This window comes from Saccopteryx bilineata, chromosome 5, assembly GCF_036850765.1.
Source record: "Saccopteryx bilineata isolate mSacBil1 chromosome 5, mSacBil1_pri_phased_curated, whole genome shotgun sequence".
Taxonomy (NCBI): domain Eukaryota; kingdom Metazoa; phylum Chordata; class Mammalia; order Chiroptera; family Emballonuridae; genus Saccopteryx; species Saccopteryx bilineata.
In genome coordinates this window covers 52,036,471-52,180,649 of record NC_089494.1, presented here as the reverse complement: position 1 = coordinate 52,180,649, position 144,179 = coordinate 52,036,471, and positions in this window count along the sequence as shown.

The window sequence follows — 144,179 nt, the reverse complement described above, 5'->3', positions numbered from 1 at the left end:
GGACATGGAAACAACCAAAAAGCCCGTCAATAGATGACTGGATAAAGAAGATGTGGCACATATACACTATGGAATACTACTCAGCCATAAGAAATGATGACATCGGAACATTTACAGCAAAATGGTGGGATCTAGATAACATGATACGAAGCGAAATAAGTAAATCAGAAAAAACCAGGAACTGCATTATTCCATACGTAGGTGGGACATAAAAGTGAAACTAAGAGACATTGATAAGAGTGTGGTGGTTACGGGGGGAGGGGGGAATGGGAGAGGGAAAGGGGGAGGGGGAGGGGCACAAAGAAAACAAGATAGAAGGTGACAGAGGACAATCTGACTTTGGGTGACGGGTATGCATCATAATTGAACGACAAGATACCCTGGTCTTGTTATCTTTGAATATATGTATCCTGATTTATTGATGTCACCCCATTAAAAAAATAAAATTATTTAATAAAAAAATAAATAAATAAAAAAAATTAAGTCTCAGATTATAAAAAACAAATGTCAACTATTATTACTTACAAAATAAACAGCTAAACCAAGTAATACAAAAAAATTATATGGGAGTGAAAGGGTAAACTGCAGATTCATAACTCAGTTCTTTCCTTCTCGGGGATACCCGAGGTGGTTTGACTTCAACTAGAAATCATAACATGCTGATAGAATTAGCTAGAAAAAAATAAGGTTCTTGCTGTGGCTTCTGTTGTATTTCCCCATGTGTAAGATGCACCTTAATTTTGGGGTCCGAAATTTGAAAAAAAATGTAGTACATAAAGTTATTGAACTCAAGTTTTATTCATCATAAAATTCATACAACGCCTCATCACTGTCAAAACTCCCATCCATTAGCTTGTCCTCATCTGTGTCTGATGACAAATCACTGTCTTCATATATTGCCTTGTCCTTGGTTCCATCTATGGCATTTGAAATGCCACATTTTTTAAAAGACTTGACAATGATCTCAATCTTCATATTATCCCAGGTTCTTTTCACCCAGGTACAAAGTTCTCCTGTAGTTGATTTCTTCACTCTTCCTGCTGGTGTCAAATTGTCTACAACAATGAGTGCAAAAACAAGTGTGAAAAAGTGGGAAATGAAAGTAAAAAAACTACAACCACTGTATAAGATCCACCCAGTTTTTAGACCCCAAATTTTTCAAAAATGGTGTACCTTAACTTATTTTTTTCTTTCTTTTTTTTTTTTTTTGTATTTTTCTGAAGCTGGAAACGGGGAGAGACAGACAGACTCCCGCATGCGCCCGACCGGGATCCATCGACACGCCCACCAGGGGCAACGCTCCGCTCACCAGGGGGCGATGCTCTGCCCCTCTGGGGCATGGCTCTGTTGCGACCAGAGCCACTCTAGCGCCTTGGGCAGAGGCCAAGGAGCCATCCCCAGCCCCCGGGCCATCTTTGCTTCAATGGAGCCTTGGCTGTGGGAGGGGAAGAGAGAGACAGAGAGAAAGGAGGGGGGGGGGGTGGAGAAGCAAATGGGTGCTTCTCCTATGTGCCCTGGCCGGGAATCGAACCCGGGTCCCCTGCACGCCAGGCCAACGCTCTACCTCTGAGCCAACTGGCCAGGGCCTGTACTTATTTCTTATGTACAGAATCGTTCTAGTAGGATATACATGATCTGACTGGATTTATTTTTTAATAAATAAGCCTAAATTTTTAGATTGATGACCCCAAACTCTGCTAAAGACTGGCAGTTAGTGACATATTATTCCTAGTTACATGACTAAAAGATCTCTAAGCTGAGAAGTTTCCTTCTGCTAATTCATCTGGCATAGAATTAGCCTTTGCAATCCAATCCTAAAACCATCCCAAATCTTTGCCTAGCAAGGAGCATCTGACAGATTCAGGCATTCGCAAGGAGTAGTTTATTGTTGGATGTAGCTCCTTTCTTCAAGCCTTTGATCAAGCCATAGTACAACTTTGTGCTGTGTAACACTTTTATTCAAGTTCAATGGGCCATTGAGGCTTTTGTAATAGTGCAAGACAGATGAGAGTGTAAGAAACTGCTATGATTTGTTAAAAGGCCAAAGGGAAACAAACAACATTCCCACAGTGTAAAATTATTAGTTTTTGAAAAGGTAGACTTTGAATCAAAAGTCACTAAATGGAATCCAAACAAAAGTAAAAAAGTAAAGAAAACTATAGGGTTCAAGATAGTGGTGTATAGAGACCATGAACTCACCTGAACTTATGTCTACATAAAGAGCAATTTCACCCGAATATAAACTGAGGGCTGACTGAACAGCTTAGGAACAACAAATGATAATGGGACCACACTGATATGGGTAGGAGAGACAGAGACATGTTAACAACAGGGCACCACCTCAGATATAGCAACCTGCAGTACTGAGGGCTGTCATTGAGGGGCTCACACTCAGACTCTCCCACCCTAGGGCACAGCAAAAAATAAAGCAGTTTTAAAGACAACTAGAGCATAGATGAAGGAAATCTATATATTTACTATAACACTAGAGTATCTTCCAGTAGATTGAAAAATGCTGCTGAAACTCTCTTGGGAATCAGAGGCACAAGTGAGCACCATTATTTACATTCCCTCACCACCTTGATTGCACAGGTAGAAGCATGGTACAGGCACTTGAGCCAGCATACCAACCTGCCCTGCCCCACATGCCCCAGGCTTCTGGACCACAGCAGGTCCAGCTATCGCCCAAAGGCCCACCAACCCACACCTACTCTAATTTCAGCCATCCTGTTAGGAAAGCCCAACAAAGAGTATACCAGGATTCTGCCCACCTATGCCCATTTCAGCTCCAGCTCTCCTGATAAAGCAGCCCCAGTGTGGCATACTCCAGAATTATTTTTCCTAATTCAAAGAAGCACAGATTCAAACAAAATGAGGAGAAACAAGAATACTCTAATAAACTGAGGTAATTAACCTGATAAAGAATGGACATAGCCACAGCAACCAAATAAACACAAAAGAAAAAGAAGGCATCCAAATTGGAAAGAAAGAAGCAAAACTGTCATTATTTGTGGTGACATAATACTATAAATAGCAAACTCTAAAGACTCCATTAAAAACGAGTAGAACTGATAAATGCCTTCATTAAAGGAGCAGGACACAAATTAACATTCAGAAATTAATGGCAGTTTTACATACCAATAATAAACTATGAGAAAAAGAAACTAAGAAAATCCCACTTACAAGAAGAAAAAAATAAAATAAGGTACCTAAAATAAATTAATCAAGAAGTAAATGACCTGTACTCAGAAAATTAAAGATATTGAAGAAAAAAATTGAGGAGGATACAAATAAGTAGATGCATATACAGTGCTCACGGAGATAAAGAATTAACATTACAGTGGTACCTTGAGATACAAATTTATTTTGTTCTGTAACCAAGCTCATAAGTCAGTCAACTCGTATATCAAACTGCCGATACTGGACCTGTGCGCCAACTAGTGGCAGCTTCCCAAATCATGACTTATATCTCAGAATTTTGCTCGGATCTCGAACAAAAATACAACTGAGTTGCAGCTCATATCTTTAAAATTTTGTATGCTGGTCTGTTTGTATCTCAAGGTACTACTGTATTAAAACATTCATACTACCCAAAGCAATTTATAGACTTAAGATAGTTTCTATCAAGATACCAGTATTTCACAAAACTAGAACAAATATTTCAAATATTTATATTAAACCACAAAACACCCTAAATAGCCTCAGCAATCTTGAAAAAGAAGAGGTATCATGTTACTTGATATCAAACAATACTACAAGGCCATGGTAATTGAAGCAATATAGTACTGGCATAAAAACAGACATGTAGATCAATAGAACTAGAGAAATAAACCCATGCCTTTATGGTCAATTAATATTTGACCAAAGAAACAAGAACCTACAATGGAGTAAAGAGAGTCTATTCAATAAAATGTGTTGGGAAAACTGGACATTTACATGCAAAAAAACAAAACAAAACAAAACAAAACAAAAAAACAAAAGAAGAAGAAAGAAACTAGATCATCTCCTTACACCATACAAAAAAATAAACTCAAAATGGATTAAAAACATAAATGTAAAATTTGAAACCATAAAAATCCTAAAAGAAAAACATAGGCAGTAAAACATCAGACATTTCTCATAGCAATATTTTTTTCTGATATATCTCCTTGGGCAAGGAAAACAAATCAAAAATTAACAAATGTGACTACATCAAACTAAAATGTTTTTGCACAGCAAGGGAAGCCATCAACAAAATAAAAAGACAACACACTGAATGGAAGAACATATTCACCAATGACACATCTAATAAGGACTCAATATCCAAAATTTATAAAGAAGATATACAACACAAAACTGAAAATACAGGCCCCAGCCAGTTGGCTCACTGATAGAGCATCAGCCTGGGGTGTGGAAGTTCTGGGTTTGATTCTGGCCAAGGCACACAAGAGAAGTGTCCATCTACTTCTCCATTCTTCCTCCTTTTCTTTCTATCTTTCTCTTCCCCTGTCACAGCCAAGGCTCCATTAAAGCAAAGTTGGCCCAGGCGCTGAGGACAGCTTCATGGCCTCCACCTCAAGCACTAGAATGGCTTTGTTTACATTGAAGCAATGCCCCAGATTGACAGAGCATCACCCCCTAGTAGGCATGGTGGGTGGATCCTGGTTAGGCACATGCAGGAGTCTGTCTCTTCACTTCTCACTTCAGAAAAATACAAACAAACAAACAAACAAAAATCCCTGAAAACTGAAAATATAAAACAATACAATTACAAAATGGGTGAAGACCTGAATAGATGCTTCTCCAAAGAGGAAATATAGATAGGCCAATAGACATATGAAAATGCTCAATGTCACTAATTATCAGAGAAATGCAAATTAAAATCATAATGAGATATCACCTCATACTTGACAGAATGGCTATCATCAATAAATCCACAAATGACAGGTGTTGGCAAGCATGTGAAGAAAAGAGAAGCCTCATGTACTTTAATATGAATGCAGAATGGTGCAGTTACTCTGAAAGCACTATGGAGTTACCTTAAAAAATTAAAAATGCAACTGCCTTATGACCCAGCTATTCCACTACTGGGAATATAGCTGGAGATTTATATCTGAAGGTTTAGAAGCAGCTCAAGTGCTCATTACTAGATGAATGGATAAAAAAGTTGTGGTACATTTATACAATGAAATATTACTCAACTATTAAAAAAGAAGAAAATTTTACCTTTCATGACAATATGGATGGACCTAGAAAGTATTATGCTAAGTGATATAAGCCAGTCAGAGAAAGACAAATACTATATAATTTCACTTTAATGTGGCATCTAATAAACAAGATATAAACTGACTCATAGTTAACAGAGAAGATCCTGACAGCTCTCAGATAGGTGGGAGTTGGGTGAAAAAATTTAAGGATTAAGCAAAAAGGAAATTTATAGATATAGACAACAGTATGGTAAGGAACAGAAGGAAAAAGTGTGTGGGGGCAGGTAGAAGAGGGTAAACAAGGGATAAATGGAAATAGACTATACTTAGGATGGTGAACACACAATGCAATATACAGTTTATGTATTATAGGATTGCACATTTGTAACCTAGTAATTTTACTGAGCAATATAACCCCAATAAATTCAACTAAAAAATAATGGACAAGAAGATAGTTATCAAACTTGAAAGAAGAATAGAGAAATACAGTGAGAACTTCAACAAAGATTTAGAAAATATAACAAAGAACCAATCAGCTGTAAAATATAATAATTGAAGTAAATAATACACTAGAGGGCATCTACAACAGATTAGGTGCTACAGAAGAATAGATTAGTGATCTCAAAAACAGAATAGTGGAAATCACCCATTCACAACATACATTATATGAATCCTAGGAGAAGAGAGAGAGAAAAGGGCAGAAAATTTACTAAAGGAAATAGAGGGGTGGGCAAAACAAAGTTTATACTGTGAGTATGAGAAACACAAAATTTATTCTTGTATGGTTATGATTATACTATTTATGTGTATTACAACTGTAAATCTACTTTTGCCCACCCCTGTATATATATATCCCAAAACAAGTCTCAATTATTTAAGAAGATTGAAGTTATATGGAGCACTTTTTTACCACAAGTTATGAAACTAGAAATAATTACAGGAAGAAAACTAAAACAAAACAAAACAAAACCCAACCATACAAAGTCTAAACAATATGCTACTGAACAACCAGCAAGTCAATGAAAAAAATCAAAAGGTAAATAAAAAAAACCCACTTGTAGACAAATGAAAATGCAATGTTGAAAAATAAAAAACAAAGCTGGAGGTATGGTGATCCCCAATTTCAAACTCCACTACCAAGGTTGTGAGCTATAAACTTACTCTTATGCCAATACCACACTGTTTGGATTACTGTAACTTCATAGTAACTGTTGAAGTCAAGTAATGTAAGCGTAACATATTTTTTTTTCAAAATTGTTTCTGGTATTTTATATCTTTTACATTTCTATACAAGGCAAACCTATAGAAGTGGACTGCAGATTAGTGGTTACCTAGAGTTGTGGATCAGAACAAGGATTGAATACAAACTGGTAGGAAAAAAATTTTAGGTTAATGAAAGTACACTGAAATATTGTGGTGTAAAATTATTCATAATTTCACTACTAAGCAATGCAGCATTCTGTTTAATGAGGTGATAATTCAGCATCCCATTTTATGAGATAATAAACATACATCTCATACTATAATTTTACATATTATTGTTTTTATTATTAAACCAGAAAAATGTTATGATCATGAGACTATGTAACCGCACCAAGAATTTCTCTATCCTTCCATCTGACATTATTATAAGCCCAGGACAATTCACAAGAGGCCAGTCTGTTACTTAAGTTGAAAAACTGTCATCTTTTTCTTATTATGTACAAAATATTTGGCCTTGAAAATAACTGTTTCAAAGATTTCCTCCTTGAGTTATAACATTGCTTGACATTTGATAACACTTTCTAGCTTCAGTCAATTTTTATGTATAATCTTTGTCACTACAGAAAAAATGGAAGGCATTCTATTTCCAAATTAAATGATAGAACTGAACCTTGGGAATTTTTAAGTGTCTGCCTAAACTCGTAGAGATATTGTGAATGGGAGCCAAGACATGAACCTGAGTCTTTCTGTTCACAGTTATCTGCATCCTCCACTGTAATTCCAAATTATCATAAAGAAGTTTTTTTTTTAATAATTTTATTTTTTTAATGGGGTGATATCAATAAATCAGGATACATATATTCAAAGATAACAAGTCCAGGTTATCTTGTCGTTCAATTATGTTGCATACCCATCACCCAAAGTCAGATTGTCCTCTGTCACCTTCTATCTTGTTTTCTTTGTGCCCCTCCCCCTCCCCCTTTCCCTCTCCCATTCCCCCTCCCCCCTGTAACCACCACACTCTTATCAATGTCTCTTAGTTTCACTTTTATGTCCCACCTACGTATGGAATAATGCAGTTCCTGGTTTTTTCTGATTTACTTATTTCGCTTCATATCATGTTATCAAGATCCCACCATTTTGCTGTAAATGTTCCGATGTCATTATTTCTTATGGCTGAGTAGTATTCCATAGTGTATATGTGCCACATCTTCTTTATCCAGTCATCTATTGATAGGCTTTTTGGTTGTTTCCATGTCCTGGCCACTGTGAACAATGCTGCAATAAACATGGGGCTGCATGTGTCTTTATGTATCAATGTTTCTGAGTTTTTGGGGTATATACCCAGTAGAGGGATTGCTGGGTCATAAGGTAGTTTCATTTTCAGTTTTTTGAGGAACCACCATACTTTCTTCCATAATGGTTGTACTACTTTACATTCCCACCAACAGTGTATGAGGGTTCCTTTTTCTACACAGCCTCTCCAACATTTTCTATTACCTGTCTTGCTAATAATGGCTAATCGAACAGGTGTGAGGTGGTATCTCATTGCCGTTTTGATTTGCATTTCTCTAATAGCTAACGAAGATGAGCATCTTTTCATATATCTGTTGGCCATTTGTATTTCTTCCTGGGAGAAGTGTCTGTTCATATCCTCTTCCCATTTTTTTATGGGATTATTTGTTTGTTTGTTGTTGAGTTTTATGAGTTCTTTGTATATTTTGGATATTAGGCCCTTATCTGAGCTGTTGTTTGAAAATATCATTTCCCATTTAGTTGGCTTTCTGTTTATTTTGTTATCAGTTTCTCTTGCTGAGCAAAAACTTCTTAGTCTGATGTAATCCCATTCATTAATTTTTGCCTTCACTTCTCTTGCCTGTGGAGTCAAATTCATAAAATGCTCTTTAAAACCCAGGTCCATTAGTTGAGTACCTATGTCTTCTTCTATGTACTTAATTGTTTCAGGTCTTATGTTTAGATCTTTGATCCATTTTGAGTTAATTTTTGTACAGGGGGGGAGACTGTAGTCCAGTTTCATTCTTTTGCATGTGGCTTTCCAGTTTTCCCAGCACCATTTATTGAAGAGGCTTTCTTTTCTCCATTGTGTGTTGTTGGCCCCTTTATCAAAAATTATTTGACTATATATATGTGGTTTTATTTCTGGACTTTCTATTCTGTTCCATTGGTCTGAGTGTCTATTTTTCTGCCAATACCATGCTGTTTGATTGTCGTGGCCCTATAATAGAGTTTGAAGTCAGGTATTGTAATGCCCCCAGCTTCATTCTATTTTCTTAGGATTGCTTTGGCTATTCAGGTTTTTTTATAGTTCCATATAAATCTGATGATTTTTTGCTCTATTTCTTTAAAAAATGTCATTGAAAGTTTGATGGGAATTGCATTAAATTTATATATTGCTTTGGGTAATATAGCCATCTTGATTATATTTATTCTTCCTAGCCAAGAACAAGGTATATTCTTCCATCTCATTATATCTTTTTCGATTTCCCTTAACAATGGTTTATAGTTTTCATTATATAAGTCCTTTACATTCTTTGTTATGTTTATTCCTAAGTATTTCATTTTTTTTGTTGCAATCGTGAAGGGAATTATTCTTTTGAGTTCGTTCTCAATTGTTTCATTGTTGGCATATAGAAAGGCTATTGACTTCTGTATGTTAATTTTGTATCCTGCGACCTTACTGTATTGACTTATTGTTTCTAGTAGTCTTTTTGTGGATTCTTTGGGGTTTTCGATGTATAGGATCATATCATCTGCAAAAAGTGATACCTTTACTTCTTCTTTTCTGATATGGTAGCCTTTTATTTCTTTGTCTTGTCTGATTGCTCTGGCTAGAACCTCTAGTACCACATTAAATAAGAGTGGAGAGAGTGGACAACCCTGTCTTGTTCCTGATTTAAGGGGGAAAGCCTTCAGTTTAGTGCCATTTAATATGATGTTAGCTGATGGTTTATCATATATGGCCTTTATCATGTTGAGATATTTTCCTTCTATACCCATTTTGTTGAGAGTCTTAAACATAAAATTGTGTTGTATTTTATCGAAAGCCTTTTCTGCATCTATTGATAAGATCATGTGGTTTTTGTTCTTTGTTTTGTTGATATGGTGTATTATGTTAACCGTTTTATGTATGTTGAACCATCCTTGAGATTCTGGGATGAATCCCACTTGATCATGATGTATTATTTTTTTAATATATTGTTGTATTCGATTTGCTAGTATTTTGTTTAGTATTTTAGCATCTGTATTCATTAGAGATATTGGTCTGTAGTTTTCTTTTTTTGTGCCATCCTTGCCTGGTTTTGGTATGAGGGTTATGTTGGCCTCATAAAATGTGTTTGGAAGTATTGCTTCTTCTTCAATTTTTTGGAAGACTTTGAGTAGAATAGGAACCAAGTCTTCTTTGAATGTTTGATAAAATTTGCTGGTATAGCCGTCAGGGCCTGGACTTTTATTTTTGGGGAGGTTTTTAATGGTTTTTTCTATTTCTTCTCTACTGATAGGTCTGTTTAGGCTTTCTGCTTCTTCTTGACTCAGTCTAGGAAGGTTGTATTGTTCTAGGAATTGATCCATTTCTTCTAGGTTGTTGAATTTAGTGGCATAAAGTTTTTCATAGTATTCTACAATAATTCTTTGTATATCTACGGTGTCCATGGTGATTTCTCCTCTTTCATTTTGGATTTTGTTTATATGAGTTCTTTCTCTTTTTTCCTTGGTAAGTCTTGCCGAGGGTTTGTCAATTTTATTGATCTTTTCAAAGAACCAGCTCCTTGTTCTATTAATTTTTCTATAGTTTTTCTGTTCTCTAGTTCATTTATTTCTGCTCTGATTTTTATTATCTCCTTTCCTCGGCTGCTTTTGGGTTGTCTTTGTTCTTCTTTTTCTAGTTCCTTAAGGTGGGAAGTTAAGTGGTTCACTTGGGCTCTCTCTTGTTTGTTCATATATGCCTGAAGTGATATGAACTTCCCTCTTATCACTGCTTTTGCTGCATCCCATAGATTCTGATATGTCGTATTGTCATTTTCATTAGTCTGTATAAATCTTTTGATCTCTGCACTTATTTCTTCTTTGACCCATTCATTTTTTAAAAGTATGTTGTTTAGTTTCCACATTTTTGTGGGATTTTTTTCCTCTTTTTTGCAGTTGAATTCTAGTTTCAAGGCTTTATGATCAGAAAATATGCTTGGTACAACTCCAATTTTTCTGAATTTGCTGATGTTGTTTTTGTGGCCCAACATATGGTCAATTCTTGAGAATGATCCATGTACACTGGAGAAAAATGTATACTCAGTCACTTTGGGATGAAATGTCCTGTAGATGTCTATCATATCCAGGTGCTCTAGTGTTTTGTTTAAGGCCACTATGTCTTTGTTGATTCTCTGTTTGGATGACCGATCTAGAGCCGTCAGCGGTGTATTGAGGTCTCCAAGTATGATTGTATTTTTGTCAGTTTTTGTTTTAAGGTCAATAAGTAGCTGTCTTATATATTTTGGTGCTCCTTGGTTTGGTGCATATATATTAAGAATTGTTATGTCTTCTTGATTCAGTGTCCCCTTAGCCATTATGAAATGGCCATGTTTGTCTCTGAGTACTTTTACTGTCTTGTAGTCAGCATTATCCAATATGAGTATTGCTACACCTGCTTTTTTTTGGATGTTATTTGCTTGGAGTATTGTTTTCCAGCCTTTCACTTTGAATTTGTTTCTATCCTTGTTACTTAGATGAGTTTCCTGTAGGCAGCATACAGTTGGATTTTCTTTTTTAATCCATTCTGCTACTCTGTGCCTTTTTATTGGTGAGTTTAATCCGTTTCCATTTAGTGTAATTATTGATACTTGTGAGTTCCCTATTGCCATTTTATATCTTGCTTTCTGTTAGTTTTGTGTCTTGTTTGATCCTTCTCTTTTGTTTTTCTATCTTTTGTTTTTATTTGGTTGTATTCCATACATCTTTCCTCTGTTGCTATCTTTTTTATCTCATGTGCTTCTGTGGTGGTTTTTTCAATGGTGGTTACCTTTGAGTAATGAAAAGGGTCCCTACCCTGTTCATTGTAGTGCACTATTTTGTGAGTACTTTTGCACTCCATCGTCCTTTGCTACTGTTAATCTCCATCCTCTCCCCCCTTTCTTTTTGTTGTTGTCACAGTTTACATTTGGTTTTATTGTGTTCTTCTTGGAGCTTTTACTTGTGGCTCTGTTTTTTTTTGTTCTTTGTATCTGATTGGAGAACCCCCTTTAGTAATTCCTGGAGTGGGGGTTTTCTGATGATAAATTCCCTCATCTTTTCTGTATCTGTGAATGTTTTTATTTCTCCTTCATATTTGAAGGATAGCTTTGATGGGTATAGTATTCTTGGCTGAAAGTTCCTCTCTTTCAGGACAAGAAGTTTTTTTTTTTCTGAAGGAGCAAAATATTATTTATAATAAGTGATGAAAGGAGACTTGGCTTAGGGAGGTGAACACATAATACAATGTACAGATGATGTACTATAAATTGTACTTCTGAAACTAATATAATATTATTAACTTAAGTCACCTCAAGAAATGAATTTATTCAATTAAAAATGAATAAATATATAAATATTTTAAAAATATAAGTCAAATCCAATAACAATAATTTAAAAGCATATCTTATATTGGAACAATGCTATTTCTTTTTTTCAGTTTTATAGAGGGACAGTTGACAAAAACTTTTAAGATTTTTAAAGTGTACAATATAATGATTTGCTATATGTTCAAATGAGTTCATATGGTTTCTTATATTATGCTTTATGGTCTGAATCATTGTAAGGATTGACTTTGCCAGAAGTTGAAATTAAGAGCCTAAAGTTCTTAGTTAAAAAAAAAATAAACTGAGTGACATCAGAAAAATGGTACCTTGAGGGGTGCTCCTGATATCTCCCCCTGAAATTTCAACAAATTCAACAACTAGAGACAGAGAAACAATCTCAGGAGAATCTGAAATATACATATGGCAAACAAAGGTACAATTGGTCGAAAAGATGGCTAAATATATATAATCCACTCTGAAGGAAATAAGACAGGAACAGAGTATTCCACTTTCCTTACTGATCTGAGGAAGGGATGCTTTTGCTTGGAACCCAGAGAAAGGAAGATTAGGGGTGAGGGAAGAAGCTGGGCTAGGGTAGATGATGAAGCTGAGGAGAGAACGCGCCAGCAGCTCAGCCTGAGATAACGGATGCAGAGCTTGCATGAGCAGCAGACTCCAACAGAAGTAGCCAGAGCAGATTGCCTGCGGAGGCTGGTACCAGAGTGGTCTTTGGGCTTTGTTCACTCCTGGTCTGCGATCTTGGGTGGTGTGTGAATGGCTCCACCCGGCACCTCTGGCATGGGCATGTGAATTCATGGGTGGAGGGGCTATGCTAGAGATTGTCAGCAGTGGACTTATGCGTGGGCTGTAGCCAGAGTTTCTGTGTGATCCTGGTCCCCAACCAACAGCATGGAAAGTATGCAAGGGCTGGGATCCCTAGGCCTAGACCTGTCCGGGTAGGGCACCTCCACCAGCTGATACAGGTTACAAAGCACATTCCCATGGAGCTGACCCAAGAGTACTGTGGAAGTTGTGGGGGCTGGGCTGTGGTCTTCCAAACAGGGCACAATGAAGAAGAGCTTGTGGAGATTAGACCCGCAGAGCTCTGAGGCAAACTAGACATACTAGAAAGGCACCTGAACAGCAATTGGTTCCCTGCCCTGCCTGCTTATGCTGGCCTCTCTGGTTGACAAAGCCTTACCCAGAACTGTGCTTTGAGCGGACCTGGAGGAAGGACTTGGCAACTCTTAGGGCCTCTTGCTTTGCAAACAGTGACTGGGGCAACTTCACAGTGAGTCCCCAGGCTGCTGGCTCAAGAAGGAGAGATGTGGGGAGAGGCACTTGGAAAACTGTATCTCCCATTGTCGGAGCCTACAAACCTTAACAAGCCCCACTTACTAACGAGAATGAGGCCTAGCTTACATCATCACCATAGCAACACATCAATTGCAAATCTCTACTCAAGAGTGCCAGAGGGGCAAAACCTGTGGAACAGCACCACCTGCCAAAGAGAAAAAGAAAAGATAAAAGAAACTACCTCTCAAAACCAGGAAAAAAATTACATTTTTTGTAACTTTTTTCAATTTTTTTTTCTTGATTTTTTATCTTTTTTTTCCCACTTTGGTCATTTTATCTTCTTTCTGTCTTATTCTTTCCTTTTCATTTTGAACTTCATTACCCATAGGTGTTACATTTTCCATTCTTGTTTTTATTATGAGGGTTACATTTCAAAAATCGTAAACTTAGCCCTGGCCGTTTGGCTCAGTGGTAGAGCGTCGGCCTAGCGTGCGGAGGACCCGGGTTCGATTCCCGGCCAGGGCACACAGGAGAAGCACCCATTTGCTTCTCCACCCCTCCACCGCGCCTTCCTCTCTGTCTCTCTCTTCCCCTCCCGCAGCCAAGGCTCCATTGGAGCAAAGATGGCCCGGGCGCTGGGGATGGCTCTGTGGCCTCTGCCTCAGGCGCTAGAGTGGCTCTGGTCCCAACATGGTGACGCCCAGGATGGGCAGAGCATCGCCCCATGGTGGGCGTGCCGGGTGGATCCCGGTCGGGTGCATGCGGGAGTCTGTCTGACTGTCTCTCCCCTGTTTCCAGCTTCAGAAAAATGAAAAAAAAAAAAATCGTAAACTTTTTTTCTGTTTTCTTTTCTCTTTTACTTTTTCTCTCATTCAATCGTCATTTATAAACAAATTATTCTATTCTGGATTTATGTTTTTTCCTTGTGGCATTTGGTGTATTTTATTTTTTACTTCTTTTTTTTTTTTTTTTAAAGCTGGAAACAGGAAGAGACAGTCAGACAGACTCCCGCATGTGCCCAACCGGGATCCACCCGGCACGCCCACCAGGGGCGACGCTCTGCCCGCAGCGACCAGAGTCACTCTAGCGCCTGGGGCAGAGGCCAAGGAGCCATCCCCAGCGCCCGGGCCATCCTTGCTCCAATGGAGCCTTGGCTGCGGGAGGGGAAGAGAGAGTCAGAGAGGAAGAAGGGGGAGGGGTGGAGAAGCAAATGGGCGCTTCTCTTATGTGCCCTGGCCGGGAATTGAACCCAGGTCCCCCGCACTCCAGGCCGATGCTCTACCGCTGAGCCAACCGGCCAGGACCTTTACTTCATTTTTTATGTCTTTGTCATTTCTCCCCAGCTCTGGCTCTCCATTCTATATAGTTTTTGTTCCACTTAGCATAATAGAATCTTCATTTTTTCACTGTATATTTTAAATTCTTTTTAATCATCTCTTATTAGTGCTATAACAATACCACTCTCAAATGTCATTAAGGAAAAAGAAATCAAATATTATGTGTAAGGCCAGTAGCCATGGCCACAATCACAGCTGCCTGGCCCGTACAGGTTTGCATTTGATTTAGACAGATGGTAATAAAACAATGGAGCCAAGAACTGGTGAGCCATCACGTTTAATCCTAGCTTGTACCCAGCGGGCAAGAAATACACACAGTGGGAGAACACTTCTCTTTCCATTCAGGGCTCCCAAAGCCACTGACTTAGCTGAGTTTCTTAGAATCAAAGGTTTGTACCTCACCAGCCTTATTCACCTCTGTTCCCCATCTCCTACTCTCTGCACAAACTCTTCACAAACTAGCTTCTCCTTCATCACTCTGCCATCTTGGCTGCTTCTCCTCTTCTCCATGTGACATTTTTCTACTCTCCTGCAATGCTAGTTTCAGGACCCAAGTGAGAAAGCCCTTGGTCTGTCTCATCTTATAGTGTAGAAATTCAAACCCTAAGCCAATCTACAAATAAGGAAGTCTCTGATACAAAGTCACTTATCTGAGGCATGAATGGGATTCCTCATGAGAGTACACCACTCCACATCATGCAACAGACAAGGGTGTGGGAAAAACCTCAGTCTTAAAACTAAGCCTTAGGCTATAATGGCCCTGCCTGCTTACAGCCTTTTCCCCACACCCAATGAAAACTATAAGTGAGCAAACATATACAGCATATTTGCAAACTTATTTGACTGACATCATGGATACAAAAGACAGAGATGTAGCTCAGCTAGATGAAAAAAAAATCTCAAGAAAAAAATTTCAATTGCTGGGAAACCTTGGAGTTAAATGACAGAAAATTAAAAATTGAAGTCCTAAAAATACTCAGGGAAATACAAGAAAGCACAGAAAGCCAATTTAGAGAGCTCAAAAAATAATTCAATGAACAAAAAGAATACATCACCAAGGAAATTAAAACTATGAAAATGAATCAAACAGAGATGAAAAACTCAGTACATGAACTGAGAAATGAGGTAACAAGCTTAGCTTAATAAAACAGGCCAGATAGAGGAGAGAATTAGTGACAAAGAAGACAGGCAACTAGAGACACTACAAAGAGAAGAGGAGAGAGACTCATGAATTAAAAAAAAAAAAGAGAAAACCCTACAAGAATTGTCTGACTCCATCAGAAAGAGCAACATAAGAATAATGGGTATATCAGAAGGAGAAGGGAGAGAAAATGGAATGGAGAACATATTCAAACCAATAATAGAGAACTTTCCAAGCCTGTGGAAAGAATTAGAGCCTTGAATTCAATAAGCAAACAGAACACTGAGTTATCTTAACCCATATGCACTTTTTGCATATGATGTGATCCTATACATCGAAAACCCCAAAGACTCCACAAAAAGACTATTAGAAACAATGAGCCAATTCAGTAAGGTTGAAGGATACAAAATTAATATACAGAAGTCTATTGCCTTCCTATATGCCAAGAATGAAACATTAGAAAACAAACTCAAAAAAATAATTTCTTTTACGGTTGCAACAAAAACAACAAAAAATATCTAGGAATAAATATAACAAAGAATTTAAAGGACCTATATAATGAAAACTACAAAGCATTGTTAAGGGAAATAGAAAAGATTACAATGAATTTGAAAAGTATTTCTTGTTCTTGGATAGGAAGAATAAATATAGTAAAAATGACCATATTATCCAAAGTGATATACAAATTTAATGCAATTCCTATCAAAATGCCAATGTCATTTTTTAAAGAAATGGAACAAAAAGTCATCAGATTTATATGGAAGTATAAAAAACCCTGAATAGCCAAAGTAATCCTAAGGAAAAAGACTGAAGCTGGGGGCATTACAATACCAGACTTCAAATTATATTATAGAGCCAAGATAATCAAAACAGCATGTTATTGGCAGAAAAATAGACACTCAGACCAATGGAACAGAATAGAGAGCCCAGAAATAAAACTACATACATATGGTTAAATAATCTTTGATAAAGGAACCAACAACACACAATGGAGAAAAGAAAGCCTTTTCAATAAATGGTGCTGGGAAAACTGGAGAGCCACATGCAAAAGAATGAAACTTGACTACAGTTTGTCCCTTGTACTAAAATTAATTCAAAATGGATCAAAGACCTAAATATAAGACCTGAAACAATAAATACATATAAGAAAACATAGGTACTAAACTCATGGACCTTGGCTATAAAGAGCATTTTATGAATTTGACTCCAAAGACAAGGGAAGTAAAGGCAAAGATAAATGAATGGGACTACATCAGACTAAGAAGCTTTTGCACAGAAAGAGAAACTGACAACAAAATAAACAGACAGCCAACTAAATGAGAGATGATATTTTTAAACAACAGCACACATAAGTGCCTAATGTCCAAAATATACAAAAAACTCACAAAACTCAACAATAAACAGGCAATAAAAAAATGGGAAGAGGACATGAATAGACACTTCTCCCAAGAAGAAATACAAATGGACAACGAATATATCAAAAACGCTTATCTTCACTAGCTGTTAGAGAAATGCAAATCAAAACTACAATGAGATACCACTTCACACCTGTTAGATTAGCTATTATCAACAAGACAGGTAATAACAAGTATTGGAGAGGCTGTGGAGAAAAAGGAACCCTCACTCACTGTTGGTGGGAATGTAAAGTAGTACAACCACTATGGAAGAAAGTATGGTGGTTCCTCAAAAAATTAAGAATAGAACTACCATATGACTCAGCAATCCCTCTACTGGGTATATACCCCCCCAAACTCAAAACATTGGTACATAAAGACACATACAGCCCCATGTTTATTGCAGCATTGTTCACAGTGGCCAAGACATGGAAAGAACCAAATAGCCCTTCACTTAGATGACTGGATAAAGAAGATGTAGTACATATATACTATGGAATACTACTACTCAGCCAGAAGAAATGATGACATCGAATCATTTACAACAACATGGATAGACCTTGATAACATTACACGGAGTAAAATAAGTAAATCAGAAAAAACTGAGAAATGTATAATTCCTTACATAGGTGGAACACAAAATTGAGACTCATGGACATGGACAAGGGTGTGGTGGTTATCAGGGGGAGGGGAAGGGAGAAAAGGGAAGGGGTGGGAAGAGGGGAGGGGCACAAAGAAAACCAAATAGAAGGTGATGAAAGACAATTTGATTCTGGGTGATGGGTATACAACATAATCAAATGTCAAAATGACCTGGAGATGTTTTCCTGAATCTATGTGCTCTAATTGATTAATGTCACTCTGTTAAAATTAATTGTCTAAATAAAAAATATAAATATATAAAAAATAAAATAAACTTTTAAATACAGAAAACAGGAATGAATAAAGAAAGGCTAAAGAAGGCCATAAGAAGTTTGATACCACTATGTATTCATAAATCAAGTAAGCATAATGTGATTTAAAATAAATAAAACATTGTAAACAAGGAAAAATGGAAATATTTCAGAATTTTACTTGGCAATATATCAGTGGACTTGAACAGGCTAATTTTTTTTCTCTGAATACGTGAATCATCAAAGAAAGTTTATGTTCTGAGAGAATATAGCAAGTCACATTTTAATCTCAATAATTAAATTTCATGAAAGCATATATGTATAAATATATAATTAGACACCAAAGCATATTTTATTTAGTTGATACATATGCATGTTATACATTTACATACTTATATGTGAGTAAAAAATCTTTTATTAAAGTTGTATTATAGATTTTATATATATGTGTGTGTGTGTGTGTGTGTGTGCGCGCGCGCGCGCTTAGGAATTATAAAAATGTTTGTGCATTCAAAATTCCAGTTAGATTGTGAATAGTGAATCATTCAACTAACTAATTCTAGGAAGAGATAACATTAAACTCAGATGACAGTCTTATTTCTATCATACTTTTTTTCATCAAGAAGAGGCAGGCATAACTTGAACTTCCCATTCTCTTTCAGAGTTATCTCCTTTCTCAATTCACCCTATTTCCTTTTTTCCTTGGAATATCCAGCCTTTTTTCTTCCAAAATGCTGCTCAGACATTCAGAAAGGGATCAGACATGCAAATTTATGCCGAGGTGTTAACTTCCTATTGAAGATCAAAACCCTAGCTCTCTGACAGTTTCCTGATGGCACACGTGACAGCAGTGGAAAGCTTTCAGATGGAGATACACAAGCAGACATAAATAACATTCTCTGTCTTCTCTAATAACCAATTCTTATCATTATTATCCTTTTAATTAATAAATACTTATTGAGTATAAATAAGATGAAGTCATCATAAACTACCATATGATATCATATGTGGAATCTAATGAGCAAAACAATTTAACAAACAAAATAGAAACAGAAGCATAGATACAGAAAACACAGCTGTCAGAGGGGAAGGGGGGGCTAGGTGAAAAAAGGTGAAGGGATTAAACAAGAAATATATACAGTGTGTCCATAAAGTCATGGTGCACTTTTGGCCAGTCACAGGAAAGCAACAAAAGACAATAGGAATGTGAAATCTGCACTAAATAAGAGGAAAACCCTCCCAGTTTCTGTAGGATGATGTGGCAGCATGTGCACATGCGCAGATGATGATGTAACACCATGTATACAGTGGAGCAGCCCACGGCCATGCCAGTCGAGATGTGGATGGTACAGAAGAAAGTTCAGTGTGTTCTGTGACTTGCTAAATTCGAATCCGTGACCAAAGTGCAACGTGAATATCGGCGCATTTATAACGAAGCGCCACCACATAGGAATAACATTACTTGGTGGGATAAGCAGTTGAAGGAAACCGGCAGTTTGGTGGAGAAACCCCGTTCTTGTAGGCCATCAGTCAATGATGAGTGTATAGAGGCTATACGGGATAGCTACCTAAGGAGCCCTGAAGAATCTGTGTGTGAGTCCACATCAAACTGCACTGAATAGGTATGAAACTGGGAGAGTTTTCCTTTTATTTGGTGCAGATTTCACATTTCTATCGTCTTTTGTTGCTTTCCTGTGACCAGTCAAAAGTGCACCATGACTTTACAGACACATTGTATATATGCATAAAATATATAAACAGATAGCCATGGACAACAGTATGGTGATAGCCAGAGGGAAAAGGGGCGGAGGAAAGTAGAAGTGGGGAAAAGAGGGATAAATGGGATGAAAAGAGACTTGACTTTGGGTGATCAAATGCATAATGCAGTGGGCAGATGATGTCTTATTTAGTTGTACACTTGAAACTTGTATCATTTTATTAATCAGTGTCATCACAATAAATACAATTTTAAAAAAGAAAACCAGAGGCAGTAAAATTTGGTTTTGGATTTTGATAGTTGTATCTAACTGGCAAAACAATCGCTTCAGAATGCAGAGAATGTAGCTTTCTTCTTAATTTTTTATATAACCTTAAAAATTAAAATGGCATATATACTTCTTTCAGATTTAGATTACATGCCTCTGCACATTTTTCTTTCAAGGTAAAGCAATACACATAGTATAGTTAGAAAAGCATATATATTCTAGTATAGTCTTATAAACATTATATATAATGCATATATCCATTTAACATATATATTAAATGTTTAATATGATACTTTAAAATAAATCAAGTCATAGGCTAAAGGCCACCATGCTGAAAGAATTGAAACACATCTATTCTTTAAGATCTGAAAAGAAGTTGACAAGATTAGACAATCAGGGTAGTATGGACTTAGACGAGTTCTGATAATAAGATGAAAAGTCTTACAGGATTTTTATTCCATTTAAGAAAAATTAAAAGGAGATAAATTCTATGTCATCTCTCCTATGCTTAGTCCATTGCATAAGAATTCCAAGAAGAGAAAAAATATCTGGGTCTTTAAATATTAATATTTGTAAGGTAAAATCCTACTAATAACTTAAACCTATGGTAAACTTCTGAGATTTTTATGTATTGAATGAATATACTATATGCATAATTAATTAAGTATAATCAGAGCTGGATAGCCCTATTTATGCATACCATTACCATCACTATTTGAACAGAAAGAAGATAGAATAACTTAAATGGTTACATTATTTTCAAATCATTTAAGCCAAATAATTCTAAATCTGAAAGCTTTGATCATGTATAATACTGCTGACAGACTGAATTATAATTGGCGTGTGATATATTATATTGAAAGCTATTGCATCAGTGCATAACAAAATCTTCCTTTCCATTAATTCATTCTTCTCTGAAAATGCAAACACTCCAGATGCTTAATAGTCCCCCAAAATAACATTGTCACATTTTAAGATTACCCATTAGTGAATATTTTATTTAAACATACACATACACAGAAAACAATGATTCTCAAAAGCCATTTTTGAAAACTTACTTTACCCTTGTGCTAATTCAAGAGTAGTAAACTATGGGGAAAAATCAGTTTAACTGTGTGTTTTATAAAAATTCCATAACATGTGGTGTTTATTGTGACTTCTGAACTCATATAATGTGATACTTCCTCCATGAGCTGGATTTAGAAACAGAATGCCAAAGAAAACTTTAGTAGAAGCAGAATTAGAGTACTTGAGAGGACCTCTGGCAACCACAGCAACCCCCAAAGGAATCAAGTTCCACTGTAATGAATCCCTTTCTGGAAGTATTAATCTAAGAATGGAAACAAGATACCTGGGGTGAGAAAACTGCCAAAGAGCTGTACTGCCCAAAAAGGTAGTCACTAGCCACATGAGACTCTTTAAATTTAAAATTTTTAGTGAATTAAAATTAAACATATTTTAAAATAAAGTCATACTAGTTATGTTTCAAATGCTCAAAAGTCATATGTGGTTAGTGGCTACAGTGCAGAACAGCACCAACAAACTTCCTCATCATACAAAAAGTTCTATTGGGCAGTACTCAACTCCATTTGGGCAAAGACCAACTGTATTTGTGTCAGTAATGTAAGTGCTTAGCACAGTACCTTGCATGTAGTAGATATTCAATGAACATTAGTCTAATTAATTAACAACCAAATGAATGGTCATCATTTTTTATCCATTTCTAGCCTCACTCTTCTACGTAAGAATGAACAAAATCTTCATTAATTGGATGATTCACATCCTTGAAGACCCAATACCCCATCTAAATTCCCACTTCCTCTACCGGAATGACTGGCACTAGAAGATGATTTTGTGAGAGGCCTAGATAAGTGCGCTTGAACTTGTCATATTTAAACCATTTTGGTAAATGCTTATTGTTTACGCTGGACATTAGAACCTTTACTGCAAAAGTCAAATGTTATACTTGTAACTCCAAACATTAATCATTAAACACCCAAAGGGGTCCTTTAACTCAGATCTTTATAAAAACAACCAAAATAAGCAAACAGAAAAGAAGTTGGAAGTGATTGAACTCACATGATGAAATGAAAATAATAAGCAGCTTTCTACAACATATATTAAGTTTGGGATATCTAACACATTGTACATAGTACACTGTAGGGTTTTGATATCAGTATTTAATTCTCCTCCAGAGGAAGTTCTGAAACTCTTAAACAAGTGTGGTTAAGATAACTGTTCCTTGTTTTGTTCTGGATTTCTCCTCTTGAGTGTTCCATATTCTTGTGCTCTGTGTGACTTAAACAAGATAAAGATGTTCATGTACTGAAACAAAATTACTGCTACTATTTGCAGACTTTCTCAGCTTCTGCCAGCAATTGCTCCACATGGACTTTATTATTCTTTTAGCATGCACATGAGGGAGAGAAAGAGAGAGAGAGAGAGAGAGAGAGAGAGAAAGAGAGAGAGAGAGGGAGAGAGACGGAGGGAGGGAAGGACAGATAGGGATAGACAGAGGAAGGGAGAGAGACGAGAAGCATCAATTCTTTGTCACTGTTTCTTCATTGTTTATTGAGTTCTTTCTCATATGTGCCTTGCTGGGGAGTGGGGGTCTCCAGCAGTGTGAGTGAACCCTTGCCCAAACCAGCAGCCTGTACTCAACCTTGTACAGCAACCTTTGAGCTCAAACCAGCAATCATAGGTCATGTCTATGATCCCACGATCAAGCTGGTAACCCTGAGCACAAGCTGGATGAGCCCATGCTCAAGCCAGTGACTTCAGGGTTTCAAACCAGGGTTCTCAGCATCCCAGGCCAATGCTCTATCCACTGTGCCACTGCCTCGTCAGGCACTCCTTGTGGACTTTAAAAACATAATATTTTTCAACAGATTCTCAAGGAAGTTTTCTCCCTCCATATACTCTCCAAACTATGTGCCGTTAATTATATTTTGATTGGTGCTCTGTCTTCACTGAACACTTTTAGCTTTATAATGACAGAAAGGGACATATGCTGCTGCTGACCAAGGTCCAGTGCACAGAATCATGGAAGACAGAACGATAATATCTTCATAACATCTTTTCTGCAGCTTTTTACTGACAAATGCCATGAGTGACTCAGGAGACATACCAGAGGCAAAATACTCTTGCAAAGGGGAAGGCAGGTGTTGGGCAGCCGCTGGGCAGTTGAGGAGACAAGGAATTCACAAATAAACTGTCAGTTAGTACCTGGCTGTCACACAAAGAAATCTGTATGGAGGAATCTGTGCTGCACTTCCACATACACTGCAGCATTATTCATGAATGCCAAGATATGGAAACAACCCAAGTGTCTGCTGATGGAAGAATGAATAAAGAAAATGTGGTGTGAATATATATAATGGAGTATTTGGCCATAGAAGAGAAGGAAATCCTGCCATTTACAAGAACAGAGAGGACATTATGCTAAGCGAAATAAGCCAGACAAAGGCAAATACTGCATGGTATCACTTATACAAGGAATGTAAAAAAATAAAAAGTCAAACTTATAGAAACAGAGAGTAGAAAGGTTACATTACCAGGGTCTTTGGGGTAGGGAATATTGGAATGGGTTTGTAAAAGTGTATTAACTCTGCTATAAAGTGAATAAGGTCTGAAAATCTAATATATATAAATTATGGTGACTATAGTTAACAGTGCTGTTTTGTATAATTAAAATTTTCTAAGAGAGTAAGCTTAAATGTTTTCACGCACACACACAAAATAAATATGTTAATAGATGTGGCAATGAATGTGTTAACTGACTAGATTGGAGAATGTATTAATTAACTAGATGTAAAAAGCTTTTTAAATTGTGTATGTATAGTAAATCATCAAAATGTACACTTTAAATATCTTATACTTTTACATCAATTATACTTCAGTAAAGCTAAAAACATTTTTTTAAAAATTGTCTTTGAACCTGTTGATTCTTCTTGACTTCCTAGACCACACAAAAAGGAATTATGTACAATGGATTTTAAAAATATAAAGATGATACTTTCTCACCTCATTAATTGTTCAAATATTTAAAAAAATATAGGAAGGACTAGACATTTTTTGAACTTTTAAAAGTTTATAAGATTACAATGTTTATACAGTGGTACCTTGAGATATGAACAGACCAACATACAAATTTTTTATTTTTATTTTTTAAATTTAATTTAATTAATTAATTTATTTTTTTAAGATACGAGCTGCAACTTGGTTCATATTTTTGTTTGAGATCTGAGTGAAATTCCAAGATATGAGTCGTGATTCTGGAAGCTGCCACTAGTTGATGCATTGGCGCACAGGTCCAATATCAGCAGTTTGATATACGGGTTGACTGACTTATGAGCTTGGTTACAGAACAAATTAAATTTGTATCTCAAGGTACCACTGTATCTGATTCCATTATCTATTGCAATTCTGACTTCTCAAGTGCTGAAAATAATTTGGCTAGTAGTGATTTTTAATATTTATATAAGCATACACACACACACACACACACACACACACACAAGCCACTCAGTTACTAGAAACTCTTTTAAATAATGTTTCAGGCCAAAGTGTCATATAGCTAGGCTGTAAAGTACTTATATGGACAATAATAAAAAGAAAGAGGTTGAAATCTAGGGACAGAAGGAATATCAATAACTAAAAAAAAAAAAAAAATCTGATTATTTCCAACAAGTACCCAAATAGAGTAGAAGTATTTAAAGGCAAGAATTTGCTGAATGGCTTGATATTTTTTTCAGTTGGGAATTAGCAGCTTGTATCGACTGGAATATTGGCTACACATGATTATAAGACTAGGTTGATACTTCCATTCTTCAATGGTGGGAAGTTCCAGCTTATCTTCATAGTTAGCTCTAAGTAGAAATCTTTAAAACAACTTTATCGCCCTCGGACATCTTCACCCGCGGCCTCAGTCAGTGCACTTCAGTTTTAACAGCATCGTTTGTTTCTCCAGCATCTCAATTTCCCTCTCCATAGACCCATGAGATCAAATCACACGAGCAGCAAAAGCCTTATGGTCTATTTTGTCTTTTTCAAGAGCTAAGTTTCGTATCTGTGCTGCCTGCCCACACTGTCACAGATTCAATTTACTTGTCTAACTCATCGGAATTTCAGACTTATTTCATGCCTTCTTTCTCTATGATCTTCTCACTTCCTTCTCTCCTTCCAAACAAAGCTCACCATGGGCCTGAGCCTCCAGCCATACAGTGGTCACTGTTCTGGGAAGTTTCTCTTTATTTCTTCTTGTTTGGAGAAAGTTGTTTCTCTACATATACTAATTTTTAATGGAGATTACGAAACAAAACAAAACCAAAAATAAAATCAACAGCCTGCATTTCAAAGGATGATTCTCTTCTCTCTGCAAGAAACAGCACTGTGTTTCAGTTGGTTCCCAGTGGAGAGGCATTCAGCTGAGTTAGTATACGCTCAGGTTTACACTGGAGGCGTCAGGCCCGAGGTTGTCAGAGGCATAGTGCTGCCCCCTTTTCTTTCATCATATTCTTCCTACGAAAACTTCATCCGAGGAATTTTTTATCTAACCAATGGGAAAACAGGTCAGGTTAAGTTTTTTCTTTTTTTTTTGTATTTTTTCCGAAGTGAGAAGCCAGGGGAGGCAGACAGACTCCCGCATGTGCCCAACCGGGATCCACCAGGTACGCCCACCAGGGGGGATGCTCTGCCCATCTGGGCATTGCCCTGCTGCAACCGGAGCCATTCTAGCCCCTGAGGCAGAGGCCATGGAGCCATCCTCAGCGGCTGGGCCTACTTTTTGCTCTAATGGAGCCTTGGCTGTGGGAGGGGAAGAGAGAGACGGAGAGAAAAAAGAGGGTAAAGGGTGGAGAATCAGATGGGCGCTTCTCCTGTGTGCCCTGGCCGGGAATCAAACCCAGGACTTCCACATGCTGACGCGGGCTGACGCTCTACCACTGAGCCAACCAGCCAGGGCCAGGTTAATTTTTTTTTGAAACATTTAAAATTTGCCAGAACTGAAACTGGTTATTTTATCTAATGCTTTGTGCTCACAATATAAGGAAGCCTGAAATGTCCTTTCCATATAACCTGGGCCTAAGTTTACTGAGACCGGGATCACATCTACAGTACATTTCTCTCAGCATTCAAGGAAGCAAGGATACTATGTAAAGTCATCCTCACCAGAGGCAGATTAAATGGTGGGCACACTGGGTATACTGGACACATGCCCTGGGCCTCTACTTCTGAAGGGCCCCACAGAACCCCAACTTTACACTTTTTTCTAATGACACCAAGTTTGGTTTCATATGTGCAATTTTAACATTAATAGTTGTTGGTCAAATAAGTTTGTCAATATGATGTATATGTTTGCTCGCTTATAGTTTGCATTGGGGGCTGGGCAGCCAGATGTAGTGGTCTGTGAGGTTGCAGGTCGCCTTCCTGCTTGGGAGGAGCCATTGTCTTGCTAATGCTTAGAAGAGAGATTCTGTCCCCACCACTGAGAGTTGCAGGAGGATTTCTTTTCTCTCTTCTCCTGGATCCCTTCCCCTCTATGGAAAAGTGGGTTTTTTGCTTTTCCCTTGGCTTTTCTTGTGGCTTGCCTGTCTTGGTGAGATACCAATAAACACCACCATCCTCTGACTCTGCCGTTTCCATCTGCCTGAATTTAATGAGAACCTGCATGTCAATGGCCATGATGGTGGTGGCAGCCCCTGGCCTTACAAAATAGTACATAATACTTTTTATTTATTTAAAAATATGGTTAACATGTATTTTTATTCCCTGTCTCTGTTTTTTTTTAAGAGGCCCAATATTTTCTTCTGCACCAGGCACCTCAACCGACCTTAATCCACCTCTGATCTTCACCTGCCCATATTCTGCTTTTATAAGTCTTCCTGGATAAGAGAGTCTGATGAATCATGAAAAATAGTACCTCTGCCAAGCAGTGCCAATGGCACCATCCCTCTTTCCTTTCCTTGGAGGAATCACTTTGGCACTATTTTAAAAATATCTAAAAACACATGGATATGTGTACCCATTCTCTCATGATTGGTTGAGACCCTATGTTAGATTACATTTGATAGAAACTTAAGCTTCTATCAAATGATAGTTGTGACAGATGTTGCCATGTGTGTAGAAAGAGTGATATGACTGAAAAAGCCAAGAATAAAACAGAGAAAGCCACTTTTTCCCGTTCAGTATTTAATTCACCTGGTCTTGCAATGGCTCTGCTTTAAAAAAAAAAAGTAAAATAAAATAAAATAGAACCAGTGATATTTTGAAGTACATTAAGAATTTTCAAAGATTATTCTTTATACTTGAGATATTCTCCTTCATGTAAGATACTTTGAATTTCCTTAGAGATTAAAAGGAAGGCAGTATTCTTCTGATTCCTCCAGAGTAGCCTCATTGATCCATTAACTTTCAGTCTACATGTCTAGCCAATTCATTCCCTGTCGTGAAGACAGTGACTTCTCAGAGACCATGTGGCATGCACTGAGGGACCTAGGGGAGACCACCTCACAATCCCCTATACAGGTTTCTTGAGAAAGCCTTGATCCCCAATCCTTATAGGTATTTATTGATACACACAAAATAGAATCAGGAACAAGAATGAGGAAGTCAGGAAGCAGAAAAGGGAATAAGGAGAAGAGAATGAGGAAGTCAGGAAGGGCAAGCAGAGTAGCTCAAATATCCCACCTATTGATTAATCAAAATTGCTAAATCTATCCCTATTGTGCTGTGTTCAGCACAGTACTGTATTCAGCACTTTTGAGTAAAGTCTCTGTGGCCTTTGCCTCAGGGCACTGAACTCGGTGTTTTATTTTTCTATTCAGGGCCTCTACAGTTCCCAAACAACTGGAATGATGAAACAAATTGTTAGAGCTTTTGAAAGGGGTATTGAAACTTACAAGCTGCCTAATATTTGTAAATTGTATATGTTGTTCATTGGGAGGTTGAATAAAGGAAAAAAAATAACTTTATTTTTAAATTGATTTGAGAAAGAGAAAGAAAGGAAGGGAGAGAGAGAGGGAAGGAAGAAAAGAATCATGTTCATTGTGAGGGTGCTTCACAGTTCTTTAAAAACACGCAAATTATCTCAAAGACTTGTTAAATTTCTGCAATAAGCATTTTGTCAAAAACTGAAATGAATAGGGACTTCTTTTAACTCAAGCACTTTTTTTAGTGACCATAGTTAAGTCCTTATAAGGTGAAAAAACAGCTTTCAAGTTCAGAGTATCTCCCACAACAAATTCTTCACAAAGTTGAGAGCCAAAATCTTACCAGACGTATGTCCATATTTCAAAATTTCTCATGAATTAGAATCAATAATTTCCAGTAAATCTATTTGCCAACTTATGAGAAGACTGGCTATGCTAAAAAATGCAATTGTATATTTCAATGTTAAAGTTTCTCAGGGACAGTCATGTCCTGAGGTTTGAATTCACTTTAAAATACTTTTTCAAATACTCAGACCCTGACTTTTCTTTTGCTGCTAATTTGTTTTTCCTATGTGTTCTTTTGTAAAACTAAATATATATTTTTACTTTCTCTTCTTTATTACACAGAAAATTATGACACCTTCAGAATAGCATTATTGTTGTTCTGTTAATTACCTACTGCTGCATAACATGTTCCTGCAAAACTTAGCAATTTGGCACAATACAAATTTAATACCTCACAGTTTCTGTGGTTTGGAAATGCAAGCACAGCTGAACTAGTGGATTCTCTCATAAGACTGCAATCACAGCATCAGCTAGGGACCCTCACTAGGGCTGCAATTAAGGTAGCAGCCCAGGCTGTAGTCATTTTAACATTCAATTGATGCTACAAGCTTACTCAATGTTTGCTGACATGATTTGATTTTTTACAAATTGCTGAACTGAGTGCCTCACTTGCTCTCAGGTTGTTTCCAGGAAGCTGCCCAGGTAGTCCTCTCCATCAGAGCAAGCACATGAGAAGTTTCAGGAAGAAAGCATAGCAGGAAGAGAGAAGTCACAGTCTTTTGTAACTGTTAAGCCTAATCTGGAGGGACCTGAAACATTGAAGATGCTAACAAAGTCCGTCAATTAGACATCAAAGCTTTATTGTCTAGCTTGGCCAAGCGGCAGCAACTCTGACAGAAATCTGAGGGAGAGTGCGCTGGCCCTTTGTTCTATTTAGTTTTTATAGTTTTGTAAGTGGGAAGTACAGAAGCAAAAATTGCAATTAGGAGCCCTTTACCACTATTGGTTATAGTCATATCTCCTTTAACATGATAGGACCATGTTCAATTTGCAAGCCATACATCATTTTGGAGAAAACAAAATTTATAAGTCAACACAATGGTAGAAAGATGTCTCTTTACATATTAAAAGGCATTCCTATATTATCTAGTGTTTATCCGCCATCTCTCTGTCCAGAGTCAGACGTATTAACCACATGCATTTACATAGGAGAGGTAGTTTCTGTGGGGACAAATGCCCACAAATGACTCGTTGCTATAAGAAAAGGTTTATTTTGGCTTTTCTCTCCCTGCACCTGGCTAGCCATTCACCCTTTTCCCCACAGGTGTGGTGGAATGTCTGGGAATCCATGTTTTCCTCCCCTTTGCATTTACAATACAATGCCAAGGGCCATCCTGGTTATGCCAATCACACAGTACAGAGACTATTCTCACAATTTCTCTGCACACCTTCACCCAAATTAATAAAATGTTCTTCAAGCCTCTTAAAATATTAATATTAATTCTGTAGTTTTTGGTACATTACAACACCTGCAGGTGAAGTGGCGCAGTGGCTCCTCATAACCTAGCTATGGAAATGATATCTTATCACGTTTGCTATGAAGTCAAGAAGTGCAGCTAAACTCAAGTGAAGGGCTTGAATACCAGGAAGTGGAGATCATTAGAAACTGTATCAGATGCTGCCTACCACAACTATATATATATATATTCATTTGCATTTTTATTTTTTTTACAAAAAAATAATGGCAGTGATTACTTGCTCTCAGTTTATAGAGACTTTTTGATGACCACATGGTACCCTACTGGGTGTTGTACTATATTCAACTAATTTTTTTATATTTGGGCATTTAGGCTATTTCCCATATTTTACTTTTACAATGAGTGACACAATCAAGAACACTCACATTTGTTATTTCATATTTGTGGAGAAGATTTTGTTGATGTTCTCTTCTGGTGTTTGAATAGTTTAAGTTTTGTTTTTTGTTTTTGCATATAAACCTCTGATCCATTTGCAGTTTATTTTAGTGTTTTATGTAAAGGCTGAACCAAATTTTATTCTTTTTGAAATGACCAGTATTTTCAGCACCATTCACTATTTTAAAAGTCCATCCTTTCCACCGAGAATTTAGATACCATCTTTATTAGTTGCTGAATTTCACCATACACTGCTGTCTATTCCTGCAATTTTCATTCTATTTCATTAGACTATCTAATCAAGCACTAGTACTACACTGGTCTAATTACAGAGGCTTTACAGTATGTTTCAATATCCCCTCATTGCTATTCTTTCTGAGGGATTTCTTAGTTCCTCTTTTCATGATATTCCCACATCTTACCTAACTAAAAAAAAAAAAATCCCTGATGCCATAATTTTTATTAAAATTTTTTTTTTAATTTAGTGAGAGGAGGGGAGGCAGAGGCAGACTCCCACATGTGCCCTGACTAGGATCCACCTGCCCTGAGAGAGTGATGCTCTGCCCATCTGGAGCCCTTGCTCCATTATAACCAAAGCCATTTTTTTCAGCACCTGAGGTGGAGGACACAGAGCCATCCTCAGCATCCGGGGCTAACTCGCTCCAATTGAACCATGGCTGCAGGAGGGGAAAAGAAGAAAGAGACAGAAAGAGAGTGAGAGTGAGAGCAAGAGCGAGAGCGAGAGCGAGAGCGAGAGAGAGAGAGAGAGAGAGAGAGGAGGAAATGAGGGGGGGGGAGTGGTGGAGAAGTAGATGGGTGCTTCTCCTGTGTGCCCTGACAGGGAATTGAACCTGGGACATCCACATGCTGGGCTGACACTCTACCATTAAGCCAACTGGCCAAGGCCTATTGCCACAGTTTTTAATATCATGTTAAATTTCTAACAAGAGAATTGACATCTCCCTAATATGGAGGTCTATCTAAGAATGTCATTTCACTTGTTCAAGTGTTCAAAGATTTTCTCGTATTTTTCTTTCACATTTCTTAAGATTATTTCTATTTTATCTTTTATGCTGCCATTATTCATAGGTTTTTCTGTTTCTTTAAATTTTCTAACCAAAACACATAAAGTATTGATTTTGTGCCTTAATTTTACATCTTAGTACATGCATCATCTATCCCAAATCACAGAAGCATCTTATGCCTATTCATAATCTCACTAAATGGGAATTTCCAGATCATTTAAAGTATACCTAACCTAAATTCTTAAAATTCTATTAGATTTTAAAATCCTGGTTAAAGAATTCATTACTGCTAGCTTTAGAGGTGAAGAAAACTTAATGATTAGAGTGTATTTTGAAATGTTCCAGTTCAATCATAAACAGAAAGGAAAATACTGGCTTTATTTTAGAGCATAAACCAGTTTTTATTAAAACAGCCTTAATTTTACATAAAACTAATATTATTTTTAAAACAGGATGACTTGAATAAATTTTATATGCATCAGATAGTACAATGCCAGGTTTACTACAACCTCAGATATCATATTGAAGGAAATAAAGTTCACAAATACTGAGTGAGCAAACAGATGAATAATACAAATAGGCACTAGGCCATCTATCCATTAGAGTAATGAATGCTACCTCATATTCATTTGGTCAGAAAGAAAAATCTAAGCAGTTTTTGTCCACAAACATCAATATTTCTTGCTGATAGATGAAATCAAATCATGAAAGCAAGCAACTTTTATTGATGGTTTTCCCTTAAGCTACTAAATCTTCTTTCTGACACGCAACGAAATAATAACACATAATATCAGATTCAAATTCTGTAATCACTGACAGGAACTCCATGAAACCTAAATGAGCAGTAAGACCCATGTATGCAATGTACTTGAAATCTTAAATAGTTAAAATGAGATTACTTAAAAGAGTTATCTTTAACCCAAGCACATAAGCCAAAGTACACGAAATAGAAATCAATTAAGTTGTCAGAAAATTTCTTCAACTTTGGCTCTATAATATAGAAACTATGCTTTGCAAAAGTGCTGAGGTTAAAATTTTAACCCCATTTTAGAAAGAAGGTAATTTTTTTAATATACAGTGAAAGGAAAGTTTTGTTTGAGTTTTCATGTATACAGGTTTGAATGTAGTAATGAGAAAAAAAGAGCCTAGTGGATTAGTATGGCTAGAACTGTAGTTCATTTTAACATTAAAAAATCAAATTGTAAAACTGTCTTTCCCTTCACCCAATTCCACATTCACCTTCTACTTTTATATTCATAGTCAACCTCAAAACATCACATCTCACCTCCCTGTAAAGCACTTAAAACCCAACATGCAAGGTGGGGCAATAGTAGGTTTACAGTTGTTTGTATCGAAAATGGTACAATCATTAATAAATAGTAAGACAAGAATAAACTGTTTTGCATAATCACAACTGTAAACCTACTTTTGCCCACCCTGTGTTCATTTACCTCTATAATAATAACCTAACAGGAATATATAATTTTGCATCATTTTTTTTCTTTGAGAGTATTTAGGGAATAACAATGAATGAAGCTTTTACATTTGGTAGAATTGGGCCACAGTTTTATTAAACTTCACTGAACTCTATCAAGTTCATTGTTACATAGGGGTGTATATCTTAACATAATTCAAAAGCGAATTCATACAATATCTAATGTTGTATAGGTCAGCTGAGTTCAAGTATTGTTTTTAGAACAGGCCAGAATCAGAAAAACAGTAGTTATGTGAAAGTTTTGAAAGATTCTATAAAACTAGAAAAAATAAATTGTACTTTGAAAACTAATAGGAACACAGGATATTTAAAAGATAAGGAGAAACTGGCTGATATCATTCTAGTTTAAGATACAGCATTCCATCTGCCCTTTTTGCAGCCAATCCACCCTATTTCCATTATGGAAGACCAGTCATTACAAAGTTACAACCCCCCCCCCATCAGAAAGCTGTACAACAGTCAAAAACATATCTGACAAAACAGGCCTCTTGTCATTTTTTGCTATTTACTCCTAAATGCATTTCACAGCTTGAATGAGTCTTTTAGAACTCTAGCCCACAAGAAAAGCACAGTTGCCAACCCACATAGAAAATAGCTCAAATTGCTCCTTTACAACTCAAGAACATAGAGTGGTGGCAACCCTTTCATTCAGAGTACCTTAGCAATGCCAATTTATTTATGACTTTTACATTTTAAAGCATCCAAATCAGATGGTTCAGTAACTCTCAAATAACATTTTCTAGTAAGCATTAAAAAAATAAAAATAAAAAACTGGTTCTTTATCACCAAGGTCAAGCAGAAAAATGTAGGAGTAATCAACTGCTCATTGAGTAACAGCATTTACATGAAAGGTTAATATATTCAGTCTTGCATTTCAAGGGTAAACCATCTGGTTTCAAATGCAGAGTTGAAATGAATCTATAAAAAGGTAAGAATTCTTGAAATCAGATAGCTCAGAAATATACATCCAGTGATTTCAAATATATCACTATTTATTTTTTAGAAAAAAAAAAGACTATAATTTATTTCCAAACTTACCAAGTGAACACCCGCCATCAACACATCTATCACTGACACAAAGTAAATAAGGTGTTGCTATCTCTAGATTTCAATCTACCAAGACTCTGTCATTTTAATGTGTCAGGAAAGCAGTCAGAACTATACCTGTCCTCGGAAAAGAATTACATTTCTAGTCCCTCTTCTCCCTCCACCCACAGGCGTCTCCTTCCACAGGCCATCTTGTGGGCACAGGTAGACTCCACCTCTTGATGTGGAGTGCACGTACAGGAAGTGGAAGAGTTATTGGACAGCTATCTTGGGAAACTACCACATCCTAAGCACAATTTCTAAAGAAATAGATATAACAAGGTAACAAATGTTTACTTGTTAACTCTTTGCTAGCTTAAGAAATAGACATTAAATGGTAGTAGGAAGAAATAGCAAGACATGTCTACTTTTTTTTTTCTTTTTCTTTTTTATATTTTTCTGAAGCTGGAAACGGGGAGAGACAGTCAGACAGACTCCCGCATGCGCCCCACCGGTATCCACCCAGCACGCCCACCAGGGGCGACGCTCTGCCCACCAGGGGGCAATGCTCTGCCCCTCTGGGGCGTCACTCTGCCGTGACCTGAGCCACTCTAGCGCCTGGGGCAGAGGCCAAGGAGCCATCCCCAGCGCCCGGGCCATCTTTGCTCCAATGGAGCCTTGGCTGCGGGAGGGGAAGAGAGAGACAGAGAGGAAGGAGGGGGGGTGGAGAAGCAAATGGGCGCTTCTCCTATGTGCCCTGGCCAGGAATCGAACCCAGGTCCCCCGCACACCAGGCCGACGCTCTACCGCTGAGCCAACCGGCCAGGGCCAAGACATGTCTACTTTTATATAATGCTATAATATTTAGACAGTAAGACAGCATCATATGCTTCCTTTATTCTTAATATTACTCAGGACCATGATTACTAAAAGTTACTAAACATACCATTGCTGTAACTAGTGAGAGTTATACTGCCACTCCAGATCTTTACCAGCTTCACTTAGTTTCTATACAATCAGCCATATCTTATTGTAGTAAACCAGAGGTCCAGAAACAGAACAGATGCTATGTAAATGAGTCAGAACACCTTTTCAAAATCTACAAATTAGATAAGAGTGTATAGTCCTGTATTGGTGATGATCTTAATACTTAATTATTACTTACACTGTTTTGTCCCCTAGGCATGTTTGAGAAGAAAATGATATTATCAGTGGTGAGATTCAAATAATTTAACAACCATTTCTCTGCCCTAATGACCGTTTGAAGTATAAATAAGTGATATACTGGAAGGTAGTTTGTTATTTTATGCATTTAATAGCTAAATAAGAACAATAAAAAGGTAGACAAAACTAGATTATAAGAGTTTTAGGATATTAATGAAAAAATATTAAATAATACCTACAAAAAACAATAATATTGTTACTTAAGGTATTTCCATATTGTTTCTTGATTGGCATCCTCATTTGCATTTTTTTTTCACCTATGGATGGAATAAACATTATTATGGGCACTTAGAAAACATTGTTGCACAGATAAAAATTAAAAAAGAGTAAGGAATGCAAATTTGTGATTTCCACATTAGGTGGTTGCCCAGGTGCCCACTTTAGAGAGAACCCTGATTACAAGTGCCATTTTAACAACTAGTTTGCCAAATTCAACAAAAATTAGGTATCACTTCTGTTGAAGTAGTGCAAAATGGCTGAAACACACTACTAGATGTTATCTTATCAATTCCTAATTTTGACCACCACTTCATTTTTTTTTTTTTCTTTTCCAAATGAGAAGAGGCGGGATAGAGAGACAGATTTCTGCATGAACCCTGACAGGAATCCACCTGCAACTCCCGTCTGGATCCAATGCTCTGCCCATCTGAGGCCATGCTCACAACTAAGCTATTTTTAGTGCCTGAGGTAGAGGCTCCACGGAGCCATCCTCAGTGCCCGAGGCCAATGTTCTCAAAGTAATTGAGCCATGGCTGCGGGAGGGGAAGAGAGAGATAGAGATAGATAGATAGATAGATAGATAGAGGAGAGATAGAGAAGCAGATGGTTACTTCTCCTGTGTACCCTACCAGGAATCCAACCTGGAACATTCACACGCCAGGCCAAAACTCTACCACTTAGCCAACCAGTCAGGGCCATCCAGCACTTCAGATTTATAAGCAAAGTATGAGATTATCATTTCCTCCAAGAGCCTCCTTTCTGATGGCAGAAAGATTAAAGGAAAACAATACTAAAACATAGTCATGTCTTGCGCAACAATGTTTCAGTCAATACGCCATATATACAATGGTGGTCTCATATGATTACGATGGAGCTTAAAAAGTTCCTCCTAGTGACATCACAGCTATTATAACATTGTAGTGCAAAGGTTGCAAAAATCAACAAGGCTGTGGTTGAGATGGCAAACAACTTTAACCTGGATGTAAATGAAGTAGCCCCAAGAGGTGGTTCCTAGAGCACTGACTAAGGAGGAGTTGTTTTGGACTGGAAGAGGAATGCATAGCTAAAGAAGAGGCAAAAGAAAAGGAATCTTCAAGGAAAAAAAAGTGACCTCCAAGAAAATTCATCTGAAGGGTTTAGCAAAGGCTTTTGCAGACATCAGCAAGCCCCATTTAAAAAAGAAGAAGAAGAAGATAACAAAAAAAGCAAATCACCTCCAAGGACATATTTCTAAAAAGAATGACACCTCCTGAAGAAGAGCTGCTGGCAGGTCATTTAGGAGGCATTCCAGTAGAAGACATTGTTCTCATAGGAAATGGCAGCTCCATACATGTTACTGTACCTGAAGATCTTCCAGTGGAACAAGATATGGAGGTGGAGGACAGGGATATTGATAACTGTGACCCTGTGTAGGCCTAGCCTAATGTAGGTATTTGTGTCTCAGTTTTTAACAAAGAAGTTTAAAATATTTTAAAAAAATTTAATTAAACATAGAGAAATTTTTATAGAATAAGACACAAAGAAAAAAATATTTTTGTGGCCTGACCTGTGGTGGCGCAGTGGATAAAGTGTCGACCTGGAAATGCTGAGGTCGCCTGTTTGAAACCCTGGGCTTGCCTGGTCAAGGCACATATGGGAGTTGATGCTTCCAGCTCCTCCCCCTTCTCTCTCACTGTCTCTCTCTCCTCTCTCTCTCTTTCTCCTCTCTAAAAATGAATAAATAAATAAATAAAAAATTTAAAAAAAAAAAAAAAAAAAGAAAAAAATATTTTTGCACAATGTGTTTGTGTTTTAAGCTAAGTTTTACAGCAAAAGAGTCAAAATTAAAAAGTTTGTAAAGTGAAAAACTGATGGTGAGCTAATATTTATTTATTACTAAAGGGAGAAAAAATATGTAATCTTAGAATAGCCTAGGTGTACAGTGTTTATAAAATAGTATATGGTAATGCCTAGGCATTCACATTTACTCACAACTCACTCAACTGACTCACCCAGAGCAAGTTCCAACCCTGCAAGCTCCATCCTTGGTAACTTCCCTATACAGGTGTTCCACTTTTTATCTATTATATTTTTACTTCATCTTTCCTATGTACAGATATACAAATAGTTACCATGGCATGAATTGCCTACAGTATTCAGTATAGTCATATGCTATATCAGTTTATCACCTAAGATCAATAGCCTACACCATATAGCCAAGTGTGTAATAGGCTATACCATCTAGGGTGGGATAAGGGCATGCTGTGATGTTCACACAACAACAAAATTGTGCAATGCTGCATTTCTCAGAACATGTCCTTGTCTTTCAATGACACATGACTAAGAGAGCTCCAACTCCCAGAGGGATAAGAATAAAAAGAGCTACATGCCTAAAGTACTCTTTCTGTACATACAAATTTCAACTAGCCCAGTAGCCATTCTCTTTATAATAATGAACAGTATTTGGACCACAGTGGGATAATCTCTTCAAACCAAACAAGCCCAATTTCAAACAATAAAGAAGCTGTCAGGTCCCTATTGCTCCACTACCCATTTACCCATATGTTCATTACCCAAATATTTATTAGTATCTACCAGATGCCAGAATATACCAATTAAAGAAATGGACAAGGGCCCCCTGCACACAGGAAGCTTATAATCCAACAGAGACAATCAATAATAACCATGATAAATAAGTAAATTACATTGTTAGAGGGTGATAAGTGCAACTTTAAAAAATAACAGAGCAGGATAAAGGGAATCTGTACAGCTGGCAGTTGGATGGAGGTGGAAGGAGGGCTTCCTGTTTTAAATAGGGTGGTCTGGAAAAAGACTCAAAAAGAGTAAGGGAGTTAGCAAAGAACGTACCTAGAGGAAGAGTGTTGTAGACAGAGGAAAGAGCGGGAACACTCATGGGGAGCAAAAGTAAGGAGAAGAGTGGCTGAATGTAAAGCCAGCGAAGTAACAGAGGGTGGAATCATGGAGAGGCCTAAAGCCACTGAATTACTTTGGCTTACTTTTATGGGAAAGAGAAAATATCACAGGGTTTGGGGCAAGGAGCCCATGGCCTGACCTACTTTTTTTTAAAAGATTACTCTGGCTGGTGTATTGGGATTAGACCATTGAAAGAGACAGGATGTAGGGGGACAATGGCAGGAAAAGAGAGACAAGTTAAGTTAGGATGCTACTACAGTCATCCAGCCAAGAGTTGATAACAATTTGCACTGGATTTGTAGAATGGAGATGGTAAAAAAAAAAAAAAAAAAAAGATTCAAATCCAGATGTATTTTTAAATGACTGTCAATAAGATTTCTTAATGAATTAGATGTTGGGACTTGAGTGACATAGAGAAGTAAAGTATGAACTCACCATTTCTTGTTTACCACTTAGAATGATGGAAGTGCTATTAAATGAGATAGGGAAGACTGACTAGAGCAGGGTTGGAAGGGACACATTTTGAACAGGTCCAGCTTGAGTTATCTGGTAAGCACCCTCAAAGAAAAGTCAAGTCAGCATTTCAATATGATGGTTTGTAGTTCAGGCTCTGAACTGGAGATATCTATGTGGGATTCACTGGCATATACTTAGTATATAAGCTCTGAGGCCTGATAAAATGACCATAAGAATGAGTGTGATGGGATTTTCCAACAATCGGAGCCCAGGGAGAAAAGGGAGCATTAGTTACTGACACCAAGAACAGTCTTATGTAGGAGATTGAAAACCGCAGAAGGAGGAAGTGCCAGAGCCACAGTATCAAGGCAGAGGGTGTGTGTAACTGTGTTACATGCTCTGGAAGGTCAAGTAAGAAGAAGACTAAGAACTGGTCATTGAGAAAAAAAAAAAAAAAAAGCTTTTTCAGAAGCACAGTGCCAAACTGCCCTGTAAAACAATGTCTAATCATACCTTCATAACCATATAAATTTTAATTTTCTATTCTCATATTCTCCTACTTAAGGTTAAAGGAAAAACTGTTAACTGGTTTTCTGTCAGATACAAGTGAAAATGTTATTTTTTGATTCCCTAAACCAATATGGCATGACCATATGCCTTATGCTTAGTTACCTCATAATAGCATTTCCTACTGTGCAGGACACTGTCTGATTGTTAAGATCAGACCCAAGGTGCCAGTGCCCATCTGTTTGGAGTCCCTTTTTGCCTGGTCTTCCTTATTTACAGAAAATGATCTGAGTAAGAGAAGAAAAACGATCTAAAAACTTGGAGATAAGTAAAAAATAACCATAAACCATAAGAGCAATACAGAAACATCCCAAATATTAAAAACAAAAATTCCACTGAGAAAAAAAAAGCTTATATGGTGCCTTCATTTCTTATCTTTAAGTATCTTTTCCTACAAATCATATAACACAGAGCTGCAATTCAATGTGAAGGACTTGCATAGAAATAACAAACTGTCAAAACACAATTTTACCCACTGTCTGCCACCTATGTGTTATATAGTAAGTACATAGCACCTGGTTAAGAATGTTACTGTTACATTAATAGGATTATAAGGAAAGACTCTTAAAATGCAATAGTACCTTATTTTTCCCAGGATAGAAAAAAAAGAAAGAAAAGGGAAGAGATCACAATGATAAACTCTCCTGCATTTTATCACATTTCCCTTGATGCCATGATTTTCTACAAACACATGACACTATTATCTTGTCATCCATCTTCCAGCTACAAGAATAAAAACATTTTCACTACTCAACACATTAGACATATTTCTAAAAAGCAGTACAAATAGAACCGTATTTTCTTTGTGATTGAGATGATTTCAGAGTTCTGTCACATCAAAGCAAGACATCCTTTAAAATTATCTTTCTAAATGCAGTACAATCAATAATGAGATATGTATTGAATGCTAGTTCATGTCAGACAGGGAGTGCTGTAGGCACTGTGAGTTCATGGCTTCTGCATACAAGGAGGTATGACCTCTGTGCAGTGATAAAATTATATGGACCTAAAAAGTAACAATAAAAAGCTAGGTAATATTAGCACCAAGTAAATGATACAGAAAAACATTGTTAGGGCCTCTAGGCTATAAAAGATGACTCCCAAGTGATGTGATCTGGACAAGGCAGCTCTAAAAAGGCAGTGAGTCTTCTCCAGGGCTTTTCAGAAGGAGCAGGAATTGAATCTAGAAGGAAGAAACAGAACATGGCATGGACAAAGGCACAGAGGGGAAGTTGTTCTGAGTCAATGATTGCACAAGACTAGCTTAAATTAAAAATTCAAATTGGAACATAATAATTGAAAAGAGAAGAAAACTAATGGCTTTGTATGAAGGGCTGTGCCAGGGCTGCTCCTTCCTTCTCATTTCTCTCTTCTTCTCCCCCACCACGATCCAGTCTTCTCTACAGCCTCAAATTAACCATGGCCAACGGACCCAGAAAGATTTGAATCCCAATCATACTTCCCACTAATTGTTTAACTTCAGAAACTAATTTAATATCTGGGGCTCAGTGTCCTTACATGTAAATGGTGGCAATTATATCTTAAAAAAAAGTCTTATTTTTTTCAATAATAATAATAATATTATTATTATTATTATATCTATTATTGTGATAAGCACCATGCTCAGTTTATTTACATTGTCTCATTTAATCCTTACCGCTATCCTTAGGTTACATATGACTCTCTTTGTGCTAATGATAAAATTGATAAGCAGATCTAATTAGTTTTCCTAAATCATACAGACAAAAATTTGTAAAGCCAGAGGTGTTGCTGACTTCGAAGTTCTTACCCCTTGTAATTCTGATACACTAGCAGTAATAACCATAAGACTTTAGTGCAATGACTACAGACATAGTTGTTACTGATAGTATAATTATTAATACTTTTCCAAATTCCATAAGATGGTCTTGTTTATTAGTCTTGTTGTTCATGTTTTTGTTATAATTATAGATGAGAAAACTGAAACTCAGAGGTTTTTAACTGACCCCATGTGACTTTGCTGATAACTGATAGAACAAAAATAGACTGGACTCAGGTTAACAAGGTTCTTAAATTTTGACTTGAGAAATCTGTTCATTTTTTTTATATTAATAGAGCACCATAGCATTTTGTAAAGTAAGAGTGGAATAATGAAGGCATTCCTTTAGAAGAGTTCATTGAAATTTCTTGAAGCTTTTACTTCATGTTCCCATTAACAGAATCAGACTTTTCTGTCTTTGGACTGGTCACTCACAAATGCCTGTAACACTTTATTTCGTATGTTAGACATATTTCTTTCCTCTAGTCTAGACTAAGAGCTCCTTAAGAGAAAAACTCATATTCTATTTACCTTTTTTGGGTTTTTTTTTTTTACTGAATTTATTGGGGTGAGATTGGTTAATAAAATCATACAGGCTTCAGGTGTACAACTCTATAATACATCATCTGTATATGACATTGTGTGTTCACCACCCCAAGTTAAGTTTGCCTTCATTCGCATCTATCCCTCCCTCTACCCTCCTTCACTTCCTCCCACCCCCTTCCCTCCTGTAATCCCCACATTGTTGTCTGTGTCTATAAGATTTTTTTTCTTTTACTTAATCCCTTCACTTTTTTGGCCAGCCATTTCCAGAGCTTACCAGAAATGCACCAAATTTATTGCAGATGTAAACATATTTAGTGGATAAATGAATGGAAGTATGAGATAAGATAAATTCAAATGGAAGTACTTTTAGGAATCCATATGGCTGCTTCAGGGATTTATGAATCCCACTGCAGTTTATGTAAAAGGTGGACTGTATATACTTAAGTGCATTTTGAAGAGAGATGTTCCATAGTTCTCATTAGATTCTCAGAAAGGTCCAGGAACTCACAAACATTAAGTGCCATTAGACTCAAAGTAGGGAGACTAGTTAAAATAATTAGGTTTATACAGAAAAGAAGTTGTAAAGGACTAAACTAGAGCTATGAAAATGTATATGGAAAGAAAAATACAGTAGATTACATGCCCTAAATAAATCTACAAGATTTGACACCAGAAATCAGTAGTCAGTGGATCTAGTATTATATTGAATATATAATACTACAGGGTATAATTGCCCATAGTTTGTTGCAGAAGATCTGGCAGAGATATAACTTGTCCAGCTACCTGACTTCTTGCATGAAATGCTTGCTAAGTGTTTAAAAATAAAAAATGTATGCATTGTATTTTTAAAACCCTACAAAGAAAGAACACAATCATTTTGCAATGTATATGTAATAAATTTTTATTCAATTCTGATATATGTGAAGAACTAGAAATTAGAGATACAAAGATAAGGAGCCAAAATTTTCTCCCTTTTTGCTGGAAAACAGGTAAAATTTTACTTTAATGAAAAGGAAGAAACCAGAGATTTTTAAAGAATACTTAATGAATGAGCAACATGGTATGGACTGAATACATACTATGGCCTCTCTAGCAAGACTGAGGGTACAGATTCATTTATAAACATCATGAGGTTCAGATAAACCATCCTGTGCTTTTGCTCTTATTTCACTTCGTTCTCCCAGAATTTTTATATGAATTACATTAACTTTAAAAGAGTATTTAATAAAAAGTCAGAGAGGGTTCCAAAGAGGAAGCCAGAGAAAGATGCTTGGAACAATTAAAGGTCAATCAACCTTGCTCTGGTTAGAAGTTACAGTGATGGGTACATAGGAATTTCAAGCTGCAGTGTTTCACTGATTTCTCTCTTGGTGACTGCCAATACACAGAACTCTCTGCTCCTTAGTGTAGTCTTCGTTTTAAATGAACCAATTTAAGCCTTCAGAAAGTGATCATGAATATTAAATGTGTGTAAAAGAAATTATTCAAACTAAAGACAGAAAAAAATTGACAAAAATGTTTCACATCTCTGTGGACCACAGAAGTATAAAAACTGAAGATCATGTATGTAGGGCCAGTCAGAGGCCTGATCTACCATTTACCCAGAAGCAGGCACTGGTCACTTGGAGTGTTGCTGCTGTAGGAAAATAGGAACTAAATGTTCCCCTGGTGAGATGATGTAACCAAGAGTCATGGCTTGAAGTCAGGGGCTGAGTATTGTAATTCCTGTAACTTCTTCTTGAAGCAAGTCTAGCTTTATAATATGCTCTGGTCCCAGGAAGGGAGTTAGAGAAAGCACAGCCTCATCAAAGTGAAGCCAAGCCTCTGTAGGACCAGTGGCTGCATGTGCACTATTGCTTCTGGACAGTGACACTCAGTACCATAATGAAACCTGGATCTGGGCTGGTAGGAAACTGAAAAAATAACAGACAGTGATGGATAATTCAGAAGTAAAGAAGAAAATAAATAAAAATCTCCCATACACACAAAAAATTGATCTTGATCTTATCAAACCAAACACTATAAAGCTAGCTATTAAAAAAAATAAAAAGTAAAAAAATCAGTCTTAACTGTGGTGGTACAGTGTGGATGGGACTTTGACCTGGAACACTGAAGTCATCAGTTCAAAACTCCAGCCTTGCCCAGTCAAGGCATATATGTGAAGCAACTATGAGTTGATGCTTCCTGCTCCCTTGCCTTTTTCTCTCTGCCTCTAAGGTCCATAAATAACATCTGTGAGAAAATTTTTTAAAAAGTAAAAGATCATGTATTATATTAATTTTCAGAGATTGCATGGCAAAAACTTTTTTTTGTAATTGTATATATTTAAGGTATACTATAGCAAAGACTTTCAAATAAGTATTTTGATTGCCCAGAGAGATATATTAAAGAAAAACTTATTTTAAAAAATAAAGAAAGGCCCTGGCTGGTTGGCTCAGTGGTATAGTGTTGGCCCAGCATGTGGATGTCCTAGGTTCACTTCCCAGTCAGTACCCATCTGCTTCTCCACTCCCCCTCCTCTCACTTCTCTCTCTCTCTTCTTCTCCTGTAGCCATGGCTTGATTGGAACAAGTTGTCTCCGGGCGCTTAAGATGGCTCCATGGCCTCTGTCTCAAGTGCTAAGAAGAGTGCAGTTGCTGTACAATGGAGCAACAACCTAGATGGGTAGAGCATTGCTCCCTAGTGGGTGGGCTTGCTGGGTGGATCCCCGTTGGGGTATATGTAGGTATCTATCTCTGCCTCTCCTTCTCTCACTGAATAAAACAAAAATAACAAAAAAAAAGAAATTATGAATCAAAAAGGACAAAAGGAACTATAATAGCCAGGTATATAAAAATATAAATTAGAAACATTACAAATAAAAGATAGAGTTGTCAGTTTTTTTTAAACCACTAGATTGGATCAATTAGACTGGACATCATTGAAAAGAGGCTTTGTGTTTTAGACACAAATACTGAGAAATTGCCTAGAATGCTAAACAAATAGACAAAGACATTATAAAAAATGAACAAACAGACAAAGAACAATCAAGAAATGTGGAAGGTAGATTGAGAACTTTTAATACACATAAGAGGAGTTCCAGAAGAAAAAAAAAAGTAGGCTAAAGGAACAGAATTATTTGAAGTAAGAGCTAAGAAATTTTCAAAGTTACAAACATCCAACCTATGTATGTAATTCATACTTACGAACAGAATGCCAAAAGGGCTATTGGTAATCAACTGCATTTGGACATCAGTGAAAACGGCAAATAATTAAGCAATGAAGATCTTATGGAACTAGAACAGCAGATGATAGCATTTAGGGAAGAAAACGGGGACCTAGAAACTCCAGAACCAAAAACATTTTCTACAAAAGAGTTAGCAGATGCTACTTATCTCACTGAAGCAAGAATGGTGAAGTTAGAGGAGCAAGATCTTGATACAGAGAAGTTCACCAAAGTAAACCCTGTACAGTTACTGAAGGCCTGAGATGCTACAGGGCCCTTTGTGATGAGGAAAAGGAAAGCTCTATACAACTCTCCTTTGAGGCCTATTTCAAGAAACTGACACCAGCAGCAGAATCCAACCATGACACTAACACCAGTCCCACCCTTTTCAACAAGTCCTTCATCTTCTGCATCATCCAAGATTGTTTAAGGTTGTATTTGAAAATTCTTGAGTATTTATATGCACAGAAAGGTAAAAATAAATATTATGTTAAGACAACCATCTGTCTAAGTTGCATTTAATAGGTAAAGGTATCTGTTCAAACTTACATACAAATGTAACTAAAGAACAACCCTGCAGAACCTATCTTGTTTGTACCCCAGGGGCTGTCTGCACATGTATACACAGATAAAAAATGCACTCCTAGTACCATGCATAATAAATGAATTCACATCTTTATTCAGCACAGTGCAAATGAAACATCAAGAGTGAAAAACATGAAAAACACATCCAGGTAATACATTAGAAAATTTTTTCCAGGCTTTTTATATCCTTAAAGCTCTCATATATTTCTCTATTCCTCTCCTCTTTCTTCTCTTGTTCTTCTCTGATGTAATCTTCAGGACTGTAACTTTTTGAGATGAATATTATTATTTTACTATAATGTGGAACAGATATTATTATTTCACTAATGTTTTAGCCCCTAAGGACAGAGACCAGGTACTCTTTCACGGTTGTAATTTCAGTGCTTAGAAATGTCTGGTAGGTACATAGTTCCAGTGCTCAGTGTTGCTGAATAGATGAAAAAGTATATATTCAAAGAAATTAAATTACTTCCCCATACTTAACTGCTTGCTAATAAATGAACAACTTTATTGACTCTTGATTCATTCAGATTTCCACACAAAGTCAAATCCTTTTTACATAGGTTCCTGTCCAACCATTTTCCCTCCATTCGTTTCTTAGACAATGATTTCTTTTAGATCAATATTATAATTAATCTTGATTTTTTTTCTTTTTAACCCAGCCTGCCTTTTCTGGCTCCTTATTTTGTCATGTAACATGTTGTTATCAATCACAAGTTTACATAATCATCAAATTTATTGTTTTTTTTTTGTATCTACATTTTATTTAGTGAGACAAATATAATGGGTAAATACCATCAGAAATTGTCAAGTCAAGAAAAGATAATAGGCCTTGGCCACTGGCTCAGTGGATAAAGCATCGACTTGGCACACTAGACGTTGCATGTCTGACCCCAGTCAAGGCACTTAGGAGAAGCAATCAATGAGTACACAATTAAATGGAACAACTAAGTGAAATAATGAGTTGACACTTCTTTTTCTCTCTCTCTCAAATCAATGGAAAATAGTTTTTAAATGATGATGATGACTTGAGGAGGTAAATGAAACTCAACAGATTTTTTTAAAGTGTATGTGCAAAGCAATAGGCTATTTACTTCCCTCAAAGATATTATGTAGTATATTAGAAAAACACATTACACATGTATAAAAATGATAGAGGGTGATGATGGGAAAAAATAACATGCTACAGCATTCTAAAAAAGAAAAGGTGATATTGCATTGAGTGCATAAAACAACTTCATAGAGCAAGTGACTATTGTGAGGGCCTTGAAAAAGTAGTAGCATTTTGACAGAGGATATAGAATTCCAGCCCAAGAAGCAAACATGAGCACACAAATGGGAGTAGATAAATATGGGAATACTTAAAATGCAGTAATCTCTTAACTTGGTCCTCAGGATAAGGTGTGTGTTGAAAAGTAATGAAAATGAAATAGCTGTAAATATAACTTGAGGATATATTGTGTAGGGCATTGAATGTCATATGAGAGACCTTGTATATAATTTAATAGGCAACAACAAACCATAACATTTTTTAAAGATAAACTGTATTATGCCAAAAATATGCTTTTTTAAGTTTGACTATTATGGGTTAGTATTTTTACCCATGAATTTAAGATCTGTCAGAATATTTTGAGGGGAAATGCACAGTTGAAAATGAAAGGTGGCACTCAGAAGAGGAGTTGGAGCTGGAGATAATGACTACCATCTTGCATATGAATAGGGACAAAGACAAATGTAAAATATTAGGTAGCTGTTCAAGGATTCAGTTTATGTACTTGGGGAAGGGGGTCAGCAATGATGAGTGTTTCCATAAGTCAAGAAGAAACAAAGGTTAAGAAAAAGACCCTGGATTTGACTTTTAGAAGATGTTCTTCAATAATAACTATCAGTAGTAATAGGATAGTGAGGGCAGCAGCCTGAATGGTAAAGATAATAAATTAAACTGTGAAACAGGAGAAAGAGCCAACGTCCCATGGAAAAATCTGGTAGTAAAGGGTGAATAGTAGTAGAACTGAGTCAGAGTTATTTAAGATAGGAGAATCTTGAGCATTCTTTTGACACATCAAAAAGAAGTAGGGCTCTTCTCTTGATACTAATGCCACAAACTGTCAAAGTACTCAGTCTTTTTTTTGTGATATTTATTGATGTCTTATCCCTCTAACTAGATTGTAAGTCTATTAAGGGCAAATGCTGTGTCTTGTTCAGCATGGTTTTCTCAGCAAATAACTCATCTATTGCCTAACACACAGAAGACACTCAAAATAAATATTTTACTATTCACACAAAGGTTTAAAGATGGTAGGAGGGAAAATGCAATGGATATAGCAAGGTCCTGAGGATGTGTGAAGGAACAGAATCAGAAGAAACAGGATGAGAATTTAACTATGGATGATAACAGTGGCTTATTAACTAAATATACCAGAAACACCCATGTTCTGTTTTCAGCTTTGTGTGATCTTAAGTAATATTTTCAGTTATAAATAGATAAGCTTAAAAGTTAAATCTAGAAAAATTAATCTGGCTCAAAGAGAAAAGAGCTGGGAAATCTGAATCACTGATGAACAGGAAGGGGAAGGAGAGCCAAGCGGCACAGAAGCTGTAGATAAAACTCAAGTGAGTGTTCACTATTGCTATACCAACTCCGCTGTACTCACTATTGCTATACCAACTCCGCTGTACTCGATGATGTTTCCCCCAGTTATTTCTGTCCATGTAAGAATAAAGAAACCAGGATATGGCTGTTTTTATCTCAACTCCACAGGTTATTCTATGGTTGGAAGCTGAACTGTTAGAATTTGAGGGGAAAAAAAAAGAATAAAGGCATGACTGTGTCTGCCAAGAGTTGCCTTGGTGCCCAAAGTAGCCACCTGGTGAGAACCTGTCTCTCAGCAATGATGAGTGCTTCATTAAATCAAGAAGAAATAAAGGTTAAGAAAAAGACCCTGGATTTAGTTGCCTGGAGGGTCTGGAGATAAAATCTATCTTGTCCGGTAGTCATGTATGAGGGCAAAAGGATTGAAGCTGGAAGTTTTCTATTCCAAATTATCCAAGTGAATATATTGCAGCAAAATGATTTTTATCTGGATGTTTCCATAATTTCCAAAGTGCATGGGATTGGGTGAGGTGGTAACAATGAACAGAGAAAGCTACAAGGAAGTAATGAGGTTTCTTCCGATTCCCCAATTAAGAGAGGCTCCACAAAGAGAAAAGCAAAATGTGCCCCCGCTCACTAGGTATGCTATCACCTTCTGAACTTACTCAGCAGCAGTGCTGGAGCCTCACATGGGGAGTGATTTGCCTGCGCAGGCACACACAGTGAGCTAATCACAGAGTGCCAGGATCAGAGGGTATCATGCCTGAATTTTTCATCTGTTGGGTCTTGAGCCATTAGACCATTATTATTTTACTTTCCACTTTATCTAGAGATATTTTGATTGGACTTACATTGTGTTTCTTTTTAATGTTTCTCTTTCCACCCAAACAGTCTGTCTCTGTCTTCTAAAACTTGGCTGGCCCTCGCAATTATCCCTCCTTCTCAGCATGATGCCGTGCTGTCTCCACGGCCCTCCCAGTGTGCTAGGTTAGTCGGACCTCTGTGGAGATTGTCAGGTTTTGAAGAAGGAGGTGATTGCTCACGCCAAGGCAAACTGTTCCACTGGTTTCATACAGCCCTGGAGCACTAATCACATTCAATTCTGGTCCCAGAAAAACAGATACGTGTCTTCAATCTTAACACCAAAATTAGTCTTTGGTAACCTTTAATGAATGCTGTTAAAGAAATGAGGCTGTGCCACAGAAGGAATGATGACAAAATAATATGCCAATACAACCACAGAAAGTTTCAATAGCATAAAAATGACTTTTCTTATTTCTTTTCATTTTGTGAAATATTCTGCAAACACTAATAATTGTCCCTCATTCTCTCTCTGATAACACTGGGTAACAAAATTTTTGTTGCATCCACAAAAACACTTGTTCTTATCTAATTCGAGTGTGCTGATCTCAAATCTGACATTAGTTTTTCTCTGTAAGCTATAGTTTTTTGCAATTCAAGATTTTAGGTTTTCATCTTACTGTAAAATTTTCAACATTTAGTTTAATATAAAGAAGTAGAGGCCCTGGCCGGTTGGCTCAGCGGTAGAGCGTCGGCCTAGCGTGCGGAGGACCCGGGTTTGATTCCCGGCCAGGGCACACAGGAGAAGCGCCCATTTGCTTCTCCACCCCTCCGCCGCGCTTTCCTCTCTGCCTCTCTCGTCCCCTCCCGCAGCCAAGGCTCCATTGGAGCAAAAGATGGCCCGGGCGCTGGGCATGGCTCTGTGGCCTCTGCCTCAGGCGCTAGAGTGGCTCTGGTCGCAACATGGCGCCGCCCAGGATGGGCAGAGCATCGCCCCCCTGGTGGGCAGAGCGTTGCCCCTGGTGGGCGTGCCGGGTGGATCCCGGTCGGGCGCATGCGGGAGTCTGTCTGACTGTCTCTCCCTGTTTCCAGCTTCAGAAAAATGGAAAAAAAAAAAAAGAAGTAGAATATCTTGGGCATCATCTTTGTGAAAGTATAATAATTTATATAATGCAGTAAATAAACTAATACACTAAAAGATATTATTGCATCAGAATTTGTCTACAATTTCAAAATAAAACATATTAAAATACTTATTTTAATCATAAAATTTGTGCAAAACTTATTTAAATTCTATTTAAGCAAAAAATTGCATTTTGTAGCTCTTGCGTTTGTGTACTTATTGAGGATAATCTCATTTGATGCTCCAGCAGTAGTCTGCTCATCACTAACAGCTCCAAGATTTTTGGGAAACTTATCAAGGTGACTGTTCAGAAAGTGAATCTTAATGCTCATGTTACAACCAATGTCATGGAAAGCCAACAGCATTCTTTGAACCAAAAGTTCATAGTTTTCTGCTTTTTTGTTACCAAGGAAATTCTTTGTAACTGCCACAAAACACTGTCATGCTGCTTTCTCCTCCTTATTCATCTTCCTGGCAAATTCTTTGTCATGCATGAGGATTTGAATTTGAAGTCATTCGAATACACCTGTTTTTATCTTCTCGAAAAACAAGGCAGGAAAAGCAGAAATAATATATGTTGAAAGCATTCACTTTCTCTATTCAAAGCCTGAACAAACTGCTTCATTAAGTCAAGTTTGATGTGAAGTGGGGGAAAAATGATCCTGTCTCGATGAACTACAGGCTCATTCACAATATTTTGCATCCCTACTTCCAGAGCTCCACGTTTTGGCCACTCCTTCTGTGTCCAGTGTTTCTCCCAAGCTTGGCTGTCCCACAAACACAGAAAGCAAGGATACTTCATGAAACCTCTCTGTTGTCCTAGCAGGATATTTACCATTTTAAGATCCACACAAATGATCCAGTTATATATATTTCTCATATTTCAGAAAGTTGAGGACAGCTTTTATGTCATTTTTAGTAAGTCATTCAATTCGAGTTAGCTAATCTGCTGAGGGGTTAATGACTACTTGGCATCAGAAGACCCTTCAGATTCTACAACCATTTCCTCATGCATCTTGTCAAAATACACTTGATCACCATGTTCACTTTCTTTCTCCTTAGAAGAAATAAAACAATTGAAAACTGGAACCGGGAGAGTCTCAGAGTGTGGGATAGGTCATATTGCTGAAGGAATATTAGGATATGAAATCATATGTCATTTTTTCTTGCTGATGCCCTCTGTATGGATCAGACAGAAATAACAGTCACTGCTGTGGTCCTTAGGTTCACACCTAACCATGGGAATACCAAAAGGCATTCCTTTGCGTTTTTTCCTTTTGTCCAGTCATGAAGCATTTCCTTAAAATTATGACACACAATATAAAGAGCCAATTCTTGTTTTTATCTCCAAGGGTAACTTGAAAATAGGTAATATATGTACGTGTCACAAATGATGAAATATTGTGCCTTTGACGTTGAAGTGTGTAACAGCCACATATATAACAGAAGGTGTCAGGACTATTCTTACATTTACGCCTACTTGAAGAAGCCATGATTCAACCTTAAAACAAAATAAGAGGGTGTTTTTATCAGATAATAATTTTTTACATTTAAAAACAACTTACAATTATGTAAAAGTGATGTTTGTAAAACATTAATTGCCTTGTGGTTATTTTCAATCCAAGAGTCGTTTCCCTTTAACTCCAATTTAAAAACCAATGCATATCATTAACTGTAACAAAAAGAAACTAAAATTGCATAAAAACTAGAGCATGCACCAAAAAATAGATTTCAGATTTGGAATCAGCAATGCATAGATATATAGAAACAGTTCTGAAACCTCATGCAACAGAAAATGAAAAAAAAAATGTTTCCCAGTGAATAGAATCCCTTTTTATGAGAGAGAAAAATACTGAAATGGGGGAATGCTTCGATGTGATTTATTCAAGCCAGATCATTTTTACATCAACATACCATACTGCTTTTGCACATCAGAACACAGAATAAAAAATTAAATCATTGGGCAAAGCACTGAGGAGTTATCTAGTTTGACCTTCAGGTAACAGGAGGACTCTGAAATCACCTCAGATAGAAGAGTTTTAATTACCTTTAAAGAAAGAAATACCTTTCTTCTAATAGTTCACAATGCTGAGATTTTAAAAATAAATAAATAAATAAATAAACAAACAAACCTGTTTTATATCTAACCTAAAAGCCTTAAGTCACAGTGGTGCAATAACAAGAGTTTTATCTTATTTTGTAACATATCACTAATTTTTTCAATGACATACTTGATGACTAGGATGGAAAAAGTAGAAGTGCATATGTAAAATTTATTAATTCACAATTTATGTAGCTTTATGTTTCCAAATATTTAATATTGCTTCTTAAAAATAACAGACCATTGGTTAAGGTCCTATAAACAAATAGCATGAACTAAGCTTCCCACACAACATATTATTACATAAAACCTGGAAGAAATAATTCTAAAGCTAACTTTGTATCTTAGAAATATTTATATATATTTATTGGCAGAAGTGAAATGAATTAATGTAAGTAAAATACTGAACTGGGCAATGACTAAAGAATAATTTTTTCTGCATCATGTAAGACTTGGGTAGTTTTCCCTTTTAAAGGGATTATGTAAGTAAATTATAGTTTCTAACAGGAGTATTGTATTTTCACAAATGTTTTCTAAACTTTTTGTGCTCTGTGTTTTTAAAAATTCACTCTCGGCACTCAATAGTAGATTTAAACTGGATAGGAAAAAAATTAGTGAACTTAAAGATAGATTGGTAGAGATTATACAAGACAAAGAACAGAGAGAAAAAAGATTGAAGAAAAATGAAAGGATTCTCAAAGAACTGTGGGCACCATTAAATGCACCAACACACTCATAGATGTAAGTACCAGAAGAAAGAGAAGACAGAGGAGAAAAAAAATTCAAATAAATAATTACTCAAAAATTCAAATAATAAATTCTCAAATTTATTAAAAAAATAATAACCTATACATCCAGGAAGCTCAACGAACTCTGAGCAGGAAAATACAAACAGACCCACAAATCAGTACATTATAACAAAAATGCTGAAAGACAAGCAGAAAATCTTAAAATCAGCAAAAGAAAAATTTATTTTTGGACAGAGTTTCGGTACCAGACTTCTGCAGGAGTCAGTGACTCATAACAAGTTGAAGAACCTCAGGCATAGTCATCTAGAATCAAATAACCAACCACAGGAGATAATGGGAGGGGGGATCCCAGTTTTCAATATACTTTTATCAAAATGCTGCAGAATAAAATATGTCTATAATAAAAAAATGTGGGATGATGGGGAGAATCCTGTGTTAAACAAAATTAAGTAGGTTATGTCACTTGGTACTTTTTATAAGTTTTAAAATGTCAACGGTAACTCTCAAAACATGGGTAAAAATCATACCATTTCCCCAGTTACTTTGATCATAAAAACCTTTTTTTTTTCTGAGTAACTCTCAAGGCTTAAGGTTTGAAAAGCACTTTGGGAAACAGTGACCTGAAGTGAATAAAAGTGAGATGTATTGTTAATTTCTCGAATCAATTGGTATATTTGTTATATGTCTCTACCAAGTACTATTTTCTCTTGAGGGCATGCAGAATAGACAACTATCCCTATTTTCAAGGACCTCCCAAGTCAAAGGCTGTCTGATGTTCCTGGTAATGCTATTAGCAAAGGCTCTCAAATCTGAGTCACCCTGAAGGTCACTGTGCCCTTGCCTGTCTTTTTTAATTTGAGGATCACATTCTGTTAAAAAAAAATCTTTAGACTCTACATTAATGAGTGCATTAAAGGACAACCACTGCTAACGGGGCTCTACGCATGGAAAATTCCTTCCCTTTCTAGCTTCTGGTCTTTGGTGCTGGTTTATAATAACAGCCTATCAGAATGTTGCAGGCAGCTTCAAAAAGCGTAGTCATCATCTGAGAGCATACTTTATATCAAACGGCAAGACGGATTTCTCAGCAGCTGATAAAGGCTGCACTGCAGCATTGCTCACTGCAGCTCGCCATCAGAGGGCGGGGATTGGAGGAGGATGGACTCGCGCCAGATAGCAAGAAGCTATGGCTCAGCAACTTGAGTCAGGGTGACAGCAAACAAGGACTGGAGGAGTGGAGTAAAGATACATGGCAACAACTTTAAGAGACAATATTACTGCTGCCTGTCAGAAAACAGAAATAGCGGTAGACAAGCCAGCCTCACTGTGCTTTGAGAGATGAATGTCATTTTTTAAAAATCTTTTATAGAAATGCTACAACTTCTAAGAGAAAATGGTAACTCATGAAAAGGATTAAACATTACCTAAGATGCAAACAGACAGATAAATAGATGAAAAGTCAGTATGGAAATGACCTCAGTCTAACCAAGTGTAACATCAAATATTAATACTGTACATAAAAAACAGGGTTGCTATATACTCCATATGGCTATTGGCCTTTGCTCCTCAAATGCTTGTAACAGTTATGCAAGATTGTATGTCCCGGAATAAAATCCCACCCCACCTGAAATACTTAGAATGGTTTTTTTCCTGGTTAAAAAATTATATTGCATTGTTTTTTTCTATGCAGAGAGCTGTGGACTGAATAATTGTAGGGACGGGATTTTACTTTTCTAGAAGTTACACAAATCAGTGAACATTAAATACTGGTTTTTCAATTGATTAATGAAAAGGTAGACTGGATGTCTATCCTACCTTTGGAGGCCTTCCTAAAACCAGTCTTCTTTCCGGGTAGAAAAAGAAGCAAGTGACAGAAAATGGTGTTGCATAGATAAGACAAACAACTACCAACAGCACAAACAAGCAGATCTTAGAGAGCTAGACCAGGTTTGCATAAGTGAAGGGGTTTTGAGCAGAAAGAGAAGTTCCAACAATAAAGAAAATCTTGGGCTAAAAGAGAACCAGAGGGCAATCAGAGGTCCAATGATTAAACCAAAAGTCTGTAAAAACTGAAAGAGCACACCTAACACATTGATATAATTTTTAAAATGATAATATCTGGTTTTAGCAAATTCAGAAATACAACCACTTAAACACAGTGCTGGCAGGAACACACATTGCTACACTGATTCAGCAGAGCAATTTGGTAAAATGTTTTAAAATGTTCAGGTTGTTTGATCATACATTACTACTTCTAAAATTCTTTTTTACCAAAATCCTAATTTTGTTTAAATAAAATGTGCATTTGTGCATTAGGGCTTTAATAATTCCTGGAAGAACACTCTACAAAATATTATATTAACTAATTGTATCTGGGTGTTGAGGTAGCACATCAATTTTTGTTTTTCTCTTCTCTATTTTCTTTGGAATCTGAAGATACTAATTCTATAATACATAAAATAGACATATAACAATTGAAAAGGCAATAGAGAAAAATTCACACAAATGCAGGAAGACTTGATCATAGTTTTATGTCTTTTGTTAATTATTCTGTGGTCCCCAGGAAGCGAGTTAATTTTAGATGCATAGCTTTAGACCCTACAGTTAGAAACCAATAGAAGGAGACTCCTAATCAAAGTGGGGAATGCAGAGACCTAGGAACAACAATTTCTACGGGGAAAAAAATTCCAAAGCCCGCAAACCTCATCCTAATACAAATAGAGCCTCCAATCTCTGAGTCACTAAAATATATAGTTTGAACTTCCTAGCCACAGTTCTTCATCTGCAGATTCAACCAATAGTAGCTTGAAAATATTCAGGGAAAAATGTTACATTGTTGCTGATTTGTTTAATGTAGACTGGCCTATGATTGTTGTGTCTGTATTGAACATGTACAGACTTTTTTCTTGTCATTAATTTCTAAACAATGCAGCATAACAATTATTTACATAGCATTTACATTGTATTAGGTATTATAAGTAATCCACAGATGATTTAAGTATACAGAAGGATATACATAAGTTATATGCAAATACTGTACTATTTTACATAAGGTATTTGGGCATTCAGATATCCCCGAGTGTTCTGGAAACAATTCTTCTCAGGTGTTGAAGGACAGCTGTTTAGGAGAATTTAGATAGATAGAGCAACAGTATGATACAGACTAAGAATAGAATAGAAGAGAATAAACATTGTTCTTGCTTTTCTGCTCTTCCATGCCTTCCAAGCACTCCACATTTAATCTATTATACCACTTGTGCAAGACCAGGAAAGTAGACTTAAAGCAGGGGTCGGGAACCTTTTTGGCTTAGAGAGCCATGAATGCTACGTATTTTAAAATGTAATTCCGTGAGAGCCATACAACGACCCATGTACGTTAAGCATTATCCAATAAAAATTTGGTGGTATCCTGGAGGACAGCTGTGATTGGCTCCAGCCACCCACAACCATGAACATGAGCGGTAGGAAATGAATGGATTGTAATACATGAGAATGTTTTATATTTTTAACGTTATTATCTTTTTTATTAAAGATTTGTCTGCAAGTCAGCTGCAGCCATCAAAAGAGCCACATCTGGCTCGTGAGCCATAGGTTCCCGACCCCTGACTTATAGGCTAAAGAAAAAGGGAAATTTCAAAAACAAAATAATGCTAATTTTTGTTAATCCAGTGAGATTTCTTTTCTAATGGTCTGTGAGACCCAGGAGGATAGGAGCCAAGTCTCATTTGTCTTTGTATCATCAGTGCTTAGCTCAACGCCTGGCACAAAGAAAGTTTGATGAATGAATGAATGGTTAATAATTTGAATCCTTTCAGTAAGACTCTAAAAGCATCCCATTTTATCCAGAAGAAAGCTGGTAAGTAATCAAACCAAATGTCTTTGGAATAATATACAAAATAAATTTATAGAAATTTTCTTTTTGAGTGTGTGTGTGAGTGTGTGTGTGTGTGTGAGTGTGTGTGTGTGTGTGAGTGTGTGTGTGTGTATGTGACAGAGACAGAGAGAGACAGAGGAACAGATAGGGACAGGCAAACCTGTCCAGAAGGGATAGAGATGAGAAGATCAGAACTAGAATATTCTTTATTTTTTTACTGTGTTATAATACAGGTTTGACATTAAAAAGTGATGATGTGTGACAGCAGCAAGAGTACTTTTGTATGTGACTATATAACCTGTCAAAGAATTTGCATCAGGACTTTCTGAGGCTCTGTCAATCTCATTCATAATAAAGGTCTTTAAGGTCCTCACTGTCCCTCAATAAAACTTGTTACCCAGTCAAATTAATTTTGGATTTAATAAGTTTAGTTTAATTAATTCTTCGTTGTGGCACCTTAGTGTCTCATTGATAGCTTTCTCATATGTACCTTGACTGGGAGGCTACAGCAGACCGAGTGACCCCTTGCTCAAGCCAGTGATCTTGGGCTCAAACTAGTGAGCCTTGCTCAAACCAAATGAGGCCATGCTCAAGCTGGCAACCTTGGAGTTTCGAACCTGGGTCCTCTGTGCCCCAGTCCGACGCTCTATTTACTGCACCACCGCCTGGTCAGGCTATAGGAATTTTCACTATTTCAGTTTTATTTGCAACTATGTTAAATTCAGCTCCTATCCCATTCATCAATTGCCTAACACTTCTATCATAAAGAATGCTGGTTGCCACATTTCTCTAGCTATTTCAGGGCCTTGTACTTTATGATTAAATCATTTAGAAGAAACATTTAGGTAGCTGACCCACAGTAAATTTAACTAGAGCTAGACATGCATCAGCAGTATTGCAGCCAACTTTTACAGGAAAGAAATTGGTGCTGACTGGGTAACAGCTTTTATTGAGGGACAGTGAGGACCTTAAAGACCTTTATTGTGAATGAGATTGACAGAGCCTCAGAAAGTCCTGATGCAAATTCTTTGACAGGTTATATAGTCACATACAAAAGTACTCTTGCTGCTGTCATACATCATCACTTTTTAATGTCAAACCTGCATTATAACGCAGTAAAAAAAATAAAGAAAATTCTAGTTCTGATTGCATGTGAAATGATAAATTAAACATTATTTCAATGCCAAATCTAGATCGTGATTTTTAAAAAATGACATTTGTTGTTTTCAGGTTAGTGGTTTAAAAATAATTGAATTATTTTATTAGCAAATATAATCTTTTAAATTTAATCATTTCAGCTATTTAACAATCAAACACTTGAAAAATATCAAAGAAATTATAAGGGTGTGTTTCTTTGTTTCCAAAAGAATAAAAAATCATTCAAGGTCAAATTAATTTTGGATTTAATAAATTTAGTCATCTCCTTTTTAGGTTTCTTCCTTCATTTTCTGCGAAACTAGGCCATTACCTTGTTTGTTCTCAGTCTAGCCCTTCCATGAGTTCAGTGCTCCTACTATAGTCTAAATAAAAACTATTTTCTACCTTGACCTCTATTTAGTACAGCCTACTAGACTTGCTTGACAGTGTGCTCTGTCCACCTACCTGTTGGGACATGTGCCTGTTCCCTGATTAATAACAGTAAAAATGAGCATAACCATGAGCTAGTCACTACACTGGAAACTTTGCAATGGTTATCTCTAATCCTCACCACAGTCCATCAAGTCAGGTAAAGCATCACTGATTCTGTTGGTAGAGAAACTGAGGCTGTGATGGTGATGCAGTTTGTCTTGGAAGATCATGAACAGAAAAAGCACATGCTTTTGGAGTCACAGAAATCTGAGGAATCCTACCACTAACAAGGTGTACCATGCTAAGCTAGTTCACTCTCTACGCCTCAATTTTCTCATGAGTAAAATAGGAATAATAAAGTATAATGAGTGTGGGGGTAACGGGGAGAGATGCGTCCTGTGGGGCTAAATCTTCTTTGGCCATGTCACGTAATTTATCTTTCCTAATTAATGGAGAAGAAAATATTTGTAAATTTGTGATTGCTATCCCCAGGTTGGATTACCTCAAATCACTGCATTCTTTCATGTAAGATTCCTACATGTTTTACTTAGGGAGAATGAATGACATACATAAATCCCCCACCCTAGTTTAGGCATATGTCACCCTATAACTAATCAGTTACCCTAATGTATTTATGCAGGTCTTTGTTTTTTTGTTTGTTTTGGAATTGCATTTTGCCCTTGTTTGAGCTGAGCAAAAGAGCCAGTAGGATTAAGACCTAGAGAATCTCAAAAAAATTTCTTCATCAGCCACGCCCTGTGCCATCTCTGGACCTTGAAAAGATCAGCTAAGTTGCTGGAGAAGGATGGTCCAGAAATTCTTCACAATAGTCCAGCAGCAAATTTCTGTATTGCTTTCTGATTTTCTACTGCAGACATTAGCATCTAAGACAGGCTGACACAGGACCCTCAGACAATTGAAATCTTTCACTCTCTAGCAGAGTGCTAAAAGTAAGCTTGGAGTACTACATTAAAATTGGGAGTAAAAGGTCACATGTAACCTTTTGACCCATTTTTGTCTGTTGCTATCCTGATATTTACTTCTCTTTGCAATTATAAGAACCTGAGTCTGGCCCACTCATAAACTTTTAGGAGACCCTAAACTTAATGGCAAACTAATAAAAAGGCTTCTTTTTGAAATGAAAAAAAAAAGCAATCAGAAATATGATGCTATCATTAAGAAATAAATGAGCTTTAATAAAGTAGACTCTGAAGTAGCCACCTAAAGCTAGAGGCAGTGGAGTGTCTGAAGAGTGTCAGTCTTCTGGCTCAGAAATTGGCAATACCATTTTGGGTCATCAAACTCATTGGCGAACTTGGTCCTGGCTGGTTGTCTCAGTGGTAGAGCGTTGGCCCAGCATGTGGAAGTCCGGTTCGATTTCTGGCCAGGGCACACAGGAGAAGCGCCCATCTGCTTCTCCACCCTTTCCCTTTCCTTTCTCTCTCTCTCTCTCTCTTCCCCTCCCGCAGCCAAGGCTCCATTGGAGCAAAGGTGGCCCAGACACTGAGGATGGCTCCATGATCTCTGCCTCAGGTGCTAAGAATGGCTCTGGTTGCAACAGAGCAATGACCCTGATGGGCAGAGAATCTTCCCCGGTTGGGCATGCCGGTGGATACTAGTCAGATGCATTCGGGAGTCTGTCTCTCTACCTCCCTGCTTCTCATTTCAGAAACACACACACACACTCATTGGTGAACTCAGTACCATCAGTGGAGCTAGCCTCAACTCTGCCATATTTCCGTACTCATGGGTTTTCAACACCAGCACCAAGCAGTTGAGAAGATAAGAGCACTCTCATGGTTTGTACAGAGCTATCTTTATACTAGAATATATACACATATAGATATAAAATACATATTAAATACTATATACAAAGTTATAAATATGTATATATATATGCACATGTGTGTGTTTATATAAACAGAGATATTGTGTGAACTTTAAGCTTTGTAAAATATGGAATCATAAAACATGACTAGTTGGAAATATTGAATCATTATAAATTTGTACCTGATACAAACTTAGAAACATTTAGGACATAAACAAATTTGCTTTGGTTTTTCTTTCTCCTTTTCCTATTTCTCTAAAAGTATAAAACTTGATGTAACTCCTGTTATTTGAAAAGTCATAAATAGCTAATCTCCAACTGACAATGTTTCGGCTTATAATTTTTTAACTTTACGATGGTGCAAAAGCAATACTTACACAATAGAAACCTTTGAATTGTGAATTCTGATCTTCTCCTAGGCTTGTGATACTCAGTCTGATGCTCTCCCATGATGCTGGGCAGCAGCAGGGAGCCGCAGCTCCCAGTCAGCCATGCAATCTTGACAGTGAACAACTTATACTCTATGATATACTCACTGTGTTAGATGATTTTGCCCAACTACAGGCTAATGGATGTGTTCTAAGCATGTTTAACGTAGGGTAAGCTAAGGTCTGATGCTCAGTAGTTTAGGTGTATTAAATACATTTTTGAATTCTAATATTTCCATCTTACATGGGTTTATCAGGTCATGACCCATCATAAGTCAAGGAGCATCAATCTGTATTCTGAGCTTCTCTCAACTCCAGTAATTTGTAAGGAGCTTGTATTGATTAAAATATTTCTAACAATTTCTACCCCTAAAAACAATACTCATATATTTTTTAAATAGTTGACAATAATATCTGCTTTGTGAGGTTACCTCTTTGATGAGGGTATTAATTTCATTTATGAAAGCTCTACCTTTATGACCTATTCACCTCCCAAAGACCTCACCTCCTAATGCCATCACATTGGAGATTAGGCTTTCAACCTATGAACTTTTGGGGGATACATTCAGACCAAATCATATACCCTAAATATTGCATGGAATTTGTCATTTATCTGAAATTCAAATAACTAAGCACCCTGTATTTTTATTTGCTAAATATTAGGATCCTACCCTATTCTATATCCAGCCCTAACATTCTAAATACTATCGTAGGATTCACTTTTACTTCAACATCCCATTACTATGGATTTTGTTTTTCTTTGGCTTTATTCACTAGGGGTTCAGGGAGAGGGGATGAGGAAGACAAATCCCTGTTGTATTACCAAACTAACAGCAGCTAATTTTTTATAACAAAGGATGTTGGGATTCTTCTCATATGTTCCAAACCTTTCTTAACACACAAATCTCTGACAACAAATAATGCTACCAAATTTCATAATTTTAACATTGCTGTTTTCTATTTTTTTCATGTCAATGGCTCTTTCCTTCTATAGTCTATATGGCTTCAAGAAGTCCCTGAGATCTTAATAATGGAACCAGTGGTAGGATTCAGCTGGTTTGCATGGGTTCGGCAGAACTGATACCTAATTTTTTGTTGAGTTCGGTGAACTGGTTGTTAAAATGGCACTTGAAATCAGGGTTCTTTTTAAAGTGGGCACCTGGGCAGCTGCCCAATGTGGAAATCACAAATTTACATTCTTTACTTTTTTTAATGTCCATCTGCGCAAAAGTGTATTCTAAGTAGTAATGTTCATTCCGTCCATAGGTGAAAAAAATTGTGAGGATGCCAATGAGAAGCAATATGGAAATATCTTAAATAACAGTTTTATTGTTTTTTTGTCAGGTATTATTTAATATTTTTTCATTAATATTATAAAACTCTTTCTTGTAACAGTCTAATTTTGTGTACTTTTTATTCTTATTTATGTAGTAGATGCATAAAATAATAAATTACCTTTCAGTATGTCATTTTTTTATACTTAAAATGGTCATTAAGGCCCTGGCCGGTTGGCTCAGTAGTAGAGCGTTGGCCTGGCGCGCAGGAGTCCCAGGTTGGATTCCCGGCCAGGGCACACAGGAGAAGCGCCCATCTGCTTCTCCACTCCTCCCCCCCTCTCTCTCTCTCTTCCCCTCCCGCAGCGAGGCTCCATTGGAGCAAAGATGGCCTGGGTGCTGGGGATGGCTCCTTGGCCTCTGCCCCAGGCACTGGAGTGGCTCTGGTCGCAAAAGAGCGATGCCCCGGAGGGGCAGAGCATCGCCCCCTGGTGGGCGTGCTGGGTGGATCCTGGTCGGGCACATGCGGGAGTCTGTCTGACTGTCTCTCCCCATTTCCAGCTTCAGAAAAATACAAAAAAAAAAAAAAAGTCATTAGGGCAGAGAACTGGTTGTTAAATTATTTGAATCCCATCACTGAATGGAACCAAATTGCAAGAATCATCATCATCTCAAAAGATAAGAGTCATGTTATGACCACATGGTCTGGAACCTAGCAGCAAGCAGACCTTAGAATAGACATTGAAACTCAAATGCCAGCACAACTAGTCAGGTAGGTTTAAATGAGTTAAATGCTGTGGAGAAAAAATTTGCAGACACATTACATTTAAGGGAGTAAGAAATGGATAGCATACACCTCAACTAAAAGAAACAATAGGCCTTGTGCTGCCATGTCTTTTGATCTGTTTTTCAAGAGAAACCAAAAATTCTAATGTTTATGTGAAATTCTCTTATTGAGTTTTAATTTATAAAACTTTGTACATCCTAACACAATATACTTATGAGAGGCAAGCTTACTGTAGCCTTTCAAGTACCCAGCTTCCAAAATTCGAGTTTCTTCAGAACCCAAGTCAGTTTGGTCCCAATGGGTGCTTTAGGCTACAATTTAACTAAATTTTTAATTGCTTGTGGTTAATGTTGTAATTTATTTTGGATCTTCAAAAACAGTTTGCCTTTCAAAATCAACCTGCCTCCTAACATTTTGGTCAAAGGCAATTCTGGTTTTTGAGTTTTGGTTACTAGATGTCATTAGTCTGTTATTGTTTCTTACCCATTTGTAGATAGCTATGGAAAATAGCCAGTATGCTGATTCTGAGTCAGGTAAAAATGCACATTTTTAAACAAAGTGTTTTCACAGAAGCTTTCTTATTACAGAATAGAATATTATAGTCAATGAGACTGAAAAACAATTTTTAGGCTTAGTGGTATCCTTCTAGACATATAAACTAGTGGCTACTTTTCAGTTCAAAAATATATTAACTGTAATCATTTCTATTTATATTTCCTGCAAAGTCCTCTGAAATGCATTCTTCAGGATGGGTAAATCATTCTTTGTATAGCTAGTACTTGGTCATATGATTCATGTGGTTTTATACTGCTTAGGTAAGAAATCATTTAAAGTGCTGAGAATTGGTAAATGTAACATAAAAGTCCAACATGGGAATTTGGCTGCTACTTTGACTACTTGGGTCGTTGATTAATTGCTCAGATAAACAGATAAATATGCAATTACTTTGAGCCAAGGCAATAGAAAAAATCCTCACTACCACCTGATTAGGAACAATGAGATATATCCTCAGAAGTCCACATGTTACTCAATGCCTCCAAGTGCAGGAGGTTTTTAAAGTTTTTTTAAGTTATAAAATGTTGTGAGTGAAAATGAGTTTTTAAGTTTGTAATCAATTTTACTAAAAAAAAAAAAAGAGAAAGAAGTTAAATGGAAGTTTCAAAGGCACTTCAAATTAATGCTAGGATAATTCATTTGTATTCCAATACCTTTATGGCAAGTTAGAAAGATTATGGGCTTTGGAATAAATCACAGGTGGTTTCAAATATGTCTTTGACCAGACCTTTGGAAATGTCCATTAATGAGTCTAAGCCTCAATTTATTCATCACAAAATATGGATTAGAATACCAATATCTACCTCGTAGTATTCTTATAAGAATTAAATGAGGTTAAGTCAATGTCTACTTAAGGGCATTATTTTATATCGCTATACATATTTACCAAGTATGCCTAAAAAATGGGATTTTCCTAAGTAAGAAAAATGAAGCTCACATGTTGAATAAAGATCCTAAATTTAATAAAAATGCTCATTATATAATTGCCGCCTCATTTGTTCTTCATGTTTAGTACTGTTGCTGTGTACTTGGAATCACTGGTATATAATAAATACAGTAGTCCCTGTTAAAGAAGAACTGTTTTTCCACTCACAATGCTTCTGATATCAAATGTAGCCCCCCCCCCCATCAATAACGTTTTCAATTCTCTGGACACCAATTAGTTTTTAGATAACTATCACACATACTTCTGTCTAACTTGGCTATAAAATGAAGAGTTTCCATAAATCCCCTCCCCTTGCCAGTTTCAGTAATTGGCTAGTATGGCTCACAGAACTCAGGCAAGCATTTACTTACGTTTACCAGTTTATTATAGGAGATGCAACCAGATGAAGTACATAGGGTGAGATCCAAAAAGGTCCTCAGGAAAGGTTAATAGGAATTTCTGTCCCCATAGAGTCATGGTGCACCCCTGGCCCCAGCATGTAGATGTGTTCTCCAACCCAGAAGCTTTCCAAACCCTGTGGTTTAGGGTTTCTATGGAGCGCCCATTTTACAGGCATAGTTAACAAAATCATTGACCATTGAAAATTAGCCTGACCTGGTGGTGGCACAGGGGATAGAGCATCAGCCTAGGATGCAGAAGACCCAGGTTTGAAACCCCAAGTACGCTGGCTTGAGCACAAGGTCACTGACTTGAGCATAGGATCATAGACATGACCCCATGGTTGCTGGCTTGAGCCCAAAGTCACTGGCTTGAGCCCCCCCCCCCTCCCCCTGCCCCCTCATAGCACATGTAAGAAAGCAATGAGTAAACAACTAAGGAGCTGCAATGAAGAACTGATGCTTCTCATCACTTGCCCTTCCTGTCTGTCCCTGTCTGCTCCCCCCCTCCCCCACAAAAAATTAACTCAATCTCCAGCCCCTTTCCCTCCCCAAAGGTCAGGAATGGGGCTGAAAGTTCCAATCCTCTAAACATGACTTGATCATTTTGGTAAACAACCAGCCATCTCATTAGAATGCAAAAAGACACTCATATTGCTAACATAAACAGGGAGTACCAGAACGTCTCCTGTCTACCCTGTTGGCCAAGATGATACAGAGGTAGGTTATTACACTAAGCATGCTAAAGGCTAAAAAAATGAATGAATAGGGCCCATGAAAGCCTAGCAAGATAATTGGATAGGAAAAAACAAAAACAAAAACAGAGAAACCCTCTCCTGTCTCTAGAACCTGGGTCTTTAGCAGGAAGGGAGGATGATCTTTGAGATAGGAGTCCACCATTCTGTCAGGTGGTGGACCTGAATAAACCTCTTTCCTTTTGCTCCAGTATTTGTCTCGTGAGTTTGATTTTTACTGTGGCAGGCAGCTGAACTTGTTCAGTTATAATATCACTTAGAAAGTTACAAAGGTTTTATGAGCTCTGTGCCAGGAACCAGGGACAAAGATCAAATATATTTATTTTATTATGTCACAATATCACAACACCAGCCTTGAGAAACAGCCCAGGAGACAGGAAAGAGGGATCAGCAAACTCCTGTCCTGGACTGTAGTTTATTAGGAGACAATACCTTCTCCCAAACAATTGTAAGTCTGTTGTCCTCTAAGGACGTATACCTTTCAAGCAAGTAAGGTCCAAGCCTGGAGGCTAGAGATAGGATGGAGCGAAGTAGGGTCTCAGCTCCTGAACTGCTTCAAAGCAAACTCATCTGGTAGTCTTTTCCCCACACAAAGAAAACCATGGATGAAATATACATGCAATTCAAATCAATTCCAGAAGTACTTAGATCACCTATTAAGTGCAAGACAATGCATGTTTCTCATGTAAGAACTTTTAGGGGAAGCTTTGTAAATTTTAATAGTGCTACTATTCTTTAGAGACCAGTTGTCCAGGGAAAGCTCAAGAGCATGACCCTGCCTGAGTGGATAAGGGCCAGCTGTCAGCTCAAGTGCACAGCCACACTGACTACATACATGCACAGCACAGGAGCGTAAGAGGGAGCCATTCAACAGCCTGCTCAGGGAGGAAGGGCTAAATGACAAGAATTTTATTTGTTTCTGGTCTGTTCTTTTGACTGTAAGGATCTCATGTTCCTTGGGAGAAAACAATGGGTGGGGAGAGAGGACTGCAAAGCTATATAAACTGAAATCAGAATTGGACTGTTTTCAAGCATGGAGACAGCTCTCATTTCATCTCTCAGAAAATGAGCTAGATTATAGTCCCCGCCCCCATAAATCCTCATGGTCCAAACCCTACCATGCAGTTTCCCTGTGCCTCCTTTTGTCTCTGTCTCATGCTCATTTTTTGCATTGCTAGAATTACCATGTTTTCTACTGAAAAGTACGAAGAGAGAATCTGGTTTTCTAAACTCTTTTCTTATTGTCAGTGCCATGCAGACTGGCTGACCTTGCGTCAGGGTGACCACTCTTGATCAGCTGGCTGAATGACAGTGACTAGGGAGGGAGGGAAGGATCAGTTGTCAATACCAGACTGTGACCATGGGTCTGTGTGCTGCTAGGTTTGCTGGCTGGTTACCCATACACCCTTGAAGGTTTAACATCAAAGAAAGAGCAGTATCTCTGTCTCTCCTAGTTTAAGTGATATTGTGAATAATAGCATTTATCAAAAGGTAGATAGGTTTGATTGCTAATGTTTGGAACTTTCTTCCCTAAATTTCACCAGAAACTTTAGAATCATATTTAAGTACAAAGCCCAAAGTTTCAGAATATATAATTACTTAGAGAAAAAATAAATAAAATCAATATCCAATAAAGGTCTATCAGGCTTATAAAAAACTGGCCATGTTTTACTTTAGAATTAGATATCAATTTGGCAAATGTATGAACCAAAATATTCAGTAAAATGAGTTTTACACAGACTTACACAAATGTTGCAAATATATATAAAATTACTTATTGGCCTCACATCACACAAGGACAGTGAGACATCCATTTTGATGTTCTTTAAATAATAATGAAAAATGAGTCAATAAAAATGGCAATATGGATTACTTCTGACTTCCTGGATGATAAATAGCTAAATGAGATAGCTGAATTTTCAAGGAGATTAAGGTGAATGTGACCTGACACTTTGTTACTATTTTACTTGCCCACAGAAGGAGTGAGTTTGATGCCAAATGTTGAAATAAGTATTTTCTATGAGAAAATGATCACAAAAGAAATTCAGATTAAGTCAGAATAAAAGATAAAGGGACCCTGGCTGGTTGGCTCAGTGGTAGAGCGTCGGCCTAGCGTGCAGGAGTCCCGGGTTCAATTCCCGGCCAGGGCACAAAGGAGAAGCGCCCATCTGCTTCTCCACCCCTCCCCCTTTTCTTCCTCTCTGTTTCTCTCTTCCCCTCCCGCAGCCAAGGCTCCACTGGAACAAGGTTTGCCCGGGCGCTGAGGATGGCTCTGTGGCCTCTGCCTCAGGCGCTAGAATGGCTCTGATTGTGGCAGAGCGACGCCCCAGATGGGCAGAGTATCGCCCCCTGGTGGGCATGCCGGGTGGATCCCGGTCGGGTGCATGCGGGAGTCTGTCTGACTGCCTCCCGGTTTCCAGCTAAAGGCATTACATTAACTAAACAACAGCTCTGCTAGATAGCTCTGAGATGGAAATATATGGAGGTGGAGTTTTAATCACAGAGTCCTTAAAGGTCAAGGGAAAGCAGGCGAAGAACAGCAACTGCTTTTGAACAGCTTCAAATTATAAGAATGTTCCCAAGATAAGATTTAAGAATGGGAAAAAATATCTAGGTTACTTGCTATTGTATCTTATGATTTCTAAACCATCATTAGAAGTTTGCTATTGTTTACCTTATGGTTCTCCTCCTATATGCCCCTTTTATCAAGATTTCACAATAGAAAATTATATCACTTTTTTTTTTCAGAATTGGTGCTGAATTACCATACCTTTATTGTAACGTAACACATATGCCAATATTTTTATAGTTTCATTGCAGCCTCTAATTATCATAGCTGATAAGTTACTGAAAAAAATCTATCTTTATGTTTTTCCTTTTGGTTTAGAAAAAAAATCTTTTTATTATTCATATTTATAACCAAATGCACTAAATTCCCTTTATTATTGTGTATAGTATGACTCTGACAAGTTTCTCAGTGTAGCCCTAGTAACACCAATGACTTTAAAATGGCCAATTGTGGCTAATGATCTTAATTTTTTTCCATACTAAGCATACTATCTGATAGATAAAATGGCTACTCAGTTGCCATCCAGAGAATAGTGCAGGCCCGAAGGAGGAGGAACAGCTCAAAACAGAACATTCCCATCCCCCACCATAAGATTGTAGTTAATTTGCTTGCTATTCTCTCTCTTAATGGCTTCCTAGCTTCTACTTTGAAATGTGGCAAAAAGTTTACCTTTGCAGGAATGTCAGGAAAAACTTACATGGGGGGGGACCTGATAATTAGGGGAGTTTAAATCACAATAGTTGTTTGTAAAAAACTAGACATAGGATTTACTGAGAAAAGTCAAGACCTATAAATTAATTAAAAACTTAACCACCAATTTTTTTATTTAGACAATTAATTTTAATGGGGTGACATTAATCAATTAGAGTAGATAGATTCAGAGAAAACATCTGTAGGTCATTTTGACATTTGATTATGTTGTATAGCCATCACTCAAAGTCAAATTATCTTCTGTCACCTTCTATTTGGTTTTATTTGTGCCTCTCCCTTCCTCCCACCCCTTTGCTCTCCTCCCTTCCCCTCCCCCTAATAACCACCACACTCTTGTCCGTGTTCATGAGTCTCAATTTTGTGTCCCATCTATGTATGGAATCATACAGTTCTTATATTTTTCTGATCTACTTATTTCACTCAGTATAATGTTATCAAGGTCCATCCATGTTGTAAATGATCCGATGTGATCATTTCTTATGGCTGAGTAGTATTCCATAATATATATGTACCACCTCTTCTTTATCCAATCAAATATTGAAGGGCTTTTTGGTTGTTTCCATGTCTTGGCCACTGTGAACAATGCTGCAATGAACATGGGGCTGCATGTGTCTTTATGTACCAATGTTTTTGAGTTTGGGGGGTATATACCCAGTAGATGGATTGCTGGGTTATATGGTAGTTCTATTCTTAATTTTGTGAGGAACCACCATACTTTCTTCCATAATGGTTGTACTACTTTACATACCCACCAACAGTGAATGAGGGTTCCTTTTTCTCCACAGCCTCTCCAACACTTATTACCTGTCTTGTTGATAATAGCTAATCTATCAGGTGTGAGGTAGTATCTCATTGTAGTTTTGATTTGCATTTCTCTAATAGCTAGAGATGAGTATCTTTTCATATATCTGTTGGCCATTTGTATTTCTTCTTGGGAGAAGTGTCTGTTCATGTCCTCTTCCCATTTTTTTATTGGATTGTTTGCTTGTTTGTTGTTGATTTTTGTGAGTTCTTTGTATATTTTGGATATTAGGCCCTTAGCTGTTCCAGCCAGAACAATCAAGCAAGAGAAAGAAATAAAGGCCATTCATATTGGGAAAGAAGAAATAAAGGTTTCACTTTTTGCAGATATGACCCTATACATCAAAAACCACTAAGACTCCACAAAAAGACTATTAGAAAAAATAAACCAGTAGAGGAAGGTCACAGGATACAAAATTATACATAGAAGTCTATTGCCTTCCTATATGCCAACAATGAAACATCATAAAACGAACTCAAAAAATAATCTCTTTTACAGTTGCAACAACAACAACAAAATACCTAGGAGTAAACATAACAAAGAATGTAAAAGACCTATATATAATAAAAACTACAAAGCATTGTTAAGGAAAAACATTTCTTGTTCTTGGATAGGAAGAATAAATATAGTCAAAATGACTATATTACCCAAAGCAATATACAAATTTAATGCAATTTCCATCAAAATTCTAATGTCATTTTTTAAAGAAATGAAACAAAAATTATCAGGTTTATATGGAACTATAAAAAACCCTGAATAACCAAAGTAATCTTAAGAAAAAAGAACGGAAGCTGGGGGCATTACAATACCTGACTTCAAATTATATTATAGAGCCACGACAAAACAGCATGGTGTTGGCAGAAAAATTGACACTCAGACCAATGGAACAGAATAGAGAGCCCAGAAATAACCCACCAATTTTTAATCTTTACTTTGTGTCCTAAGAAACAGGGAAGTTTTTTGTCACAGATAATTCCCAGAGGCAGATTGTTGCAAAGGCACCAGGTCACAGTTGTTCCTTTTTTAAAAAATTTTAATTTATTGTGTTTACATAGATTCTAATGTCCCCCTGAATGCATTCCCTCTCCCCCATGTTCCTCACAATATTTCCCCTTTCCCCCTCCTTGCAACGCCCTCCGCCTTTACCTCAGGATTTGCTTTTTTACTCTCTATGACATTGTATTACGTGTGTATAATTTCACCAATCTCTTTCCCTTTTCTGATCCCTTCCTATCATCCCCATTCCCTCTGTCCACTTTCCATCTGGACCCTTTGATCCCATCTCTGTCTCTATTTCATTCATATTATTCTTTAGATTCCTCAAATGAGTGAGGTCATATGATATTTTTCTTTCTCTGCCTGGCTTATTTCACTTAACATAATAGTTTCCAGGTCCATCAATGTTGTTGAAAAAGGTAAAATTTCTTTCTTTTTCATGGCCCCATTGTGAATATGTACCACTGCTTTTTAATCCACGTGTCCACTGACAGACATGGGCTGTTTCCAGATCTTGGCTATTGTAAACAATGCTGCCATAAACATGGGGGTGCATTTCTTCTTTTGAATTATTGATGTGGTGTTCTAGGGATATATTCTTAAAAGTGGGATGTCTGGGTCAAAAGGCAGGTCCATTTTTAATTTTTTGAGAAATCTTCATACTGTTTTCCACAGTGGCTGCACCAGTCTGCATTCCATCAGCAATGTAGGAGGGTTCCCTTTTCTTCACATCCTCACCAGCACTTATTATGTGTTGTTTTGTTAATGAGTACATTTCTTACTGGTGTGAGAAAATATCTCATTGTGGTTTTAATCTACATTTCTCTAATGATTAGAAATGTTGAGCATTTTTTTACCTGCCTATTGGCCATCTGTATGTCCTCTTTGGAGAACTATCTATTCATTTCATTTGCCCATTTTTTGATTGGATTGTTTCTCTTCCTGGTGTTGAGTTTTACAAGTTCTTTATAAATTTTGGTTCTTTATCAGACGTATTGTCGAATATGTTCTTCCATTGTGTGGTTTGTCTTTTTATTTTGTTCATATTGTCTTTAGCTGTGCAAAAGCTTTTTAGTTTGATATAGTCCCATTTGTTTATCCTGTCCTTTATTTCCCTTGCACATAGAGATAAATCAGCAAATATATTGCTGCAAGTGATGTTGGAGAGTTTATTGTCTATGTTTTCTTCTAGGATGCTTATGGTTTCACGACTTACATTTAAGTCTTTTATCCATTTAGAGTTTATTCTTGTGAATTGTATAAGTTGGTGGTATAGTTTTATTTTTTTTGCAGGTAGATGTCCAATTTTCCCAACACCATTTATTAAAGAGACTGTTTTTACTCCATTATATGCTATTACCTCCTTTGTCAAATATCAATTGTCCATAAAAGAGTGGGTTTATTTCTGGGTTCTCTGTTCTGTTCCATTGATCTATATGCCTGTTCTTATGCCAGTACCAAGCTGTTTTTGAGTACAATGGCCTTGTAGTATAACTTGATATCAGGAAGTATGATACCACCCACTTTATTGTTCTTTTTCAAGATAGCTGAGGCTATTCATGTTCTTTTTTGTTTTCATATGAATTTTTGGAATATTTGTTCTATATCTTTGTAGTGTGTCATTGGTATTTTAATAGGAATTGCATTGAACTGATAAACTGCTTTGGGTAATATACATTTTATGATGTTTATTCTTCCTAACCATGAACATGGTATATGCTTCCACTTGTTTGTATCTTCCTTGATTTCTTTTATCAATGTTTTATAATTTTCTGAGTACAAGTCTTTAACCTCCTTGATTAAATTTACTCCTAGGTACTTTATTATTTTTTTTGTTGCAATAGTGAAGGGGATTGTTTTCTTAATTTCTCTTTTAGACAGATCATTGTTGGTGTATAAAAATACTTCTGATTTCTGAGTATTAATTTTATATTCTGTCATCTTGCTGAATTTATTTATCAAGTCCAGTAGTTTTTTGACTGTGACTTTAGGGTTTCCTATGTACAGTATCATATTATCAGCAAATAATGATAGCTTTACTACTTCTTTTTCAATTTGAATGTCTTTTATTTCTTCTTCTTGTCTGATTGCTATGGCTAGGACTTCCAGAACTATGTTGAATAAGAGTGGTGAAAGGGGGCATCCCTGCCTTGTTTCTGATCTTAAGGAGATTGCTTTTAACGTTTGTTCATTGAGTATGATGTTGGCTGTGAGTCTGTCATAGATGGCCATTATCATGTTGAGGTATGTTCTCTGTATTCCCTCTTTGCTGAGAGTTTTGATCATAAATGGGTGCTGGAGTTTATCAAATGCTTTTTATGCATCTATTCATATTATCCTGTGGTTTTTCTTCTTCCTTTTGTTTATGTGATGAATCACATTGATTGATTTGCAAATATTGTGTTAGCCTTGCCTCCTCAGAATAAATCCCACTTGATCATGATGTATTATTATTTTCATGTATTGCTGGATCCAGTTTGCTAATATTTGATTGAGAATTTTAGCATCTAAATTTACAAGGATATTGGCCCATAGTTTTCTTTGTGTTGTCTTTGTCTGGTTTTGGAATCAGAATTGTGCTCACCTCATAAAAGGAGCTTGGAAGTCTTCCTTCCTCTTGCACTTTTTGAAATAGCTTGAGAAGGATAGGAGTTAGTTCTTCTCTGAGTGTTTGGTAGAATTCAACTGTGAAGCCATCTGACTCAGGGCTTTTGTTTGTTGGGAGTTTTTTGATAACTGGTTTCATCTCATTTGTTGTAATCGGTCTATTTATGTTGCCCAGTTCTTCCAGACTGATTTTTGAGAAATTTTTTAACGATTTTGTCCATTAGATTGTCTAATTTTCTAGCATACAGTTCTTCACAGTATTTTCTTATAGTCCTTTGTATTTCTGTTGTGTCAGTTGTTATTTCTCCACTCTTATTTCTAATTTTATTTATTTGAGTCCTCTGTCTTTTTTTCTTGGTGAGTCTGGTTAAAGGTTCATCTATCTTGTTTACCTTTTCAAAGAATCAGCTCTTGGTTTTGTTGGTCCTCTGTAATGTTTTTTTAGCCTCTATATCATTTATTTGTGCTCTGATCTTTATCATTTCCTTTCTTCTACTTTCTTTGGGCTTTACTTGTTGTTCTTTTTCTAGTTTTTTTAGTTGCAGGGTTAACTTGTTTATTTGAGCTTTTTCTAGCTTCTTAAGGTATGCCTGTACCTATGAACTTCCCTCTCAGGACTGCTATTGCTGTGACCCATAAATTTTGAGTTGTTTTATGTTCATTTTTATTTGTTTTAGAAAATTTTTGATTTCTTCCTTGATCTTATTGTTGACCCATTTGTTATTTAATAACAACATGCTGTTTAGTTTCCAAGTGTTTGAGTGTTTTTTAGTTTTTCTATTGTAGTTGATTTCTAGTTTCATGCCTTTGTTTTCAGAGAAGATTCTTGGTATGAATTCAATCTTCCTAAAATTATTGAGGCTTGTTTTATGCCCTAACATGTGATCTGTCCTAGAGAATGTACCATGAGCACTTGAAAAGAATGTATATTCTGCTGCTTTAGGATGACAGGTTCTGAAGATATCTATTAAATCTAGTTGATCTGGTTATTATTGATATATAGTTGTTTATTGCCATTTTTTTCTTTAAATCTGCATTCCTCTTTTACTAGATCCCCCCCCCTTTGTTCTGTCTATAGCAGGCCCTTCAATACTTCTTGTAGCATTGGTTTGGTTGTGATAAATTCCTTGAGTTTTTTTTTTTTTTTTTTGGTCTGGGAAGCTTTTTATTTCTCCTTCAATTTGAAATGATAGCCTTGCTGGATAAAAAAGTCTTGCTTGTAGGCTCTTGTTCTCCATTACTTTGAATATTTCTTGCCATTCCCTTCTTGCCTCAAGTGTTTCTGTTAAAAAGTCAGATATCAGAGCCCCTTTCTGGGGTTCCTTTGTAGGTGATTGACTGTTTTTCTCTTGCAGAAGTCAGATATCAGAGCCACTTTTGGGGGCTCCTTTGTAGGTGATTGACTGTTTTTTCTCTTGCAGCTTTTAGTATTCTTTCTTATCTCTTAGCTTTGGGATTTTGATTATAGTGTGTTTTGGTGTAGGTCTCTTTGGGTTCTTTTTTAATGGGGTTCTTTCTGCTTCTTGAACCTGTATGACTCTTTCCTGCATCAATTTAGGAAATTTTTCAGCTATAATTTCTTCAAACAGGTTCTCTAACCCTTGTTCTTTCTTTACTCCTTCAGGAATCCTTATTATGCGAACATTGTTTTTCTTCATGTTGTCTCAGAGCTCTCAGACTTTCCTTAGACTTTTTTTTTTTGCATTTTTCTGAAGTTGGAAATGGGGAGGCAGTCAGACAGACTCCCACATGCGCCTGACCAGGATCCACCCGGCATGCCCACCAGGGGGCAATGCTCTGCCCCTCTGGGGCGCCGCTCTGTTGCATCCAGAGCCATCCTAGCGCCTGAGGCAGAGGCCACAGAGCCATCCTCAGCGCCTGGGCCATCTTTGCTCCAATGGAGCCTTGGCTGTGGGAGGAGAAGAGAGAGGCAGAGAGGAAGGCGCAGCGGAGGGGTGGAGAAGCAAATGGGCAATTCTCCTTTGTGTCCTGGCTGGGAATTGAACCCGGGACTCCTGCACACCAGGCCAACGCTCTACCACTGATCCAACTGGCCAGGGCCTCCTCAGACTTTTTGATCCTCTTTTCTTTTGGCTGTTCTGCTTCCATGCTTTTGGTTATCTTGTCCTCTAAGTTGCTGATTCAATCCTCTGCTTCATACATCCTGCCTTTTATTCCTTCTAGTGTCATCTTCATTTCTGATATTGTGTTTGTCATTTCTGTCTGGTTTTTTTTTTTATGATTTCAGTGTCCTTTTTGATGCTTACAATTTCTTTATTTATGTGCTCATTAAGTCCAGCCATTGTAGCTTTGAGATCCTTAAGCATCCTAACAATCATTATTTTAAACTCTGCATTCCGTAATTTGATTACTTCCATTTCATGCAGATCTTTTTCTGGGGATTTTTCTTGTTGATTCATATGGCTTACATTCTCTGTCTTCTCATTCTTTCTGTTTGTGGTTTGCAGGCTTGTTTGAGTTGTCATCTCCTTAACTAGTAGAGCCATTTTTCTGTTTTCTATATCTTAACTGGGTCAGGTCTGAGTAGTCCTTTGTTACAATATCAGTCTAATAAGGGTTGTTAGGTCCTGAAGCGATGCTCTCTGTATCTGGCCTCTTGATGTGCCCTCCCTGGACCTTCTTGACTGGAGCCTGGCATGGACCAGTAGGGGGTTGCTGCCTATGACTGACCCTTATCTATCTTTTTGGAGCAACAGGTAATATAGATCCTGTGGCTGCCTCTGCTGAGGCCAGGTGTCATTGTTAATATCTACTTAGGCTGGCTTTTATCTACTTTTGGCCTGGAGGATGTTTGTTTACATGTTCAGGTTCCCGTGAAATCTGCTTTCTGCCACCTCTTATTGGTGGCTACTTGTTGGGGTCAGTACTATAAATCAAGGGTTAGGTAAGATATTGGATGTGGCTTGCCCCTTAGCCTCAAGTGTCATTGTATCCAACTTTCTTTTTTATTTTATTTTATTTTATATTTTTCTTTCTTTTCAGGCCTCAGAAGGGTGTGGCCACAGGAGTCCAATGGGTGTGGCCTTTGTGTTCCTGAGGTGCAGTCTGTCTGCAGACCTGCCCCCACTGATGCTGCCACCTCAGGTCTTCAGGCACCGCATTGCTGGTACCAGCCTGCCATTGCGGTCACTGCGGCTTCTGCCTTGCCCCTGCAGGTTGGACTGCGTGCGTGTGCCCGGTCTGCAAGCCTTGGCTGGACCCTGGCCTGTGCCCCACCCTACAAGCCAGACTGCTTTTGGGTACCCAGGTCACAAGCCTGGGCTGGTTCCTTGGCTTCTGCCTCATCCCCACATGCTACCTTGGCATGCTCAGCCGCAAGCCTGGACAGGTTCTCTGGCTTCCACCCTGCCCCTTGGGCAGGTCTGCATTCATGAATTGTGGCCGCAGCCATTGCTGGCTCCTGGCTTCCGCCCCTGTGGATGGGACCGTGCTCCCACTCCCCACCTCTGCCTGCCCTTCTGCGAGCACTCAGCAATGTGAGGGTGGCATTGTAGCTCAGACCTTAGCACTCAATACTGTATCCCTGATGCGTTTCCTGCTTCTAAACAACTCTACTGTGAGTGAAGTATGAGAGCCTCTGTTTGGCTGGTGACCTGCTTCCCTTTGCTGGTATTGCTGGTTCCAGGAAAAATATTCACTTTAGATTTGGGGAGTGACTCAGCCCCGGGGTTAGGGTGGCTGTCCCTCAAAGTGTTTCTCTCTGTGCCTCTGAGATTATACTCTCTTCCTGCTACTTTGGTTTTCTCAGCTCTCCCTGTCCTCCAGAGCCTCGGGTGAGTGGTTGTGAAAGAGGTTTTCTTCCCTGTTCTTTTAAGATGAATACTGGGTCTGAGAAATCTGCCTCTCTCACAAACAGTATCCTGACTTGTTTCGTAGCTAAATACTGTCCTTACGCCTCTTCTAGGCTCAGGGGCTGCAGGCTGGGGCTTCGGTCATGGGGCCAAGGACCCTCCCCTCTCTGGTAAAACCCCATCACCACACGAGTCCCTCCTGGTTGTTGCTCCCTCCTGGGAGCTGGGCAGTCCTCTCTGCGTTTCCGCTTTTCCTACCTGTCTCAGTGTGGCTTCTTTGGTGTTTTTTGGTTACAGATTTCTCTTGGTTTAGCCCAAAATTGGTTTTTCCAGATAATTGTTCTTAAAATTAAGTTGTAATCCACTTTGGTTCTGGGAGGTAGAAGTTGAAATGTCAGCGTACTCTATCGCCACCTTACCGCCCTCTACAGCTGTTCTTGATAGACACCTAACTCAGTTGTCTTGAAGATTTACCAGGGACATGAAATACCATGCTGATTAGGCCTGTGCTACTTCAGAAGAACTTGTAGAGCAGGTGTTTCTGCGGCTGAATCCTTTTCCTCCTGCTCATCGTCAAGTCAGTGGCCAAGGCCTAAAATAAGATATGCTAATCTACCCCTAGCCCCTATAATGCTCTCTCCTGAAGCTTGGGGCTGACACCCTTTGCTGGTCTTAGCCCATCTGTATCTAGGTGCTTTTAAAGTAAATTATCTTTTTGGAACACACTAGACTTGTATTTTCAGTTCTGCCCTCTGGTTCTGCCTTTCATTATCTGATACTTATTTCCTTGCAAACTCACTTGCTTTTATTAGTTGTTTTTTTTCTCTTGAAATGTTTTCTTCATTCCTACTATTGCTTAGAGCACTGTGCCACTAATCTTCAAGATCTGTGCATGAAAAAAAATGTATCAACAAAACACAAATGAGAAAAGATGAAATATAAACACTGTATTATTTATACTGATAGTAAATAACCAAGGTTCTCTGAGAACAGAGCTGTCAACAACAGCAACATAGCCAATAACAATAGGAACCGCAGATTTTTCACTGGCTTTTCGTCTAATATCTATAATTTTCTCTCTGGCTAGATATTATTTATTTGATAAGATTTATTTAATTATTAGATAATAGTTATTACATACCAGCATTGTAGACATTGCTGTTTTCAAAAAAGTGAAAATAAAATAGATAAATTGAACAATAGGTAGAGATGAAGGGTAAAGTGGAGAACATTCCAGAAAGATGAAAAAGCATGTGCAAAGAAACAGAGGCATGGGGGAGAGAGAGAAGCAGCCTTGCAGGAGCTGAAGGACATTTACTGTAGCTATAGAGGTCAATTTGTGCAGTAGTGGTAAGAGGAGGCTGTGAAGGAAAGCAGGGATGGTAAACTAAGTCATTTGAATTTTTTTCTGCAGTGCAGGGGGTGGCAAATTTTTTTATCAAAGGTTAGGGTAGAGTACATTCTACGCATATAAGGGCTCTCTGTCAGCATATTCTGTTTCTTCTTTTTCTACAATTGCTTTCAATGTTTAAAACCATTCTTAGCTTGCAGACAGTGCAAAAATAGGCCCGAGGCTAGATTTGGCCTGCAGACCTCAGTTTACTAACCCCTACTGTCCTCAACTTTTTATCTTGTCATATTGCCCAAAACTCCAGGCACTAGAGGAAGAGAAACCTGTGGTTAACTCCAAGGAGATAGGAGATCGCGAGGCAATAAAGGCTAAGTTTGGGAACCTTCAAAACAATCTACCTGGTTGCCCAGAATGGGTTGTGATGATATCGCCGTCCTCCTATGGTTCATTTTAGTTTTTGAACACTGAGGTGACAGAGAATATATAACTAAACATTTTGAAAAATAATACACACAGACAGTCATGGATTTGGGTTTCTTATTGTGATAAGTATTTTGATCTTCAGAATTAGTTGTTTTCTAACAATCAGAGAAAATTTTGCTTTTAAAACCAGATCACCACGCAGTGAGTGCACTGTGGTTTTGCATTATAATTTACAGATTCCTTTGAACAAGCATCTGACTAGAAATCTCACCCCAGCCAATATTTTTATTCTTCCTGCTTACGGTATGTATCGCTCAAAGTGAAAGGGCTCAGACATGGTAAAGAGGGGCTTAGCTACTGAGATTTTCAGGTTTGTTTAGCAAACCTAATTTAGCTCAAGACACATGCTGACAGACATCAGGGGCACATCCTCCTGTGAAGAGCAAGCACCATACCTGTCGGAAGATTGATATGCATAGAAGATGGAAAAAGAGAGCATTTGGCATTCATAGCTCACAGTTTTTGTCCTTTGCTGTTTATATATCAGTAGCCAGAGATGTAGCCACTGGGCTGAGTTAGCACTCACTCTGTGGCACAAGCATCCTCCCTACTGTGAGTCCAGCTGAGTGAAAAAGCCCAAAGCCTTCCTGTGTCTGAGAAACATCCTTTGTTACTCCTCTGCTTAAATAAATCAAGGTTTGCACTCCTCAGGCATTAGACATACCAGTCTCAATGTGTCAGTTCTACCCAAAGTGTCAATTAATAGTTTCACCAGTCCATTTTCTGGTTCAGTGCAAGACATAGATCTGATTTTTCCTGAAATTGATCTTTCAGTGTGCATTTCACTGAATACCCAATGGCAATTCTTCTTGTTATAATAAATTTATTCAACTTTTTGACAACACTTTAAACTTAAATACAATAGAAAAACCTTTCCTCTGACCTTTCCCCAGTTGTCAGTTTCCTTTACTGACCCTGCTAAATACAGCTGACAAACACAATGAAAATCTTGAAATATATAAATATCTCATCATTCTCAGTAACTCAATGTGGTGTTATTTTCCTGACATTCGCAGTATTTCTTTTTATATTTATACATTTCACATATGAATTAAATTTCAACTAACTGAAATTTCCAGTAAACCTATAACATAACTGTCACACATATCTGTATATTTGAGAATAAACAAGAGTTAATTAGGTTATATCCTTAATAAAAATAAAAAGAATGAAAAATTTAGAAGAATAAACAGAAAAAAAAATCTAAAACTCAGACATGAACACAAAATAAGTTACCCATATAATTCAAAATATAAAAGAACTGTTCTTAAAACATGTCACTGTTATATTTTCATTTCCAAACTAACAATCATTACATACCATAAAATTCAGAAATGTAAAGATTCAGTAATATTTAAGTGTGCAAGTAGTCCAGTGAAATACAACCCTGTCTATTGCAAAGCTTATGTTCCTTAAAAAACATTTTTATATTTTTTATGTTGTTTTTTTAAAAAAGTTGTAAAGTACCACTGTATCAAGTACCGAACTATATATGCAGAAATGAATAAAATATGTCTTATGCTTGTTTATTATAGCCTAGTGGAAAAGATACTTATCAATACAGTAAAATGGAAAACATGCCCTAAGAATGGTGTGTATAAATTATTGGAGTAACCTAAAGAAAAAGATAAAGCCTTTGTGAAGGTGACATTTGAACTAGCTTCATTTGGAAGTGTTTTATAAACTGTGATTTACTACACACAAAAAAATGTCTCATTCCTCTTTTTACAGTGAGAAACTTACATTCTTAGCCAGGTAAGTTACACACGTGCTCCCTAAGCCACCTCTCGTGAATTGGGCCCTATGAGAAGATGCCTTTGTCAAACCTCCTGACCCCCTGAGTTTCTCAGAGAAAACAGAGTCTGAGGTAGCAGAAGAGCAGCTGTGCCTGGGCAATAGGCAGTGGTAGGATTCAAATAATTTAACAACTGGTTCTCTGCTCTCATGGCCATTTTAAGTATAAAAAAAGATATACCGAAAGGTAGTTTATTATTTCACGCATTTTAAACTTAAATAAGAACAATAGAAAGGTACATAAAACTAGGCTATGTTATAAGAAAGTTTAAAAATATTAATGGCTCTGGCCGGTTGGCTCAGTGGTAGAGCGTCGGCCTAGCGTGCGGAGGACCCGGGTTTGATTCCCGGCCAGGGCACACAGGAGAAGCGCCCATTTGCTTCTCCACCCCTCCGCCGCGCTTTCCTCTCTGTCTCTCTCTTCCCCTCCCGCAGCCAAGGCTCCATTGGAGCAAAGATGGCCCGGGCGCTGGGGATGGCTCTGTGGCTTCTGCCTCAGGCACTAGAGTGGCTCTGGTCGCAACATGGCGACGCCCAGGATGGGCAGAGCATCGCCCCCTGGTGGGCAGAGCATCGCCCCATGGTGGGCATGCCGGGTGGATCCCAGTCCGTCGCATGTGGGAGTCTGTCTGACTGTCTCTCCCTGTTTCCAGCTTCAGAAAAATGAAAAAAAAAATTAATGAAAAAATGTTAAATAATACCTGACAAAAAACAATAAAACTGTTTTTTAAGATATTTCCATATTGCTTCTCAATTGGCATCCTCACTTGCAATTTTCTTTGCTTTTATCTAAGCATTATTGTTGTGTGATTTATTCTTAACCATCTTTTCTCTGTAGAGGTAGGAGCCCACTCCTTTACCTGTGGACGGAATAAACATTACTATGGGCACTTAGAATATGCTGCTGTGCTTATGCATGTTAAAAAAGAGTAAAGAATATAAATTTGTGATTTCCTCATTGGTGGCTGCCCAGGTGCCCACCTTAGAGAGAACCCTGATAACAAGTGCCATTTTAACAACTGGCTTGCAAAACTGAACAAAATATGAGGTATCAGTTCTGCCGAACTGGTGTAAACCAGCTGAATCCCACCACTGGTGTTGGTCATGAAACAACCGTTCAATGAGTTTTAAAAGTGCTGAATGTTTTGGAAGTCAGGTGAGAAAAATTTAAAGGAGATAAGCTCTCCAAAAACAGTTATTAAACCTGTAAGAAAATTTGTGAGAGACCTTAACGGCCTTCAAAACAGATAGAGGATTTGACAAATGAAATCACTGATTCAAAAGAATAAATCTCAGAAGCTTTGCAGACATCATTTTTCTAAAACTCTTACTTTTGAGAACTCAAACTTTTCTCTGTAATAATAATCTTTCAAGACCATTAATTTCATCAATGTTGTCTATTATTTTCATCTTTTTCTTCCTTTCTCTATGAGAAACTGGTTTGTATTTCCAATCCTCAAAATACTATTTCAAATCATTTTGAAAACTTTTTATTTTTGCTAAATTATTAATTCAAATCAATAGTGCTAGTTTAAGAGCAGGAAGGTACAAATTCATGGTAGATCTTAATTTTTACTTGATTTGACTTGTTACATGTTTAAAATTTTGTCAACAATTATTTAATTGACAAAATCATTTAATTTAAAAAAATAGAACATTTTGCCTGAATTCTGATTTATTTCATGGATACCAGTAATGATATTATTGAGACCATCTAGACTATGTTATGTTAAATTTCTAGAATGTATTCTCATCAAGTATTTATCTTTTTCCAATCTATACCTTAATTATCTTTTTTTAAATATAAGAGATTGATATAAGAAATTTTGTTTAGTTATTTAAAGTTTCATAAAGCTTCTTGACAGCTCCAACTTTTATTATTGTTTTCAAAGAACACAACTTGTTATTCTATACATCATAGCTAACTTTTTCTTATATCCACTAAAATGATAGAATAGCTCTAATCTCTGCCTGTCTGTAATTTAAATGAAGAACTAAGTTGTTTGGGTTATAGCTGTCATCAACTACAAATGCTGAGACTTGATCAATTTGGCATTTTTGCATTATATTTGTGGAAGTAAGAGAAATGGTAATGACTCACTTAATTTTTCTGTGGTTGTCCGATATTTCTATAGAAAGAAAAAAAATATTGCTCTCACTTTTTTTGTGGCAGAGACAGAGAGAGAGACAGATAGGGACAGACAGACAGGAAGGGAGAGAGATGAGAAACATCAATTCTTCATTGTGGTTCCTTAGTTCTTCATTGATTGATTTCTCATATGTGCCTTGATGGGGGGGGCTATAGTAGACTGAGTGACCCCTTGCTTGAGCCAACGACCTTGAGCTCAAGCTGGTGAGCCTTGCTCAAACCAGATGAGCCCGCGCTCAACCTGGTGACCTCGGGGTCTTGAACCTGGGTCCTCCACATCCCAGTCTGATGCTCTATCCATTGTGCCATCTCCTGGTCAGGCTCTCACTTTCTTGTTAGACACTGTCATCTGCAAATTCTACCAATTGACAGTGTAATGAAAGAAAATAAGCTTTTTATCATAAATTGTACTTCTACTGAAAAAAGAAGCCTATCAAAATAATGGCAAAATTTAATAATGACTCTGTTATTGGCAGAGGAATGTTTAAATATTTACATAAAACTAATATGTCATCAATGGCAGCCCATCTTCAGAGCTTTCCACATTTAAAATATAATGGGTATAAATGTCAAGATTTGAAAATTATTATGGTTGTACTTAACAGCTGTTTCATTTTGGCTGACATGGGAACTAAAAAGTTCAGCAAAAACTAATACTTTCTTTCAGTAGCAAACTTTTAACAGATTTAAAGTTCCTGAGCCATATGACTTAAATCCTGTTTTGAGAAAAATACCATGAGGAACTCAGAGAAAATGCTAAATATGAACTTGAAGGCCTCATTAATGACCCTTTAATGGAATTTTATATGTTGTCGCACTCGTGTTGACAGATTTTGACAGCTTAATAATATCCTTGATGAATCAGAATGAATTTATGCTGAAGACCTATGACTCTCTTATGTAACTCATAATTATTGCTCCTTCTTTCGCAGGAGAGTTTTTATGTGGTACTGTGTGATAATATAAAGTCTTATGCCATGACTTACAATAGAAACCTGAAAAAATTCCCTTCTAAAATACCATTGTTGAGCCTTAGGTAAGGACATTTAAAGAAGGTATTTTCTGCCAAAAGCAAAGATAATAGTTGCTAGTATATGCACAATTGTGCTATTCTAGAATTGTTAGCTTCCAGTATGCATACAGGTAGCTTCAGCTGAAGGAAAAAGACTGAAACATTTTTTATTGATATAAAGTTCTTTTCATGAAACTTCAAGAACATTTATCTCATATCTTCTCCTCTGAAAGTTAATTTAGCAAGTAACTTAATTTTCCAGAAACTCACTCAAACTCATGTACACCCACAATATCTAATTAGAAATGATAGCACAATTCAGCATTCAGGTTTCTTTAAAAAAAATATTCTTTCCACATCAAACTGAAATGGCCAGGCCTGAACACCCAACTTCAATAATGTGGGCTGTTTTAGGAGGGGTATAATCATGGATGAGGTGGCGCTCTATAACCAAGGCAATTCCTGAAAGGCTGTCAGCTGCCAGCTATCTCCAAGCAACACTACTACAGCTGGGGCAATAAACCCTTTCCTTGAAGGGAGATTTGCACAGTGCATTCAAGATGTCACAACAGAAAATTTTTTTTCTTCATCACCCAGCATTCACTTTACCTTTCAAAATTGCACACCGAATTCTTTCTGAGCAATTACTTCGTTTACAGCTTGGGGCTTCTTTATGAGACAGTAAATGACATGCTCTGCCTTCCTTCTGAAGTTAAAGATCAATTGGAAGTTCTTTCCATGAACTTTGAATTTTGAACAAATTGGAAGAAGGAAAAATAAGGTTCACACTTTCTGGACTACAGGGTGGAGTCATCGTTGTTGCCCTGGTTCCAGCCCTGTTTTCTCCAGCTATTTATGCATTCTATGAGCTATACAATATATTTCTAATTAACATCCCCCTTCTTTGATGAATTTAGCCAATTTCTTTTGTTTGCAACCAAATAACCCCAATTAATGCTGGCTCTGCCACATTGAAGTGTTTGATCTTGAGTAAGTCTCTCTGAGTCTTGGTTTTCTCACATGCAAATTTAGTACAATAAAATCTACCTTGCAGGGTAAAGCCAGGATAAGAGAGAATATATTGGACCAAAACTGTAATTAATAGTTTATGGGTTAAATAACTAATGAGGACAGTCTCTGACCCTCCAGTTTACACAGTTTACTACTAGAAGGGCAGCAAATGCCATATATGGAAATAATGAGGATTTCTTGTTTGCAAAATTTTTTTTTTGGACTGGGCTTCATGTTGGCTCCTCTATATTGCTGTTCTCTAAAGGGCTGAGGAGTGACACTATTCACGAGAGTGCAGCATAAATTAATGGAATAAGGGAAGAAGCCAGTAATCTGTCTTCCAAGTAAAGTTGTACCAATGGATAATCAGATGGAAAGTTAAAAAAAAAAATGTCCAAGCGGTTTTATAGAAAAAGCCTTTGAAAAAAGCTAATATTGGAGAAGATGATAATAACTACCATGGGATTTAGTTGTATTAAATAAAATTTATTTTGATGGGCATTTTTCATGTGTAGAGACACTGTAATTCAGTCCACGCTATATGTAATTCGATGTGTATATGTTAACATGTAGCATTTGTTTGGGTTCTATTATACTTTATCACAAAATGAAGGATAGGGGGAAATGGAAAGATTGTTTAGTAAAGTTCTTTAGATAGTAAAGCTTTCAGATACCCCTCTTTGCCCTACTGATCGGTCCTCATTGCCAATATCAGAATAATTAAATATTTTTAGTTGAATTAAAAATATATTCTTTCCAAATCTACTTAGTCTAGCTTTGATCTCAACCACTTTTATATCTACTACATTAAAATAATATTATAAACTACCTCACATTTAGATTTATTCACAGGAAAAAGATATTCTGAAATAATTTTTTAACCAGCTTTAATCAAAATCAAATAGCTAAAACTAGCTTACGCTACAGCGTTACAATCAGAATTCACAGGGGAAAGTAATTTTAATCTTGTACCTTTCTAGAAATGAACCTTAACTGAACTGTTAATGTTATGTCTGGAACCCTACTAAGGTGAATGAACTATTCTGAGTATTACCCCCAAAAGGGACTAGTTTAAAGAAGATCTATGTTGATCTGGGGGATAATTCAGTTGGTTAGACTTAGAGCATCATCCCAAAGTGTAGAGGTTGTCAGTTTGATCCCCAGTCAGGGCACATATAGGAACAGATCGATGTTCCTGTCTCTCACTCACTCTCTTCCCCTCTTTCTCTAAAGTCAATAAATAAAATTAAAAAAAAATTTTAAATAAAAAATAAAGAAGATCTATGTTATCATCTTTTGCCATTTAATGGGCTATTTGTTATAGGAGTTCTATCACACCTAAAAAAAAGTCCTCTGGAACTTTGAATCTGATATTTAGAGGGGAAAAAAGGCCAACTATTATAATCACTATCATAACTAATCACATAAATAATACACTTTGGGTCAAAAATAGAAGAAGTTATAGAAACACTGAAAAAATATAGCCAACCTCAGAGTTCTACTCAACGTCACTAAGAGCCTGAATTCAAATATAACTGCAAGAGAACTTGACAACTGACAGCCAACACATGGAGATGAGAGAAAGAGTTAGATTGAGGAAATCCTCACATACTAAAAGCTAGAGGGGAAATGAAGAAGAAAACTCACATTTATTAGCAAATACTATATGTCAAGTCTATAGTAAAACTGTCTTAATTTATAAAAAGGTGTCTTAATCAATGTTTAAAAGGTCCTTGTGAGAAAGCTAAGATGCCTTATTTTACAGATGAGAAAAGAAAATCACTTACCCTGGGAGCAGCTATGAAGGACAGAAATGAAACAATAATCCAGAGCTATTCACTCCAATGCCCTCCATCTTTTACCAGACTTTGCTAGGGAAATTTTCCCTGTACAGGAAGAGGGGTATGATTTAGTGTTATCACACTATACCTCTAAAGCCCACTCAAAGTTGCCATGAATTCATTGTTTATTTAGTGGTAATAAAAATTAATAACTTACCTTTTAGTTACTTAATAATCTCTGATGCTACTGTTGAATAATTTATTAGAAATATTTTTCCCCTACAGCACCTGAGATTGCTTTCTACACCCATATGTCACATAATATATATATTTAAAAACCAAGTACAAATGGAAAGGCTTTTTCTCTTATTAAATGAACTTGCACTGTACTAAAACCTCTGTCAGTGTTTGCTGTTAACATAAAAAATAAAAAGATCTACTTACATATTGCAACAGCTTCCTCATAATGAAAGGTCTGTGAATGTGCCATTAGTTAGAAATAAGTCTTTAGTTTGAAAATGACTTTAATGGACATCTATAACACTTGAAGTGTTGAAAGACTAGCAATATCAGTTTAATTGTCAACCTACCCAAAATGCTAAAACATTCCACTCAATTTTAATAGAGAACTGTCATTTTAAATTTCTTATACATTTGGCTAAATATGCTAACAACAGCAACAACAACAACTGCCTGACCAGGCAGTAGTACAGTGGATAGAGGATTGGTCTGGGATGCTGAGGACGCAGGCTCAAAACCTTGAGGTTGCCAGGTTGAGCACAGAATTGCTGGCTTGAGCGTGGGATCATAGTCATAACCCCATGGTCGCTGGCTTGAAGCCCAAGGTTGCTAGCTTGATCCCAAGGTTGCTGGCTTGAGCAATGGGTCACTGGCTCAGCTGGAGCCCCCTGGTAAAGGCATATATGAGAAGCAATCAATGGACAACTGAAGTGGCACAACTATAAGTTAATGTTGCTCATCTGTCTCCTTTCCTGTCTCTCCCTCCTTCCTTTGAAAAAACAATAAATAAATAAAATAAAAATTAAAAAAAAACCCAATAACAATTGCTTGTATTTGCTTTTTAATACAAGATATACTATGCTAAGTTTTTCTTTCTCAACTTCGTTTGATGATTCATACTCCAGAAGACTTAGATAACTATAATATAATGTTCTGCAGAGCAAGTTTTTGTTAAAGTTTTTCTCTTAGGCCAGCCAAGAAAAGGAGGTAATTAAACTTTATATATGTATCTGTCCAATTTTCCCAACACCATTTATTGAGTAGACTAGCTTTATACCTTCCTATACCATACACAAGAGTAAACTCAAAATAAGACTCAAAACCATAAAAATCCTAGAAAAAAACAGGCAGTAAAATCTTGGATGTTTCTCATAACAATATATTTTTAAAAAAATCTCCTCAAGGAGAAACAAAAGAAAAAAGATACAAATGGGACTACATCAAACTAAAAGGTTTTGAACAGCAAAGGAAACCATCAACAAAATGAAAAGACAACCCACTGATTTGGAGAATGTATTTACAGATACATCTGATAAGGATTTAATATCCAAAATTTATAAGAAACTTATAAAACTCAACTCCATAAAACAAATAATCCAGTTAAGAAATGGCAAAGGACCTGAATAGTCATTTCTCTGAAGAAGACTTATCAATGGCCAATAGACATATGAAAAGATGTTCAACATCACTAATCAACAGAGATGCAAATTAAAACCACAATGAGATACCTCACACCTGTCAATAAATCAACAAATAACAAGTGTTGATGAGTGGATAAAAGAGCTGTGTTACACTTACACAATAGAATACTACTCAGCCATGAAAAGAAGGTAATCTTACCTTTTTGACAGCATGATGAACCTGGAGGTTGTTATGCTAAGTGAAATAAGCCAGTCAGAGAAAGACAAGTACCATATGATTTTACTTATATGTGTGTTGGGCAGATAAAATGTATTATGCTCACTTTGTTAAAGATAACACGAGGAGGCCCTCGCCCAGGTGATATTAATGTGTGTTGAGAATCCTTGTAGCCTGGGGCTTGGTTTTGGGATTAAACCTTTCCCACCCTATTTGATGTGGGGTGGTACAATCCAATCATGCCTCAGAGAAGTGACTTTGTATTAGAGACTTCCCTATTTTGTATATTGGATTAGAGGTTGTGAAGCTACAATATAAAATGGGGACGGAGTGGGAGTTTGCTCTTGGTTCCTGAGATTATCATTAGAGGAGAGAGCAGAAAGAGGCCATGTGGCCAGGAGAAGCAGCCAAGATGGCGGAGTATTGAGTGAGAGGCCAGTTTGTGCAGTTTGACGCTGGAGAAGGAAGGAGATGGGGAACAGAGGTGAATAAGTCTGGTGAGCTAGAAACCTTTGATTCTAGGAAACTCAGATAAGTCAGTAGCTTTGTAAGCACTGAATGTGAGTGGGTTTTGGAGCCCAGTCTGTGTGTTTTTACTTGCCCGCTGGGTGCAAGCTAGAATTAAAGACTATGGCCCACCAGTTTGTGGCTCCATTGTTTCTTTACCGACTGTCCGAATCCAATGCGAACCTGCATGGGCCAGGCGGCTGCTTTGATAGTGACAGCCATGGCTCCTGGCCTTACAATGTGGAATCTAATGAATAAAATAAAATAAAGTAACAAACAAAAGAGAACAGACTTATGGATAAGAAACAGACTAACAGATGTCAGAGGAAAAGGGCCTTGGGGGTTGGGTGAAGGGATTAAGCAAAGGAGAAAACAGACACAGATAACAGTATGGTGATTATAAGAGGGAAAGGGCGGTGGGAGGAAGAAGAGAGTAGAGGGGGATAAGTGGTGATGAACAGAGACAACTTGGGATGGTGAACACACAATACAATATACATTTTATATATTATAAAACTGTATACCTGAAAGCTACATAATTTTATTAAACAATGTTACCCCAATAAATTCAATTAAAAGAAAATAAATAAGTGAATCTGATATTGTTTGTAGACCATGGCTAAAACTATTAAGCCTTAGAATATCTCTTTAATGTCACATCCTGAATGTTAGACCACAGAACTTGTCAACATGTCTCTGTTAAGACTGAGCTGACCAACAACCTTGAATTTCTATTTCCCCTTAAAATCTAATCCCAATCACATCTCAAAATCACTTACCCTTAGAAGGATTGATTATTGCAAGCCTGTGCCAACAGTGCTTAGAGCCACCTGATAGGCCAGCATCAGTTTTTCCTAAAAAAGTCCATTTCAATTTATCATTGTCCTAAAAGTTTGATGTTCCTTAGACATAAATTCAAGACAGGAATGCTTAAAACTGTCAGATGGTTTAGATCAAAGCTAAACAGAGCTAGGATATGGAGGTATCATTATGGACAATCACTCAGAATCTGGTTTGGTAATATGCAGGTACATTCTTGATTCTATGTGCCAGATACTTGGGAGGGCACCAGAACAGCCTTCTGCCTCTGGACCCCGTGACTGCTTCTAACATCAGTGTGCCTTCTCTTCTCCAAGGCTGTCCTGACACCTGCACTCGCAAACCCATCCCGAGAACAGGTTCGCCTTGATTGGTATCATCAACTAGATGTTTTTAAGCATTGGGGAAAGAACGTGCTAAAGTTACACTGTATCAAACAGCATGAAATTAGGGTTTTTAGGGACAAGGCAGCAGCATTATTCCTTAATGGTCACAAAGAGATTGTCTTTCACAGCATTTTTCAGATATGATAACATCTGTCTGTGCAAACTTTCCAAGAAGGATGCCAGTGAGAAGACATTATCTAGGTTTTATATCAGTAATAGCAAACAAAGCCCAGGGCTAAATTTTATATTTCTTGTCCTTAGAGAGCTGGGGAAATAGCTCAGGTCTTTGGAGTCTCAAGAAATATGCTTTCTGGTAGTAGTGAGTTAGCTCTGTAACTCATTACAGAAGCTTGTTTAAAGGGGCATACTCCTTTAAAAGCCTTTTAAATGTTTTTATATCAATTTGAAGGATTTGAATCAAGAACAAAAGAAGGCTATTAGAAAGTACATGCTGTGACTGCAGCACAAGAGAAGAAATTGCAGTTACCCTGTCAGAGCCAAAATTTGCTTAACTTTCACATTCTCTAAGACTAAGGCTCTCTGCAGACATGGAATCTACAAATTGAGTCAATTTGCTCTACCTGTTATTTCAAATTGGAGTCATGATTTTTAAGTCAAGCATTCATAGAGTCTCTCAGAACTACTTTAGGTTTCATATGATGTTTAAAATACAATAAATCATCAGCTAAGTTTTTGATGCTTAGATTAACATAATGTGCTAATATAAATACATATGCCAAAGTCAAAAACACACCACGCCCATTCATCCTACCATGGCCTCTCAGCCTTTTATGCTACTTAGCATATCACCTTACACCTCAATTATTTTCTATAATTTATTAATTCTCTTCAGAGAATTTATAGTCAGAGACTATCATAGCCAGAAACACTGGCTATATTTCTCATTAAATATTCTTTCCTGATAAAGGAAAAGTGCTGATGAAATTAAAAGGTCAAAGTGAAATTTATTTTTAGCACTCTCTTCCCAATTAAAAATCTTCCTTGCCTATATTTTGTGACTTTTCTTATATGCCTCAAAGCCACATGAAAATAAAGAAAAAAAAAACGGTGATGAGTATTTATAAAATGTAAAAGGATCTTAATGAAGCATCCCTCAGCTTTATCCAACACCTATCCATTGTCCTTCTGGGCTTAACTCAGCCAGGCTGCCCAAAAAGTGCACATCTGTCCACATACATCTCCCCATCTCCATCCCAGCAGCCACCACCTTCTGTAGATGTGCCTGTAAAATATTATTAATTTATCTCCTTTTCTCTAGTTCCATTTCCTGTCTTTAGTTAATGCTATTTTCATATCTGGCCTGGAAGATTGAAATATATTTCTAACTGTGGTCCCTTAGACTTCAGCCTCATTTCTTCAATCCCATAAATTTTCTGAAGTCAAAGTGTGATTATATTGGCTTTGCTTAAAATCCTTCAATAATTCACCATAATCTTTTGAAAGAAGAGCCAAAACTTCTTAAAATGAAAGCAAGCACAATGCCTTTATTGGGTGACCTGGGGGCCACTTTATTGGATGACCTGGGGGCCACTCCAGCCTCAGCCCTCCATGTATCAGCCAAACAATTACTTCCCCTCTTCTCTGTCACACATCCTTGTCTCTACCAACATTCACCTCTCAATGTGCAGAATGCTCCTCCCTTCTCTCCCACAATGAGCTTGTACTCATCCTTGAACATAGCACAAATTTTCTTGTGAAGGTTTCCCTCTCATTGGTATAATTTGTGTTTTCCTTTCTCTCACTATATTAAAATGATCAATTTTACTCATTCAACAGATATTTATTGAGTTTCTTCTCTGTTCCAGCTACATAGATATGCCTGATCTCTGAAGAGAGTAAAAGCAAAATAAACATAAACTCAGTCTCATGGTGTTTACTTCTTGTGTAAAAGGATACACCCTAACCAAATAACCACAAAAGTATATAGGTACTCACTGCAGTAAGTGTTATGAAAGAACAGTAAATAAAGCTAAATAGACATGCGAACCTGAGCAGGAGGACCTGATCTCATCTTTAAGGTAAGAGAAGGTGTCCCTGAGGAAGTCACATTTGAATAATTGTGAAAACTAAGAAAGGATGGAGGGAAGAGCAAAAGAAAGGGAGGGAGGGAAGAAGAGAAAAATCTAGTGGTGGGATTCAAATAATTTAACAATGAGTTCTCTGCTCTAATGGCCATTTTAAGTATAAAAATATGACATATCATGTGAGTCAAATAAGTTTGTAAATAATGATATATATGTTTGCTCGCTTATGGTTTGCATTGGATGTGGGGGGACAGGCTGTAAGCAGGCAAGATTCTTATAGCCTAAGGATTAGTTTTAAGACTAAGCCTTTCCCACCCTTTTTAATGTAGGGTGGTGCACTCTCATAAGGGATCCATTATACCTCAGATAAATGACTTTGTATCAGAGACTTCCTTGTTTGTATATTGGATTAAAGGTTTTGATTTCTATACTATAAAGTGGGGCAGACCTGGAGCTTGCTCTCTCTCAGTTCCTGAGATTAGCATTAGAGAGGAGAGCAGAGGAAGGCCACATGGAGGAGGCCAGGAGAAGCAGCCAAGATGGTGGAGTGTTGAGTGAGAAGCCAGTTTGTACAGATTGTGTAGAGAGAAGGAAATGGGAACAGAGGTGAATAAGGCTGGTGAGGTAGAAACCTTTGATTCTAGGAAACTTGGATAAGTCAGTGGCTTTGGGAACCCTGAATGGAAAGGGAAGTGTTTTCCCACTGTTTTTATTTCTTGCCCACTGGGTGCAAGCTAGGATTAATGCTCATGTCCCACCAGTTCTTGGCTCCGTTGTTTCTTTACCAACTGTCTGAATCTAATGTGAACCTGCATTGGCCAGGTGGCTGTGATGGTGGCCGTGGCTACTGGCTTTACATACCAAAAGGTAGTTTATTATTTCATGCATTTAATATTTAAATAAGGACAATAAAAGCAGTAAACAAAACTAGATATGTTTTAAGAAAGTTTTAAACTATTGTAGTACTCCAGCTTGTTGGGAACTGCCAGTGTCACATGGAAAAACCTGCTCAAGACAGAAACTGATGTCAAGGGGAAGAGGGGGAGGCCTGCCAAGGGAGACAAAGAGAACTGAATCTCCTTCTCCCTTTGCTTTTATTGATCAGAAGCAGAAGAGAGGTAACAGGATTACAAGGGAGGGAGATCAGGTGACAGGGGAAAGAATGACTAATGAACTTCTTGCTGACATGAAGAAAGGGCTGATTTCAGTCTGTACTTCTTTTTCATTTGCTAATTAATAAGCACAAAGGAAGGGGCAATCTAAAACCTCTAGGGCAGAGGTCCCCAAACTTTTTACACAGGGGGCCAGTTCACTGTCCCTCAGACCCTTGGAGGGCAGCCACATACAGTGGTCCTCTCACTGACCACCAATGAAAGAGGTGCTCCTTCTGGAAGTGCAGTGGGGGGTGGGGTGGGGGCGGATAAATGGCCTCAGGGGGCCGCATGCGGCCACAGGCTGTAGTTTGGGAATGCCTGCTCTAGGGTCTAGGCTAATTTTCTAAAGCCACTTCACATGCATTCCTTTGTGTCTGCACAAAGGTCACTCATTCATACAATCTCTTGGTGTTTGCATCCAAGAGACATTCACTCAGGTTTTTTTTAACTAAAGTTCTTTGTTAGTCAAATAAGTTTTTAAATATGACATGTATGTTTGCTCGCTTTGGGTGTGGGAGACAGGCTGTAAACTGGCAAAGTTATTATAGCCTAAGGCTTAGTTTTAAAACAGCTTTTGCCCACACCCTTGACTGATTGCATGATAGGGGGTGGTGCACTCTTTTGAGGAATCCCATTTATGCCTCAGATAAGTGACTTTGTATCAGAGACTTATTTGTATATTGGATTAAAGGTTTTAATATCAACATGTTGGGCACTGTTGGGCAGATAAAATGTATTATGCTCCCTTTGTTAAAGATGACACGAGGAGGCCATTGCCCAGGTGATATTAATGTGTGTTGGGGGTGGGCTAAAGGCAGGCAGAATCCTTGTAGCCTGGGGCTTGGTTTTGGGATTAAGCCTTTCCTACCCTTTTTGATGTAGGGCAGTACAATCCAATCATGCCTCAGAGAAGTGACTTTGTATTAGAGACTTCCCTGTTTTGTATATTGGATTAAAGGTTTGGATTTCTACACTATAAAATAGGGGCAGAATAGGAGCTTGCTCTCTTGGTTCCTGGGATGATTAGCATGAGAGAGCAGAGGGAGCAGAGCAGAGAGCAGCAGAAAGAGGCCATGTGGCCAGGAGAAGCAGCCAAGATGGCGGAGTGCTGAGTGAGATGCCAGTTTGTGTAGTTTGTGTAGAGAGAAGGAAGGAGATGGGGAACTGAGGAGAATAAGGCTGGTGAGCTAGAAACCTTTGATTCTAGGAAACTCGAATAAGTCAGTGGCTTTGTGAGCACTGAATGTGAATGGGTTTTGGAGCCCAGTGTATGTTTTTACTTGCCCGCCGGGTGCAAGCTAGGATTAAAGAGAATGGCCTATCCGTTTTTGGCTCCATTGTTTCTTTACCGACTGTCTGAATTCAATGTGAACCTGCATGGGCCGGGCTGCTTTGATAGTGGCAGCCGTGGCTCCTGGCTTTACAGGCAGATAAAATTTATTGTGCTCACTTTGTTGGGGACGGCGCTGCCCACGTGGAGGCCCGTCACCCAGGTGATAATACTGGTTGCCCTTCTTGCTTGGGATGGGTATGATTATAATAATGTGTGTTGGGAGACGGGCTGTAGGCAGGCGGGATCCTTATAGCCTAAGGCTTAGTTTTGGGACTAGGCCTTTCCCACCCTTTTTGATGTGGGGTGGTGCACTCTCATGAGGAATCCCATTATGCCTCAGAGGAGTGACTTTGAATCAGAGACTTCCTTGTTTGTATATATATTGGATTAAAGGTTTTGATTTCTACCTATAAAAGGTGGCAGACCAGGAGCTTGCTCTCTCTTGGTTCCTCAGACTAGGATTAGAGTGGAGAGCAGAGAAAGGCCACATGGAGGAGGCCAGGAGAAGCAGCCAAGATGGTGGAGTGCTGAGGGAGAAGCCAGTTTGTGTAGAGAATAGGAGATGGTAACAGAGGTGAATAAGGCTGGTGAGCTAGAAACCTTTGATTCTAGGAAACTCAAATAAGTCAGTAGCTTTGTGAGCACCGAATGAGTGGGTTTCGGAGCCCAGTGTGTGTTTTCTCTTGCCTGCCCGGTGCAAGCTAGGATTAAAGGTAATGTCTCACCAGTTCTTGGCTCTGTTGTTTCATTACTGTCTGTCTGAATCTAATGCGAACCTGCATAAGCCAGGCAGCTGTGATGGTGGCCATGGCTACTGGCTTTATACTACACTATAAAATGGGGACAGACTGGGTGCTCACTCTCTCCATTCTTCTATCACTATTGCAGGGGCCTTCCTGATCCTTTGCCTTCATGGGAAAAGCAGGTTTTCTGCTTTTCCTTTGTCTCCTCTTGTGGCTTGACTGTCTTGGTGAGACACCAATGAACAGAATGGCCCACCATCCTCCGACTCTGCCATTTCTTTACTTTCTGCCCGAATCCAATGGGAACCTGCATGTGAATGGCCACGATGGCAGTTCCTGGCCATACATTCCCCAATCTAAGTCATAGAGGGTTCAAGGTTAGGCAGGTGATTTCCTACAAAATATTAATGAAAAAATATTAAATAATACCTACAAAACAATAAATCTGTTATTCCAAATATTTCCATATTTCATCTTGACTGGTGTCCTTGCTTGCAATATTTTTCACCTATGGACTGAATGAACATTTCTATACGTGCTTAGAGTATGCTGTTGTGCAGATGAACATTAAAAAAGAGTAAGGAATTGTAAAGCCAGGAGTCAAGGCCAGGGCCACCATCACAGCCGCCTGGACCATGCAGGTTCGCATTAGATTCGGACAGTCGGTAAAGAAACAATGGAGCCAAAACTGGTGGGCCGTAGTCTTTAATTCTAGCTTGCACCCGGCGGGCAAGTAAAAACACACACTGGGCTCCAAAACCCACTCACATTCAGTGCTCACAAAGCTACTGACTTATCTGAGTTTCCTAGAATCAAAGGTTTCTAGCTCACCAGACTTTATTCACCTCTGTTCCCCATCTCCTTCCTTCTCCAGCGTCAAACTGCACAAACTGGCCTCTCACTCAATACTCCGCCATCTTGGCTGCTTCTCCTGGCCACATGGCCTCTTTCTGCTGCTCTCTGCTCTGCTCCCTCTGCTCTCTCATGCTAATCATCCCAGGAATCAAGAAAGCAAGCTCCCGTTGTGCCCCTATTTTATAGTGTAGCTTCACAAACTTTAATCCAATATACAAAACAGGAAAGTCTCTAATACAAAGTCACTTCTCTGAGGCATGATTGGATTGTATCACCCCACATCAAAAAGGGTAGGAAAGGCTTAATCCCAAAACCAAACCCCAGGCTACAAGGATTCTGCTTGCTCACGGCCTGCCCCCAACACGCATTAATATCACCTGGGTGCCATCCTCCACGTGGGCGGCGTCATCTTTAACAAAGGGAGCATAATACATTTTATCTGCCCAACAGGAATGTAAATTTGTAATTTCCAAATTGGGCAGTTGCCCAGGTGACAAACTTAGAGAGAACCCTGATTACAAGTGCCATTTTAACAACTGGTTTGCCGAACTCAACAAAAAATTAGTGTAGCCCTGGCCGGTTGGCTCAGCGGTAGAGCGTCGGCCTGGCGTGCGGGGGACCCGGGTTCGATTCCCGGCCAGGGCACATAGGAGAAGCGCCCATTTGCTTCTCCACCCCCCTCCTTCCTCTCTGTCTCTCTCTTCCCCTCCCGCAGTCAAGGCTCCATTGGAGCAAAGATGTCCCGGGCGCTGGGGATGGCTTCTTGGCCTCTGCCCCAGGCGCTAGAGTGGCTCTGGTCATGGCAGAGCGATGCCCCAGAGGGGCAGAGCACTGCCCCCTGGTGGGCAGAGCATCGCCCCTGGTGGGCGTGCTGGGTGGATCCTGGTCGGGCGCATGCGGGAGTCTGTCTGACTGTCTCTCCCGTTTCCAGCTTCAGAAAAAAAATACACACACACACACACACACAGAAAAATTAGTGTAAAGCCAGTAGCCACGGCCACCATCACAGCTACCTGGCTCATGAATGTTTGCATTAGATTTTGACAGATGGTAATGAAACAATGGAGCCAACAACTGGTGGGCTATTCGCTTTAATCCTAGCTTGCACCTGGTGGGCAAGTTAAAACACACACTGGGCTCCAAAACCAACTCATTTGGTGCTCACAAAGCCACTGACTTATATGAGTTTCCTAGAATCAAAGGTTCCTAGCTCATTAGACTTATTCACATTTGTTCACCATCTCCTTCTCTCTGCACAAACTCTGCACAAACTGGTTTCTCTCTCAGCACTCCACCATCTTAGCTGCTTCTCCTGGCCTCCTCCACGTGGCCTTCCTCTGCTCTCTATAATGCTAATCTCAGGAATCGAGAGAGAGCAAGCTCCCAGTCGGCCACCTTTTATAGGGCAGAAATCAAAACCTTTAATCTAATATACAAACAAAGAAGTCTCTGATTCAAAGTCACTCCTCTGAGGCATAATGGGATTCCTCATGAGAGTGCACCACTCTACATTAAAAAGGGTGGGAAAGGCTTAGTGTTAAAACTAAGCCTTAGGCTATAAGGATCCTGCCTGCTTACAGCCTGTACCCTCAACACATATTAATATAATCACGCCCATCCCAAGCAAGAAGGGCAACTAATATTACTTGGGGATGGGCTTCCACATGGGCAGCACTATCTTTAACAAAGTGAGCATAATATATTTATACTTTATCTGCCCCAAAATTAGGTATTGGTTCTGCTGAACAGGTGCAAACCTGCTGTGCGTCAAATAAATTTGCACATATGATGTATATGTTAGCTCGCTTATAGTTTGCATTGGGTGTGGGGGAAAGGCTGTAAGCAGGCAGGATACTTTTAGCCTAAGGCTTAGTTTTAACACTAAGCCTTTCCCACCCTTTTAATACTAAGATCTTCTCAACATGAAGCTTTTCCCCAGACCCTTGACTGTTACATGATGTGCACTTTTATGAGGAATCCCATTTATGCCTCAGATAAATGGCTTTTTATCAGAAACTTCTTTATTTGTATACTGGCTAAAGGCTTTAATTTCTATACTATAAAATAAGGGAGACCACGGGCTCTCTCTCTATCTCTCTCTACCTCTCTCCCTCTCTCTTGGTTTCTGAAATTTGCATTGCAGAGGAGAAGTAGCCAAGATGGCGGAGTGCTGAAGGAGAAGCCAGTCTGTACAGAGTTTGTGCAGAGAGAAGAAGCTGGGAAACAGAAGTGAATACGGCTGGTTAGGTACAAACCTTTGATTATAGGAATACTTGGATGACAGTGGCTTTGGGAGCCCTGAATGGAAAGGGCAGTGTTTTCCCACTGTGTGTATTTCTCACCCACCAGGTGCAAGCTAGGATTAAAGTAATGGCCCACCAGTTCTTGGCTCTGTTGTTTCATTACCATCTGTTCGAATCAAATGCAAACGTGCATGGGCCAGGTGGCTGTGATGGTGGCCGTGGTATGGTAAGGTGCCAGAGAACTGTAAAACTTAGTATTGGCAATGGCATTTTGAGGAGGAAAAGTCAGGCTTTCTGTCCTGTCTTTTCTTTGGAAAATGGAGGGAAAAGGATATAGAAATCTCCTGACCTACAAGGACAGCTGGGTCATTTAGTTTTGGTTCTCTGAAAGGATTAAGGTTATCTGAAGAACTTCCTTTCCCTTTCAATAAGAGACAAAATTTACATACCACCCTACGCTGATTTTAACTTTCCCTCCCTTCTTGGAATCTTGAGATTAATGTGTACCTCTAGGCAAAGGAGGAGAGATAGACACTAAAAGGTTTATGAATGTATTTTGATATGTAAAATGACATCACCATTGTGTTACCTTGAAAAATTTAATGTTTTTTAAATCCACTTGACAATGTTATTATCTTATTAATGATTGTGTCATGCTGTCATGCTCCCCCCAACCTGTGTGTGGTCAAAGGGTGTATAACTAGCCTCTGAGACTCATTTGGAGCTTGCAAAGGCAGTAGGCATGGCCATCATCAGAGCCACCTGTCCTGTGCAGGTTCCCATTTGATTTGGGTAGACGGTAATGAAACAACAGAGCCAAGAACTGGGGGGCCATTAGCTTTAATCCTAACTTGTACCCGGTGGGCAAGAAATACACACAGTGGGATAACACTTCCCTTTCCATTCAGAGCTCCCAAAGCCACTGACTTATATAAGTTTCTTAGAATCAAAGGTTTGTACCTCACCAGCCTTATTCACCTTTGTTTCCCATCTCCTTGTCTCTGCACAAACTCTGGACAAACTGGCTTCTCCTTCAGCACTCTGCCATCTTGGCTGCTTCTGCTTTCCTCCACATGGCTTTTCTCTGCTCTCCTACTGCTTCTCTGCTTCATTTTATAGTGTAGAATTCAAAACCTTTAATCCAATATACAAACAAGGAAGTAATGATACAAAGTCACTTATCTGAGGCATAATGGGATTCCTCATGAGAGTGCACCACCCCCTATCATGCAACAGTCAAGGGTGTGGGGAAAAGCTTAGCTTTAAAACTAAGCCTTAGGCTATAAGGACCATGCCTGCTTACAGCCTGTCCCCCACACCCAATGCGAGCAAACATATACATCATATTTGCAAACTTATTTGACCTACAGAGCTGCATGATTTGGATCAGATATGCCCCGTGTCAGTCATATGTGGCTGGCATATTAATAAATCTCCTCCTTTTAATAAAACCCTTCAAAATTCATCTGGACTTGGTGTCTCTAGGTAAACCCACAGAAGTGAGGTACAGTACTTTACAACATTAGTGAAGTACAATACTTTACAACATTAGTGAGGTATGATACTTTACAACAGTGGCTACTGGCTTCACACCTGCTGAATGCCAGTACTGGAAAAATTCATTTAAGATCTAAGCACACAAGCTGAGAGATGAGCATGGCTAAAGACATTAAATCAGAAGGAAGTATGGGTCCATCCTAGCCTATGTGTTGGTGTGTAGACTGATTCTTGCCATGTATAACAAACCTTCAGTTCCTCAAAGGTGATGCTATGTTAGTCAAATAAGTGGTCTGTGAGGTTGCAGTTTGCCTTCTTGATTGGGAGGGACCATTGTCTTGCTAATGTTTCCTGGAAGAGATATTCTGCCCCTACCACCAAGAAGGGTAGGAAGATTTCTTTATTCTCCGCTCCCTGATCCCTTGCCCTCCATGGAAAAAGCAGGTTTTCTGGTTTTCCCTTGATTTTTTTTGTGGCTTGCCTGTCTTGGTGAGTGTAAAGCCAGTAGCCATAGCCACCATCAAAGCCACCTGGCCTGTGCAGGTTCCCATTTGATTCGGATAGACAGTAATAAAACAATGGAGCCAAGAACTATGGGCCATTAGCTTTAATTCTAGCTTGCACCTGGCTGGCAAAAAATACACACAGTGGAAAAACACTCCCCTTTTCATTCAGGGCTCCCAAAGCCACTGACTTATCCAAGTTTCCTAGAATCAAAGGTTTCTACCTCGCCAGCCTATTCACCTCTGTTCCCCATCTCATTCTTTCTGCACAAACTCTGCATAAACTGGCTTCTCCTTTAGCACTCAGCCATTTTGACTGCTTCTCCTCTCCTCCATGTGCCCTTTCTCTGCTCTCCTTCAGCATGGACTCTTCCTAAAACTTAATCACTCTTCCACGGAACAACATGATCTCTCCTTTTAAAACCTTTTGGTTTGAAAGCCCTCCCCCAACATACAGTAATATAATCATGCCCATCCCAAGTAAGAAGGGCAACTAATATTATCACCTGGGCAATCATGTGGCAATGCTATCTTTAACAAAGTGAGCATAATATATTTTATCTACTCAACAGTGAGACACTAATAAACAGAATGGCCCATTATCCTCTGACTCTACAGTTTCTTTACCGTCTGCCTGAATTTAATGAGAACCTGCATGTGAATGGTCATGATGGCGGTGGTGGCTCCTGGCCTTACATGCTATCACTTGCTTCTCAACCTTTGGTAATGAAATTTCCTCTGTCAAGGAGAAGATTCAGGTAATATATCACCATGAGGTTTAGGTAATATATCTTCTAGGAAGGATACTTGAATTCCTAAATTCAGATTCCGTGCCATTGCAATGTGCTCCTATAACATCCTTCCCTTTCCCCATGTCAGGACTTAAAGTCTATTGTAATGAACTGTGTTTAATGAACTGTGTTCTCCACTACATTGTAAGTTCTTGAGGGCAGAAAAATTGTCTTTTACACCAGCGGATACACAGCTCTTAGTTTAATACCAGGCATATAAAACATGATATACAAATTACCAAGCTTTCCAGAATTCAGATACCAAACTTTTCTTCAGTGAATAAATTAGCCCCTCTATCTTATATAATTGCAGAAAATATAAAATCTACTTTGGTTTTGTCCCAAGTACAGGGGGGTCCTTGGGTTACAATAGTCTTTTTTATTATTTTTATTTTTTATTAATTTTAATGGAGTAACATTGATCAATCAGGGTACATAGGTTTAGAGAAAACATTTCCATGTTATTTTGACATTTGATTATGTTGCATACCCATCACCCAAAGTCAAATTGTCTTCTGCCACCTTCTATCTGGTTTTCTTTGTGCCCCCCCCCGCCCCGTAACCATCACACTCTTGTTCATGTCTCTGAGTCTCGTTTTCATGTCCCATCTATGTATGGCAGTGGTTCTCAACCTGTGGGTCGCAACCCCAGCGGGGGTCGAATGACCAAAACACAGGGGTCGCCTAAAACCATCTGTTGCGACCCACAGATTGAGAACCTCTGATATATGGAATCATATACTTCTTAGTTTTATCTGATTTACTTATTTCACTCAGTATAATGTTATCAAGGTCCATCCATGTTATCATTTCTTATGGCTGAGTAGTATTCCATAGTACAATATATATGTACCACTTCTTCTTTATCCAGTTATCTGTTGAAGGGCTTTTTGGCTGTTTCCATGTCTTGGCCACTGTGAACAATGCTGCAATGAACATGGGGCTGAATGTGTCTTTACATACCAATGTGTTTGAGTTTTGGGGGTATATACCCAGTAGAGAAATTGCTGGGTCATATGGCACTTCTATTTTTAATTTTTTGAGGAACCACCATACTTTCTTCCATAATGGTTGTACCACTTTACATTCCCACCAACAGTGGATGAGGGTTCCTTTTTCTCAACAGCCTCTCCAACACTTGTTATTACCTGCCTTGTGGTATCTAATTGTAGTTTTGATTTGTATTTCTCTAATAGCTAATGAAGATGAGCATCTTTTCATATATCTGTTGGCCATTTGTTTTTCTTCCTGGGAGAAGTGTCTGTTCATGTCCTCTTCCCATTTTTTTATTGGATTGTTTGCTTCTTTGTTGTTGAGTTTTATGAGTTTTTTGCATATTTTGAATATTAGGCCCTTATCTGCGCTGTTGTTTGAAAATATCATCTCCCATTTAGTTGGCTGTCTGTTTGTTTTGTTGTCAGTTTCTTTTGCTGTGCAAAAGCTCTTAGTCTGATGTAGTCCCATTCATTTATCTTTACCTTTACTTCCCTTGCCTTTGGAGTCAAATTCATAAAGTGTGCTTGGTAACCAAGGTCCATGAGTTTAGTACCTATAATTTCTTCTATGTAGTTTATTGTTTCAGGTCTTATATTTAGGTCTTTGATCCATTTTGAATTAATTTTAGTGCAAGGGGACAAACTGTAGTCGAGTTTCATTCTTTTGCATGTGGCTTTCCAGTTTTCCCAGCACCATTTGTTGAAGAGGCTTTCTTTTCTCCATTGTGTGTTGTTGACCCCTTTATCAGAAATTATTTGGCCATATACATGTGGTTTTATTTCTGGGCTTTCTATTCTGTTCCATTTTCTGAGTGTCTGTTTTTCTGCCAATACCATGCTGTTTTGATTATCGTGGCTTTATACTATAATTTGAAGTCAGGTATTGTAATGCCCCCAGCTTCATTCTTTTTTCTTAGGATTGGTTTACTATTCAGGGTTTCTTAAAATTCCATATAAACCTGATGATTTTTTGTTCCATTTCTTTAAAAAATGACACTAGAATTTTGATGGGTAATATAGTCATTTTGACTATATTTCTTTTTCCTATCCCAGAACAAGGAATATTTTTTCTTTTCATTATGTCTTTTTCAATTTCCCTTAACAATGCTTTGTAATTTTCATTATATAGGTTCTTTACATTCTTTGTTATGTTATTCCTAGGTATTTTATTTTTTTTGTTGCAACCATGAGGGAATTATTTTTTGAGCTCATTTTCTGATGTTTCATTGTTGGCATATAGGAAGGCAATGGACTTTTGTATATTAATTTTGTATCCTGTGACCTTACTGTATTGGTTTATTGTTTCTAGTAGTCTTTTTGTGGAGTCTTTGGGGTTTTCTATGTATAAGGTCATATCATCTGCAAAAAGTGAAACCTTCACTTTTTCTTTCTTAATATAAATGACTTTTATTTTTTTCTCTTGTCTGATTGCTCTGGCTAGAACTTCCAGCACTACATTAAATAAGAGTGGAAAGAGTGGACAACCTTGTCTTGTTTCTGATTTTAGGGGAAAAGTCCTCAGTTTTATGCCATTTAATATGATGTTAGCTGATGGTTTATCATAAGTGGCCTTTATTATGTTGAGATATTTTCCTTCTATACCCATTTTGTTGAGTGTTTTAAACATAAAATGATGTATTATATCAAATGCCTTTCCTGCATCTATTGATAAGATCATATTGTTTTTGTTCTTTGTTTTGTTGATATCGTATATTACATTAATTGTTTTACTTATGTTGAACCATCCTTGTGATCCTGGATGAATCCACTTGATCATGATAAATTATTTTTTTAATGTGTTGTTGTATCCCATTTGCTAGTATTTTGTTTAGTATTTTAGCATCTGTATTCATTACAGATATTATTCTGTAGTTTTATTTTTTGTGTTGTCCTTGCCAACTTTCAGTATGAGGGTTATGTTGGCCTCATACAATGTGTTTAGCAGTATTGCTTCCTCTTCAAATTTTTGGAAGACTTTGAGTAGAATAGGAACCAAGTCTTCTTTGAATGTTTGATAGAATTCACTAGTATAGCCGTCTGGTCCTGGACTTTTATTTTTGGGAAGGTTTTTAATAGCTTTTCATATTTCCTCCCTGCTTATGGGTCTGTTTAGGCTTTCTGCTTCTTCATGACTCAGTCTAGAAAGATTGTATTGTTCTAGGAATTTATCCATTTCTTCTAGATTGTTAAATTCGGTGGCATACAATTTTGCATAGTATTCTACAATATTCTTTGTATATCTATGCTATCTGTGGTGCTTTCTCCTCTTTCATTTTGGATTTTGTTTATGAGTCCTTTATCTTTTTTTTTCGTGAGTCTTGCCAAGGGTTTGTCAATTTTGTTGATCTTTTCAAAGAACTAGCTTCTTGTTTTATTAATTTTTTTATAGTTTTTCTGCTTTCTATTTTGTTTAGTTCTGCTCTGATTTTTATTATTTCCTTTCTTCAGCTAGTTTTGGGTTGTATGTGTTCTTTTTTTAGTTCCTTAAGATGTAAAATTAAGTGGTTTACTTGGACTCTCTTTTTTGTTCTTGTAGGCCTGTAGTGATATGAATTTTCCTCTTATTACTGCTTTTTTTGTATCCCATAGATTCTGATATGTTGTATTGTTATTTTTGTTTGTCTGTATGTATTTTTGATCTCTGCTTTTATTTCTTTTTTGACTCACTCAATTTTTAGAAGTATGTTGTTTAGTTTCCACATTTTTGTGGGTTTGTTTACCTCTTTTTTGCAGTTGAATTCTAATTTCAAGGCTTTATTGTCAGAAAATATGCTTGGTATTATTTCAGTCTTCCTGAATTATTTGATGTTATTTTTGTGGCCCAACATATGATTGATTCTTGAGCGTGTTCCATGTACACTAGAGAAAAATGTATGCTCTGGCATTTGGAATAGAATGTCCTATAAATGTCTATAATATCTAAATGTTTTAATGTTTCATTTAAGGCCAATATTTCTTTAATGATTTTCTGTTTCAATAAATGATATAAAGCCGTCAGTAGTGTATTGAGGTCTCCAAGTATAATTGTATTTTTGTTGGGTTTTTTTTTTTTAGATCATTCAGTAGCTGTTTTATACATTTTGGTTCTCCTTGGTTTAGTGCATATATATTAAGAAGTTTGGCCTGACCTGTGGTGGCACAGTAGATAAAGTGTTGACGTGGAAATGCTGAGGTCGCCAGTTCAAAACCCTGGGCTTGCCTGGTCAAGGCACATATGTGAGTTGATGCTTCCAGCTCCTCCCCACCTTCTCTCTCCCTCTCTGTCTCTCTCTCCCTCCCTCTCTGTCTCTCTCTCTCCCTTTCTCTCCTCTCTAAAATGAATAAATAAAATTTTTTAAAAAAAGAAGTTTTGGCCCTGGCCGGTTGGCTCAGCGGTAGAGCGTCGGCCTAGCGTGCGGAGGACCCGGGTTCGATTCCCGGCCAGGGCACACAGGAGAAGCGCCCATTTGCTTCTCCACCCCTCCGCCGCGCTTTCCTCTCTGTCTCTCTCTTCCCCTCCCGCAGCCAAGGCTCCATTGGAGCAAAGATGGCCCGGGCGCTGGGGATGGCTCTGTGGCCTCTGCCTCAGGCGCTAGAGTGGCTCTGGTCGCAACATGGCGACGCCCAGGATGGGCAGAGCATCGCCCCCTGGTGGGCAGAGCGTCGCCCCTGGTGGGCGTGCCGGGTGGATCCCGGTTGGGCACATGCGGGAGTCTGTCTGACTGTCTCTCCCTGTTTCCAGCTTCAGAAAAATGAAAAAAAAAAAAAAAAGAAGTTTTATGTTTTCTTGATTCAATGTCCCCCTTATCATTGTGAAATGACCATTTTTGTCTCTGATTACCTTAGCTGTCTTGTAGTTAGCATTGTTAGATATAAGTATTGCTACACCTGCATTTTTTTGGATGTTATTTGCTTGGAGTGTTGCTTTCCAATCTTTCACTTTGAATTTGTTTTTATCCTTGATGCTTAGATGTGTTTCTTGAAGGCAGCATACAGTTGGGTTTTCTTTTTAAATCCATTCTGCTACTCTGTGTCTTTTGATTAGTGAGTTCAATCCATTTGTTTAGTGTAATCATTGACACTTGATGGTTTTATATTGCCATTTTATTTTATATATATATTGCTTTCTGATAGTTTTGTATCTTGTTTGTTTCTTCTCTTTTTTTTCTGTCATTTGTTTTATTTGGTTGTAATTCATACTTTTATCCTCTGTTACTTTTTTTTTTTCAAGCCATGTGCTTCTGTGGTGGGTTTTTCAGGGGTGGTTACATTAAGTAATGGAAAGGATACATATCATGTTCATTGTAGTACATTATCTCATGAGTGCTTCGGCACATCATTCTTCTTTGCTACTGTTAATCTTTGTCCTCTCCCTTTTTTGTTTTTGTTGTCACAGTTTAATCTTGTTCTTATTGCGATCTTGATGGAGCTTTTACTTGTAGTTTTGTTTTGTTTTGTTTTTTGCATCTGGTAAGATAACCCCTTTATATTTCTTGAAGTGGGGGTTTTCTGGTGATAAATTTCCTCATCTTTTTTGTATCTGTGAATGTTTTTATTTCTCCTTTGTACTTGAAGGATAGTTTTGATGGGTATAGAATTCTTGGCTGGAAGTTCTTCTTTTCAGAACATTAAATATTGGGGTCCACTCTGTTCTATCTTGTAGAGTTTCTGTTGAGAAATCTATTGATAACACCGGGGAACAAAATTTTTGTTGCATCCACAAAAACACTTGTTCTTACCTGATTCGAGTGTGCTGATCTCAAATCTGACATTAGTTTTTCTCTAAGCTACAGTTTTTTTGCAATTAAGATTTTAGGTTTTCATCTTATTGTACAATTTTTAACATTTAGTTTAACATAATGAAGTAGAATGTCTTCTTGGGCATCATCTTTGTGAAAATATAATAATTTATATAATGCAGTAAATATACTAATAAACTAAAAGATATAATTGCATCAGAATTTGTCTATGATTTCAAAATAGACCATATTAAACACTTATTTTAATCATAAAATTTGACCAAAACTTATTTAAATTCTCTTCAGGCAAAAATTTGTGTTTGTAGCTCTTGTGCTTGTGTACTTGTTGAGGACAATCACGTTTGATGCTTGAGCAGTAGTCTGCTCATCACTAACAGCTCCAAGATTTTCAGGAAACTTTTCAAGGTGACTGTTCAGGAAGCAAATCTCAATGCTAATGTTGCACCCAATGTCATGGAAAGCCAACAGCATCCTTTGAACTAGAAGTTTATAGTTTTCTGCTTTTTTGTTGCCAAGGAAGTTCTTTGTAATATATTCAAACAAATAATAGACGAGAACTTCGCAAGCCTGTGGAAAGAACTAAAGCCTCGAATTCAAGAAGCAAACCTAACACAGAGCTATCTTAACCCAACAAACCTACTCTAAGGGACATCATAATGAAATTGGCACAAACCAATGACAAAGAAAAAATTCTCAAGGCAGCCAGGGAAAAGATGAATATAACATATAGGGGAAAGCCTGTTAGATTATTATCAGATTTCTCAGTAGAAACTCTACAAGCTAGAAGAGAGTGGACCTCAATATTTAAAGTTATGAAAAAGAGGAACTTCCAGCCAAGAATACTATACCCATCAAAGCTATCTTTCAAATATGAAGGAGAAATAAAACCATTCACAGATACAGAAAAGATGAGGGAATTTATCATCAGAAAACCCTCACTTCAGGAAACACTAAAGGATGTCTTCCAACCAGATACAAAGAACAAAACAAAACAAAACCACAAGTAAAAGCTCCACCAAGAACACAATAAAACCAAATTTAAACTGTGACAACAAAAACAACAAAGGGGAGAGGATGAAGATTAACAGTAGCAAAGGACAATGGAGTGCAGAAGCACTCATAAGATAGTGTACTTTAAGGAATATGGTAGGTACCCTTTTCATTTCTTAATGGTAACCATCCCTGATAAAACCACCACAGAAGCACATGACTTGAAAAAGGAAGTAACAGAGAAAAGAATTATGGATTACAACCAAACAAAAACAAATGATAGAAAAACAAAAGAGAAGAATCAAACAAGATACAAAACTAACAAAAAGAAATATATAAAATGGCAATAGGAAACCCTCAAATGTCAATAATTATACTAAATGTAAATGGATTGAACTCACCAATCAAAAACAGAATAGATTAAAAAAGAAAACCCAACTGTATGCTGCCTATGAGAAACACATCTAAGCATCAAGGATAAAAACAAATTCAAAGTGAAAGGCTGAAGAACAATACTCCAAGCAAATAACACCCAAGAAAAAGCAGGTATAGCAATATTCATATCTAACAATGCTGACTACAAGACAGCAAAGGTAATCAGAGACAAAAATGGTCATTTCATAGTGATTAAGGGGACACTGAATCAAGAATACATAACATTTCTTAATATATATGCACCAAACGAAGGTGCACCAAAATATATAAGACAACTACTGACTGACCTAAAAACAAAAACTGACAAAAATACAATCGACATGGAGACCTCAATACACTGCTGATGGCACTAAATCATTCATCCAAACAGAAAATCAATAAAGAAAATTGGCCATAAACAAAACACTACAGCAGTTGGATATGATAGACATCTACAGGACATTTCATCCCAAAGTGACAGAGTACACATTTTTCTCTAGTGTGCATGGAACATTCTCAAGAATTGACCATATGTTGGGCCAGAAAAGTAACATCAGCAAATTCTGAAAAATTGTAATTGTACCAAGCATATTTTCTGATCATAAAGCCTTGAAACTGGAATTCAACTGCAAAAAGAGGTAAAAAAAACCCCACAAAAATATGGAAACTAAACAACATGCTTTTAAAAAATGTGTGGGTCAAGAAGAAATAAGCACAGGGATCAAAGGATACAATACAGACAATGAAAATAACAATATGACATATCAGTATCTCTGAGATGCAGCAAAAGCATTAATAAGAGGGAAGTTCATATCACTTAAGGCCTATATGAACAAACAAGAGAGAGACCAAGTAAACCACTTAACTTCACACCTTAAGAAACTAGAAAAAGAAGAACAAAGACAACCCAAAACCAGCTGAAGAAAGAAAATTATAAAAATCAGAGCAGATATAAAAGAAATAGAGAACAGAAAAACTATAGAAAAAATTAATAAAAAAAGGAGCTGTTTCTTTGAAACCATCAACAAAATTGACAAACCCTTGGCAAGATTCACCAAGAAAAAAAGACAAAGGACTCATATAAACAAAATTCAAAATGAAAGAGGAGAAAGCACCACAGATATCATAGATATACAAACAATTATTGTAGAATACTCTGAAAAACTACATGCCACCAAATTTAACAATCTAGAAAAAATGGATAAATTCCTAGAACAATACAACCTTCCTAGACTGAGTCATGAAGAATCAGTAAGCCTAAACAGACCCATAAGCAGGGAGAAAATAGAAAAAACTATTAAAAACCTCCCCCAAAATAAAAGTCCAGGCCCAGTCGGCTATACTAATGAATTCTATCAAACATTTAAAAAAACTTGGTTCCTATTCTACTCAAAATCTTCCAAGAAATTGAAAAAGAAGCAATACTTACAAACACATTTTATGAGGCCAACATAACCTTCATACCAAAACTTGGCAAGGATGGCACACACACAAAAAAAGAAAACTACAGACCAATATCTCTAATATACAGATGCTAAAATACTAAACAAAATACTAGCAAATAGAATACAACAACATATTAAAAAAATAATACATCATGATCAAGTGGGAATTATCCCAGAATCTCAAGGATGGTTCAACATACATAAAATGGTTAATGTAATACACCATATCAAAAAAACAAAGAACAAAAACCACACAATTTTATCAATAGATGCAGAAAATGTATTCGATAAAAAAAACACAACTTTATGTTTAAAACACTCAACAAAATGGGTATAGAAGGAAAATATCTCAACATGATAAAGGTTATTTATGATATACCATCAACATCACATTAAATGCATAAAACTGAGGACTTTCCCCCTTAAATCAGGAACAAGAAATGGTTGTCCACTCTCTCCACTCTTATTTAATGTGGTGCTAGAAGTTCTAGCCAGAGCATTCAGACAAGATAAAGAAATAAAAGGCATTCATGTCAGAAAAAAAAAATAAAGGTTTCACTTTTTGCAGATAATATGATCCTGTACATCCAAAACCCCAAAGACTCCACAAAAAAGATTACTAGAAACAATAAACCAGTACAGTAAAGTCGCAGGATACAAAATTAATATTCAAAAGTTCATAGCCTTTCTATATGCCAACAACAAAACATTAGAAAACGAACTCAAAAATATAATCCCCTTCACAGTTGCAACAGAAAAAATAAAGTACTTAGAAATAAACATAAAAAAGAATGTAAAGGACCTATATAATGAAAACTACAAAGCATTGTTAAGGGAAATAGAAAAAGATACAATGAACTGGAAAAATATTCCTTGTTCTTGGATAGAAAAAATAAATATAATCAAAATGACCATATTACCCAAAGCAACATACAAATTTAATGCAATTCCCATCAAAATTCCAATGACATTTTTAAAAATATGGAACAAAAAATTATCAGATTTATATGGAGCTATAAAAAACCCTGAATAGCCAAAGCAATCCTAAGGAAAAAGAACAAATCTGGGGTTATTACAATATCTGACTTCAAATTATATTATAGGGCCATGACAATCAAAACAGCATAACTGGCAGAAAAATAGGCCCTTAGACCAATGGAACAGAATAGAAAGTCCAGAAATAAAATCACATATAGATGGGCAATAATTTTTGATAAAGGGGCTAACAACACAGAATGAAGAAAAGAAAGCCTTTTCAACAAATGGTGCTGGGAAAACTGGAAAGCCACATGCAAAAGAATGAAACTTGACTACAGTTTGTCCCCTTGTACTAAAATTAATTCAAAAATGGATCAAAGACCTAAATATAAAACCTGAAACAATAAAGTATATAGAAGAAAACAGGTACTAAACTCATGGACCTTGGTTTTAAAGAGCATTTTATGAATTTGACTCCAAAGGCAAGGGAAGTGAAAGCAAAGATAAATGAATGAGACCACATCAAACTAAGAAGCTTTTGCTCAGCAAGAGAAACTGACAACAAAATAAACCACAGCCAACTAAATGGGAGATGGTATTTTCAAACAGCTCATATAAGGGTGTAAAATCCAAAATATACGAAGAACTCATAAAACTCAACAACAAAAAACCAAACAATCCAATAAAAATATGGGAAGAGGACATGAACAGACACTTATCCCAGGAAGAAATATAAATGGCCAACAGGTATATGAAAAGATGCTCATCTTCATTAGCTGTTAGAGAAATGCAAATCAAAACTACAATGAGATACCACCTCACTCCTGTTAGATTACCTATTATCAACAAGACAGGTAATAGCAAGTGTTGGAGAGGTTGTGAAAAAAAGGAACCCTCATTGATTGGAATGTAAAGTAATACAACCATTATGGAAGAAACTATGATTGTTCCTCAAAAAACTAAAAATAGAACTGCCATATGGCCCAGCAATCCTTCTACTGGGTATATACCCCCAAAACTCAAAAGCATTGGTATGTAAAGACACATGCAGCCCCATGTTCATTGCAGCATTGTTCACTGTGGCCAAGACATGGAAACAACCAAAATAGCCCTTGAATAGATGACTGGATAAAGAAGATGTGGCACATATACACTATGGAATACTACTCAGCCATAAGAAATGATGACATTGGATCATTTACAATAAAACGGATGGATCTTGATAACATTATACTAGGTGAAATAAGTAAATCAGAAAAAAAGTAAGAACTGCATGATTCCATACATAGATAGGACATAAAAATGAGACTAAGAGTCATGGACAAGAGTGTGGTGGTTACGGGGGGGGGGGCAGAGAGAGAGGGAGAGGGGGAAGGGGAGGGGAATAAAAATGTGGTACACTTGAATCAATGTTAACACAATAAATTAAAAAATTCAATAAATTATTTTTTCAGAAATTAAACTCCAGTCTAATCTTGATTTTACCCTTCATAATGCTACCAGAAGGTGAAATTATTCTTTTCTGTGTTATGTGCAGTTACCAAGGATTTTATGTCTTTGAACTTTTCTTCATGTTGCTTCTTCCACCTCGAATGTTCTTCTTGCATAATCACGTCTGATTTGTACTTCTCTGGAACATTTTTTCTGCCTTTTGTTCCTTCTCAAAAACAATCTTTCATAGCTTTCATTTATTTTCTACTTGAATCATTGTAATTTTTGATCATGTTTTTTCTTTTCTATTACATTGTTTTTTTTAAATAGTGTTAAGTACCTTAGGGTGCATTCAAGGCATTTCTTTAGTCCTTTTTGCAGCTGTGTGTATCATTGTTCTTACTTAGGTGATCCATTAGGTCAGAAACAATACAATTTTTATTCATAAATTATTGTCACCAGTAGAAAGGTAAGTAGGTTTAAATAATTTAGTCTGTGTTTTAGAGTTTAGTTTTAAACTCAGACAGGCAATGTAATATAGTGAAGAAGGGGACTAGATTACCTTAGTTCTAAGCCAGCTATAACCTTAAGCATAATAATTAATGACTGATTTTTGTTTCATCATATATAAAATGAGCCTGTATCTTAAGATGGTTTGTAGTTTAAAGAAGATAGTACATGTGAAGTAGATAGTGTTTTTTATTACTATTATTTTTATACTCCTTTTCTCATTTCAGTGCAGTGATACAACTATTGAATGACATATTATAGATTGAGAAAATGCTTTCTATTATAATTTATTATGCAACTTTATTCTTTCTTTTTTCACAGGACTTGGGGAAAGGAAGCCAGTGGTAGGATTCACCTGCTTGACACCAGTTTGGCAGAACTGACACCAAATTTTTTGCTCAGTTTGGTGAATTGGTTGTTAAAATGGCACTTGTAATCAGGGTTCTTTCTAAGGTGGGTGCCTGGGCAGCCACCCAATGTGGAAATCACAAATTTATATTTTTTACTCTTTTTAATGTTCATCCTTGCAAGTGTTCATCATCTAAGTGCCCATAGTAATGTTTACTGCATCCATAGGTGAAAAAAATTTGACGGAACTATGCTTTTAATATTTATTTATTAATTTCATAAAACTCATTATAACTTTGATGGAATACTACCTTTTAATTCTCTTGTGTTTGTTACTTCAGTAAACAAACATATAATGTAAAGAGAAAAAATGCCAAACAATCAAGAGGTGACAAGCTGTCATTGGAAATATCTTAAATAACAGTTTTATTGTTTTTTGTGAGATATTATTAAATATTTTTCATTAATATTTTAAAACTCTTTCTTATAACATAACATAATCTAGTTTTGTGTACCTCTTCTATAGTTCTTATTTAAGTATTAAATATATGAAATAATAAACTACCTTTCAGTATATATTTTTTTATACTTAAAGTGGTCATTAGGGCAGAGAACCAGTTATTAAATTATTTGAATTCTGCCACTAAAAGAAGCTCCCTAAGAACTTTTACTAATCTTAGAATATGCTATTACATAAGAAATGTGGCCTATCTAAAAATCCATTGCATACTAGACAAATTAAATCAGAACTCTGGGGATGGGATTCAATCATTCTTGGTGTCATTCTTGATATTTGAGCTCTCTAGGTGATTCCAATGTTCAGCCAATGATAAAAAAGTGAGTGGTCCAAGGACCAACAGCATCAGTATCACCTGAGACCTTGTTGGACATGCAGAATTTTGTCTTCTGTCTCAGAATCATAGTGTGCAGTTAAAAATATTTCAAGATTATTAATTTGCATGTTGACATTTTAGAAGCACTTTAGAACAGTACTTCTTAAACTGTAGCTGAGCATAAGCATCCCCTAGAGGGCTTGTGACAACACAGATCCCTGGGTCTTAACTCCAGGTTTTCATATCAGTAGGCCTGGAAGGAAGCTGTATCATTTGCCTTTTTAACAAGCTCACTGGTACTGCTACTGCTGCTCGTATGTAGACCATACTTTGTAAAGAGGCACTGTAGACTCAGGTGTACGTACTGATGAAGAACAGGAGTGGGAGGAACACTCACAGGTTCCACAGCTCATTAGGTAAGGAGGGAGACCAGGCTGCTGAAAGGCAGGGACCCTTCTCCCTGTGCAATTTGCTAAGACACTCTCATCTGTTGAGGGGAAGACTGAGTGCACTGGATAGAGGGTTCAGGCTTTCTCCCCGACACTTCTGAGAGAGAAGAAGCATCTCTTCACATTACAAGGTAGGAACTCCAAAAAAGGACAAATTGGTCCTCCTCTACTAATCCTGGTCTCCCAGGGATGAGATTTCTTCAAAGGAAGAGGAGCTGTATGCCTATCTTATTATACCACATATATGGAGTAAAATCAAATGTGGAGAGAAAAGACTTCAAAGTGCCCAGGGAGAGAGAATTAAAAAAAAAGAAATGTTTAAGAGTGATTCTCAGTTGTGTTTCAGGTGTCTATGCTTTTTCTCTTCCCTCTGGTGTTCACTACTGAAGACTCTAGTCAGGAAAGTATAACCACTTGTGTCCTGAGAATATCCTGATACCAGAATTTCCTCTCCTCAGAAGTGGTCTGACATGTTTGTTTTATGTGAAAAAGGATGACAAGGAGAAGCTCTGGCTCCCCTTCAATGTTATATTGAATATGACGTATAGGAACTTTAACTCAGGTAGCCATCTAGTAGTTTATGCTAGTATAAAGGTTGCAGAACCATTAAGGCATCTTCTCTCAGTTTGGGAGCCTTTCCCTCCCCTCACACATATATATCATGAGGCTCATTAGGTTTAGACATTAACATTAATGGGATTTAATGTACAGTGGGACAGAATAGGACCCCGACTTTGCAAGCTGAAAGTGCTTATGAAATCAATGGTTAGAAATCATAAAATACCTACTTGTCACAGAAGCATTTGACAACTTTTCTTAAAATCCCTAAAGATATTCACCTATAGGTTTTATTTCGTACCAATGATCCTTAGATCTCACTGGCACAGGAGAAAATGTCGGATGTACATATAAAAAAAAGAATTGTAAAAAGTGGTCTCTGATGTTCCACCATTTGATTCCTGAATCTTCAAATGGGTGTTTACTCTAGTACAAACTCACCTGTTTTCCATCAAGATTTTATTTTGCAAGTTTTAACTACAAATGTGGGTAAAATGAGACTGAAATTAATGGGTTAGCTGTGGTACAGGAAGCTCTCTCTGTAGGAGTTTCACCCAAGAAAGGAACAGAACATTAAAATAGCTAATGAATAAGAACAACCGCAAATGGAGAAACTTGGTGAGGCAAATAAGAGAATTAAAAAAACTGTCAGATAATAAAGATGAGACTGAAGTACAGGGCTAAAGGGAACAGAAAGGGGGAAGTTGTGACACACATTTTGATAACTACTGTCACAGCATAGGGGCCGTGAAAAACAACAAGGGAAGTCAAAGAGATCGAAGAGTAGGTTGAACGGAATTGAAAAGGAGGAGGTGGTGTGTACAAGAGGATGGGATGGACTGCTGAATAGAAATTAGGCAATGTCTCAGTATAACATTACTCTCCTGTCTAATATAACATTACTCTCTTGTCTACAAGAATAAAAAATAAGGCAAGGTAAGAGGTCTTGTGATTAAATAATGTAAACATACATATGCTTGCTGTGTGGTGAAGACTTGAAAATTGAATTGGTGAGCATACTTATGTCTTGAAATATTTTAAAAACTGTGTAGAGGACCACAAATTGGGCTTAGTCACTATGGAGATGGTGCCAAAGGGAGTACAGAGGTAAATTCCTTCAGAATAAAAACTGATTGACCTGTGGGGAAAACATCTGTGTTAGGCTTGCTCGCTGCCTTACTGACTACAAGCACTTTGCATGATTAGTGCGTGAGCACGTGGGTGCCACATGGGTGTGGTCTGTGTAAGGCTACAGGTGCTTTCCCTCGGGGGCCATTCTCCCAGGTCACTCTCCCATCACTACGAGGTGCGGTTTTCCTGCTCCCTTGTCCTTCACTGTAAAGAGCAGGCTTTCCTTTGTTTATTAGCTCTTTTCCTTTTTTGTTTATTTGCTCGGCTGTCTTTGCAAGCTTCCAAATACTGGTATGGCCCCACGCTTTCCGACTCCACAGTTCCACTACCCTCTCTCTGCCTGAATTCAATGAGAACCTGCCTGGCCTTAATTAACCACCAGCATTACAGTACTAAAGAAAGTCTCTGAAGCAGGCCTACTGGGGCAAATTCCAGTTTGGGTTCTTACCTGCCTTGCCATCTGTAATGCTGGTGGTGCTATCAAAAGAGTAGTATATTTTACTACAGGAGGAAAATGTTTTAGTTATAATGAGTAGGAACAGACATTTGGAATCAACAAAGACATTTGGAAAAATAGGAAAAAAATGCATGGCTTAAGAACTTTAGAGTGTTTATTTCCTTGCAAACACATTTGCGAGGTGAGGCAAACAAGTGCAATGGTAGGAATTCCATTAAAGAGAGAGGGCTCAGCTGAAGGTGATTTTGTTGATGCCACTGCTTGTTGTTTGTGTAGGGGTCTCCTCTTCATGGTAGTGCCACTGTGAGAAAACTCACATGTAAAGTAAGTTAACAGTGATTCAGGGCAGTGCTGCATGTGCTCTAATTAATACCTCCTTGTATGTTCCTGAGAAGTGTTTGGGAGATGTGGGATCTCATTTCATGAAGGTGTAAACCTGTGGTTGTAATAAGCCTGTGAATCAGCTGCAGGGCATTACTGACAGCTAGTCTCCCTGCTTCTGTCATCTGAGTGGAAATGAACCCTGTGAGTTGACTTTCACATTGCCTCATGTATGCTAGGGTCTATTTCTTCGTGAGGTGGTAAACCCCTCTGTATAATTAAGTGACTCCACTGTTGCCCTTTAAATATTTGCTTATGCCTCTGTACCTTCACACATTCCTTCTCAGCCCCAAACTCTGTACCTCCCCTTTCCTAGGACATAACCCTCCTTTCCAATGACTCACTCACAGTGCAGACACTGTTAGGAAATTCTTCTTGATTAGATCCTCCTGAAATGTCATACTTTTCTTGTCATCCTTTCTTGCCATTTGCCTCTTGTAGTCTATGCTTGCTGACCTGTTTTATGGATTCCTGCTTTATGTACTTCATAATGCCTATACTTTTAATCTGATTTATCCTCTTCAAGATGAGGACTTTCCTTCTGATTATCTCCCAAGGCATCAAACAAAGTGGTTTGATCATATTTGTTTCTTCCTTAAATGTTGACTCATTTGGACTATACTGGTATTTGTTACAAAAACCACTTTCACCTTTGTGGAGTGTGTGACTTTCGTCAGTAGATTATACCTGACATTTGGAAAATAAGTCCTGGAATGACAGACTTTTGCTGGAAGGAGTCCTATATTGTTTCAAGCCAAGATCCTTATTTCTCCCAGGTAAGGAAAGTCAGAACCAGAGAGTTGATGTGCTTGTTCAAGGTCATTCAGAATAGAAACTGACCAGGGTATCCAGACACTCAGTCGGGCTTTTTGTTAGAGAGTGCTCTTTCACTGATAAGGTTCAGGGGCAGCTCTGATGGCTGGCAATTAACTTTGCTGGGTTGAATCTGAGACTGTTCCATAGCAAGTGCTGCATCATAAAAGAGGAGACAAAATTCCACCAATAGAAGCTGAAATTAAACTGAAAGGAATATGACATGGTTATTTAAAAATGTTTAATTTCATAAAACTCAGTAGCTCAAAGTAATTATAGAGCAATAAAAGGTGAGTCGAAGCCTCAGATGGACCCGAGGAAGAGATAAGGCTAGACATTTTAGAACAACCACTGTTCTTCCTACAAAACATTTTCTGGTTTTGTTTTCTATTGTCTAGTTTTCTTTTTATTAAACTGGCTGGGTTGCAAACAAAGCCATGTTAATATAACACTCTGTGGACTGGAAGCAATTTATTCATGAATACATCTTTCCTTAGATGAGAAAAAACATCTATTTAAATAACAATATTGCCCTACAAATTTAAAATTTTATACTTCTATACATGCATAGGTTAACTTTACAGCATATTAAAAAGCAGAATTTTATTCAGTTCATATTTACTTATAAATTTATACTTTAATAATTTAGCTTCCCTTCTTTAAAATATACACTGAGGAAATAGGAAGTGAAGGGAAAAAAAATCAATTGTTAAGAAATGTTGCTGTCAACTCTAAATATAGCTTTCACATTTTGGATGTAAGAATTACTTTAAGTCCTTCAAAGTTAGGAGTGATTCCAAATGGAAGTAAGGTCACAATATGCATTTAATTTTTCATTTGTAGGCAGCAGTTTTGAGAAACTAGAGGAAGATTATTCTTTATCAAGAATTACTAATGCAGAGGAAAAATTACTATTTTTAGAGAAAATTATAAAACTTTTCAATTCTCTACTTTTAGAGACTAAAACTATTCAGTAAATAAACAAGAAAAAGCTCTTTCAATTTTATAGAATGGCTATTTAATAAAGAAAAGTAAAGCAGGAGGGAGAAAGGAAAAGATATATTTGGAGGAAGAGCTAAAAACTACAGAAGTAGATACAAGATACTATAAGGACAGACAAACTGCAATAGAGAAACAGGCAGAAATTCAGACACACAGAGGCTGAGCTGGATTTCTGGAAAATAAATAAAATCCAGGTTACACAGTGTTAATTCTTTAAAAAAATTCTAGAATCAATTTTATGGAGAATAGATCTAGATTTCAAATTAGTGATGAAAAACTATGCTTCTGCTTTTTATTTTTTTCTAGGCTTGCTAGTACTACCTTTGGAGAGTAGACCCCTTATAATTATAATAGTAAAAAAATATTGCTTATTTTTAATTACTTCTTTACTGGATCATTCACTTTTCTTATGAGTCTTAAAACATTAAATACTTTTGAATTTTTATAATGGGAGTGTGTGGAAGACATGGACATTGGTATTGACGTACCATTAAATACATGTTATAAAGATCCGATGACACAAAGGCAGAGGTCAGGGCTGGTTTGTGAAGTGAAGTGTACCTCCCCTGGTTCAGTGTTGAGCTCTAGGCTGAGAGCAAAGGGATGGGAAGGTGGGGATCCCATCTGACTTTGTCCCTTCAGATTAAGCCACTTGTCTCAGTTTTATTTATCTTTTTTATTTTGTTTCTCTTCTTTTTCCAAGTGAGAGGAGGGGAGATAGATAGACAGATTCCTGCATACACCCCAACTGGGATCCACCAGGCAACCTCCATCTGGGGCCACGCTCACAACCAAGCTATTCTTTAGCACCTGTGATGAAGGCTCCCTGGAGCCATGCTCAGCACTCTTGCCTTGGTTTTGACAATGTGAATGTTTTATTTTTGCTTTCAATGAAGCTGTGGATACTAAGTGTATTAACATAGATGTAAACATTAATAACTCTTTGGAAGAAAAAACAAGTTAAAACAGGCTATAAATAGTAATATAGTAATACTTTAGGACTTTTTAAATTATATACTCATTATTGCTCACTTTTTACTGTGTAAATTTCTTATCTATTTCCTTTTTTCTTTTTTCAAAGAGCCTGAAAAAAGTTTACACTGCATAATCAACTCTTCCACACATTTTCTATGTGTAATTTATAATGTATGTGTTTAAAAACTTGGATAGTTATATATAAATGCATTATAAATAAATAGTATACAAGTCAGGATGTGATATATACATATGCATAGTTTTATTTTTTGAAAGAACAAACTTGCTGCCAACTGAGTTCTCTCTGAGACAATTTTGTCCTTTACTCGAAAGACTAGGCAGTGCCTCAATGACAGATCAGAGAAAATAATGTTCTATTTTAAGCAGAAAGGGGCTTAATACAGAAGATTAGACATGAACAAAAAGTAAACACTAGGTTCCAGGAATGACTCGCATCCAGAATGAAACAGAACCAACATCCTAGGAAAGCCTCTACCTAGGAGACTTCTGCTAGTATTGTGATCTCAATACACCACCTGCAGCTATGATTCAGGGATAGAAACCCAGAATTGATAGTAGGTGATACAGCTGCTCTAATTGCCTCGAATCCCTTAGGATGGAGAAGGGATACTGAAGAACTAGACAGACCTAACATTTCCAAGACTTCGTAGAAGAGCTGAAGAGGAAGGCAGAGGACTCTTGTCTCACTCCCACCTTTCAATTCTCATCCATCCTAACCTATGCTAAGAACATAACTTCAAGAGAATGTGGGAAGTATAATTTCCACATCTCCAACCAGAAGGATAATGAAATGGAAATGCATTATGCTAATTCACATTATCCATCATATAGAGATGCCATTAAATGACCTGATGAAGGAGAGCTGGTCAGATCTCACATTTATCCTCCAGCCTCCCCAGTGATATGTCAGAAATTAGGCTAAAGTTGGTGCATTTAATTTTTGATCCCGTGAAATAAAAAGGCATAATTTAAAAAAATGAAAGAATAAGTTATTCTACACAAACCCTAATTTTAAGCACTTTTATAATATATATCTCTCACCCAATATTGGCTTTCTAATGAAAATAATGATAAAGGGAGAAAACATGATTAGAGAATTAAATATCAATGAACTTTGTTCCTGTAACTCTGAGTCTTATTCTTTCTTAGTTAAAAAGTTATAAATTTTTTTTTTTTAATAAATTTTTATTAATGGTAATGGGATGACATTAATAAATCAGGGTACATATATTCAAAGAAAACATGTCTAGGTTATTTTGTCATCAAATTATGTTGCAAACCCCTCGCCCAAAGTCAGATTGTCCTCCGTCACCCTCTATCTAGTTCTCTGTGCCCCTCCCCCTCCCCCTAACTCTCTCCCTCCCTCCCTCCCATGTCCTCCCTCCCCCCCCAAAAAGTTATAAATTTTAAAATAGACATTTTCTGATCATGAAAGTCAAAGAAAACTCACATGCTAACATACAACTTCTCTCTTTCACTAATACCCTAAAATAAAAGTATCATTTGGAAAAGCTATTTCATTTGAATATTTTTCTAACTATTTAATACAGACAACATATACTTTTTTAAAATCTCTCTAGCAAAGCAACTTCATAGTTTATCTGAAATGGATGTGTCAGAGGCAGTTTGTGACTACTGGGGACTTTGGATGAGAGAATTGAAACATCAAATAGTGATAGCAGTGCTTAGAAGAGTTTCATAAAAATGGAAATGTTTTGTAAGGGACCATGCTGCCTGGAAAAAGCAAGGGGGAGAGAGGTAGGGGAGGCAGGGATCCCTTTTCTCTAGGACTGACTCTAGAACTGTGTGAAGAGTTGCTGGATTTTATGTTACTTGAACGGTGCCCTATAAACAGCTCCTGACTGACCAACAAAAAGCTGTTTGACTTGTGGAGGGCAGTTTCAGGTAAATGGACAACGTTCTGTTTGGAAAGTCACCACTCTGATCTAAGAAGGTAAAAACTGACCAGTTTATTTTGGCTGGATTGCATGCTGTTTTCCTAGAAGTGATGGAAGAACTGAACAGTGGTAAAAGCCCTTATATTTGGGTTTTTACTGATGCATGGGGAGTGACCAGAATTCTGGGTATATGGTGAGGCAGGAGTCCAGGGGCCTGCTAAAGGGATGCCCTATTAAAATTTGAGAGGTGCATTAAAGTAGGACATGTTGATGCCCATCAGAACTCCTTTCCAGATTTGGAAGTGGATTGGAATTGACAAGCAGATAGCAGTGTATTTATATGAGGTGGCTACCTGAGTCTATGAAATAAGTGAATACGGGCATTTTGCAACAATGCAGAGATGGGCTGGATCTAAATGTAGTCCTCTTGTACCTTCTGAGGCACAAAATACCAATAAGAACTGTTATGTCTGCCAGCATAGGAGACACTGCAAATGACTATGTGACAGACTCTCTGGGAGGAAGGCCCTGAGCATAGCTGGCAAGTGAGACTGATGCTGGTAGTGGGGGTCTGGGGGGCTACGAATAGATCTCTACAGGAATAGGCACCGACTCTGTACTGAGCTTTGCTTATCTGATGGTACAATGCTCAGAGTATTACAAAACAACTTGGACACAAGATACTGTAATTTGGATGACTGGCCTCACTTCTTCAGATCAAGGAACCGTATAGCCAATAATGTCTAACAATGAGCAGAGAAATATCCTCCACAGTACTAGTTTGATGGAGAATTGGAACAGATAAATAAAACATTCATTGTCTAAAATGGGAGGAGATAAAGGCAATAAGAGCTATTTATACATCTTCACAAGTGCTTACACTCAACGTGAACATTAGTTAGGGCTAAAGAATGTTCCTACTACAATAGGTAGAGTCCTCGGTTTTTCTGGTAGATCTGGGGAAGAGACAGTGGGGGAAAGAGGCTGATGTTTTTTCTTCCCCACACGACCTAAATTTTTTTCTTACATACTAAAACAGTTTATTCCATGGCACTATCTCCAATTATTCTCCTCAATAATATAGATTAGCCACTGCTTGACTCTCTCTCTGCATCTACCTACTGTAATGGAGATAAATGGACAATTATCTTGAATAGTCTGTGATGTTCTGATTGAATCACTTGCCCAGTTAGTCTAACTCCAATGTCTCATTATTGAGTAGAATCAATTTTTTCTCACATAGCAGTTATCTGTGTTGTGATTTTGTTTCTTTATAATCATTTGCAATTGTGTTTGAAATAAGCTATAATGCAATTTTCTCAATTTAACATAAGCTATTTTTAGCAGCGCAAAAGCTCTGATTGCATTTTTTTTCATTTTATCCTTTAATATATGATGGGCATCTATGTTTAATCATATTCACAGACTACCTCAATGAATACAACTGTGTTGCATTATCTTTAAATAAATGAATGTCAACATGTTCCAAGGTAACAAAACTAATTGCTTCCTGGTAACAGTCATTATCGTTAAGTTATGGTTTCTAGAAGAAAATGCACTTGTATTTTTTAATAAGGTGCAATATTATTGTCTATGTTAAGATGATAGTGTTTTCTGCTTCATATACAGACTATAATATCATGCTAATTGAGCTGGCAGACCCTACAAATAGATGAAATTCTAAATACAAACCTGAAATTAACAAGATTTTTGTTTTCTTTTGAAACTGGAATGATGGATGTTATGAGTACCTTAGCAGAACTAATATGAAGTTGCCATGATCTGACAGACCTTAGAACTAGCATCTACTCTCCAGCTAAAGCAGATAACAGGAGCTAAGCCATTATCCTGCATTTTTGTAACAAAATATTTTCAGATTTTGGATGGAGGGTTTTTGTGCAAATCAATCTGGAAATGCCTCAGGAAAAACACTGTCCTTGTCCTTATTATAATAAAACATGATAGAATGGGTGGGGGGAGGGATATCAAATACTTATATCATTTTCTGTGATATAAGTTTTTATCAAATGGTTAGGTTGCCATTTGGACAATCACAATATGGCATACCTCCAGGAAGTGCCACTCAATCTATATCCTATCTGATTAATACTCCATCAACTGGTGCTGTGCACACCTGCATGGCCATCCATGGTTGCCCTGTATGTCATAATACCTCAGCAATATTTTCAAGGATGAGCAAGGGCTGGGAAGACAGTCTCTGAGATAATTCAGAAAGTGTCACAGCATTCATTTTTTAGTAAATAAGTGAGTAGTATTTTTTCTTTTTCATAATCTTTTCAAGCTCAATTTTCTCATTATAATTGATCTTAAATATGAGATTTAAATTTAATCCCAGGTGATAATTAGACAGATTATTATATCCCTGGGCCTTACCAGTTGCCTCTGTAAAATGTGAAAATTTAGACATCAATAGGAATTTTTAAACCTTTTATTCTTACCAGTGGAACCCTTAGGGCTCAACAGGATTGTTGCAAAATAGGTTGCCTGGTTTAGTTTTCTTGGGGTAAGTTCTAATATGTGGAAGGAAACTTCAACCCTGATTTTCCTTTGTAAATATGGAAAAGACTCAACTGTTGAACTGCCAGAGTATCTCTTTTGTTGTTCATCATACTCAGATTGTTTATGAGGTAGTATCTCATACCTATTTTGTGCTTATTTTTAGAGTATATTTTTAGATACCATATTCTACAAATTTTGAAGAAATCCTAAGATCACTCTATCAGAGAGGCTCTGGGGTCAGACAGACCTATTTTAAATTGAGTTTTGGCCATGGAATGCTTATCGGTATAGTATGAGAAAACTATGGAAATGTTCTTGTGCGGCTGAGTTGGCTCTCTTCCTGTACTTCCTCATGAGAGGAAATCGTCTTGGACAGCTTTTGGTGGAGCACACATGGCCACACCCTGCAACCTAGAGCCAATTCTAGACTATGGAAGCCACACCCTGGCTGATGCATGTTTATGAAATCAAACATTGTATACCTCTGAGATTTGGTTAGTTAGGCAATATTATTGAGTAGTTGAGTTTAGTAATTAATAGTTATTACTGTGATCTCATTAACGATCAAAATTCCTCTTTAAAATTTAACATAAAAACTCAATTTTATTGCACCTAAGTTGTACCAATAAATCCTTAATTTCAAAAACAGTATCTGTTTCCCTGGCTGGGTAGCTCAATTGGTTAGAGCATTGTCCAAATATGCTAAGGTTTTGGGTTTGATTCCTGGTCAAGGCACACACAAGAATCAACCAGTAAATACATAAGTAAGTGGAACAATAAATCAATATTTCTAATATTTCTCCTTCTCTCTCTCTTCCCTCTCTCCCTCACATTCTCCCTCTTTTGTTCTTCTTCCTCTCTCTCTCTCTCTCTCTCTCTGAAATCAATAAATAATTAAAATAAAAACAGTATCTGTTTAGAAGTAATTGAAAAGTAATTTGAGAATAAGTTGGAAATAGAAATGATGAAAAAGAAATGGGCAATATTTGAGGCTAAATAAGTCATAACAAATATATAAATAATGTTAAAACCACTCATGATAATTAAGAACAAACAATACTAGAAAGATAATGGGCTCCGATTGAACAGTCTAGCTTTAAGTTGGTGAAACTAGTTAAAAAGGACTTTTATTTTCAAGTGCTATTTTTTTCCTTTATTGACCTCTAATTCTAACTTGCTTTACAGAAGTCTATTATGTAGGAAATAAGATTTTGTATGTCCTTTTTTATAACCAAGTAAATTTACTTAAAGTATTTACTGGAAGATTGTCTCATTTACAATCTTCTGTATTTACATTCAGTCTCTCAGCAGTTATTTATGGACCAGTTTGGGAAAAGTTTTCATTTAAAGTTCAAGTTGAATTTAACATCTTGGCCATCTTAGGGTGAGGTATGTGTATAGTTCTGGTGATAAAGGTTTTGATGGTGTATTGCATAATTTTTTTTTGGTGGTATTCTTTTATACTTAGAGACTGGTAGAAAGAGAGAAAGGAAAAAAAATAGTAAATTCTTTGGTATGTAAAATTTGCCAGTGTGGAGGAGGATTAAACGCCCTATATTAAAATGTGAATAAATCTGATAGGTCAAGATGTCTTTTGTAGCAAAGGAAATTAAGTAAGACAGATGTGAGGGTAGCCAAAAATTTTGAAGCATAAGCATGGTTGGTATTTAATTTAAGGTTTCTCAAATGTGTTTTGCAAATATGAAAGCCCTTTGTCTCAAGCCTTCAGTGAAGCCTGCAACTCACGGAAATGCCACTTTGAGTGACTTTTTGGTGGTGGTGGTGGGAGATGAAGAGTGGGGATGAGGAAAAGAAAATGAGCTAAGATGTATAGTATCTGAGCCAGTGGAAAGTAGAAGGCAGGAAGAAAAGCCTATCTGTGGACGATGGTATTGAGAGTGAGGTTTAAAGTTCAGTGACACCACTGCCTGCCGGTGTGGCCAGGTTCTCAGCTATGGCTGGACTCACCTGGAGAGCTTTATTAACTTGCCTTTGTCTCACTCCCAGATACTCTAATGTAATTAATCTGGGTTGTGGGAATGTTTAAAAAATTCCCCAGGTGATTCTAATTTGCCACTGTCTATAGCCAAGTTCTCTACTCTGGTATACATTTGAATTAGCTGGGGAGTAACAAATGCCAATAACTGTACCCCCTCTCCAGAGATTCTAATTTAATTACTCTGGGATAAAGGTAAGTTATCACTTATTTTCAAAGCTTTCCAGGTGATTCTGATGTACAACCAGAGTCAGATGGGTCCCCAGAACATTGCAATGTCTCTGTCAATACTTAGGAAAGTACACGGTGCTGAGTAGGAGAAAGAGAGATCAACATAGGGCCCTTTCTGGGAAGACAAACCTTTACTTCGTTCGGGTTAGAGGGTTAGAACTCACACACCAACAAAGTAATGGAAGCTTACAAAGCAGCGAAAAGCAGTAGCAAAATAGATACTAGTGGCTCCTCTGGGTTCATGGTGCTATGAGCCCATGGTGACATGCAGAGTTTTGTGACAATGAGCCTTTGGAAAGAATTCCCATTATTCAGAGATATTGGATTGCCAGGTGTGAAAAATAAATACATAAAATACTCAGTTAAACTAGAATTTCATATAAATAGCCAATATGTGTCCCATGCAATGGGTATAAATCTACTGAATAATTATTTGTTGTTTATCTGAAATTCAGTTTTAATTCTGTGTGCTATATTTTATAGGGAAAGTTTAAGAATAGCCTGAGTTTGTTGTTAAGCTATAAGGGATAATGGAATATTGGTGCTGATACAGAATAGGTTTAGAATGCACCTAATATATTCAGGAGGATATAATAAATCCTGAGGAAGAGCTTAATTACCTAAGATTTTTTTTGTGTGGCTTCTAGGAGTTAAAGATATACTAATTCAATAATAAGAGAGAGAAGATTTGTGTATATGCAGTAAACCTTCCTAAGACCTCTGACCTAATATTTAATCAAAATTCTATTTGTAAATTGCACAGTTCCATGTCAAAGTGGCAATATAGCAAAGCACCAAAAATTAAAAAACAGGTTGAACATTTTGGGGTCATTTAAAATATCACTTCTTAAACTCCATAATCGTCTTTAACCCTGAATACTTCTGTTTTAATGATGTAGAAAAAGTCTTTGGTATTACTAGAATCCTCACTCTCAATTAATTCAATAACAGTCATGTTAAGTATATTGCTTTTTATTTCTTTCATAGGACCTTTCATCTCAACTGTTTAGAAATTCATAGTGAATAAAGGCATACAATTAATGAGTATAACAGATAGTCATTGAGTAGAGGAGATTAACATGTTATAGACTTAGTTCTGGATAGAAAAAAATCTAAACCAAAAAAAATCACTTAAACATTGCAAATTAGTTCTGAACTTTAACAGAAATATAATTACTGAATAAATTTAGAGATAGCCTGTGATTACCTTCCATTTATTTATTACAGTGATATTAAGACAATTCTCTTTATAAAATATTAATATAAAATATTCAATATTCATTAATGACACTGAGCAGTAAATGACAATAAGATTTTATATTATTGTAAATGCACAGAGAGTCAATTAGAATTTCTGACAGTTATACATAGTGCAATTTTTAATCAGTATTGTTGACAGGCCATAAGGAAAGGAAAAAATATCTCTGGAATATACATATAGAATATTTAGAAACCTGGGTAGGAAACTGAAGGTCTTAGGGACAAAGGATATATTCTTCCTGGCAAAGGAAGAGTACACCTAATGAAGAGTGGGAAGAACTTACTTGGCAAAAGATTTGCTGACCGAAACAAGAAGGCATTGATATATGAGTAGGGTAAAGAAAAAGGAACAAACAAGCTGTTAAATTATACCCTATGGAGGAAAACAAGCTGACTTAGGAAGAGTAAAAATAGTGGAGAGATGATTAGTAAATTAAGTGGATAACAGGAAAGAAGATGAAGTAGAAATACTTGTGGCTTTATATATTTATATCCATATTCACATACTGTGGATAAATGATAACATTTTAAATAAAAGGTAAGCCATACTTGATGATTTTTATTATCAATTGATGGAGATGAGAACAGTGGCTGAGGGAAGCTATTTGACCTTGACCCAAGTTGTTACTGCTTCTAGCAAAGATACTGGACCACATAGGGGAAAGTGAGGTGGGGCCTACAGAATTGGTTCGTGAATTTCTCGTAAGAGAGACTTTGGGGAAGACATAAACATTGATCCTCTATCAAACAATTAAAAGTACTCTCTGAAGAGAAAATTAGCATTTTTTTTAATGGAAATACACTTTGGTTTCCCCCTGTTTTCTTTCACTTAGATTGTGCTATATCAACAGTAAACTTCAAAGGACCTAGGAAACATAGAACACAATTTTAATCTTGGGGGGATAAAATAGTCTAGATATCTGTGATGCAGTGTGTGTAGGAGAAAAATGGATGATGATGACTGACCCAGGATAGTGATCACTTGAGAATGTGGTAAAAATTGGCATATTTGGAGGTGGGCAGAGTCTAGTACTTCAGCTTCCACATGTCGTTTTGTTTGTTTTAAAATTTTTATTAATTTTAATTTATTGTGTTAACATGGATTCAAATGTCCCACTCAATATAACATCCTCACCCCCTATCCCCATGTGTCCCCCATTACACCATGTTTGACCCCTCCCCCTAACTCCCTCCCCCTTCCCTCTGGGATTGGCTGTCCTGTTATCTGTATCTCTGTGTTATGTATGTATAATTTTACTAATCCCTTCTCCTTCTCTGATCCCATCCCCTCATCCCCCTTCCCTCTGACAGCTGTCCCTCTGCTTCCTGTGACCCCGCCTCTGCCTCTATTCCATTCCTCAGTTCACTTTGTTCATTAGATTCCACATATAAGTGAGATCATATGATGTTTGTCTTTCTCTGCCTGGCTTATTTCACTTAGCATACTAATCTCCAAATCCATACATGCCATCACAAAAGGTAATATTTTCTTCTTTTTCACGGCCACATAGTATTCCATTGTGTATATGTACCACTGCTTTTTAATCCACTTGTCCACTGACAGATACTCGGGCTGTTTCCAGATTTTGGCTACTGTAAACAATGCTGCAATAAACATGAGGGTGCATTTCTTCTTTTGAATCAGTAATTTTGTATTCTTAGGATATATTCCTGAAAGTTGGACAGCTGGGTCAAAAGGCAGTTTGATTTTTAATTTTTTGAGAAAATACCATACTGTTTTCCACAGTGGCTACACAAGTCTGCATTCCCACCAGCAGTGCAGGAGGGTTCCCTTTTCTTTACACCCTCACCAGCACTTACTGTGTGTTGATTTGTTCATGTCTTTTATTGTCTACTATGGACTTGATATTTATGTAAAAATCTAGCATAAAATATTTTTAACTTTGTTTTCTATTCTGAATCCTCAGTTTTTGCTTTCTCAATAGCAGAAATATTAGTTTGACCTCTTCCTACAGTTACATCACATTAATGACTTTTTAATTTCTTAGGTAGTCAGTGATTATTCAGTCATTCCAAGTTAACTCAGTCACATTCAGGCTTTCCAAAACTCTTTTCACTTACCTTCCCCAGCACTGGAATTGATTTGCAGTGAATGGGAATTAAATGTTGCTGCAATGTCAGTGGGAGGAAGAGCACCCACTTCCCTCTTTTGCTTCCTCTTCCTGACGTGTGCAAGTGACAAATCATTACCTTTATTTATTGGCATCTATCTCTATTTGCTCAGATATCCAAGCCCTCATTATGGTCCTGACTTGGAAACTCAATAATACCACTCTAGTCACAATTTGCCTCCCAGCTTTCTCTCTGTCAAGTGGTCTTGCCTGCTCAAAGGAATATACTGTACTTCTCTTGGGGCTGTAGGTACATGACCATCAGGACACTTATGCTTCTGACATCAGTTTTATTCATATCTCTTCCTCTTTATTCATGCCATTTTGGGCTAGTGAACAAGAATGGGCCTTTCCTTGCAGAGCTTCAGACACACAACCTTCTAATGTTGTACTTCTAAATGTAAGACATTTCCATTTCAATCTCATTCTATCTCACCCACAATATAGGCCTAAATTAGGTAGTTTTAAATCATTATTTATAGCAATGACTACTCTCTTGTATTCCAAATTTCTTCCATCTTCATCATTCAGTGATTCTCACCCATATTTATGGGAGTGGGGAATAAAATAAACTTACCAACTTTTTAACCAAATATATCTTAATTAGACTCCTTCTTTTAATACTTTAAAATCAAGAAATATTTTTTTCTCCTTTCACCTGGATAAACTTAATTCTACGAGGCAGTGCTAAATGGGTGTACTTTATATTTTAAGATGTTTGCATTGAAAAAATAAACATATAATGTTTTATATCATACTATAACAGGTATGTTTTAATTCCATTTAGATTTATATTCTGATAAATTTGTATTAAACTTATAAAAAGTCTTCATGAGCATGCCTGCCTATAATTTACAGAAGGCCAAATATATTGGAGAAAACAATAATCTATTAAATAATAAACTCCTTAGAAGTCTCTCTACCAACATTGGAGTTGCCTTGAGAAAATTATTTAATCTCCCAAATCTTTATTTCCTTCATCTGCAAAACAAGTACAGTAAATTGCACCTATTTATTTCATGAAGCTTTTTCAATGATTAGATGTTTATAAAATATTTACCTTAGTACCCAAAAAGTACTGTTAAATATTTGTCAGCTCCTATTTTTATACTGACATTGACATCTTGGGATCTTGGATAGAAGCACATTGCCAAGTGAAGGTCACAGAGAGAAAGGAAGAAATATTTTAGGAAATATATGTCGACTGCTGGAACAAATTGTCTTTCCCACATGTCCATTAACCATCAAGAGAAGGTCTTATATAGGGCCATGAAAAAGACAGAAATCTTACCTTTTGCAACAACATGGATGGACCTGGAAACTATTATGTTAAGTGAAATAAGCCAGGCAGAGAAAGAAAAATATCATCTGACCTCACTTATTTGAGGAATCCAATGAACAATGTGAACTGAGGAATGGAATAGAGACAGAGGCAGGATCAAAGGGACCAGAGGAAAAGAGGACAGAGAAAAAGGGGATGATAGGATGGGATAATCCTGGAGGGAAGTGAGGAGGGCTTTGCAGGGAGGGGGCAAGGGGAATGTTAAGGGGAACATGGGAGGGGGGATGCATTCGGAAGGACATTAGAATCTATATAAACACAATAAATTAAAATCAATAAAATAAAAAAAAAGAGGAGGTCTGACACATAGTAGTATTCAAATGAATGCATGAAAACTTTATGTTTTATATTTATTTATTTTGTTTTCTTTTATGGCTAACAAAAATAATTGAGCCTAAGAGAAGCCATGGAGGATGAAAAATTTTAGAAAAAAAGTTTAAAGAAAATGTTTACTTGAATGGTGTGGGCATTTGGGGTTTTGGGGGTTTTTATTGTGATACAATAACCTGTAATATACTTAAAGAATAGTAATAGGTTAAAGAAGGATGAATCTGGTGGAGAAGTTTATTTAATGTGGTTATAATGTCTTTTGTTTTTACAAGCAAAATAAATGAGACATCAAGATAATCTCTGAGCACCTGCATTTTTATTCTAACTTGTGACATTGCTGGGTCTTAGTGACATGAAGTGTTGCTGAAATAGAGTTTCTGTGTGAAAATGGAGGTGGGTGCTGGCACCAAAGTCCTTTAGTAGAACAGGCAACTGCAGCTTATTATTTATTTTCTTACTCTGGGGATTCTAGCTATATTGAGATGTGTTGGGGAAAAAGCGATAGTGTCAAAAATCTTTCAGGAACAACTTTAAATACAATTATAAATATTTATTTGTTCATCAAGACCCTCTCTTTTCAGGGTCTAAGGAGGTATGAGAAAAATTACAGATTTATTTATTTTTTTCAGATCATCATGGAAATTCTGATGGCAAAGTATGGCAGTTAAGGTCTAGATGCAAGCAACCAGAATGGGCCATGGCTAAACTATGAATTTGGTAAAAAGTTGTTATGAAGCTTATGAAAATTGGGGAAGCTGGAGAAGGTTTGAAATAGGTGGGTCACAAGGGAGCCATGTGGACAAGACCTGCTGGAAGTGAGGATGATGGAGATGCAAAGACCCGACTCCAGGGACCAGGTTCAATGACACAGATCCACTTTATTCAGGAGGTAAGCCAGCTTATACACACAGATTCAGCTATAGGGTGTTACAGCGTATTCTTCAAAGCCAATGGCTGAAAAGATCAGGGAGCTGCGTCACTTCCTTATAGCGGGCAAACTCCCTCCCTGTGTGTGCCCAGGAGGGTTCTGGGAGCTGGAGTATTCTCACGGCATTGCATCAGCTACAAATGCTAGGAATGCACTCTGCACTCCATCCACAGAGCCACAGTGAGGGCTGTCACACAGATACTGTCATAGGGTTTGTCCAACACCTTGACAATAGATGCTGTGGCTGGCAGAAGGTTATATGTCATAGGTGTGGTGAATTGAAATGCTAAATGATATTCCAAGGCAATTTGAGACCTTTTTCTTTAAAGTATTTTAGAGCCATAACAGCACCACTAGATTATATAACATTGCTTCACTTAAAGGTAATTAAATTAAAATTATTTTTTAAAAGTGAAGTAATATATAGTGTTATAACTAGGGTAATATAGAACACAAAAAATATAAAAAGTTTCTCTCTTATAATTTTATTGTGCAGAACAATCTCCTCTGAAGATTCATTTTTTTTAATACTTTTGTATAAAGTATGAGGTTTAGGTCAAGTTTCTTTCTTTTTTTAATCTATTACTGTTCAACTGCTCCTGGATCATTATTGGAAAGGTTGTTCTTCTAAATATTGGTTATGTATATTTATGTGGATCTATTTCTGGGATCTCTATTATGTTTCATCAATCTGTGTGTCCATTCCTCAGCTTATATCATGCTGTCTTGATTTCTGTAGCCATGTAGTGAGACTACACTTTGGGTAGAATGATTCTTCCCATTTTATTTTTTTTTCAAAATGTTATTAGCAAGTCTAGGTCTTATGCCTTTCTATGTAAGTTTTGGAATAGGTTTGCCTATGTTTTTAAAAACCATGCTGGGTAGTAGTTTCACTTCTAAAATTCTAAAAATGTAATTTTCTATTGTTCTATAAATACCTTTTTCTTTATATTACTGGATAAAGCAATAAATATGTTAATATACCAACCTAATGATTAAGTATTTTAGTATAAGTTAAAATATATATGAGAAAAAAGTAAAAGGAATAAAACATTGTGTTAAAATTGCATTTCAAACATCAAGACAAAGTTATAAATTTTAAATATGTAGCTCTGTCCACTGAAATTGCTTATAAGCAATTTCACCCTAGTAAGAACTATCATCCATGGAACCACAGTGTGTCCTCTAATATTATTTCTCTCAGAGAAATGGTGGATACGAGATGTGGGTCAAGGAGAGTACAAGGTGGTGTTGGGACATCTAATTATGCCAGAAATCACAGAGGTTTCAAAGATTAATGGAGTATATGTCAAAGAACACAAGAGCCAGATCAAAGAAGCTTTTAATGACCAAGATTGTGACAGTGTACATAAATGAGAATAATAATTTCAACTGTTGGGATTACACTGATTCTACAAAAATCATAGATAGTGAACAAATGAAGGGGGTGAAGGACTAACAACACCATAAGTATTAATTTGTTACCACTTGAAACTGTTATTAAAGCAACTTCTTTTTAACTTTAAAAGATGGAAATAAAAAAGGAAGATTGAAGTATAATCTTTCTTTGTTGTGGTATGTGAATTTCAGGTTTAACAAATTGTCTCACTCAATTAAAAAAATAATTATTTTGTAATCTTAGGATTATTGATTGTCTAGGTTTGGTAATGATGTTAAAATGTTTGATTCAATGGTTTGTGGGGAACATTAGTATGATGTCTGTGGCTGTCAGAATAAGGCCTCTTTTACCTCCCAACATATTCTTTTTTTTTTCTTGTGGGGGGGAGAGAGAGAGAGAGAGAGAGAGAGAGAGAGAGTCAGAGAGAGGGACAGATAGGGACAGAGATGAGAAACATCAACTCTTCGTTGCGGTTTCTTAGTTGTTCATTGATTGATTTCTCATATGTGCCTTGACCGGGGGGGCTACAGCAGACCGAGTGACCCCTTGCTCAAGCCAGTAACCTCGGGCTCAAGCTGGAGAGCCCTGCCCAAACCAGATGAGTTTGTGCTCAAACTGGCGACCTCAGGGTCTCAAACCTGGGTCCTCCACATCCCAGACTGACGCTCTATCCACTGTGCCTGGTTAGGCCCAACATATTCTTATCATAATCCCCAGAGCCTGTGAATAGTAAAAAGAAATTTGCATAAATGATTAAGTTAAGGGGACTTAATAACCAAAAAACAGGTGGATCAAAGTCAGAATAAGAGATGAGACAATAGAAGCAATGGTTGGAGTGATGCAGGTTCATGAGCCAAGGAAGGCAGATAGCTTCCGAAGGTGGAATAGGAAGGGGAAGTGCTCTTTCCTGGAGCCTCAGCTCCCTTTGACCCATTTGGACGTCTGATATTTTAATCTAACTGTATATTGCAAATTGCTCTTCAAGGTGGTAATATGAATTTATATTATCAGTAAGCAGTTATGAGAATTTCTATCCTTCATTGAGTACTACCAGACTTTTAAAATTTTGCTAAATTAATAGATATATGAAATTTCATGCTTTAATTTGAATTTTTTTATTACTAGGGAGGTTCAATATTCTTTTCATATTTGAGTTTCCTCTATGCTATGCTCTAACTACTAATATATGTTTGCTAACATTTTTATTTGGTTGATTGTCTCTTAAAAATTGACTTGTAAGAAGTATGTGTGAGCTCTAGATATGAATTCCTTGTTGAATATATATATAAAAAATATCTCCTCCTTAGAGTCTAGATTATAGCTACTTTTTTTTCTCACTTTTTATAGGGTCATATTATGATAGAAATTTAAAATTTTTTGTGTAGTCGAAATAGGCAATATTTCTTATCTCTAAGTTTCTGCATTTATAAAATATACCTAATATAGTCTACCTTGTATTGTTGTGACGTTTCAATGAAATAATGAATGCAAAACACTTAGCACATAGTTGCTACGTCTTTGTCTTATGAAATAAACTCAGTAACTTTTTTGCTTTTATTATTATTGTATCTCATTATCCAAAGAGCTTTTGGATGAAAGTAAAGTAATTTTATGTCTAAGATAGGAAAATGAAATGACTGTACTGATTTAAAATTCTAACTCTGTCATATTTCAATATCCTGATATCTCTGTAAGGCAATTTCTGGAATCTCTATTCTGCCCCAATACCACCTTGGTTTAATTAATAACTTAATATAACATAATGAGAAATCTTGACATTTAGTAGTGGAAGTCTCATCTTAATCAGTTTTTTCCCCTTGAAATTGTCTTGGTGATTTGTGCTCTTTCTTTTTAATATAAATTTTTAAATAAAAATGTTCACTTTTATGAGAAGAAAATCAACAACTGAAGAATGAAATGATTTATGTGCCAAAGATAAAAGGTCATTTGGTTTGATATGCAAATAAGTTAATACCTACTACTAAAATTTTGGATACGGTAGAAATAATAGACATTAAGGACAATAAAGTTGGAGGAAAGACTTTCAAACTTCTCTGAAATGATTTTAGGTTACCATCATGCAATTAGGATTTTTTCTTATCAATCCACTTATAGACAGGTAAATATTAAAAAATCGAGAAATGTTGAAGTTACACTATTCAAAAGATTTTGAAAAAATTAACGTATGACTACTATGTTAGGTAAGTGACTTACAAATTCAAATAAAGTGAGTTTTAGACTATTTCCATAATTACCAAACCATTAAAATTATATAAAAATGTTATTTTAATGCAATATAATAAATTTAATTCTATGTATAAACAATACCTTTTGTATGATGCACCAACATTAAGACAATATAAAGATTCAATACTGAATTTTGATAGCTCCTTTATATTTTGAGGATATTATAATTTATTTTTTTATATATATCATTTAGAGGGTTAGAGCATCACAAAGAACTTAAAAAAACAATTAATAGAAAATATTTTACTATGTCAGCTAAGGTTGATCAATTTTTGCTTAATTTGTTTTTGTGACATTTTATGAAGACTATTAAATACATTAAAATCTTTCCAAAATATTCTAACCAATATCATTGAACACAAGCTAATTTTTTTTTTAATAAATTTTTATTAATGGTAATGGGATGACATTAATAAATCAGGGTACATATATTCAAAGAAAACATGTCTAGGTTATTTTGTCATCAAGTTATGTTGCAAACCCCTCGCCCAAAGTCAGATTGTCCTCCGTCACCCTCTATCTAGTTCTCTGTGCCCCTCCCCCTCCCCCTAACTCTCTCCCTCCCTCCTTCCCATGTCCTCCCTCCCCCCCCACCCTTGGTAACCACCACACTCTACACAAGCTAATTTTTAAGTGGAAACCAACACATAATTTTTTGTTCAGCTTTTATATTTTAGTATCAATCTTTATTTTAAATGTAAATTCACCACTAGGCTTTGTTTTTCAACTGACTTAATTAAGTATAACTTGCATACAATGAACTATACACATTTAAAGTATACAAGTCAATAAATTTTGACATGTGTATACACACACCTATGTCACCACTACCACAACCAAGATACTATACTTTTTCATTATACCTAAAAAATCTTGTGCCCTTTTCCAATCCCTTCTTCCTTCCATCATTGGACCCAGGCAACCACTGACTCGAGATGAGCATCAGCATCACTGAGAAGTTTAATGGCTCTTCTCTTCTTGCAAGGGCTGATGGTCAAAAATTCTCTCTTAGAACTGGACTCCCTGATGACGATAGGGATAATAAGATCTCAAAAACTATAGGCATGATGATAGCACTTCACCATCTAAGACATGACAGGGCAATTTTGTAATAAGTAGCAAAATTTACATACCAGGTGTCCCTAGGAGAGAGCCGTGCAGCCAATGAGGTAAAATCTATTGTAGAGAGATGGGCATATAGAAGACTCTAAAACTGCTCCACTCACCTAAGGTAGCAAATAAGAAATAATGTCTCATTCTGGAGGGGGGATGAGGGGGAAATGGTAGAGATTAGTGCTGCTTCCTTTAAGACTAAAAGAACACGTGGATAATAGTCTTCAATTCCCTAATGTCACCTCTGATGAAAACCAAATGGCTTGGAAATGGCAGTGGACTCCTATAAACTCAACCAAGTAGTACCTCAAGTGGCGGCTTTTGTGCCAGATGTAAAGTTATGTTTCTGTAGATATGTGGTTCATAGTCTTGAATCTAGTGAGTACATTCTCTTCCATGCTTCTCAAGGAAGAGGGCCAGAAACAGGTTTTTTTTTTCATAGGGAATGGACAAAAATATGCATTTATAGTCTTATTTATGGCCATATTAACTCGACTGGCTTTTGTTATATAGTTGGAAAAGATTTTGACTGATTGGGCAGTATGTAGAATACTACTTTGGTTTATTATGTCAATGACATTGAGTTAATTGAGCCATGTTAAGTAATAAATGGAAAGAATATTTGAGGCTTTGGTAAGATATAAGTTTTTCAGAGGCTATGAACAATCAGATGCTGTCATATCAATGAAGTTGTTAGGGATACAGTAGTTTGGATCGTGCTTGAATTTCTCTTTTTTTTTTTTTTTTTTTTTTTTTTTTTTTTTTTTAATAAATTTTTATTAATGGTAATGGGATGACATTAATAAATCAGAGTACATATATTCAAAGAAAACATGTCTAGGTTATTTTGTCATCAAATTATGTTGCAAACCCCTCGCCCAAAGTCAGGTTGTCCTCCGTCACCCTCTATCTAGTTCTCTGTGCCCCTCCCCCTCCCCCTAACTCTCTCCCTCCCTCCCTCCCAAGTCCTCCCTCCCCCCCCACCCATGGTAACCACCACACTCTTGTCCATGTCTCTTAGTCTCATTTTTTATGTTCCACCAATGTATGGAATCATGTAATTCTTGTTTTTTTCTGATTTACTTATTTCACTCCTTATAATATTATCAAGATCCCACCATTTTGCTGTAAATGATCTGATGTCATCATTTCTTATGGCTGAGTAGTATTCCATAGTGTATATGTGCCACATCTTCTTAATCCAGTCTTCTATTGAAGGGCTTTTTGGCTGTTTCCATGTCTTGGCCACTGTGAACAGTGCTGCAATGAACATGGGGCTACATGTGTCTTCACGTATCAATGTTTCTGAGTTTTTGGGGTATATACCCAGTAGAGGGATTGCTGGGTCATAAGGTAGTTCTATTTGCAGTTTTTTGAGGAACCACCATACTTTCCTCCATAATGGTTGTACTACTTTACAGTCCCACCAACAGTGAATGAGGGTTCCTTTTTCTCCACAGCCTCTCCAACATTTGCTATTACCCGTCTTGTTGATAATAGCTAATCTAACAGGAGTGAGGTGGTATCTCATTGTAGTTTTGATTTGCATTTCTCTAATAACTAATGAAGCTGAGCATCTTTTCATATATCTGTTGGCCATTTGTATCTCTTCCTGGGAGAAGTGTCTGTTCATGTCCTCTTCCCATTTTTTTATTGGATTGTTTGTTTGTTTGTTGTTGAGTTTTATGAGTTCTTTGTAAATTTTGGATATTAGGCCCTTATCTGAGCTGTCGTTTGAAAATATCAGTTCCCATATAGTTGGCTGTCTGTTTATTTTGATATCAGTTTCTCTTGCTGAGCAAAAACTTTTAATTCTGATGTAGTCCCATTCATTTATCTTTGCCTTCACTTCTCTTGCCATTGGAGTCAAGTTCATAAAATGTTCTTTAAAACCCAGGTCCATGATTTTAGTACCTATGTCTTCTTCTATGTACTTTATTGTTTCAGGTCTTATATTTAGGTCTTTGATCCATTTTGAATTAATTTTGGTACATGGGGACAGGCTGTAGTCGAGTTTCATTCTTTTGCATGTGGCTTTCCAGTTTTCCCAACACCATTTGTTGAAGAGGCTTTCTTTTCTCCATTGTGTGTTGTTGGCCCCTTTATCAAAGATTATTTGACCATATATATGTGGTTTTATTTCTGGGCTTTCTATTCTGTTCCATTGGTCTGAGTGTCTATTTTTTTGCCAATACCATGCTGTTTTGATTATCGTGGCCCTATAATATAGTTTAAAGTCAGGTATTGTAATGCCCCCAGCTTCATTCTTTTTCCTTAGGATTGTTTTGGCTATTCGGGGTTTTTTATAGTTCCATATAAATCTGATGATTTTTTGTTCCATTTCTTTAAAAAATCTCATAGGGATTTTGATGGGAATTGCATTAAATTTGTATATTGCTTTGGGTAATATGGCCATTTTGATTATATTTATTCTTCCTATCCAAGAACAAGGAATATTTTTCCATCTCATTGTATCTTTTTCGATTTCCCTTAACAATGCTTTGTAATTTTCATTATATAGGTCCTTTACGTTCTTTGTTATGTTTATTCCTAGGTATTTTATTTTTTTTGTTGCAATCGTGAAGGGGATTATTTTTTTGAGTTCGTTTTCTAATATTTCATTGTTGGCATATAGAAAGGCTATGGACTTTTGTATGTTAATTTTGTATCCTGCGACCTTACTGTATTGGTTTATTGTTTCTAATAATCTTTTTGTGGAGTCCTTCGGGTTTTCGATGTATAGGATCATATCATCAGCAAAAAGTGATAGCTTTACTTCTTCTTTTCCGATATGGATGCCTTTTATTTCTTTGTCTTGTCTGATTGCTCTGGCCAGAACTTCTAGCACCACGTTGAATAAGAGTGGAGATAGTGGACAACCCTGTCTTGTTCCTGATTTAAGGTAGAAAGTCCTCAGTTTTATGCCGTTTAATAGGATGTTGGCTGATGGTTTATCATATATGGCCTTTATCATGTTGAGATATTTTCCTTCTATACCCATTTTGTTGAGAGTCTTAAACATAAAATTGTGTTGTATTTTATCAAAAGCCTTTTCTGCATCTATTGATAAGATCATGTGGTTTTTGTTCTTTGTTTTGTTGATATGGTGTATTACGTTAACCGTTTTGCGTATGTTGAACCATCCTTGAGATTCTGGGATGAATCCCACTTGATCATGATGTATTATTTTTTTAATATGTTGTTGTATTCGGTTTGCCAGTATTTTGTTTAGTATTTTAGCATCTGTATTCATTAGCGATATTGGTCTGTAATTTTCTTTCTTTGTGCCATCCTTGCCAGGTTTTGGTATGAGGGTTATGTTGGCCTCATAAAATGTGTTTGGAAGTATTGCTTCTTCTTCAATTTTTTGGAAGACTTTGAGTAGAATAGGAACCAAATCTTCTTTGAATGTTTGATAGAATTCACTAGTATAACCGTCTGGGCCTGGACTTTTATTTTTGGGGAGATTTTTAATAGTTTTTTCTATTTCCTCCCTGCTGATTGGTCTGTTTAGGCTTTCTGCTTCTTCATGACTCAGTCTAGGAAGGTTGTATTGTTCTAGGAATTTATCCATCTCTTCTAGATTGTTGTATTTGGTGGCATATAATTTTTCATAGTATTCTACAATAATTCTTTGTATTTCTATGATGTCTGTGGTGATCTCTCCTCTTTCATTTTGGATTTTATTTATTTGAGTCCTGTGTCTTTTTTCCTTGGTGAGTCTTGCCAAGGGTTTGTCAATTTTGTTGATCTTTTCAAAGAACCAGCTCTTTGTTTTATTGATTTTTTCTATAGTTTTTCTGTTCTCTATTTCATTTATTTCTGCTCTGATTTTTATTATCTCCTTTCTTCGGCTGGTTTTGGGTTGTCTTTGTTCTTCTTTTTCTAGTTCCTTAAGGTGTGAAGTTAAGTGGTTTACTTCGGCTCTCTCTTGTTTGTTCATATAGGCCTGAAGTGATATGAACTTTCCTCTTATTACTGCTTTTGCTGCATCCCAGAGATTCTGATATGTCGTATTTTCATTTTCATTTGTCTGTATATATCTTTTGATTTCTGCGCTTATTTCTTCTTTGACCCATTCATTTTTTAGAAGTATGTTGTTTAGTTTCCACATTTTTGTGGGTTTTTCCCCCTCTTTTTTGCAGTTGAATTCTAGTTTCAAGGCTTTATGATCAGAAAATATGCTTGGTACAATTTCAATTTTTCTAAATTTGCTGATATTGTCTTTGTGGCCCAACATATGGTCAATTCTTGAGAATGTTCCATGTACACTAGAGAAAAATGTATACTCTGTCGCTTTAGGATGAAGTGTCCTGTAGATGTCTATCATATCCAGGTGTTCTAGTATTTCGTTTAAGGCCACTATATCTTTATTGATTCTCTGTTTGGATGACCGATCTAGAGGCGTCAGCGGTGTATTGAGGTCTCCAAGTATGATTGTATTTTTGTTAGTTTTTGTTTTAAGGTCAATAAGTAGCTGTCTTATATATTTTGGTGCTCCTTGGTTTGGTGCATATATATTAAGGATTGTTATGTCTTCTTGATTCAACTTCCCCTTAATCATTATGAAATGACCATTTTTGTCTCTGAGTACTTTTTCTGTCTTGTAGTCAGCATTATTAGATATGAGTATTGCTACGCCTGCTTTTTTTTGGGTGTTGTTTGCTTGGAGTATTGTTTTCCAGCCTTTCACTTTGAATTTGTTTTTATCCTTGTTGCTTAGATGTGTTTCTTGTAGGCAGCATATAGTTGGATTTTCTTTTTTAATCCATTCTGCTACTCTGTGTCTTTTTATTGGTAAGTTTAATCCATTTACATTTAGTGTAATTATTGACACTTGTGGGTTCCCTACTGCCATTTTATAAATTGCTTTCTGTTAGTTTTGTATCTAGTTTGATTCTTCTCTTTTGTTTTTCTATCATTTGTTTTTGTTTGTTTGTGTTCCATACTTCTTTCCTCTGTTGCTATCTTTTTTAAGTCAAGTGTTTTTGTGGTGGTTTTTTTAAGGGTGGTTACCATTAAGTAATGAAAAGGGTACCTACCATATTCATTGTAGTACCCCATCTTGTAAGTATTTCTGCACTTCATCATCCTTCACTACTGTTACTCTCCATCTTCTCCCCCCTTTTTTTCCTTTGTTGTCACAGTTTAAGTTTGGTTTTATTGTGTTCTTGGTGGAGCTGTTACTTGTGGTGTTGTTTTCTTTTGTTCTTTGAATCTGGTTGGAGAACCCCCCTTAGTATTTCCTGGAGTGGGGGCTTTCTGTTGATAAATTCTCTCATCTTTTCTGTATTTGTGAATGTTTTTATATCTCCTTCATACTTGAAGGATAGCTTTGATGGGTATAGTATTCTTGGCTGAAAGTTCCTCTCTTTCAGGGCTTTAAATATTGGGGTCCACTCTCTTCTAGCTTGTAGAGTTTCTGCTGAGAAATCTGATGATAATCTAATAGGCCTTCCTTTATATGTTGTACTCTTCTTTTCCCTGGCTGCCTTGAGAATTTTTTCTTTGTCATTGGTTTGTGTCATCTTCATTATGATGTGCCTTGGAGTGGGTTTGTTGGGGTTAAGAAAACTTGGTGTTCTGTTTGCTTCTTGAATTTGAGGCTTTAGTTCCTTCCACAGGCTTGGGAAGTTCTCGTCTATTATTTGTTTGAGTATATTCTCCATTCCATTTTCTTTCTCTTCTCCCTCTGATATACCTATTATTCTTATGTTATTCTTTCTGATGGAGTCAGACAATTCCTGTAGGGCTTTCTCATTTTTTATTATTTTTGAGTCTCTTTCTTCTTCTCTCTGTTGTGCCTCAAGTTGTTTGTCCTCTATTTCACTAATCCTATCTTCAATCTGGGCTGTTCTGTTAGCTAAGCTTGTTACCTCGTTTTTCAGCTCGTGAATTGAGTTTTTCATTTCTGTTTGATTTGTTTTTATAGTTTCAATTTCCTTGGTAATATATTCTTTGTGTTCATTGAGTTGTTTTCTGATCTCCCTATATTGCCTTTCTGTGTTTTCTTGTATATCTCTGAGTATTTTTAAGATTTCTATTTTAAATTCTCTGTCATTTAGCTCCAAGGCTTCCAATATGTTAAGTCTTTTCTCCATAGATTTTTCCACATCTATTTGTGTTACCTCTCTTTCTTTTGTATCCATAATATTCGATTTCCTCTTTCTTATCGGCATCTGAGGGTGGTCTTATTGATAGCACTAATTAGAATTAATAAAGAGAAAAAAAAAAAAAAAAAAAAAGGGTAAAACACCCCACAAAAAAAAAAAAAAACAGTAATAATTTATTATTTCCCCCTTTTTTTCTCTCTTCTCTTTCCCTCCTCTCCCCTCCTCAGGGAAATATCATGCCTATAATGGAGGGCCTGATTTGGGGTGGAGAGTTCAAGGGGCAAAAAAAAAAAAGGGAGTAGGGACCTACTAAATGCAAAAAAAAAAAAAAAAAAAAAAAAAAAAAAAAAAAAAAAAAGAAAATCTTAGACAAGCATAAGATGATTTGCTTGTAAGTGATGGTCAACTAAGAGATATAATGAGAGGGATAAGAGGGAATCAGAAAAAAGGACCAAAAAAGAATAATAAAGAAGAAAAAATAAAAATAATAAGTAAAAATCTGTTGTATTAAGTGGAGCGAAGACTAAATACCATGGAGACCTTGGGTTGGGAGGACCCAAAATGCCACAAAAATAAACAACCAAGAGAAAAAATAAAAAATAAAATCAAAAGCAAAAAAGAGAAATAAAGCCAAAAAAAAAAAAAAAAAAAAAAGCCTTGAGTCCCAAATTAACTAATTTGTTCGTGATTGAGGATTACATGGGAGGAAAGTAAAATGAGAAAAGAAAAAAAACGAATAGAAAGGAAAAAATAAGAAAAAGAGAAAAACGAAGGAAGAAATAAAATAGGAGGAGAAAAAGACAAAATAAAGCAAGACAAAAAAAAAAACAAACAAACAAAAAAACAAAAAAAAAAACAAAAGAGGAGAGAGTGAGAGTTAAGTGTTTTGGAGTATAACCTTAAAGGAGGGTGAGGATGAAGAAGAAAAAAAAAAATGCAACACTCATGGGTATTGGAGTTCAAGAAAGGGGAAGCATAAGATGGGCAGAGAATAGAAGGACCAAGGTGGAGGAAATAAAGGCAAAAAGATAGAAGAAACAAACAACAAAATAAAAAAAAAAACAAAAATTAGTGGATCAAGTTGTAAAGTCTGTGGGTTTTTCTTGATTTTGAGAGGTTAACTTCTTCCTTTTTCTTTTCTCTCCCTCTTCCTAGTCGGTGACTCTGTACCCCAGGCTCTGCCCCTGTGTCACTCTTAGGTAGGGATTTGCAGTTGATGGGATTCTATGGCAATGTCATATAATTGGCTTTAGTCTTGCTGGAAGTAAAGGCTTGTTGGCGTTTGCAGGGTCCAACGATGAGAGAGTTTGCTTTCCTGGATTCTCCCTCCTGGTCCCCCCTTTCTGAATTAGCAGCCTGTTGATCCAGCTATAAGGCTGCAACTGCTTCTGCCTGGGGAGTAAGAGGCTCAAAGAGCTGGG